Source organism: Myiozetetes cayanensis, unplaced genomic scaffold, assembly GCF_022539395.1.
Source record: "Myiozetetes cayanensis isolate MyiCay16 unplaced genomic scaffold, myiCay2020 scf18, whole genome shotgun sequence".
Taxonomy (NCBI): Eukaryota; Metazoa; Chordata; class Aves; order Passeriformes; family Tyrannidae; genus Myiozetetes; species Myiozetetes cayanensis.
This window is the reverse complement of record NW_026087389.1, coordinates 10717815-10861993: the sequence shown is the minus strand read 5'-3', so window position 1 is coordinate 10861993 and position 144179 is coordinate 10717815.

The window sequence follows — 144179 nt, the reverse complement described above, 5'->3', positions numbered from 1 at the left end:
TCTCATTTGAGCTTCTCTGTTGATCCATATTCTCACAAAGCTTGTGTTTTTACTGCCCCAGGGGTATGGGTTCTGTTTCATATTGCAAAGCTATTGGGCAGACAGAGCATAATTTAAAAGCACCAGGAGCTGAATGACCAGCCTTTGTATGGCACAGCCTGCTGGAGTTGTACGGATGGCTGGGGCCAGATGTTAATTTGAGTCAGGACTGAGATCAAATGGCAGACCTCTGTAAGGATGTGGGGCTGGAGATTTGGGGATTGAAATAGCAATGAGTCCAGTGGCCAGGGTGGGTGAAAGTTGTGGGGACTGATAAGTGAACTGCCTTCTACAAGGACACAGCTTTCTTCTGTCTCACCCCTCAGCCTCCAAGTGCTTGACAGAGCTAAAAAGGACAGATTGCCTGATAGCCATTTTCACATATCACATTTATTAATGGTTATTAATGGTTACTGCAGGTTAAATATCAATAGTTTATTGCATATGTATTTGTTATAGATTAACTATGCAGTATGCACATCAGTTATGTTGTGGTTAAAAGTAAGCCCCAGTGAAAGGTTTTTAATAATGAATTTGTGTTCAAGTAGTGTATAATAAGGATCTTTAGCAATCTTACTCTCAATTTCACATGACAGTTTTATGTTCAATAAATACCCAGAGATTATTAAAAACATATTTATCAAAGATTAACAGTGATGAAATAGATACAAATCTAAGCTCTTAAGCTCAATACACATACTTATAATAATCAATTCCCATATTAAAACACAATAACGGCCTTGTTTAATCTAAATGAAATGGGATATTTTTGGTTCTTTGTGAGTCTGTCGTTGGCTGTGTGCTCCTGCTTGCAGATCTCAGATTAGATCCTGGGACATTTGTACTTAAAATAAGTCAAGTACTCAGGTAAAAACAAAGCAGTCCTAGAATAACGCAGGCTGTCTCAGGAGCAGGGAACCAGAGCTCAAAGGATGTAGGTCAAAATCACTCCACAGGCACCAGAGCAGTATGGTCTGCCTCAGCTCTGTATCCCTGAGAAATCCCTATATCCAATCTAACCTATAACTTATACCACCATTTCCAGCCACACTTCCAGGATTGGGAACCTGGAGCAGCAGTTCTCCACTTTACAATCACAGATGCACCCATACTTTTGTGGGTACACAAAGCTACCACCTGCCTTGTATCCAGTTATTATCTAGCACTTGGAGGCAGAGTGCTAAAATGAGCTAACTGTTTAGGAGATAAACAAAATGTTATTGTTTTACTCTTGTAATGCTGCTGTTGTAATTACTGGCTGGTGGGTAACAAGAGCTGCTACCTCTGCCTCTGCCTGCACCTGTGTGCAGGTGCTGTGAGCTCTGCCCCAGACACTCATGTTTTGTGAAAAATGGACTGTCTGGATATATTATGGAGCATCAGTGGCCTTCAGACCACCTGAGGATTCAGAATCCCGAGCTCTCCTGACAGCAGGCTGGAAGCCCCACAAGGCATTCCCCAGCTGGACTGTATCTAGTGCCCTGTGCCAGCATTTGGTGATGGTTTAATCTGTGTTTGGGTTTGCACTTGTACATCAGTGGAACTAAGCACCAAATCTAGGTGAGGACGCAAATCATAGGCACCTGAATTTGAGGGAGACACTGTGTGTCTAAAACATACGAGCTGTGTCATGACACAAGGGGGCTGTGGGGGTTGTTGACCCTGTAATGTATTGAAGGGTATCTGCCTCTTGCAATGGCAGGATCTCAGAAAACAGTCTGAGAGGGACAGGCAACTCCCCCTCTGCTACTCAGAAGTATCTCAAGTATGTAGTGATTTTCCATCTTCCAATGGTCTGTTTATTTCCTTTCTTTAGGAGTTTGAAAACCAGGCTCAGGCACTGCTTTAGGGGATGCTACTTCTTCATGTCAAGTGCTATGGAGCAGTTCTGTAGGATCAGGTGTATGCAAGGAAACCCTTCAAAGGTAGGGAAGAGTCAGCACGTCATGAAAGCAGCTGGGCAGCCCCTTGGAGCTGGACAACCTGTTGGAGAGATGATGGTTGAGAAGAAGTCGGGAGCTTTGGGCCTGTATCAACCACCTGGTCTATGGAGATACACATACATGTGTTTATGGGCATATCTATCTATATCTCCTGGTATGTGAGTCTCATCTGTGCCTCTGGCACCAGTATATGGTGCAAGTGTCTGGCTTTGAGGGATGTGTTTGACTCAAAAGCTGTCCTGTAACAACCAAGGAAGATCCTCCTGTGCTTAGCTGGGTGAGGACAGAGCATTTCATCACAGAATATCACAGAATATCACAAAATATTCTGAGCTGGAAGGGACCCACAGGGATCATCAAGTCCAGCTCTTAAGTCAGTGGTCCATACAGAGATTAGACCCACAAGCTTGGTGTTATTAGCACCATGCTCTCCATCACCATATTTTGGCAAGGTTTGGTATGCATGATGTGTCCAGTGACCATCTGTGTCAAGAGTCCCTGCCTTCACTTTTTGTCTGATCTGGGGATATGTGGTCTGAGCAGCTTAGAGGCTTTGTGTGTTCTCAATGCAATCTCACACTCCCTGTGGACATCAGAGCAGTTATATCTCTTTACTCCTTGAGAGAGTTTGTCTCCTGCATGTGTTCCTCATCCAAACCTGCTTGGTGGAGGATGCTTAGCTGGTAGGGGGGAGTTTCACATCTTAGCAGTGGGCTGCAATTACAGAGGTGACCAGAGAAAAAAGACAAGCAGGCACGCACCACTGCCTTTAATAGAAGGCAATGATTCTTCTGGGCTCCAGAGTAATAGGAGAGATATGGTTTTAATAAATTAGCAGCCTACAAGTAACAATCTCAAGCAATTAAACACTGGAATGAAGGTGAGCACCATGAAATGTATTCTGGAGCCGACAAGGGGGTGGAAAAGACAATTTCTGAGTGGTGGAGAAGGCAAAAATATAATAAAAATTCCCCAGAGAGCGTAGGAGAGCTCTGCTCCCTCTGTCATTTCTATTGTGCATGCATGTGGATGTCTTGTCCTGCTACCCATCACCCCTCCTTCATCACTGACTCCCAGGGACCTAATTTGAAGCCTCCTTGAACCCATCCAAGTCTCCACCATCATCATCACCCTTGTGCCTGCTCTCACCCATGTAAGTAAGGAAATCCCTGTGGTGAAGAGAGGATGATTGGTGGGAGACATGGGAAATAACTGGGAGGGTGAGGATAGCTAGGAGCTGAGGAGGGGAACAAATAAATATGAAATAAAACTGTTAAGCTTCCTGTCTTACATTAATAGCCTGTATGGAATCCTCTTTGCCATAGAATTCAATTTATTTCCATTTAAAGGCTGTTCTTCTCAATCAATGCAGCTAATAAATAGCTGCTGATGGCCATGACCCCCTGGGCTGAGGGAAGAATTTATCTTCTGAGCCAATTAAAGGAATTGAACAATTCCTTTTAATAACACTATGGGATTTTAATACAAGAAAAAACCCCAAAATCCCACAAACCCAATAGGAGGGGAAAAGAAATCCTCCCCCCGAGCCTTGCAGAGAAGGGTCAGGCAGGTTCTGCCAGGAGTCAGGATTAGATGCTTTAACTTGTCTTGTGAAACTGGAAGGGGAAATACAGCTTTGCCTGTGAAAGCACAGGAATGCTTTTCTTTTCTGGTGTCTTAAAAAACACAAACCCAACCCAACCAGAAATCAAAGAACATAATGGCAAATTATGTTCCCTTGTTTACAGAGCTGTAGGGTTTTGGAGGGATTAGTGAGCCCCTCCAGCATGGTGGCAGAGCTCAGCTGGTCAGGCCAGCAGTGATACCTCTTGTATTGCTGTATGGGCAGGATGCCCCTCCACGAGTGGGGATTTATCCAGATACCTGTGGGTATAAAGACAGTGGCACCCACGGCAGCTGGGCCTTTCATCTCAGGCATTTCCACTCTTTCAGGGGTAAGACAGGGCTGGCCTCTCCATGGCTTTTTTTCTGAGCCTCCCTTTACATTTTTTTTAATTGGCAAAAATCCTCACTGATACACTTCAGTCCTTTGGGGTCACCCTATGAGACTTGTGGGTTCCCGCAGCTGGTACTGGAGCCAGTGCTTGGTCAAGAGAGCATTTGTGCCTTGTAAGACAGACAGGTGTGAAGGAGGTGGCAAGGGAAGCAGAACAGATACCTATTGAATTTTCACACAGCTACATAACCCCAAATGGCAGTGGGTCTTCTCCACTCCATCACTCTCCTGTCAATGAAATCCCTTGACTCCTGTTGGCATCGGATGAGAGCATCTGTCAAACACACAAGTCTCCTTCGAACACTCCTTTGCAGTAGGGAAGTCTCTTATCTCCATTTTCCAGATGGCAAGCAGAGGCACAGAGAGGTTAATTGACTTGCCCAAAGTCAGTGCAGGAGGTCTATATGTGATGCCAGATCCCTTGAATCCCTGTCTTCTGGCTTAATCATAAGACCATCCATCTTCATCCTCTTTCCTCTCAGGATTCCCCAGCATCTATGATGGCTTAGGCACTCATGTTGGTAAACTGCAGGTGGAGACAGAGCTGGGAAATGGGCATTTCTGGCAATAGTTTCTCAACCCCATTTCCCAATAGGAAATCAATTTTGATCTTGAAATTTTAGGGGTTTTTTAAGCTCCAGTCTGCTTTATGAGCTGCAAGATAAATGTATTTGTGTGTTTGCCGTTTGGGGAAGCGTTTCAGAGATACCAAGGTAAAAAGACATTTCATCACTGCTTTGACAGAGAAAGGACCTCTTTCCTGGGTTTGAATGTGCTGCCCACATCAAAACGACAAGCCGATTGAACCCACAGGTAGAAAAGAAACAGTGACCTTTATTTTCAAGGGATCACCTGGTAATAGATCCTGCCGGACTCTAGAGATTTGTTCTTGACAGCCATTCCCCCTCAGCAGGTCTGTGCATGGGGGGCCACTGAGAAGTGTGGCAGGGTGTGAACATTTACATCACAATGTCTTTTGTTTCAGAAGTGTGAATGGAAGAAGTGGAGAGTCCTGAGATAGCCGTTGAGGAAGGTGGAGCATGTGTTAAGTTCCCTCTGAGACTGGGAAGGATATCACAACTGTAAGTCCGCCTCTTTCAATTTGCAGGCTTTCTGCAACATCCCTGCTCTTTCTTCTTGCTCTCCCGTTTTAATTTTTTATTAATTACCCGGTGACAATTTTCCCAGAGGACTCTATTTTTCCATTAATTATTAGAACTACAGGGGAAACTTTGAGCTGTTGGAACGCTCACTTTGAGAATGTCAGGCTGGGTGCATTTCCTAATGCCTACATGTGTATCTTTTTGTCATTCTCCTTGCATAGGAGGCTAAATGACCTGCCTGGGATGCAGAGGAACTTCTTTTTATTGCAGTATAGAACACTGAGAAAGGAAACTTTAAGTGCTGGTTTGTTGGCCCTGGAGACCAACATACTGCTTGGGCAGAATCGATCAGCGTGTTCTGTGTATGATTTATTATCATGTCGTGTGTAGCAGAATTCACAGACAGAAACCAGTGTCAGTGCTGCACTTGCATCACTCTTTTCTACAGCTGAATGTGTAGACATGGCAAGAGAAGGATTAATGCTGGGCTGATATCTCAGGTCCAAATGTTGTCTGTCCCCAGTGCAAACAAGTAATGGAGCAGGAGGAAGAACTGCTTTTTCTCTACTCCTAAAGCCATGGCCTATAGAGCTGTCCCTTCTACAGTCCCCACAGCATACTGAGATTTATGGGAATGTCTTGAAAGAAAGCCAGGAAGCTCAGTGTTAAAACTGAAAACTCCTTGGTGTAGCATATCTGAGCACCACAGTTATTCAACCTCTGTTTGACAAGCATACAAGCATTTTTATGATGTTGATCTGTGAACCTGCTTTTGCAGCTTGCCTTGGGAGCTGCCCCTTGTGCTGGGAAGTGCTGGGGGTCAGAGGTGGGCAAATGGGGGAGACCTCCTCAAGCTTTGGGTAGTTGTTGTGCCACTCCCAACCACCCAAATTCTCACTTTCATGTCAACAATCAGCTGGGATCTGGCATTTGTTGGAGGTCATTGCAAGCATGGGGTGGGGAAGAGTGACTACAGCAATAGGAGATTTTTTGCTAAGAAATGCCCTATGATGACTAACATGACCCTATTTGGCCCCAAAGGCCTTCTGGAATGAAGTTACAAACAGTGGATAATTGTATTTGGCCTGCGACAGTCTTTTCTTCCCAGACTGCTGGGTTGAATGCATTTCTATTTCATTATCTGAGGTAGTATGTTTTAAAGGTGTCTGAGGAGGATGTTCTAATGAACTTTTATGGAAGGACCAAGGGTTTGGTCTGGATAACATGACCGCTGTGGGGAACGAGATTTGGTGAGAATAATTATTTGACAGAACTCTTTATAGTGCTTAGTTATCTGTCTAGTTGGACCAGATCATGCCCATAAATCCCTTACTGTAATGTGATATTTGCTTGCTGGTAAACCTGCCAAATACATGTATGTGCAAGAACGCTCTCCAAAAGAGTTAAGACAACTCACAAAAAGAAGAGATTTGGAATGTCTCAAAGTGAAGAGGATTAAAACCTTATTTCTGTAGGGAGAAGATTTGTTTTCATTACAAAAATAATTTTAAAAAATCAAGTCCCCTCTACCAAAAACTATTCATCCTAAACCAAAAGGTGTTTTCAGGGGACACCCTTCCCCTCCAACTATATCAGAAATTAACAGTTTTGACAGCTTATTTTCCACCAGTTCCAGGTAATGCACAGGGGTCCTTGAAGTGCCTGTGGATGAAAAATTGGAGATCAGTCTGAAATAGTATATTACTGCAAATACAATTGTCTGCTTCCATGGAGGCAAATTGTGCTATGGGAAGGAAATAGCTCTTCCCTGTGTGGTTCTGATTTGCCCTCAAACCCAATCACATTCTTGGTCTTGGCCACCACAAGGTGACCAGATAATGGGACCTAGAAGGAATCTAAAAGAAGAGCAACCAGACCACCCTTCTGCCTTCTGATCACTAAATGATCAGATGTTTGGAAAAAATGATTTATATAGGAAGTCTCAAGCCACTAAACAAGGCTACGAGATGACAATGTGTACTTCTGCATGTGGGAAAAAAGCGCCAAAAAATATCTGAATGGGGTAAACGTGACAGAGAGAGCTGAAGTATCAAAGGGACAGCACAAAGAACAGGGCTAAGAGCTGGCAGATTTCCTTGCTTTCTTTACTGTTTGGAGCAGTGGATGGGAGATACCTGAGAGGCAGAGCATCATCATCATGGCAATATTTCACTTAAGCCAGTGCCTCTGTGACTTGATTTGTCACATCCTACTCCAGCCTGTGACTGGCATAAGGTTTTTCTCCCACTGAAGTACTGCCTGGAAACAAAACAAAGCAACAAAATATTTTCTCCTCCTCTTAAATGTGGTGACCCCCAACACCACAGGGCAAACCCCAGCCTGCTGAAATCAAAAGAGCTTTTCCCATGGGGCTGTAAAAACTTCTCTTACCTGCTAAATATTACATGTCCTTGCAGGCTCTCCCTTCCTTCTGAAGTAATAAGGCAACATATGGATTATCATTACCAGCCCCCAAGACTGTAAAGGAATTGTTATATATTTCCTATAGCTCTCTCTGGAGGCACGGTTGGATTCTCAGCTGATGGGAGGCCATGCTGATTCATGGCAGCCAAAGACACAGCCTCTTGTGTTTTGTCTTGTCTTCTCATCTCACTGAACTTTCCAAGGATCTAAATTAATGCAAGGGAAATATGACCTTGCCTCAGTGAATTGTTTTGAGGGCTAATGTGCTGAGTGATTTATGGGTAAAGGGTTTTTTTTTCCCCTCTTTCTTTAATAAAAAGGGTTTTCATTCAGCAGCTCTGATGGAAAGCCTGTGAGGACCCATGATAAGTATGTAACCGGAACAGACTCATATTAGCTATCACTGTTACAAATCTATTAGTCCCACACATTAGAGCATGTGCTGGACCTGATGAGCTACACTAGTGGGAACATGAGTCATTTTGTGAAATAGATGTAGCTTGCAAATCTTCTAGACTGTTATCCAATTCCTTTTCTTTCAGTTTAATTAGGATATAAAACATGGCCTTACGAGCTCGCACGAAGTGGAGGGAACTCCATGTGAAGGATAGGGAGCCAGCTGCGAGGGTTTCCCAGCTGCTCTTCTGCTGAGCCTGTTGGCTTTTGCCTGCAAGGTGGTTTTACTGTTCCTCCAGGGACTGATGAAGGGAATGTTTCTTGAAGCATTGCAGGAGGACAGAGCTGCTCTTACTCACTTGAGGGTGATTTGCACGAGGCGGGTTGGCCTCGGATTTTCTCACATCCCTTCCCTGCACTGCCAAGACCCGGCATGCTGGGAGATGCTGGGCTGTCTCCCAGCTGTCAGAACCGCTCGTGCTGGCGGGACACCCAGCACCCGCTGGGTCTGAGCCAGGGCCCAGCAGAGATCCTGAAGCGTGGAGGGGTCTGCCAACAGCTCCCTCACAGGGTAACACAGCGACAGCAGAGAGCAGCAACGAGGCAAATCAGATGGTGGTTCTTTTCCAACCACATATGCAAAGCACCTATAATGAGCAGAGACGAGCCCCTGAGACCTGTGATACTGATGATGAATTAATATAAAATCAAACCATACACTTTAAAGACAAGAGCATCCAGCCCTTCTCATAACTGATGCAGGACATGTTTCATCCAGAGCATATCTGCTATCATTGGTGCACTTTCTGTTCTTGAATTCATCTGTTCTGCACATTTGGGGACTGGCATGATTAGCATTTGGCTTTGTAGAATTCAGAACCTAATTCCTATGAGTTTTCATGTCTTCCTTTTTCTTGTTTTGATTCTTGTTTGTCCGTTTGTTAGTTTGTTTATCAACATATTTCCTGTTTGAAACAAAAATAGCAGAGATGGGCACTTACTTTCTTCCTGGACAGATTCCTTTGGATACTGATTTATTTCTTTTTTTAAAGATGGACACCTGGTTTCCTTTATAAATGAGTGCTGGCAGGCTGTAAAGCTTGGGGGGAGGAGGGGGACAAGGAGAAATGCATCTGTTTAGAACAAATGCAATACTGTAGGAAAGCTTTACGGTATCATCCAAGATTGGCCTGATTGTCTGATGCTTTAAACATATGGTATGCTCCTATATATATTATGCATGAAAACTAGCTGCATGCACATAGCAGTCATTCTGCAATGCTTTACACAGACTCTGCCAAATCCTGAACTTCTTATTCAAACCCAGCTCTCGGTGAAGACAATGAGCTTTTATCTAAACCTCACTGCGTTTGGCATGCTTCATCCCTTCTCCCTTAATTTAATCTCAACTGGATGAGGATTTCAACATTTCATCCTTTGGCACTGAATGCCAACCTTCCTGCTCCCCAGGGCACACAAAGTTGGAGCTGGAAGTGTGTGGTGGTGTAGCAATGAAAAAAGTGCCATTGGGAAGGGAAAAAAGCCTCATCTGAGTGTGGTTAAGAGTCTCTGAGGCAATGCTGACATACCTGTGTCAGCTCTGGCTCATTCCCACATGGCATTGTCTTTGTCTAGGATTTCTAAGGCGGTTTTCCAGATCCACCAGGGCAGGGCAGGCAGTGGGATGGACCAGGATAAGGGCTGAGAAAATGCTGTAGCAAGCCCTGTGGTTTCTGTCCTGCTCTGACATAGACTTTTCCTTCCTGCTTAGCCTTAGTCTGAGAGAGTTTTCTTTTGTGTGGAGGAAAACTGCTGTTCTGGGAGGACATTCACACCATCTTTGCACTGCTGGGCTGGCAAGAAGTTGAACCAGAGAGAGATAGTGCAGCTATTACCTGTATTTCTTGGCTACCATCAGTGCTGTGCTTGGCCCTGTATAGGGATACCTTTTTTTGCCGAGGGGGGTGGGGGAAAACATCTTTGCATTTTTTTTTTTTTAAAAGTTATTTAGAACTTATTTGATAAGGGGGAGAACAAGGTGTTTGTCCTACCAGGCATCCCTGTATCATCATATATTTCCTTGCTGTGTTGAAGTGTTTGCCCTTTACTGGAAGTGGCAGGCCAGAGGAGCTAACTGGCAAGCAGTTATTTTATAACTTGGTATTTCTTCTATCTCTGTAAGTGCTGACACTCCCAAAATGCAAAGGGTGGAATTTTCCAGATGAAGAAAAGCAAAGGTGCTTCCAACTGTTTGGTTGGACACCACCTGTCGTTGAAACAGAGCCTCCTATTGCACAGCAAGATGTCATCGTCCTGTCAGATAGTTTCTGAAGGCCTGAGGCATCCAGAAAATAATGTGGAAGGTTTTGCGAGAGCCCCTCTGCCATTAGCTCTGCAACAGAAATTTTCCAGGAGTAGGTAGTCTTTGACAGGTGTAATTATGCCTAATGCAGTGTCGAAACTTTGCAGTTTTGAGGAACTCACTCTCAGTCTGATCCCTGTCCACCCACGGCTTTATCAGAGAGGGTGTGATAATGGTCAATGCTTCTTTTAAGCTGGTAATAGTTGGAAGGCTGCAGGAATTCTAGGAATTTAATTAGAGAGATTATCCTTCCCCTTTTCTTTCATTTTTAGCACTGTACAAGGCAATTTGTTTTTTTATGTCTTTGAATTTCATTTTCTTCCCCGCCCAAAATGTTATTGAAATCTCCTGGACTCTGTCATTTGAGGAATTCCTGTCCTCTTCTTCCTGCCAATATGATCTGTGGCCCTGCTACACTGCCACCGAAATCCTATGCAATTAGACCCCAAAGGATGATTCAGATTCAGATTTAATCTTGGGCAAAGAGAAGCCTTTAGATCAAACAACCCCACTACTGTGCAGAGCAAAGACTCTGAATGCACCACCATGCAACGATCATTAGAGGAGCAGGAGATCAGAAGTTTAACACTCACGTAGATGAGTGATGGATAAACATCACTTTCCTAAAAAAAGCACTTTTTCATGCTCTTTAATCCATCCAGAATTTAACAACTGGGTGCTGACTGAGACACAGCTTGATTGGGGAGAGATGAAGGGACAGAGAGGAAGCCTAACACAAAGCCAGCTCAAAGAAAATGCCTTTAATGCTGCCTATCTCAGATGCTTTGAAGAAGAAGCCCTTGTGTCCTTGGTGGTTCTCTGTGGCAACTTTTTGGCATTAAACTTCGTGTAAGAGAATTATGAATTTCCCATTATCACGTATGGAGATGGGATCCATTGTGCTAATTCCCACACTGTGGAGATTTAACATTCGCCACGCTTCTTCCTGCAGATATACCGTGATGTGTCCTTTACAAGCTGCAGCTGAACTACATTGAAATCTTGACTGACACTTCTTATCTGATAGGAGGTGCTTTTCCACTGGCTGCTCTTTAGAGTGATAAATGTCAGGAGTTTGGGAGTTTGCTTGTATCTAGGCTCTCCATCTGAGACTTTGGGCAGGTAATTATCCTGAGACCATGGGACTTTGTCATGAAATCCACTGCCATGCTCATATAGGGAATGAGTCCGCCAAGGGTCATGGATTTGGTGTATATGGGAATTGGGAAGCATCCACAAAGATATGGAGAGAAGCATAAAATCTGAACAAAGATTTTCCCCAACCAAAAATGAAAGTAGACCTTTTCTGACATTGTGAAGTTGTCTCTCTTGATCATCTGGGAAGGCCACGAGTTGGGATTGACCCAGTAGTCTCCAGATTTGAGGCTTCAGTCAACCAAGCAAAGCAACTAACCCTTGCAGGCCAGTGTCACAGCTGGAGCAGAGTGATAAACCTCCTACGTGAGGGAACTGGTAAAGAAAATGGAGTTCTATGGCAGTTAGTCAGCTCTAAACAGAAAACTTTCTTTCCCTATAAATCCTTAACACATTTTTGTCCTGGTGGAAGGTGCAAGGAGGAAACACTTAGAGAAGTGAAAGTTTCTTTTGTCCCTTCCTTCTCCTTTTTCTCTTACAGGTCCACTCTGTTTTTCACTTCCAATATTTATCACCTGAAAGCTGAAAACAGGATTCACTGCAATCCAGGAACTTTTTAGGATAACATTTCTCAGTGCTCATGAGGTCTGAGAAATTAATGTTGGCACATAGCGGAGGAAGGAAGAGGCAGGTGTCACCTTGCTCATTCTCCTCTTTGCTCAGTGCTAGGATGTTCACACCAATGTGGCTGGAATAACTACAGTCTCCACATAGAATTAATGTCAATCTTTTTTTCTTTTTTTTTTTTTTTCTCTGAAAAAGCAGCAGAATGAATATCAGTGAATTCTTTGCATTCTTAGATACCACAGAAGGAGGTAAGGAGAATGTTCCCATTCCAGCCAGGTGTGATAACTGTGAGAGGCTGCCTGGCTCTGGATGATACTCACAGCAAAGCCTGGGGCAGGTGAGCTGGGATGGCTGTGGGGTGGCACTTAGGGGATAGAGAGGCTCCCACACTGCTCCCCACCACCCTGGAGACAAGTGCAGTTTTCTTCTCTTTGGCCACCACAGCGCTGCTGGGTGTTGTGGTTGTGATTAACACACCCACTGCTGCCACCCTCCCTTCCGTGCTCAGATGTGCTGTAGCTGGTGGTTTAGGCGCAGCAGGATGCCCTGCCTGCCCGTTCCTTAGGTGTCACACTGCTGTGCTAAGGGAAACTTCCCCTTCCCTGCCTGATAGCTGGGACAGTATTTTTGTGAGCGCTCGCTGCCCCGTACCCAGCTCCAGGCTCCGTTAGGAGGGATAGGCTGAGGAAGGCTGGCCCCATATTCAAATGCCTGAGTCAGTTCATTTAGGTACTTGAGGGTAACAGTTGCTTCATCTGGTTGACTTTTCTTCTGTTGTTTGTGCCTCTGTTTGCTTCCCCCTCCTTTCCCCTTAACATACCCTTTGAGCTGTTCTTTAATTGAAGTAAACGAAGCAGCTGCTATGGTGTGTGTTGTTTTTCCCATTTTCCCCCGTGAGTCACACATTTCCTTCCTTAATGTCTCTATCTTCAGTCGGTCTGTACTAATGAAGCCCCACATCTCAGCTGCTGAACGCTCAAGCTCATCTGCCTGGAATTTTTGAACTAATTTCAATTCATTTCCCTCTTTCCCCTCTCTTTCCCACTGCCTTCCTTCCATTCCCATCCCACTTCTCTTTATCTCCTCTCCCTGCCTTTAACTCTTCTTCCACACCTTCCTCTCTGTGTACCACCAGCCTGCCCTCAGCCCCCTCGCTGTCTGCTGCCCTTCCAGTGGGAGATGAAACCTGTACATCATTGCATATGCAAGATGCTTGTGCTGGGAAGGGACAGCAAGGACTAGAAGCACCTACACAGATGCCAGGGCAAGGAATGGCTCCTAGAGTTCCCTGCTGCAAGGGGGCTGGAGAAGCCCCTTCTGGGATTATGGAAGCTAGGAAACACCAGGAATGGGCATTGCCCTTTTTGCCCCTCTTTGCTTGACAGGGGAAGGAAATAAGGCTGCACACTCCCATGCCTGAGGTCTCCTAGAGCAAGCTGCCCCTTGGCTGTATGTTGTGCAGGAGTGTCAAACCAAAGCACACAGTGAGGAGAAAGCAAGGGCAATGGCAAACAGCAACATCTCTGCTCTGCTTTGCTTTGCCTATGAAGGTCATTCTTGCCACAGCTTTAGCTGTTCTCAGAAAAGAACAGCACTGTGGGGTGCAGGAAATGATTAGTTGGTGTGCCCTGCATACCATGGAGGTCTGAGGCACAAGGAGGAGATGTGCACTGAGAGGCTCTGCCCTTGACAAAGTCAGGAATGTCCCACGGCACCACGGCTCGGTGCTCGCTCAGGCTGAAATGAAAGCATGTGCTGATGTTTGCTGAGCAGGATCAGTGTAGTCCTGGTTTTTTCCTTATTATCACTGTCTTTTGTGGGTTTTAGTGGACAATTCTTACTTAAACACTAAGCCCTTCTGTGCTCTGTTGAATTTATATCCTTACTATTGCAGAAGACAGGGACTGCTGTTTCTTCTCTTAAGAAGGTGTGGAACTGAGGCACAAAGAAGCCAGGACACAATTTAAAAGTTAGGCTCAGAGCTTGTCACCTGTGAAATGTCAGCAGCCCTTGTCTAGAGGAGCCTGGGACAAATCAGCACTGCAATCTCAGCAATGTCAAGGAAGCCAAAGAAACCCACAGGAATCTCTGGTTTTGATGGCAGTCCTCACTGCAAACCCCATTATCACAAGTGGGTCAGATCCCTTCTTGGCTTTCACTCCTTTATCTCTTCCACCCAAAGCAGCTGCCTTTTCATTTCAGCAATACGCAGAACTGAGTCCTTGAGATTCAGCTGCAGGAATCTGACTGTGACTTTTGCAGGTTAATTCCATACTTACCACCAAACATCTGACTCCTCCAAAAGAAAAAACAGGGTCATTTTAAAGCCATAAGAGAACAAACAAGTGCAAATCTTTGCCATGGAGGAAAAACCACCTTCACAGCGATCAGAAAATGGCTTGTGTGCTCCTGGGAGAACTGGCGGAAGAAGCCAGAGTTACAAGCACTGGATGGCTGGAGGAATTTTGCTCTTGCTTCAAATTTTGTTATGCTGTTTTTGCTTTAAAAAGTGTGTTCAAAGGAAAAAAAAACACATGACAAAACAAAGCATGCCAGTGCTTTCCTCTTTGGCTTCAGGGCCTCCTGTTGAGGTTCCCTCATCACCATAGAGATAATATTGCTTGTTAGGCCTAAGACTAGCAGTTGGAATTCAAGTGGAAAAAAGACCTAAACAAACCTATTATAAATCCCCAATTACTTTCAAACTGTCAGGCTTATTAAAAAATGTAAATATCCTTCTTGTTCTTGCAGAGAGTGTATAAAAATGCATGAAGCTAAAAGTCAGCTGAGCTGAAAGGAGTTGATTTCTGAAATAACTTTGCTGGGAAAATGGCAGAAGTTGCTCCTGGATGTCAGAGGTAGGAAAAAGTACACCTGCCTGAGCCACTGCTTCAAATCATCCTTGCTGTTGTTGTGTTGCTGATGCTATCCTGCCTTACTAGACCACTGGTTTAATATAACTTTTGGGCTATTTTTCAGCTAATTTCAAGAGCCAGTCATAGAGATCCAACAGAGGGAATTTCTACCAGCATGGTAGAACCCAGCTGGACCCCAGCTGCACTTGGCTTAAAATGAAAGTTTTCAGTACTTACCTCTCACCTCAGTGGAACTGTTTGTTGGTCGGTGTTTTTCTCCTGCTTTGTCCTCTCTTCCCTCTTCTGCAAATGGGGAGGGCTTTTCTCTTGTTCTTGGATTTGATCTTGCTCTGATTCCTCAGGAGTTTGTCTTTAGTGCAAAGCAATAACATCTCCCTTCTTACCATGACCTACTCCTGGATTCAACAAGGACTTACTCCGGAGGGTGGGATTTCCCAGCTGTGCAGCAGAGTTGGTGATAGCCCTGCAAAATGGTGAGGTTATTTCTGGAGGGAACCAGAGTTCCTTTCGTTTTCTTCAACATGAATTATATTGAGGACTTCCTTCCCCACTGCTACCCTATCCACACTTAACGAGGAGGGAATTTTATCAGATAAAGGAAGCTTAATGTGTTAGTGTTAGGCAGAGTCAAGTGTCATCATTCTGGTGGCATGAAGTGTTGCTCAGTGTTGTCTGCAAACTGGGGAAAAACAGCAGTATTTCTTCCTCTGGCCTCAAAGTCAAACATCTGGGTCATTGGCAGAGGGGTAAAATGCTCCCTGGGGAGCCCTGAAAAGCAAGCTGGTGTTGTGCCATGGATGCTGGGAGGTCTGTTAGATTCTATAGGAAAAAAAAAATCCAATTTGATTATCTCTCAGGATGAAGATACAAAGAGTTCTTGCCTGGAAGGGACTCTCCTTGTCTGGCCTCTTGTGTGTCTTGTGATATACATTCCAAATACAAGAACATATTTCATACAGTTGCCCTGCTTTGGAGCTCAAAAGCTTTCTTTTTTTTTTTTGCTGCTATGTTTGTAGACTTCACAGCATACACCCGTGATGGCAGGGTGCTCAAGCCAAAGGCACAAGATTGCTTTTAACCCAAAGAACTTGCCACCTAATAAAAAGCCAGGAAGAAGAGCTGGATGTTAGACAATGAGACAAATTAGTGTAAGATGCAGCAGCCCACCACATCAGCGACTTCCTTGAGGTTCCAGATTTGATAGGAGTCACAGTGAAGGAGGAAACAGGAAAGGATTTGAAGGCAGAATACTAGCACAGGCTGACAGAGAACTTCTGAGCAGAGGGTGGGAAGGAGAAAGCATTAACATGCCTGTGTGGAAGTAGGATGTGTGGGCAGGGGAGTGAGATCTTGGGATGTGCTGTGGCACTGGTAGTACTCAGGAAAGGGACAAGAAGGGCAGCCCTTCTTGGGGAGATAAGGAATTTAAATATCCCATTATGGCATTGCTATGTGCATACCAATACATGGTACAGGAGTGCCATATTTTATCCAATAACCAGTATATACCTCAGAGGTGTATATATTAAAAGAGTAAATGGTTAGCTGTTTAATTAAGGAAGCAAAATTGAAGTGATAACATAAAAAAGGAGCATAATTGCTATTCTGATCAATCATCAGCCAGGACTAGCTTAAAATGGAGCTACTTTAAAATCTCACTAGAGACTTTATAGGGACTGCTGAACTTGGCAGTTCTGCCAGTTCTCTCTGGAAAAGCCAGATAGTGGAATCCCCCTTTTCCAGCCATTTGCAGGTGCTTTGGCACTAGTTATATTTTTTGTCTGGATGCTTATGAGAATCCGTGATTTTAATTTCTGAGCATTTGAAACCATCCCCAGAGCCTTGGCAGCAGCATTTTCACTGTGGGGGGTGAGGGGGTGGGGGAACTCCTATCTGAAGCAGGAGCACTGTGGAAGATGCAAAAGCAAAGCTTGGCCTTCCTGTGCAGTTTTGCTCCACATTGCCTTGACTGCCTGCAGTCAGTTCCTGATGAGGAGCTGTTTATAATAACCCAGGGACTGCCCTCTCAGCCTGGCAATCCTGCAGGGACCTGCCATCACCCCTGGCCTGACCAAGCATCTGAGATGTTTTCTGCCATGAGACATTGGACGATGTGTTTCCAGAGCGAAAGGACAAGAGTTGACTCCATATTAATGCCAAATTTTAAATGTTTTGACTGTAAAACTGAAACACCATTACCTATTCCCAGCAGAGCTCACTCTCTCTCTCTCCCCTTCCCTTCTCCTCTCCACACTGTAGCCTTTTGTATGTCTCAGGCATTAATCCCTTGCTGCCGGGGTGTGTAAATTAAAGAATAATAGAGCTGCAGAGGCATAAGCTCGCAATGATGGGGAATGTGTTTGTATGCTAAGAAGCAATTTCAGTGAAAATTAACTCAATTTCATCTGAAATAGTGAAGACCGGCATAAGCTGGCAGATCCCTGAGGATGGTAAAATTACTTTGTCAAAGCTCTGCTTGCTTAAATTAACCAAGCAAGCACTCCAGGTTATTGGCAAGATGCAGCTAGTAACTAGGTTTTAATAAACAAAAATAGCTTTTTGGATAAATAAGAAAAGTGCAAAGCATCTTATGTATTCTGCTGATGTGTTCATCTGTGTGTCCTCAACAGCAAGACCTTCACGTTCCTTCAGGAGCTTTCTTCAAGTCTCCATGGCTGGCTGGTGTCTCTTCAGAGCCTTTGCAAACACGTATTAATGAGAAAATGCTTTTGGAGATGATCTTGGATAAGTCTTTTCCCAGCAACTAAGAGACTGGATGGCTGAATTTGCAATATCAAGGTGCAGTAACAGCAACAGTTTTCAGAGACTTTTTTTTTTCTTTTTCAAATTAGAAGATGACTGTTACTGGATTTATGACCATTGTGGCTCCCTCCCACATTAATTTCATTTCTAAGGATCCTGTTTTGCAAAAAAGCTTTGTTGTTGGAGGTTGCAATCATTACGAAGCACCTTCTAAAAATGCATGTCGGGGTTATTCTTTTGCCTCTTAGTGCACCACCATCAGGAAGGAAGATTGTTTCTTTTGGATCCCATTCCTCCAGTTATTGTGATTTTGGTTTTGGGACTAGTATTCATTAGGAATGTCATTAATTAGACAGAAGGATAAAGAGCTTAGAAACCCATCCTTTGGAAAGGAATATGGAAAAGATTCTGAGAATTGCAAAACCACATAATCTCTCTCTCTCCTTTGCTTCTCTCTCTCCAAAGGAGGCCATCAGTATTCAAAGAGCACTCAGTATTTAAAGGCTTTGGGTATATGTCATCAGTACCCCATTGGAAGGATGGATAGTTCCTTCTTGCTTAGCCAAGACATGATTTCTGGCACTGGGAGCTCCTTCCGTTCCTGGTTCCAAGACCCCAGTGAATGGGATTGTTAATGGTTTATCCAAGGAGAGTTGCAGAAGGATCACATCAGCCAAACAGGAGCATGAGGTGGAATTCAAGCATACAGGGACTGCACTTCCCTGGTTGTTTGTTACTCCCCTCCCTTCCTACCATAAATCTCAGTATCTGCAGCAGGGAAAGCAGCTGCATAAAAGATTTGCTGAGCCATCCACTCATTAAAGTGTTTCACTGGTAAAGAAATACTTTTTCTCACTGTTGCATATTTACAGTTTGGAGATTGCTTGTTAGGACAATCTGAGGTTGTATTTTTTAGCTGTGCTGCTTTCAGATGTCAGGAGAAGACACTTGGTTAATAACCCACTGTTACTTTCCATGAACTCTAGTGCCCTGACTTGGGAGGCAGCTGGCAGCCCCTCTCCTCATAAACAAAAACACAGGGTAGGAAATACGGGACCAACTCCGTGTAAAATCACCTCCCTTTGATAGGATTAATTGCAGAAATGCCACCAACTTGTCGTTAAATCCAACAAATGCATTTGGAGTGAGGAATAAATCACACAGGGAGGCAGTGGCTCATTTGGACAAACGCTCCCCGCTGAGACCTTTCATCACAGCACTGCTCTGTTGGGTTGTCCGTCACTTTTGCTCCTTTTCCCCATTAATGCCTTGGCTGTGGTCAGAAAGGCGTCAGCTTTAAAACAAAAGCCTCAAAAATGGCCAGGGGAAAAAACCCCAAACCTCCCCCTGCCCTGTGCTATCGCCAGCCCATCCCTCCACTCTCACAGAGCTGCTATCTGCTCCCTGCCTGCTGCTCCCGTGCTGTATCTGCTCCCTCCACTGATAAGACCCAGTTCATCCATTGTCAGCCCTGCTGAGCCAATCTAGCTGCATTCGAGCGAGCTGGATTTTGTTCTGCATCACGTACCAATGACAACTCCCAGCTACGGCCTTGCTTTTAAAACCTTGCTGGCGAGGGTGCATGGAGCTCGAGGAGCAAGGCAGATCTCTGAGCACAAAGGGAATTCAAGGCGGCTCAAAAACAGACTTTGAAAATAGAGCAAATATGCCGTGGAGGCCATCAGGAGAGACTAGATAAACACGGGACACCACAGGTAGCCGCAGGCTAGACTGCTGTACTGTGCCACACCTGGAACAGGGGTGTCAGTGGGTACAAAACACAGCACTGTGTCTGCTATAAAAGCAGAAAAGCGATGATTTGTGATTAAGGCCCAGCAGTGACACTGAGTGGTTGGAATCTGTTGCAAGGAATCTGGGCTCCCTCTCCTGCAGTGTTAGCCAGTCGTCCTGACTGAAGGGGGGATTCTGCAAAGGCATGTTGAAGGCAGTCAGGAATGCAGGTGAATCAACAGGGTCCCACACCTAGACCTCTGCAGCCCCCTACAAACCTCCCCCTGTGATGTGGCAGTCACTGGGGTGGGAGCAGAAGGAACTTGCCTCTCGAGTCCTAACTGGGGCTGTGTTGGAGCCAAAGCCTCAAAGAGCTACTGTAATTTGAATAATAAATAAAATGTAGCCTTCAACTTTGGTTTTATTAACAGGATGACATATTTTAATATCAAATTACTTTAATACTCTTGACTCAGAACACTAGGAAGAGTCAAGATGCAGGGGAAAAGCCAATTGCATAGGTGCTTTTCTGAGCATGAAACTGCTCAAGCTGTAGTTTGTGTGTATTTCACCTTTAATGAACCTGACATTTTATGAATCAGCACTGATGGGAAATGTGACGGTCGCCTTTCAGGGACACCTCACGCTTCCTCTCTGCCTGCCAAGATGTCACCTCCTTGCTCTTCTCCCTCTTAGGCTGCCATGCTTTTCTCCAGCCCTTTTACACTTTCTCTGCTCGAAAGATTAACCCTACAGTCTCATACTGGAGAACTTACTTCAGCTGAAGAGAAACAGCAGTACAAGACAGATAAGAAAGTAATTGTACCCTGAGGAAGCACAAGGAGTGTCTGCATCATATACACTTGCTTTACAAAACAGCAGCTACTTATGCAAAGCAAGTGGCCTTTTAAGTCTAAGACAGGGTACAAGGAAAAACCATCGCAGTAGCTACCTCATTAGACCTCTATCATGGCTACTTGGAGCAGTTTCTGTACAATCCTTATGTTGGTTTTCCACTACTGGAGACAGTGTGTTTTACTGATTGCATGCATTGTGTTGTGGCCATATCCCTGGATCAGGGCAGACAGATTGTGAAAATCCAGTGTGAGAATCCTGAGGGGAAGGGAAGGGAAGGGAATGGAGGGTTAGGATGAAACATCTTGGAGGGAGGAGCTGGTGGCAGACCCAAAGCAGAGTTTGGATCAAGGCTTGTATCCCCCAAGACATCTCCTGAGGCTGCCCAGAGGAATCACATGCTTTGTTTCCAGAGGCCTTAATATGAAAGTCTTCAAGATAAACATCACACAAAATGGCTCACTGGGCACTCCTAGAGATCAGAGGCACCCAGGCAGCAGCTTGTGTTGCTGTCCTTCAGCCTTCCTCTGGAAGGCCCATGATAGTGCAGGGAAAGGTTATGGACATGCAGAAAAAAAAGATTAGACAATAGCACAGAGGAAAACCAAGAGGGTTTATTAACCATAGAGAGCCATTATTTTGGGTTGGTAATACCGGGCCTGAGGTCTGGGGGGAGCAGGTAGAGTGCACAGCAAAGCAGACTCAGTAGCCTCATCCTTTCTGTGCTCTTTTCTTGCTGCTGTCAGCAATGGGGCATCAGGCTGGATGGGTGCTTGGCTTTGTTCACTGCAAAGCTCTCCTCTTTGAACCTCAAAGGTAAAATAGCCAGAGATCTCTGAGTCAGTTCACACAAGTGTCTTTCAGATGGGAAAAGCTTTCAATTGCTTCCAGCCTGGGGCCAGAGCAGTACCAGTGACCATGAAGTAGAAAGCTCCACATCCCATATTAACCAGTCACTGCAGTCTTGTTCTCTCTTCTTTTCCTTGCCTTGACTTTGGTTTTTTTTCAGCCTCTAATGAAGCACAAGTATCCGGAAGGAAGGCATGCCAGGGGTGACAGGGAAATGTCCTTCTGATCTCTCCTCTTGAAGGAAGATTTGGAACATTTTAATAAAGTGGATTAAGAACTTGGACACAAAAAGTAACCTGTTTCTCGGTGACGGGTGCTTTAATCTTCTCCCTGAGCTGCTGATAAAGGCTTTCCTTAAAGAAACCTCCTGAACACAAAAGGGAAAATAAAAGAATGGGAGAACAGACTGAGAGGTGCAAGATGTTTAAAGGCACCCCAAAAAATGAAACTGCTCGAGTGTTAATTGTGTTCTCTTTTCCCAGAGCCTGTTTCTCTCTTTCGTTTCTGATTTTGGATCAATGCTAGAGGCTGCAAAGCTAAACCAAGGAAGGAAAAAGCCTTTGATTAGACAATCTGAGTGGCAAAAAAGGTATTGAACAGAAAGTGCAGTCAATGAGCTACTCAATACAACAATTAGAAGGTGAAACTTTTTCTTTCCCTTTCGTAGCAAGACACACCTCTGCTCTGCTGGAAGGAGGTGGGTGGGAGGAATTTTCCCCATTGTGGTTCCCAATTGTCTCCTGGACTTATTCCATTTCAAAGAAAAATATGACCTATAAAACTGGCCCACTTTCATATCACCCAGTATAACCTATAAGACTACCTAGCATTTAAAGGGACATTCCTGGTGTTTACAGTGACAAGTTTACTGTTAAAATAAATTAATAAAGGGACGTAGGAAAAATGTTGTCTCTACAAGCATTCCTGGAATATTTCTAATTACAGAATCTTTCCAACACTGCTGGCAACGTAAATGGTTATGTAGCTGAAAATCTGTCCAGATGGGGAACCTCACTCTTCCACGAGAATGAATATGACAACAAAATCTGAGCAAGTTGAATGGATTGGTCTGACATGGTAAGTTCATGTATTTTTTTTCCTGTCTTGATGATTGGAATTACTGTTGTAAAACTGGATATCTTAAAGAATAGTGTTCCTTCCCCAAGCACTTTGAAGCATGGGAGCATCTCAGGGTGCTGCAGTTAGTTCAACATGTGCCCATCCTGAATTCCTTCAAGCAGGTCCATGGAAGCCAGTGGAATTTGACAAGAAGGTCAAGTAAAGCACCTTTTGGGTCTTTGCAGACTCAGCTTTGGTGTGAGCAGTGTTGGTCTATTGGGCTACATTTTGAGCTGAATTTGGTTCAAGAACATGGTGTCTCCTTCAGTCTGGACATCGCCTACCCCAATCCAAGGCAGACCCCAAGCTGCCTTTGCTGTGGCTATGCTGGGAACAAAGGGTGTCATCACAGGCTCTCTCAGAACATAGGCGAGCAGAAGGCATCTGTGAGTCAACTCTTTCACCCACTAGGCAGCCTCAGATATCAAAGCCACATGAGTCCCAGGGGGGCCTTATTTATTCTTGATGCTTCAGTTTAAACTTGTCTTTGCTGCCCAGATCTCACAGCAGGAGGGGAACTGAAGAGCTTCTGCCTTTCTCTTCCTCACAGTTTCAGATGCATTACAGCCATTTATAGCCACAGACCATAGCAGCCAAATAAAACTCGGGTTCACATGTCAGCTGCATCCAATTCTGTAAGATCAAGTCTCTCATTTTTGCCCCTCACCTCTGAGGGGCTTCAGCCATTCCCTCCAATCCCTGAGAGGGTTTTGCTGTCTGGTTTTCCCTCCAAGCACAAACAGCTGGGGCGGGAAGGGTTAACCTCCAATTCCCTCACTCCTGACAACACAAAAAGTCACAAATGCTCCTCTACACTGCTGCTGCTCTTGTTCTGCAGTGTAGAGGGAGAAAGAAAACCCCAAACAAGTCAGAGATTAAAAACCAGGTAGGTTTTATAGATCAGCTGCAAAAGGAAAAGCGGGAAGATGGAGCAGAGGGCTGGGAGGGGGCAGCTCTCAGCTGGCTCTGGACAGGCTTTGCTGTTCACCTCTTTTACTATATCCTTTACTGTCCTATAAACATGGCTAAGCCCTGGCATGACCTAGCAGCATCCTTACACCTCACAGAGCACTGTGTCTCCTTCCTGGGAAGTGCCTGATCTTCATCTGCCATCCGTATACTATCTCCCAATGAGAGATTTATAGGGCAACCAGCAGCCCCCTGCCAACCTCACACAGCACCTTGCTTTGGTGCTCTGCTTACAACTACAGATTCAGAAAATACTCATTTTCTTATGCCTTTTCCCCCTTTCTACTGATCCTTGCTAATATCCTGTCCCTCCCCATGTTGCTTTCTGTGCAACATCATTCCCCAAATAGTCTTTTTTTGGGTCCTGTTTTTTCTGATTTGCAAAAAAAAGAATGAGTCCAGGAGCTTTGCGATTTTTGTTTTCAAGCACACATTTTGTTTTGATAAACTGCATTGTTTTGTCTATAGAAAAGTATTAACTGCTTACATCTATTTTCTCAAAGACCTCACATGAATATTAAAAGGGATTTATTCCTACAATGGCTTCGGGCAGTTGAGTAATCCATTATAGGCTGTCATATCACACTGTGGTAATGTGAAAAGCTGGGAGTCCCTCCAATAATATTTATTAGCAATACAGGCACATTTTCACTTTATGGGTTTTTTTCCCCCTTCCTGTGATAAGTTCACGTATAAAAATATTCATTAGTTTCTTTAAGCTGTTGCTTGATTTTAATTATGATGGTGATAATGATGATTTAAAACAATAAGTGAATTTCACGCAAGGGATACTGACCTGGTTTATTGCGTTTATTTTAGTATGTACCAGAATGCTCAATTTAAGTCCCACAGACCACCTGGATGGTTCATTTGGCTGGCTTTTCCCTCCCTCCCCAGAGTCTCACATGGCCCACAGGAGTGGGCTATAGGGCTCCTCTACTGCTGCAGACCCTGCACAGGCTTTGGGCATGGGACAAAGGGGGATAGGAGGGTGGGAAAAGGCTTTTCTCCTTCCCCCTTCAGTACTAAAGTGTGCAAAAGCACTGGAGCAGAGTAGGGTCCTCATACGAATCTCTAACCTCACTTTCTGCCTCCTGTCCTCACATATGAGTTGCTCTGCAGTCATTCTAGTTGCCTTTTTCTTGACTTCTTCCACAGGAGATTTCAACCTTTCTCCTACCTCCCCCATTTCAGTTTGAGCTTTTCCCTGCTGTAATTCTTTGGTGGCAGCATCTGGTCTTCACCCATCAGCCAGAGCTGGAGCTCAGCAGTTGCGTTTGCACCTGCCAACACTGAGACACAGCAGAGACTCCCCCACGTTCCTCCAGGGAAGGTGCTGGGATCCCCTGGGAAGGTGCTAAGCCGTGAGGATGGGCTCTCTGAACTGCTTTGTTATCTCCCTGTGGGGCCAGCCAAGAGTCCAGCAAGGGCAGCAACTGCAGTGACACAGACTCTCATTCCACGGGGACCCAAGCCAGGGCTGGCTCCTTATTTCACTGAGGCTGAGTCGCTGCCAGAGGCTAATGAATGGTGGTCAACAGTGAACTGACCTTCCTCTGAACTCATGATCCCAAGGAGAACAGCTCCATTTATCCAGAGCCCACTAGTGCCAATCAGCTTTTCTACATTTACCTTCAATCGGATCTGGCGAGGAGGGCACTCTGAGAGCGGTTTTGCCGACCTTGGATGGGTGCAGACACACAGAGAAAACACTTGCCTTCATCTCTTGCTTGCTCCTTCTGATTATACACAAGACCAAGCAGACCATGACCTGCTGACAAACACATCCCGGAGATGGAGTGTGTGAGAAGTTCACATCATCTTATATGACAGTCTGCTGTTACACTGTACGAGGTGTCATGACCTTGGAAGCAGCCTGTGGGAAAAAAAGGTTTTCTCCAGAAAATTTGATCTTGGTTGAGCTGTGCTACAAGGTTGAGACAGCGGGATAATCCACAACAGCTCTGATGAGTGAGTAACAGTAATGGGGTTGTGTGAAGCGTTCTTTAGTCCCCATGGGTCACACAGAACTTTTGCTACCCCTTCAGAGTCATTTTTACTGGGCATGTGTGTGTGGAGAGGCTCAGGAATGAGTGGAGTGGGAGTGGAAGAGGTTTAGGAGCATCACTGTTGGCCTCTGCCTTGCCCTAATGGACTCCAGCCTTCTCCTGTAGTTCACAACTGTGTCTCCTCTTCCCTCAGTTGTCACTGCCTGTTATGTGGATAAAAACTGCTCTGAGATTTTGCCAGAGCAAGTCAGCTTGTGTTTATACATGGCCACATGTGGGACCAACATCTGCAAGTAGAGTTGGGCTTGTGTATGGATGCAGATGGTCCCTGCTGTGAGCAGGAGGATGGGAGTGTGCACTAAAACATCAGGGCTCACCTCTATGGCCCATTTGTAATTCATTCTCCAGCCAGAACTCCCTGGCCTATACTTGTGACATAATGATTGTCTCCACAGCAACCAATTATGATGATATAAATAAACCCTTACGACATTATTGCACTGCATAGAGGAGAGACAGAAAGTGATGAACAACAGGCTAGGGCTGGGGGTGGAAGAAATAGTTGTACAGATAGTCAAAGATAACTCTAGATGGTCATGAAGGCATTAATGACCCTAAATTTGATGCAAGCAAATAGTATCTTTAAGATCCTTATTTCCTAATGGTAATAATTAAGAAGAGTTCCCATTCAATCTCCAAATAGTTCTCCCAAGAAAGCACCTTATATGGACCAGATGGAAGTGTTCAAACCTGTAAATCAAACCCACGTTGTACTTCTCTTGCTGGGCTGACAGTAAAATCTGCCCAAAGCTAGTGGGCAAGACTTCTGTTCTCCTGCCCTTTGTAAAGACTTATTTATAAGAATGCCCTGGTCTTGGATGAATATCTTTGGCTCAATACTGAAGTGTGAGCAGCTTACACAGACTGGGTGGTTTGGAAAGGAGTTGTCTTGGTTCCTCAGGTCATCTTTGAGCATTCACACGTTGCCCTGTGGTTGGAAGGGGGTGCTGCAATGGGGCCTTTCTGTGGGCATTCTGAGGATGAAGGTCATGGACCCCCTGAAAGTCTCCTCAGGGGAGGCAGTAGAGAATCAGACAGCTTCCTTGTGTCCTCATTCTTCCAAGAGACGTGTAATTCTGTATCCCCAAAGGTGTTTCTCACCTGCCCCTCTGATCCCAGTATCCTCCGTTCGCTCTTTGCCCATGGCATTGGTCTCCAGTCCCTTCCAAGTGAAGCCTCTTCACCTTGGTTTACTGGTGGTGGCCATCAACCTTGACTGTCCCTGTGTCCCTGCCTGCCACTGAGTGTCCACTGGAGTATCAGTGGAATCCACACACAACACCACATGTGTTCTCCTCGGTTGACTGCAGAACACTTCAGTCTCCTGCCCTACGTGTAAAACCTGGCATAGATTCTCTTTTTTTTGCTGTCCTCTCTCTTCCAGTGTGGTGCTCACTAAACTTCCCACAAAGTCACAGACCAGGATGTAAGTTGTGTTTTTCCTCCCCGTGATAATGATGCAATCCCACCATGAACTTGCCACAGGAGTTCAGTTGCTTGCTCAGTGCTAGCTGGCTTAAGCTCAACAGGGACTTTTCTTTTCCCCAAGACCTCAAGAGCAGTTTGAAATCCAAGATCAGGGACCTGCATGTGGGTGTGGATGAAAGCCTGGCTGCATTATGTTGCGAGGGAAGTAGCCAAGTGAGCGAGCTGTTCCCTCAGCCAGCTGCAGAGGACTCATTAGCCAGCAGCTATTTAGGTAGTGGCACTGCTGCAACTCTCAGTCGGAAAAGGCTGATTTGTGGCGGCTCCCTCTCCACACTGAGACTGCACTGATCAGGAATATAAATACTGCTAATCCCCTGCGTTAATACCAGCAGCTTTGATCATCTTTCCCCATTATCACTCCCTTGCTGTTAATAAAAGTGTTAACCATGGGGGAGAAGAGAAGGGGGACTGGACTAATCAGTTTGTGGTTGGCGATGCTGTAAGTAAACTGACAGGTCTGGAGACCAGGGAGCTGGGGAAACCCTGGAGAGATTGTGTTAAATAAACACTTTTGTTCACGCAGGATGGAAAAATGAGACACCCAAGGCAACTTGCCCTTAGTGACAAGTGCTACTGGACTACAAGGGGGAGCCCAAGATCAAATTTCTGTCAGGCACTTGATACCAGAGTGTATTTCTCTTCCACCTGAAGCATGTGGTTGGGTGGCTTCCAAATTTGAGTTGGTGGGGAAGAGGCAAGGAGGGCCCTGTGTATCCAAGGAGTAACAGATATTTATGGCTTCCTGCTCCTTCCATCTCCTTTAGGTTCACATATGCCCCGAGTCTCCAGTTCTATTGCATCTAGCCTGGAATCTTAACTACGAAAATTATTCCCAATCTTTGGAGAGACTTTTCTCGGGTGGAGAGTGGAAACAATGTATTTTCTTATGTGGATCCTTACTGATAGCTCAGGCAGACTGGGTAAAACAGATGGTGATTGATAGTATTTGCTTATGATGGTTCCTGATGGCATTTTGAAGAAGAATGTGGAGGATAACTAATTTGCTCGCCAGAATCTTAGCTTACTTTTGAAAAAGATAATTGAGTCTCTTGCCTTCATATTGAAAAGATAAATGTGCCTTGAGAATGGCCAATTGTGTCTGATTGTGTCTGCAGAGAGCTGAGAATAACGAAAAGCAGGTGCATCACTAACACATTAGTTACAAACTCTCCTGATAGGCACTTAAGTGGTCCCATTATTAACCAGCCATTGCAGGATTGAAAGGGCAGGGACATCCCTGCCACAGAATGCAAAGGATCTATTGGAAATGGCACTGCATTCAGGTCTTGAGTGTCTCACTTAGAGCTGGATATTGAGCAGAACCTGGGAGAGTACCAGCAGCTTTTGGTTTTGTGGTATGGTGGTCAACGGCAAGGCTGGGGGAGGAATCCAAGGGTGCCTGAAGCCAGATGTGGGGGAACCACGTCACTGGGACAAGGTGAGTAAAGAGTGAAGCAGGACATCCTCCATGACCTCAACACCTCTTCTACATTCCTCACACATTGGCCTCTTGTTTTCTTGGGGGGAAAGGTGGCTTCATTTGAGGTCACCTTTTCTCCACCTTATTTTCCTGGTGCACCTTCTGACCTTTACTCCTGCAGAAATACTGTGCAAACAACTGTCTTTGCAGTGACTGTTCTTTTCTTGTTTTGCCTTCATCTTGCTTTCTCTGCACCATTCTATCCCCTCCCCACTGGATTGCCAAAGGGTAGGATGGGGCAGGTGTAGCCCTTGCTTTTTGCTTTGAGACTGCTCAGGCTGAGGTGCACCAGAACAAACAGCTTGTCTGGACTGAATGCAAGCCAGACAGTGGCTCAACTCTGCTCCTGCAGAATGAGGCTGTGAAAGAACAACATCCTGCAGTTTGAAGAAGCTGTGCCCATATCCATCTATCAGTGCAAGCCCCAACGGCTGGATCAAGGCACCAGCTGGAGTCTGCCCAGTGCTCCCATTCCTGACTGCTGCTTGCTTGGCCCTGTTCACCTGGAGCCCTTCCCCACTGTATTATTTTCACTCTCTCCTTTTTCTGGTGGCATCAAGCCCAGAGCTTTCACAGGAAAGGGCAAATGGGCTGGGACTCATTTTAGCAGCAAAAGGGAACTTGCAAGAGCTTCACAAACTTCTGGATGGGGCCAGAAGGTCTCTTTTTCTGCAGCAGCTGGTTGGAGATAGCAAGAGCAAGATTCGCCTGAACCTTTGATAATTAAACTCTCAGCTGCCGAAGAGCTGGCTGCCTGGCTGCCAGATAAATGCTGTTTCCCTTGAATTAGTGTGGAGCCAAAGTGACATCCAATGGCTGGTTAGGCTCATCAAACTGGCTGTTCTCTACAGCTATCCCAGGGGATGGAGCCCAGGCGGCCATTTGCCAATGGAAAAAGGCAAGTACAAATTCCAGGCACGTATCATCATGCTGAATTTATCACATCTGCAGTTCAGGTACTTTTAGACTTCCTGATGTCATAATACTCCTTTATACAAGAGCTTTCAGGGAAAGCTCCCAAATATGCATTAGACGGAGATGTAATAAGACAGGTCCTGTATATTAAAGAGCTACTGCCAACTCAAATTCAGTCCCAAATTTAGGGTTGAAATGAATGAACTATTATAAAGCCTGACACCATCAGAAACATTCTTGTACTATTTATTTTTCGGACAAGAGTTGGAAGAAAAATGGTGGGGGTGCTATTTCTTTAGGGGAAAGCAAGTGCCACCTGCAGGGCCCGCAGACAGGGCTGTAAAGTGACAATCGGAGAGCCAAGCACTGATAAACAGGAGTCGAACACCAAGCCTCATCCCCCACGCTGAGAGAAATGGAAAATGCAAACAAAGAGGCAGAAAGAGCGGAGAGCAAATTGGTTTTCAAAAGCTCTTCCTGTTTCAGTCATCTCAGGTACTGCTGGATGCAGAGTCCCCGAAGTGTGGCGGTGACTTTTAAGCGGACAAGGTCCCCTGTGCTCCAGCTGCATGTGTCAGGACAGCGAATTATTATTGCAAGGTCACTGATGCAGTTTGTTAGATGCAGGGCAGGGTCCTTGCTTGCTAAGAGAGGGCAGTTTTAAGTCAGATGCACAAGGCTAAAGAGCTGCATAGCAAAAGATGACACTGAGAAACAGATACGGACACCTCTGTGGAGAGGTTGTTCGCCCCACAGGGTGATGGGAGGGGAACAGAGCTTTGTCAGTCCCATTTAGGAGATACCTCAGATGAATCTCCTTGCTGGGTCCTGATACTGTGAACCTTAAGAGGCCTCTGACATGGGCAAAGCAGGGTGGGTGGGTGGGAAGGGCAGCAAGGGCTGGAGGAGCTGATCCTGCATGTGGCACAGTCCCCCATGGAGCCCAGGGAGCAAGGACAGGTCTCTGCATTCTGCATTAAGTGATGAAGGAGGCTGGGTGGGCTGACAAGGAGATGGCTCCTCTCAGCTGTTATTGAACATCTACTCACCAGGGCTAAATGATCAGCTGGTATTTAAATATTAAATATCAATAAATCAGCTGGAAGTGTGCCTGTCCAGTGCCTGATGAATGTGTGCTGGTGAGAGCTATGCTCAGGGCCACCTGCACTGGCAGCTCCCACTGCTCAGCTCCCCTTGCCACACACACACACATTTGAAGTGCAAAGGCTGCACATGAACAGATTATGAAGGCCTCTTGCACTGACATTTTCTTCAGGAAAGGGTAGAGAAAAGCCCTCAGTCCCAGCAATTCAGCACTAAAACATTTGCTTCGGCAAAAGCCACATGCACCTCAGTGCTGGGAACACATATTTGTCTGCAAATCAAAACCTGTTCTTTCAAAACCATATGTCATTGATTGATCAGCCTGATTAGCTTGGTTTTCTTTTGTGCAGGCTGAGCTGGAGGTAAGAGTTTTGATTTCCTTTTTGAGCTGGGGAAGAGTTTCATTCCCAGCAGTAGTCTGCTTGGCCACCGGTACAAAGCTTTGCAGCTCAGGCCTATGCCATGAGAGCTGATTACACCCTGGCTGACCTGCCTTGACATTTAGTTGTTTAGTAGAGCCAGTTCTCTCCTTGCAGTAGGAAGAGCTTTTTTGCCTATCCCTATCAGGGACTGGAAGGGCAACTAATATTGACTAATGTCAAGTGGCTCTGCTGTACAAAAATGGGGTCTCCTGAGACCCTCCATTAGCAGCACTCACAACTGGGGCCAGCAAAACTATAGGTTCTCATTAGCAAAAGTGTTTTTCCTGGTGAAAGACTTTGACAGAGATCCAAACTGAAGTGCAGAAGGCAAGGATGCTTGGCAGGGCTCATAGAGGAGAAAAACTGGCAGCAGCTGGTATTCAACACACACCAGGAGCTTAAAATGGCCATACCTTGGTTCCTGTATCTCTCTTAACTCAGGCAGGCTAGTGGGGGTAACAGCAGCATGGCAAATCAAAGACATGGCCAGCAGCTGTAGCACAATAGCTGCCATGTGCAGTATGAAAAATGAACCTGGTCACTGGATAACCAACCTCCTAAAAGGGCAGAGGTCCAGTCCTCTGTGGCCAGGAGGAACCATGCTGAGCAATTGGCATGTGAAGGCTAGCCTCAGGCTCTGCTTTTGTTTAGCTAACTAATTTTAATTTCACAACTGTGACTTCTCATTACAGCAGAAGTCATTCCACATCCCTGTCACTTCATGGCTGGATGATGATCTGGTGTGGGAGGCCTCATGTTTAGACCTCAGCTTCGTCGTCTTTCCTGGAGAGCTGAATTTTCTCTTGGTGACAGCGACATAGCTCCGTGGAAATGCAAGTGCACCAAGGGCCTTGCTGATTTACTTCAGGCAAGTTGCTGGTTCAGTTTTTTATTTTATGCTCTGGAGATATTTTTACTCTGTATCTTTACTGTGGCCTCCAAGCAACTCCAATTTTAAACTCATCACCGCAGGGCTCTCGTAGTTATGTCCCTGGATTGGAATCACAACTGCTGATAGTGCTGCAGGGTTTTCCCATGACAGGTGATTTTGAGGGTAACTCCCCCAGAATGTAGTGTGCAGTCGTGGGAAATCTGAGCTATCCCTTTTAGCTCTTACCAGTCCTTTTGTAAGCAGATGGTGGCTTTATTTCTCCAGGATGGAAAGACACCCATCTGATTTGTGTAGAAAAACTTTCAGCCAAGATAAAGCACAAAATCCCAGAAAAGTTCAACCTTCTCCTGGCCTGTTCCCTTGGTAACCATCACCTTGACATTATGGTATTCAAAGACAACTTCTTAACTTTTTAGAGAATAAAACAAGGAGCTGCTCAGGCAGGGTCAGCAGGAACTGGGAAATGTGTCTCCTTTGCTCCCCAGGAAGAGGCAAGGTGTCAGGCAGGGATGTGGCTGGCAAGGGGCAGGCTGCTATTCCCTCCTCTACAGATGGTGAGCTCATTTTGGGGAGGTATAAGAATGGCTAAGGTGCTCTCTCTCTTCCCTCCCAATTCCCCTCTTGCAGAGCTGGCTTAGAGGATGAAGTCAGATTTGGTCAGCTCCCTGGCATGTCTCAGTGGAGCACTCAGGGGAAAGGGACCTTTGAGGTCCTCAGTGAAATGATGTCCTGTATCCTTGCATTGACTTCTTGTTGGGGATCATTTCTGTATGGTGGTCTCCTGCTGCTCTGCTCTCTACCCCGGGCAGCCCACAGAGATTTCTGCCTGGGGTGTGGGTCTGTGTGGGCTCTCAGGCCCAGGGTTGTAGAAGAAGTGGTGCCATTCACTGGGAGGTTTGGATAACTAAAATGGGCTCTGAAGTCTTGTGTTGCTCCTTGAACCATTTTGGATCTGTTTCTTCCCAATCACTGCTGTGCCAAACCATTCCAGTGGCAATCCTGCACTCAGTACCTCCAGGAAGACCTCCCAGGAGGGCAATACTTTTCATATGCAATTACTTCTTTGTGTCAGTTTAGGAATACACATATAGCTCCATCTTGCTTCATTTTCTTGCTCAGGAGAGACTGAAAGACAGACCGGCATTGCCGAGCTTGCAAGGTCACAGAGAGATTTCCTGTTGCATCCAAACAGCATCCTACCCAGTCAGCGTGCAGAGTGGGTATCTCCCAGCTGCTTCAAAAGAGGGATGCAATGGAAACATCTTGTCTAGATGACAGTCTGGGATCCTCCCTTTGTCACTGGAATATACAGGCAGCAACCCATGGTTGCCAGTTCCTCCTTCCTTGTGTCCTCCATGCATATTAAAAGCACTTGCCTGCACAAACCTCTACGCTGTCACTGCAGATATACAATACATATAAAAGGTAATCCTGTATTTATTCATAGGTACATGCTCATTTATCAAAGAGGCAATCTCTGTTGGCATCAATATAATAAAGGGTCTCTCAAAGCAGTACTGCCAGGGGCCCTTTTTCCCCAGGGAATGTAATGCTGCCATGAATATGACAACAAGTCAACATGGGATAATGCTGCATCAGAGGGCAATAATTCTAGGGACACAAAAGGCAGTATAAATGCAGGTTAAGGGACATGGAAAATAGTACAAGTGCAGTGACTTCCACTTCTCTCTTCGGGGGAGTTACAAATTAGTCATCCTCTTTGTTTTGTACGTGATCAAACGCAGGTGGGCACGGAGGGGATAAGTGACATTTCCCCTGCCTAGCAACAGGTATTGATAAGCAAGGAAAATCAAACCTGTGTTTGAACTACTCCCCTGTGCTAGGCTCCATTCATCACACCAGCTTAGCATCTTCAGGAGATGGTCTTTTGGGAGGAACCAGCAGGACGTGATCAAGCTTCTAACCAAAAGCTGTATGATCAGGTTTGCTTGTAGATGCAGGTTTGGGCAAGTGTGTTTATGTGGATCAGCGAAGCACTAACTACTTGATGCCAAATTCTGGATTTTAAAGGAGGCCTCAGATTCCTGCTCAGCTTCACAGAGACCCTTTATCTGTACTCCAGCCATTTTAATGCTGTGGATGATTTATAGTTTTATGCAGAAAACACACAGAACTCCTGCATTCCCATGTCTGTGAGGGGTTCTGCCTCCTATTTGTCACTGGAGTTCACCACTTGGGAGTTGGCTTGGATGATTATCTCCATCTGACAATGAGGTATTGGCTGTGGTCTGGGATTGCTTCCCTGTATTTTTGGTGTGGTCATAGCCATGAGGTTTTTCACAATTTCTTTTTGATTCCTGGGTATTTGGCCAAGCATTAGGTCTCCATGAAAATTCTTGCAGATCTTGAAATTTCATAAACATGAATGGGAATGACAATCTGAATTACTGGGGTTGGTAGGATGTGCGATGTCTCCCTTGTCCTTCCCCAAAGTTACTCTTTTGCACATGAAAACCTTTTTTTCCTGGCTCTTCTTATACTGCCTTGTTGGAGCAAAACTGTTTCTCTTGAGTGTTCAGTGGCCTTTGATGATGGAGGATGTGAACATTAGTCATTGGAGGACCTCAGTCACTGGGGTGTTCATCCTGGCAGTGCCCCTGTGAGGGGGCTGTTAAACAGTGCTGTTGTTCCCCCTCCCTTCATTTACTTCTCAGAGGGAGAACTGAGACCCAGTGAAACAACTCACCCATGGTTTCATGAGGCAGCTGGGACAGTGCAGATTTAACCTGATTATCTGTAGGGTATTGTTTCTTCCTGCCTGGATGCCTAAGAGACATCTTGCTTTTTCTGCTTTTGTGACACAAGAAGTATTTTGGTTAATGCTTCCTATGGTCCCCTCCCATGAGACTGGCATGAATTACGAACTTCATCTTGAAGCTGCTGTCACCTGGCAAGTGCTACAGGAGCCTTTGTATGAACTAGCCCACTGTAGGCAAGCCCTGGAGATGGGAAGAATTTTGCCCCTTCCCCATCATTTTGACAAGCACATCACATCCTGGCAGGACAGCAGCGTCCCAGTGCCAGCCAACCTCCACAGAGCAAATGGCGTGTGGTGTCAGGGAATGCTTTCAAACAGCTGGCTGGCAGAAGAGAATTCATCCAGATGAGTCTGAACATTTATATGCACAGCTGATATTGCTGGAAAGCAGAACTGGCATGGGAATAGCTCACAAAGTGGGAATGCAGGGGAATCTTCAACAAAGGCTTTTATCTACCAAACAATTCAATCAGCTTGGGTGCAGCATGAAAGAGTGGCATGCACTGAAGCAGTGAAAGGGGAAAGGGGACTTCTTTTGCCTCTATTTATATACCCAAGAAGCTGCCCTAGCAATGAATAATTGCAAATAATAATCATAATATCAAAACCCGAAAGGGCAAAGAAAGAGCAGCTCCCTCCCTCCCGCTCTCTGGTGCTGGTGTTTGAGATGTCATTCGGATATGAAGTTGAGCCTGCTTCCAAAGGCAGGAGGCTGGCAGTCAGTGTATCTTTATCACAATCTCTTTCATGCTCTGGTGAGCTCTCTACCCCGTGCAGGAGCAGCAGCAGCAGCAGCAGAGACAGAGATGCCAACCTGTCTCTGAGCAAACAAAAAGATTTGGGCTGAAGCCTCAGCCAATTCAAAGAAGACCCCTTGGGTGTTGGTTGCTGGTTATTTTTTATTCCCCTCCTGCTTTGTGCTAAGGCATGCAATGGCCTGTGCCTTTCCCCAGCTAAAAGGTCATTGATTTTTCATGTGGAAGAATTATCAGGTTCATCGTCTTCTGCAGATTATAATGAACAGTATCTTTTTTATCTGCTTCCTGCAACCTCAGCACCAGTGTCTGAACTTGGAAGGGAAGCTTGAAAGCACAGTTTGTTTTTAACACTGGAGAAACAGTGTCATACTCTGGTGGAGCGTAGCAGGGAGGTCTCTGGTTCAGTCAAGATGTCAGAAGTCTGATGTGCCAACCTTCTGTAGCCTGCTCCTCTGGGCCAAAGGGGATGGCTACTTATCCCCCAGAACTCTTTAACCATTTCCCTTTCCATTTTGGCCAGGTGAAAGGAATGGCTCTGGGGAGAAACCCTGGACCTTGTTGAACCACTCTAAAGGGGAGCTTTGAACCTGGAAATCACCAGCTTAATACAACCTCATTGCACCACTGGAAGATGCCTCTCCTTGGCAGAGCAGACCTGTAGGAGAGTACAAGCTGTGGTTTCTGATCAGTGCTCTGGGACTCTGCAATGGGCAGTGGTGGGGAAAAGCTCCCCTCCAACAACAGCGGCTTTAAAGAAGGGGATGATGGAGACAGTTCAGTGGCAAAGGGAACCCAGCCATGAGGAGAAATCACATCTCACAAGAATGAGCCAGGACCTGTCCCCCTTTCCTCAACAGAAGTTTTTCCTCAAGCTTTTCAGAATTTCACCCCATTTCATCAGTTTTAAATTCCTGCTCAGATTTTGGAATCAAAGGCCATGACCTCAGATAATACATCATACACCAGGTCCTGAGTGAAACTCACTGTGAACCCAGTGCTGGGTTGAGAGCTGGGATGGAGGTGTGTAACTCTGAGTCCTTTTGTTTAATGTGAAGACCACTCTTTTTGCTTTTCCACATCAGTGATTAGTCAACAAGATGAGGAGAGATTAATTAGAAACTTCTGAAATGACTTCTTTAGCTTTCATCCTCTCAGATTTCTGTCCCTGAATCTCTCCTGAAGTCCCCACATCCCGGGCATTGAGAACGATGTGAACACTGCACAGAGGAGCTCCTCTGAGCAGATTTCATTACAGCTGAAACAGGATATGGGAAGGAAGGGAGGCAGGGCAATGGGGGAGCAGCACCGAAGGAGAATTAGTTGACAAGGAGAAGCATGTGGAAGAAAAAGAGGAGCACTTGGGACTTTGGATGAAAAGTAGTTCATCCCTTCTCAGCCCATTAATAAGTTAATAACTTATCAGAGATTAACTTAACACCTTGAGGCACAGAAGACATTGCCTTGTTCTCACATTAGCTTGGCTCTATTGTAATTCCTTTATCTTACCTTTTTTTCCCCCTCAGCTATTGCATACTCACCTGGGGCCACACTAATATAACAGCATAAGATTCAATTACAAAAGACTACAATAAGAGTGCAAAATTCTCTCCCTGACATGCTGAATCAGTGCTCATAAGCATTAATTATTGAGTGGCTAGCAGAATTATTTTTTTTTAAGTTGCAATGGAAAAAAGAAAAAACCTTAAGGCATCTCCTGTGCGCAGAGCAGCAATACTCCCACGTAGGATGTCCCTGGCTTTGCTGGCTCTTGGGGCAAGGCACAGGCAGGAGAAATAGGGATGGGAGAGGAGGAGCCAGGAAAAGACAGGGTGTTGAGAAGGAAAGGAGTAGATGAGGGGAAAGAATGCCAAGTTGGCACAGTCCCCTCCCGAGGAAGGAGAGCCCCAGGGATGTTTGGCACTTTTTATTTCCCTTGGTCTAAGCACAAGGCTTTTTATCAAAAAGGAGAGGAGAGAGCCCATGTGGGGGAAAAGATAAAGGTCTGACCACAGGGTCTCTGCTCTGCCTGGATGGGGAATATCCTTATCAGCCCATTTGATGTCTTCCTGAGAGCCTCAGCATTGTGTCCAGCACTCAAACATCCCTGTCCCTATCACCAGAGCCGCCAGTACCTCCAGCTTATCTCCTTGTTACAGGAGCCTCCATCTCCAGAGAACCTAAGCACATTTTACATGGTATCAACAGAGAGAACAAAGTAGTTCATCCTTTCACTGGCAGCTTCAGAGAAGCTTGATTTTGAGGGTATCATGGAAATTCAGCTCTTCTTCCTTATCTGGGGAGGTGCTTGCAGATCTGGACTTTGAGGCAGAGCAATGGGAGATGCTTATGCTGCTGCTCTTCGTTTTGTGAACCAAAAGATGATGCCAGGATCCAGATAGGTTAACACATTTTTTTTTGTCCACAAAAAGTCATGGAGTTTAACATCTATCGATGTCTTCTCATTCTCAGCCACAGATGGGTTAGATACACTAGAGCAAATGGAATATTTTCACTGCACAGATCTAATATTTGCTTCCAGCTTTCTTGGAGCAAATACAAAGAAACAGTAGAGCTCAGGGCATGGGTTTGCTTGGGATATCCCAGCAGACAGGAAGGGTTGGCCAGTTATTTCAGCTGGAGCTGCTCTAGTCTCACAGATGCCACTACAGAGTTATGTTATGATGACAAAGACCAGACACAATTCCCTCATCTCTCTGTCATGCCTCCCTTTTTCTATATTTAAACATACACATTCTGTAGGGATGAAGACTTGGCTTCAGAAAATGTGCAAAATTCTGCTGCCCCACAGGGTTTTAGTCTTGTTTTCAGATGCACCGTGACAAAATAAACAGTGTGTGTGTGAGAGGGAGTGAAGAGGATGACATCAGGATTACAAGCAGTGTCAAAGGAGACAGACTTGCCTTTCACAGGCGATATTTGCATGTGTAACACAGGCTCCAAAGACTTCTATCGCCTCCCTCCTTTGCCAGTGTTGTGTGTTATGCATTAAACATATGGCTCCACTTAAACCAGGGGCCAGGCTCCCCATGCGGGGTGAGGGTTTCCTGCGGTTGCCCCTCATCCTCCGAGGATGGGAAAGTTTGGCAGAGACAGTGAGTAGGAAGGGCAGATGGAATCCGATTAGTCAGCGATGGCACCGCAGCGCGTAATCCGATCCTCCCCGCAAATGTCACACCCTGCACTCACTGGAAAGAGAAGGCGAGGCAGGAGGAGCAGCCGAGCTAACAGACCTAGGGCTGACACAGTAACCCATCCTGGGTTTTATCCAAAGATGACAAAACAGACATGTTTGACTGTGTGACGGATGAGATCTCAGAGGCACAAGATCAGGCTAACCCTGCTTTTTCATGGGCAGAATAAATGACACTCTCTTATACCTTTAATTGGGCTAAAACATGAAATTGCATGTTTTATGCTTGTGCTCGGATCCAGATGGATTTGATTTAGAATCATATAATCAAGTGAACTGTGTGTTGGTGAAAGATGGCATGACATGCCTGCTCTCCCTTCACACAGCAGCAGAGCCAGTACAAAGGGAACTTCACCCCCTCCCTGGTATATATCAACCCAAAGTGATGAGTTTGCTGAAAATTTGTGACCTCATCTTTCCTGCATATCTCTGCTGAGACCGATGCAGTTCAATGTCTTCTGGTTTTATTTTATTTTATTTTATTTTATTTTATTTTATTTTATTTTATTTTATTTTACCTTTTTTATGTGCTATCTATAAGCTTATGTTACACAGGACCTAGCAGGTACCCAGGTGATGGCTATTTCCTTTTGCACCTTGGGAGATGAACTAGATTTTTGTCTGATAACTAAAAATGAAAGGCTCTACATCTCATTTCTTATTCCCTGAGGCATCGATTTTGGTATTCTATAAAGTTATGGATTTGAGTGGAGATTGCTCTGATGTCCTTATCCATTCCCCCAGTAGCAGACTCAGAGAAAACTGCAAGGTGTGACCATTAGTACAACAAATCAAAAATGCCTCTGCAAGCAAGTCACTGAAAGTACAAAAGGCCTTTACCTCTCCCTTCCTCCTCCTTTTCTTCCTCTTTTCCCAGTCCTTGTCTCTCTCCCCTGAAAGAAGTTGCAAGGCTTTGTGTTTAATTAAGACATATTGTCCAACCAATTGGGAAGCAGGAAATAGCAGGAGATGTTTTACAAATAGGAACAATTCTTGTTCATTATCCCTTAATTGAAGCAACAAAAAGGTGCTGGAAAACATCCATCAGATGCACATTCATGTACATCATCAGAGAGGATTGGATTTAGGAACTCACAAAAGCGACGTCAAATGTTCCAATCAAGAGTTATACAGGCACCAGGGAAACAAAGAATTGGAGACACAAATACATCAGAATTAGCCCAATTACAGATTATATGCTTCTGGAAAACACGTTCCCTGGCTCTATTCCAGGATTTTCTTATTTCACACTCCTGTCATCCCTAGCTGTGGTATGAAAGTCAGTGTTACTTGTCCCTCCTCTGCTGGCCCTGCAGCTTCTCTCAGGGAGATGGTATTGTTCTGGAGGGTTTCAGGGAAGTCTGTTGTGAAGTCACAAGTTCTGACTTGCAGACTCTCACCCCAGCTTGAACTCGGGGTACACTCACCAGGTGTCTGAGAATGACACTCGGTGGAACTTTTTCATCCTTGTTTCTTCCTATTTTGAAGTTTGGCTCTCTGCTAAGCCACTGTTCTGGAGCAGAAGAGATAAATAACATAAGAGAGTCTGCTGAGGGAAAGATTTTGAGCCTGGAAGGCCAGGAAATCCTGTTACCAATTTAAGTATGCATTTTAAATCTTGCTTGGCCTGCTTCTGAGCTCATTTACACTCTAACACCATGGCCCTGCAGAGCCAGTCTTTATTCCCACAGGTCTGTTAGTCTCAAATTCTCTGCCTTGTCATTTTTTAAAAGGTGCTTTGAGTTTTAAATGAGGGGCAGAATATGCCAAGGACCCTCAAGGTACCTACTGATATGTAAGAGCATCTCAATGCTTCCTGGAAAGAAAGCCATCACCAGGAAAAATGGCATCACACCTCATTGGACTGTAGTAATAGACCCAAACATGACAGGATATTGTTAAAAATGCTCCTGATCAGTACCCACAGCTGTCGAGCTAATTATTCTCACTGTCTTGTCATAGATACTTATATGGTCTCTAGGGTACCTGAGCATTTCACAATCTCTAATATAGTTCTCTTCACACACTCCTGAGAGACACATCTCCACCATCACCCCCTCCTCTCCTTCATCCCTGTGGGATGACTGAGGGACGTGGTGGCTTGGCAGCCTATCCCAATGCTGGGCACTGTGGTTTTTCCCCTTGAATAGCACACATCCCACCAACTTTATCTATCCCAGCATAAGACATGGAATTTAAGCTCCCACCATGACGGAAGGAGGTAGGAAGCACCAGATGTGAATTCTGCTCATCTGAAGGTGGGGACCCTCACGTGGGCCCTGATCTTTTTGAGAGGTGAGTCCAGGGATAAGCACCCCAAGCTGGACCACACTATGGGACTGCTGTGAAGCAGTGGAAGCATGGCCTTATACTTCATGAAACCACACGTGGCGGCAGAACATTCCTCCAGCAGCCTGGGGATGGCATGAAAGAACCTGAACCCAAACCTGAAGACATCCTTGGGAGACACTGCTTGAGCTCAAAGTTTTCTTGGGCTGATGGGGGAAGCCTGTTGGTCCACTGTCCAACTCTCAAGGAGAGCATACAATACCCAGGTGAGGTTTTCCTCCCGAGAGGATGAAACAGGAGTCTCTGTGCCCTGTTTCAGCTGGGAGATCTGCAGAGTGGCTCTGTCTTTGCCTTCAGTGAGAAATTCTCCCATGATTTTCCCTCATACTTCCTCCAGCAGCTGCAATTTCTGTGTTGTTTTCCTCTGTCATCCCCACAAGCCCTCCCTGCCTTGTTTTGAAATCCCCGGCACCGACCACGGAAAGTGTTTGCATTGTAGCTGACATTTGTTGATTTTCTTTAGGTGGCTCAGGGCTGCAGGCATTCCTCATTACTTTTTTATTAGCCAATCTGAATACTCATTTAGCCTCACTAAGCATGTGATGGTTTTTAATTCTTCCTTCAGAGGCTTTTGTGTAGAGCCTGTCCTTGGGCCCCAGTAATAACACAGGATCCTACACAATGCTACTGAGGTGGGAGACCATAGCTCAAGAAACAAGACCCATCAGTCTGGGCTCATTTCATGTAGATGACAAGGCTGAGGCTTCCTTTTGTTTTGCCCATTGCTTTCCTGTACAGCAGGACTGCCAGAAATCACAGCAGTACAAGACACGCCAGGGTGACATGGTATGTCCCACTGGACAAACAAGTCTCCAAAATACTTTGCAAAATTAAATAATTAAAGTGGCAAGACCATAAACAATATAAATTATGGAAGTGGTAGAGTGAGCAAAGTCAATGAGGAAAAAATTAAGTCATCCAGGCTAATAAAAGCAAAAAAAAATTACTATAATCATTATGTATTAAAAAAGCCCAACAGGTGACCAGCAGAAAAATACTGTTTTGACATCTAGCTCCTGTGCACTGCTTTGGGCCTGCTTCTCAGGTGTGCTGAGTACCCAAAGCTGGTCAAGACCGTAATTTTTTTCCAATTCTGACCAAAGGAGGGAAGTAGGGAGGGAATAGATGATGGGAGGAGAACTGGTCCTGTCATTTCTCAGTTTGCAAGGCCAAATAAAAAACCATGTCTCAGAAATGGATAGTTACTATGCAATATAGTCACTATAATCACTATCTCTTTGGGGCAAAAGGGTGGCTGGGATCCTTCACCACCCTGGAAGGCTCTGGAAGAACTGCTGGGGTGGCAAGGGAGGGAGCAAAAGCACCACGGCTGCCTGAGCTGTGTTGCTGTGGATAGATATGAACCTTTGGTCTCTCTGCCTCTTAGTCCGGCAGCTTGCTCAAGCACTAAATCCAGCTGCACATAAAAAAGGTATGTTCTGCTGCTTTTTCAAGTGCCTTGGATTCTATTGTGTACAAATTTACAAATGAACTGCTTGAGTGTTGACTAATGCTGCAGCCTGCAGTCAAGGTAAGAGCCCATTTATTTATAGGCTCTTCAAGGACAAGAAGATGCCGTATTTGTACAATCCTCCAGCACACAGCTAACAAACAGTTACCTGCCTCAGCCACATTTCAGAAGAGGACGATATATGAGACCCTCAAGGAAAATACACAGCTCAGCCATCGTCTGCTGGCAGGAAGGTCATGCAACGCCACTGGCTTCTGATGATGGCAGAGCTGCAAATGTATAAAGAAGGATTTTTTTTCCTGCGCCATCAGTTTGATTGGAAGTGTGTCCAGGAGGTTACTCAGGACATCTAGCTGAGCTGTGCTGGGAGCAGACAGTCCCAGCTGCTGTGTGTGCACAGCACCCACTCGTTTAAATGAGGCTATGTGTTTGCAATCGATGGGACTGTCTGATTCCTGGATGCTGGGGAGCTCTCTTTTTCTATTTCCTGCTGGTATTTTCAAAGGTGCATGACCACACAGATCACCTTAATAACAAGAGCCCAAAAGAAGAATTAATAAAACTCTGAGTGTGTCTTACCCTGAGATCTCACAGTGCTTAACAAAGGAAAGGCACCATCAGTTCTTTTTATATGGGGGCAGAAAGAGGTGAGGTGATTTATTTATCCACACTCATGCAGTGAATTGATGGTAAAGCAGAAAGCTGGACCTCTCCAACTGTGCTTTGAGGCTTCCTATAATGTCCATGGGAACAGCTCTAAAACATTTATCCTTCAAGAGTGCATCCTGCCCCTGCTGCTTTGCACAGAAATTAGTCCTATGAAGAAAAGTTCAGCTTTGCACTGGCCTGGGCTAGAGCAGGCAAACGGCAGAGTTCTGGTATATTAGAGCACATCAACATAAACCTGTGGTTGTAGACGTAGAAAGCACACAGAGAAAGGACGTGAATGAGGGGAGTATGAGATGTCTGGTGAATCTGTGCTGGAAAGCCAGTTATTTAAATTCACTCCCCCTGTGTTTAGAGGAGGTTGCATTGGCTTGCCCAGTGGATGTGCCCCTTGTGGCTGTCAGAGGCAAGGGCTTCTGCTCAGCTGGAGAGGCAGCTGGGTGCTCCCCCTGCCCCAAGGTCCTCGGAGATTTCAAGCGGATCCAAGTGAAGAGCTTTTCTGCCTTGTCTATGGATTTTTGTGCATTCACAACACACAGCGTCGCTGTCATTAAGGCTACAGGAAAACAGCACATCAGGGCACATCTAGAGGACAGAGATTGTTGACCACTTGTGCTGAACAGAGCAAAGGTCTGTAATGAAGCCCGGTGGGATGTGGTCCGTCTGGCCTCTCAGCATGTTCATCAAACCCTCGCTCTTCAGGGCAGCACTGAAGGCTGGATTGGGCTTTTCACAAGCAGCCAGCCTGTGGGAGAGACTGATCATGAGGGACGTCTGCCTGCACTGCCCTTTGGCTGCAGTGAGTGGTGCAGGTTTGGAGGGGTGGGAGCTTCAAGAGGGCCACAGGGAGATGGGGAAAGGAAAGGCTGGAAGTTCCTTGAGCTTTACGTTGTCTGGTGGGGATGCACATGGATAGCTAGGGCAACTTTGCAGGTGCCCAGCAGACACTGAGAACCTGAGGTATTTACCCTGCATATTTATCCACTGCCAAATATTTAATTATGCAGGGGAAGATACCACTTAGGCTGAGATATCTTGGCTTCATTAAAGAAGCTGCAGAAATCATTGCTCTCTCCCCCAGGGCTCTGTGAAGGAAAATCCTGCTGATGGAGTCAATTGGATCTGGAGGGGCCACAAAGCTGTTGAGCCCCAGGTTAGCAGAGGATTTAGAAGCAGACATGCCTGTGCCTGGGCATTAGAGCATCAGTGTAACCAAGCTCCCAGGCAGTTCTAACAGGTGCCGTGAGCTGATTACAGAATGTGCAGCCCAGGGCCCTTGCTCCACATCCCCACAAATTTCATTCCTGCGGATAAGACGGCAATGAATTTGCCAGTCATTAACAACAAATAATATCTCTCAATCCTTCTTGGGTAAGTATCAGTGTGGAATTGCTCTTTCACTTTCATTTTACAGGGTTCCATGTGATAAATTTACCTTGTAAAGGGTGATTAAGATACCTCATTATGTTTTAATGTGTCTTTAGGCCTATGTCTAGCAGTAATGCTCATTCTGGATCTCCCTGAAATTAGCTGGCTGTTACAGCCCAGAAGAGCCTGCATGTGGGATATGACTGGCTGGGCACCTCACCAGTGGGCTCTGCCTCAGGGTGGGGAACCTCAGGAAGCCCAAAATCATGTCTCTGGTGCTGGAGACAGTCCAGGTCAGCACATCAGCCAGGTGTGGGTCTCACAGGAGAATCAGGTTGGTCATTTCTTCCCCTCACCATAGGCGTGCAGGTTAACAGGGAGGTCCCAAACAACTCTGGCTGCCAAAGCTTGAATTCACCACCAGGTTTGGATTTTCTCTCTAACAAGCAGTTCCTCAGAGCCTTGCATGATGAAGCTGGTTCAACAAAGTGCAAAGGGGTATTTGCACCCTAAATTTCAACCCAGAAGCCCTCCATCCCACACTGATAAACCTCGAAGGTGGCTAATTCCTATTTTGTGCTTTACTCAGCTGAAAACTTTATCTAGTGACATGTAGGCACAGAAGTGCCCTGGTTTGGGAAGGCAGGCAATTATTTCCTGCCTGAAGGGAGAAAGTTCATACTGTGCTGTGCTTTGTGTTTTCTACAGAGCAGAGCTGCTCTGATCGCTCCCAGGCTTCCTGAGCTGTTTGTCAGTCACCAGCTCTCTTCATGGACTATGTGAGGAGCCCAAGTACCTCATTAAGATGTTTTCAATTGCTCTTTTCAGCCACGTGCATAGCAATGCACAGTGTAAAACCTAAATTAGGCACTCTGAAAAACTCACAGGAAGATGTCCATGCTTTAAGCATTCTGTCTGTGTGGGAGGAAACACGTCTGATCCCAGAAAAAACTTCTGCCCCATCACCTCCTCTCTCTTTCTCTTTCACTGCCACCCAGTGCCTGCTTTTTGTGACTGGGCATTGCAATGTCACAAGGTAATGGGGAGATACTAAGTTATGTTTTATTCTTCTTGTTCTCTCACTTAAGATTTCTATTACATACTTTAACTATTCTAGTTTAAGGCACTTTTCTTCTCTTTTAGAATTCTGAAGACCTACTGATGAAGCTTCTTAATGTTTTGAGAAATTTCCTATGTTCAGTCTTCTTTCCCTATCTGTTATTTTTTGTGGGTGCCATATAAAGACTGAACGTTACTACAGATAACAGCATTGGGAATTAAGTGCTTAGCTGGGAAAACTCTCCCATCCCTTCCCATATAGGGATCTTGCTTGCTGGTTTTTAGGTGAGAATTAGAGCATTGGGTCCTAAGTCAGCCACAGGAGTCAGACTGTCAAGGGCTGGGAGGTTGTTCCCTGTGGAAAGTCTAGTGTTGGGCTAATTTCTCCTGGCAGTTTGAGGTAGCTGTGTCAGCCTTCCTCCCTCCCTGTGCTGAACTGCTGCATGGTGTTGCCACATACTGTTAAAGAGGGGCATCCTCCACGCAGCAGTGGGCGCATTTCAGAGGCAGGTGATATGTAAAGCTCCCCGGCTTCCTTCAGGCTGATGAGCTGCTCAGTGGCCCGTGTGTTAGTCCCTGGGACGTGTAGTTTTATGCTCTCTGAGAAGAGCAGGGCAGTTGGCGCGGTCCCAGAGATTGCCCTTCTGGTCTAGTTAGAGCCTGTAAGCATCAAACGCTCTCATTCATTTACTGGAGGGTGATAAACAGCCTGGGAAATGCCTGGCTCAGTCAGGTCACATTCTTGCTCTTTTATGAATGTGACATCTTTAAAAGCATAACTGCTAATGTCACGAGAGACCCAGAGGAAATCCCAGCTTGGTCAGCTTAACACTAGGTTTCTTGAAAAGCAGCTGGGTGCAGAAGATGCTCAGGTTGCTTTTTACAGGGCTATTTCTACCAAAAGTAAGTGATCTAAACGCTCTTCTCCCCTAAAAGACATAATTTGCACAATCTGGGGCAAAGCTCTGCTCCTTAGACATGATGTAACACATTCATGATTACAGCAACTGAATTTTTTGCTGTGTTTTTGTCACTGGCACAGCTGAGACTACAGATCAGGCAAAGAATCACATTGTCAGTTACCTCTGGGGTGGGAAGGATGCAGCAACAAAATGGGCAGAAATGTGTCTGATTCAGGAGAGGTGAGGTGCTTTCTGCCCCAAGAGCCCCCTGTCCATGTGGCTTTCCACCAGTGGTATGCAGGCTCTCTGCTCTCCCAGGAAGCCAAATTCCCTGTAAAAGACTCTCTGATAAAAGGGAAACCTCAGCCCCAGTGCTGGCCTAGACCTTTGTCGTGGTTTTGCCCTGGCTCAATTTACTTTTATACTTCCCCATACAATTACTATTAGTTGAGAGAAGGTTTATGCAGACAAAAAGAGACTGAATTAAAAAAAAGGAAGAGTATTTATTATTAACAAACTAAAACTAAAGAATTATATTTACAACAATTCTACTTGAGTAAAAGGTACTATGTATTTACAAAAGATACTTTTTCCCCCACCTCCCTTTATATCAGTCCAAGGAGGAGAAGCAGTCTTTTTCTGTTCTCGGAATTCCAGCTCTCTCTCTCTCCAGTAACTCTGCAGCACTTTCATCGCAGTTGGAACTTTTTCATCTCTCTCTTATTCTGTGTTGGCCTCCAGGGCTGGGCCTACCCCCCTCCTGGGTTAAAACCGAAGGCTGAGGGTTACCCAGGTCCTGAAGGGCCTCCTTCCATAGGTTTGCAAGGGGACACTTGCTTACTATGGATCTTCTTCCACAGAGTTACAGGGGATAATGGTTTAAGAGTTCACCCCTGTTTCCCTATGGAGGTCCCTCCCCATGGGAGAACAGTCCTTGATTGACTTCTCGGCATGGGTCTAGTCTGGATCCCTTACTTGGATCCCAATATCCCACCTGAGCCATTTTCTGCTCCAGCGTAGGTTCTCTCTAGTACCAGCAGCACGGATCCCACACATGGATCCCAACATCCCTACCTGAACCGTTTTCTGTTCCAGCGTAGGTTCTAATACCCGTCAGGGTCATAAATCTTCAACAGCAGCAGCATGGATCTCTCACTGAGATCCCAAGCTTATCTGAGCCGTCTCGCTCCAGCATAAGCATCGATCCCTTCGAGGGTCACAAAGTCTTTAACAGGACTCTGCCTCATCTGAGCCGCTTTTACTCCAGCATAAGGCTTTCTCTCTGTTAAAGTCACAAATCTCTGGTGCATTCACAAGTTTCTCTGTGAGCCGCATGGGGGGTCTCTTCACCCCAACAAACTTCTACAGGTGGCAGGGTTTTATTTTTTCAGTCTTTACCCTGCTGAAGGGAGGGAGAGCGAAAGGGAGAAAAAAGCAGTTCTCCCCCCTTCGAACTTTTCTTCTCTCTTCTGCGACTGCAGCTTTGACCTTGGAAATCCTGTTATCTCATGGCTGGAATTCTTCTGCAGCAGTTTCTCGTCTAAGCAGTTCATCTTTTAAACTTTTTTTTTTCTTCACTCTCTCACAAGAGAGAAGGGAGGCTTCAGTACTACACCTGCCCCCCCCGGCCCAAGCTGGGGAGGAGGGGGCCTTGGCCCTCCTCGGGCCCACCGCGTCTCTCCTACATGGCTGCTGCTCCTAATTTCAACTGCGCAACCACCTTCTCTTCCGTTTTCTTAAAGATGTAATTAGCAAAGGCGTCATTGAACTTTTTGATTGGTTTTTTGTCCGGAAATCACCTGGACAAAACCATCCTCAGCCCCAGGGATGGGCAAAACCACGACAACCTTGCATTTAAGGCACGTTCTTCCCCATGAAGAAAATCCCAGAGCTCAGAGGCACTTGCAGCCCCCAAAAGCCGAGCTGGCTGGAAGCTCTGGGAACCACACAGGTGCCAGAGTGAAAGACACTGCTTTTGGGTGCTGCAATCCTGCAGGAATTTGCAGCTGGTCTCCCGAAGAGGAAGCAGAAGCCCCCGACATTCCCAGCTCCAGTGCTGAGCAAGGCGCCTGCCTTTGTGACACCATCAGTGCTGTGCAGCTGCTCCAGCATTAGTTTGCAGCAGAGGCACTCAGTGGGTACGTGTGTGAGCAAACATCAAAGGGTGACAGGCTTTGTGTGTCCCACCTGGGCGGGCACACCCTTCCATGTGCACAGTGACCTTGAGGAGGGCTCGCTCCGAGATTCCCATGCAGCTGGTGTTTTGCATCGTGAGCCATATGGCCAGCACCATAAACACTGGCTCTAATTGTAGCTCTCAACCTGCCAAAAGTCCAAAACAGGGAGAGTAATGGGGACAGAAGCTGGGGGTGACAAAAAAATAGAATGCAACGGTTGCCTAAAATAGGCTCAGTAACAAGGAAAAGGCAAGGAAAAAAAAAAAGTCCTGAAAGGCTTCAGAAGTCTTCAGTACTCCAGTAAAAATTGACTTCTCTGACCTCAGGCACCTGACTCAGCATTTACCAAGTCGATATTTTACAGTAATAAGAGGGAGAGAACACCAGGTGTGAGAGAAATGATAGCAAATTTGTGTCTAAAAAGGCAGGGACATTCCTTCTAGTGAAGGACTGTAGAGAATATGTTCCTAATCAAAGTGCTAATAATAACCTTGTTTCTATAATTTGCCTTTTTTTTTTTTTTTTTTTTTTTTTTTTCCAGTAAAGTGGGGTTATGCGTGACAGGGATTTCGGGTGTTCAGAGGGGGACTAGGCAATGGTTTCAGTTTGCTGGTTTTATTATTAACTAAATTGAAGGAAAAGCTGGTCTTGATCCTCCTTGCCTGGGTGTTGTGCCAGTCTATTCCCGGGCGAAGCTGGTACAAAGTAACTACCAGGACAAAATGGAGATACTTTTCACCTATTGCGTACAGACTTTAACGTGCAGGATTCGATGCAAAGCATTGCTATGCTGTGGGTTATTTAGTATCTTTCCCAAAGGGGAGAGGCACGACTGCAGCCTCTCTGATCAAATGCAGGCATAAGGACACCTCTCCTCCCTGTGATGGTTTGGTGCCGCATCCAGAGCTGCCTCTTTAGAGATGCACCAGGTAACCCCAAGTGTCTGCCTGTCTCCCAAGAACTTCCACTGGGATATCTGAGTACACAGGAGGAGCTGGGACCCAGTACAAATATCAGAACTATCCTGGATGAAATCACATCCCCGAGGTGGGAACAAGACTCTGCATTTTGGCTTTCATTCAGCAGGGTCAGAAAGGATCTCTGCAGCTGCTGCTGACTTCTTGCTTTGACCAGAGACAGGAGGGCAACATCTCCCTCCACAGCTTTTAAGGGAAAACTCAGAGTAAAGCCAAAGTAACCCCAAAATAGAGTGAGCTGCTAAGGCTGGCTACCAACCTCCCCTCTAGGACACACCTAGGGACAGGGTGTGTCCTGGTGATCCACTTTGCCCCGGGCCCCCCCCCCCCAAACTTTGTAGCATGTAGAGAACCAGATCTCAGTCCCTTTAAAAGCAAATTTAATTAAAAATCAAGGAGAAAAACCTCCCACGGGGAACCAGCAAAACAGCGAAATAGGTAGACACCTCTGCCTCTAATTTATGCGAGTTTAAAACTAATACCAAGATTGGTTTAATTACCTGGGAACAATGTATTTCTCCCGGATTGCAGAACAGCTCGTTAGTGTATACTTTTTTTTTTTACCCACTTCCAGTTGAAATTGATAATACATCCCTCACTCAAAACATTGTCTCCCAATCACCATGGTTACTGCCAGGTTTTCCACAAGGACCCAGCATATTCATCTGTCAAGTATGCTAATGGCGAACGGACCCTGTCACACAAAGGAGCAGGCTATTCAAACATACACTTGCCAAATAATTGTACATGTCAAAAGAATGATGCTTGTTATTTGCCTAATATTATCCCCCAGAAGTGGGAAATAGTTCAGCTCTCAATGCAAAATGGCTTGCCCTTATCAAATAGGCAATTTGCTGATAATTTAGACTATTAGAGATCTTGGGGTGGGGAGACAAAGAGGGGGGTAGCAAATGTAAGTGGCCTTTTATAATTGCACTGAAAGCAAAATGGGGCATTAAGTGCCCCGGAGGTGCAGTAACGAGGAGCATCACAGGAAGCGCTGACGGCCGATCCGAGGGGCTCCTCACAGCCTCCCCTCTCACCTCTGTCAGGTAGCTGCTGGTGGGTGGTTAATTATAATTTAGCAGGAACACTTTTCTCAACTGCATTTTTTTATTGCTATTTATCTTCATGATGGGCCAATTTCACATTTGTCTATTTCGGTAATTAAGCCAAAGAAAAATGTTACTGTAGGATTCCTCTAAATTTCTGAGCTTCTAGCAGCTGGAGTTCTTGAGTCTGTGCTGATATATCTGTAGCCTGGGCCATGAGGTGGCCTTTTCCCTCACTTTGGGGCACTTAAAGGCTCTTCCCATTCAGAGCAGGTGTGTGGAAGGGCTGAGCCAAACCAGGAACTGAGTGACCTGCCAGAGGCAGGGGCTATGGCTGACATCTGACAACACCCCTGCCCCACCATGGACAAATACCTAGCAGAGGGATGAGACCACAAAACCCACATCACCTGTGCCACACATGTGGAGGAGGAGAATCCTGGAGCACTCTCCTCTCAAGGAGAAAAACTAATTAACATCTCTAAACTGTCTGATATGTCTAAGCTGTAAAAGTGGCAAATATTCAGACATTTCTGTTTCTTTGAATGGAATGGGCAAAACTTCTCTCAGTGTCACCTCAGGGCTTTCAACATTATTGTTCCTACTTCACATAGTTTTGTAAGGAAACAGGAGAGGTCACAGAATTTATTTCTTCTTCCCCCAACTCTGCCCTTTTCCTCTCTTCCTCCAGGAAGATTGGATCTGGGCAGTTACCAGGTTCTGGCTGGAGAGCCCAGGAGCATCGTTCAGTGTAAGAAGGAGTGCACAGGCACCAGCCTCCTGCCTGCAGTCTCCTGTGGTGTGTCCAATCTATCTGTATGATTCTTGGCTTCACTTGGTGTCCTCCATGCCCTGTCCTGTGAAAACACAGTTTCTTAACAATCCCAAATGTGCACCAAGCACAGTGACTTTCACCTGGGTGAGATACCTGAGTGGGGATTAGATACCATGTCCTAGAACCAGAAAGCCCTTTAGCATCTTCCCTAAACTGCTTGGTCTTCATTCAGCCTGCCTGATCTGGTCTGTAAAGAGCAGTGCAATCCTGTCCTCAGTATGTGACCTTATTTGATGGATGTGGCTGAATTATGATTCCTCATCCCTGGAAGTGTTCAAGGCCAGGCTGGATGGGGCCCTGAGCAACCTGGTCTTGTGGAAGGTGACCCTGCCCGTGGAGATGGGTTTGAAATTAGATGATGTTTAAGGTACCTTTCAGCTCTAGCCATTCTGTTGTTCTATGATGATTTTCCTCAACTGAGGATTCTGATTGCTGACCCCCTTTGGGCTTTCTGTAAAACACAGTATTTTGCCTTGGGGAGGATGGAGAAGACTTCCCTTCAGACTGTAAAACTGACTTTTGTTTGCTCTGAAGAGGTAAGTCCCTAAAATGCACATGGGCAATGCAAGAAAATGTGTGATCAGGAAGCTGAGTTTAGGGGGTGACCAGTAAATTTTGGGTAGGATGAGAACAAGTCTGGGATATGGGTTTGCTACCCTGTGGTGTTTCTTGTGAAAAATACTAATTTTCTAATGAACAGAAAGAGGAGAAAGAAAAAAAGCATCAACTAGCAAACAACCTAATCGGCTATTAAAATATTTCCAAGCAGTGAAATTAATACAATTCCCAGCTCATAACTTATTTGCCTCTGTACAAAATTAACATAGATAAATAAATTAAAAAAAAATAACCTCACCCAAACTGCTTCATAATAAAATGTGATCATAGCAATAATAAGATGCTTCAGTGCATGAATTTGGTTGTATTAATTCACCCCTGGTGTAATTGACAGCTCTCAGCCTTCAGCTTTCCGCTGAACAGCGCACTACAGCTGAATTATTATACCTGGCACTTCAGACTCTTCCAAATCTCATTGCCTAATTGCGTTCTCTTCTAGTAGGTGAGTGTTAAACTCAGACATTAAAGGATCTCTGCCAATTACCTGAAGCTCAACATTTGATCTGTCTGAAAATCTCACCGATCCGTGGGGGACTGCTCCTCTGTCTGCATCCTGAGTGCTGCCTTCTCTCCTTGCCTAGTGCAGTGTAAAGTGAAAGTAATTCTACCTCTGGTTTTAAGGGCATAAAAAGAGTGAATAATAGAGGGAATTCAGGCAAGAAATCCAGATCCCCCTCCACCCATTCAGAATTAGTGCTAGCATTAATCCAGCAGCAGCTGTTAATTATGTAGGATTTGCAGGAAAATGTATTGCTCTCTTTGTCTTCCCGTTTCTGGTTTTACAGATGCTGTCTGACTGGTGCCTCTGTGAGACACCTTGTAAAAGAAGCAGCTTTTCTGGGATTACCTCCCCATTGCATTGCTTCTCCTGCTTGTAGTTCACTGATGTGTTTCAGTCTGTGGTCACTGTAAAGCCTGTGTGGCTCAGCGGTGCTTTGGAGACCCTTGTTTGCAAACCAGTCAGTTAAATTAAGAAGCTTGATTCTCATTGCTGTGTGATGACATCTTCAATTTAGCTGGTGCCCCAGTGAGGAAGTAAACAAACAATAAAAGTGTCACAATTCCTTCTAGTTCCATTAGACAAACAAGAAGTTTATTCAGTGTTTTGGCAAATGAAAATTTAAACAAACTGTCAAGGGAGACGTTTTCCCCATCAGATGCTCTCTGAAAGGGGATTATAACAAGAAAGAGCTATCACCCACCATGTCATTAAAAACAAAGGCCCCTGTGAACCCCTTTTATTAAAGATTAGCAGCACTGATTACAGACTCGCAGGCTGAGCCAAAGACAAATTGGAATATCTTTTGCCATGGGATAACTTACACTCCCCTCCTAGGCAATGAGACTATTGCAAACAGTGGACTCCTGAGAGCAGACAATTTTCACCTCTGGCCATTTATTCTCTGCCATTTAGAAACAGACTGGTGATCTGTCTAGACTTATTTGCTACCAGAGACCAACACTTCATTACACCTCCTGCTGTATGAGTCCAGGTGAGACCAGTTGTTCATACAAGCAGAAATACCAGATTTTGGGCTTTTGTCATGGACAACCCTTAAGGCTACTTCAGAAAATGTTGCCAAGCCAAGTGCCAAGGAGCTCTATTCCAGCAGGGACAGACCAGGATGGTAATGCAATGCTTAGCAAGTCATGCAAATTCAGTCTTCCTGTGGTAGCCACAGGCTTGGTGCAGATTTAAAGACACATCAGACTCGTTGCAAGGTGCTGACCTTACTGCCTCTGACTAGTAAACATCCTGTATATACCCTTCTAACCAGCAGAGATGTTCTGGACAGCCCCAGACACCAAGCAGAAACAGTTGCAGGAGGGATGTTAGTGCTGTCTAGGATGGCTGTTCAGACTTCTCAGTGTGATGGAGACAGCCTTTCCAGTCTCCCAGATAGGGTTATTGTTTTGACACCCAACACGGGAAAAATTTGTATCTGTGGATAAAGGAGAGAATGGCTCTGTAAATATTACCCTGTGAGATCCCATGATACCCAAGGATACCCATGGACCATGGATACCATGGTTTGGATCTCTGGATCCATATTGATAACATTGTGGGTGATGTAGGGATTAATTTATTCCTTAGACAGTAAGGCTTGTCCTAAAAGTGATACTTCACCTACTGCTGTGGACTGACCTCTCCTGGATGTGAAAAGCTGCAGACCCACTGTCCATCTCACACAAAGAAATAATTGAATAAAACTAATTCTCCCTTCTCTCCTCTTCCCTCCCCAGGTTCAGAGGGGAAGGCACTGAGGAACCAGTGCAGGAACTGTGGTAACATTTCAAGAGTTCTGTGCACACAGGAATGTCAAAATGAGTGGAGAAACAAAATCCTGCAAAACAAATCATGATATCACGCACAGGATTCCTCTCTCCTTTTGAGTGGTCTATAAATTTGGTCTGAGCTCTCAACTGTTTGTACCAATGTATTTTCAGATGACACTTTCAGAGGATTGTGTGGGATGAACTTGTCCTACCTGTCTTCGGGTAGAATGAATCTAGATCCCTGCAAGAAATGAATAAATAAGTCTGTGGCTAACCTGTAATTTCCTTGGCCTCCTCAAAATCCTGTTTTTGTTATTGTCCTCCAACACTTACCCATCACACCTGTTAAGTCCTCTTCCCTCTGGTTCCATCAGACCTCCAGCTTCAGAGCTACACATATTCCTGCACCTCAGCAGAGACACTGCTGGGTTTGCCTCTAGTCTCATGGGCGCATCCTAATCACAGGTTGCTCCCTGTTTCCAGCCTCAGACTTTGCTCTAATAACTCTGCAGAGTCAGTGCTTCTGTCCCAGTGCCTGTAGGTGCCTGTTTTCACAAAAGCAAAACTGGCCGGATTTCAAAACACCAGCCAGGAGCTGCAATTACCAAAGATATGCCTGTAAGCCTTCCTGGGGCTGGAGAAGGAATTGCATTTGAGATGAGGAGATACTGCAGTAATACTGCTCCAGTTGGACTCATTTGTTGGCAGGAGAGAGCCCAGCCATTGCAGGGTGACAGACCCCTGGTTCCTTAGGTCCAGGAAGATCACCTGGTTTTGTAGGAAGCTGCTCTCTGAGACATTCTTCTGTCATGGGCAGGCAGGGGACAGTGTAGAGAGAGAGACTTTTTTTAGAAGCAAGAGTCTCACTGTGGAATGAGCCCTGCAACTTGCACAGTCACAGCATCAGTCTTTGTTTATGTACTGAACTGATGAGCAATTAACTTGGAGATGATACATTATATGCAGAGCACAGGCCTCGTAATGTGCTTTCTCTTAGGGCTGCCTAACATTTCCTATTATTAGACTCCACTTTCTGTTACTTACACCTTTTACAAATCCTAACCACTCAGGCTGAAATCTTCCCTCATGGGTGTTGCCTCGGGCTGGACTGATCATATTTTGTGAGGAAAGTTTATATATGCCCTGGGGGAACCCCTAGTAGGGTTGTGCAATCTATGCTAATAGCTCAGGCTGACAAACGGGGAGAAGGGGACGTGGGAGAGCCAGGAGACAATAGAAATGCAAACCAGGGCGTGCAATTAGGCTGGGATGGAGCTAAACTGAAGGCAGAGGGGTCTTGTAGAGAGGCCTCTATGACTTCCTGCTGCATGCTCTTTGTTCATAATAACTGCAAGAGTGATCCCTCATTGTCTGGTCATGTCTGGTTACATTTTCCTGCATGTAAATTACAGTACAGCTTGTCTGACCTCAGTGTCATCATCCCCAGCAAATTGCAACTGGTTCTCATACCGTTATTATGGAACACATTGCTTTATAGGGGAGACATTCTCCCTCCACCTTCCATCACCTATGCTTTCCCATGCTCCTGAAAGGGCCAAAAGCTCTCATTACTGTATGACTGGAAAAGTGCCATGGGTTAAATCAGCACATGGTGTGTGCCTCACAGGAAAAGGGCAACAGGTATGGCTCCAAGTACCAGTCCTAGGGGCACGGATAGAACTGGTCAGTAGAAAAAAAATGGAGGGGATTTGCTTCACTTTTCCCACTGTTCATCCTTAGTGAGAAAAGCACTGAGGCAAGATATTATAATGAGCTCCCAGCAACCGTAGCTTGAATATTTGGCACAAAGTCTGGAGCAGAATGATCCCCTATGGCCCCATCAAGCGGCTTCATCTCCGTGTCCTAGCCAAGCATTAGCCAGTAGAGGGGATGCACAGATTTAAGGTCAGGCTACACAGGGCTCACAAGTATAGAAGGTGTCGTGTTGCAAGAGATGCCCACTAGTCTCCAATCAGGGCTGTGGGGCTGCTGTGTTGGAGGGTATTGCTCTAGGCCATGGATTTGGGCTGTGCTAAGGGGACAGAGGATATAAAATATTGGGGAGGCTGACTGGGCAAAGAAACTGTCGCCTGGTGAGTGAGATACTCATGGGCAGACCTTACTTCTGCAAGTCCCTGAGGTATCCAGAGGAAGGGGCCTCCTGATAGCAGTCTCTGTATTGTCTCTGCTGGGCTACTGCTATCAAGTTTCCATTGCCCGCTCAACATGGATACTCCCAGAGCCTGTGATACCATTCTCAGAGGTCACCTCACTCTCTTAATCAATCTGAACTTCCAGTCCTGCAACAGATGTGCTTATGAAGAAGCTAATCTCAGGACCTGCTTTTCATCCTCTTTATGGGAATAGCTCTGAGCAGAGTGGGTGAGGACAGAGAAACTCCCATTGCTTTAAGCAAATATGAAGTCAGATGTACTGGGAAAAAAAAAAACCACCTAAATTATTCCTGCAGCATCTCTGCTCCCTATGTGTGGCACAGCCTGTTAATGCTTTCCATATCTACCACCTCCCTCCCCAAACTAAATGAGAAACAAATCCATTATTTGAAGGACATTTGTCTAAAACTCCCCTTTTGTGCCTTGGCTATCTGGGACCTGCAGCTGTCACTTCCTATTCTTCTTGTAATTGCTCCTACTACAGCTAATAATGCATTTATCAAGTAGAATTTACTTATTTAGTTATTTGTCTCCCTTTATTATTTTTATTATTTAGGTATAAAATAGGTCTTTTTCTTCACACTGCTCCATTAGAAATCCATGGGCTTCCAAAGAAGCAGTGGCTGTGCTGTGCTCCTACCTCAGCTGCAAGGAATTAGTTTTTTAATGTATTGCACCCCTGCAGCAGCCTCTGGGATGTGGGGTTTTCACTTGATCATGTTGCCCCTTCTCATGATAGCTCCTAAAGTGAAGCTCTCACAACGGGACAAAAAGCAGTCCAAAAAGCAATTTCCTTGGCTGACAATTTCCTCTGTTCCCAGAGATGTGGTCGAAGATATTTGTGCATTTGAAGGAGGGAGGAGTCAGCCCTTCCCAGGCATAGTGGAGCCGTGATCAAGGTCCTGCAAGGCCCCAGTTCAGGGTTCTGGTGATGTCTGCATCCAGAGGTTCATGGTACAGCCTCCCAGGGCAAGCAGGACTTGGACATCTTGGAGGGGGCAGCACACGAGATATGGCTGTGCAGGCTCAATTTGAATAACTCAATTCCTTGTTCTTGCCTTCCACCTTTCTACCACACCTTTCTGATGGTGAGCTTTGGAAATGCTTCTTTTTGGTGGGAGCACCAAGCTTATGTCCACCTTTTATAACAACTGCAGAGGGTGTGAGGAATGAGCTTATCAAACACACATGTATCCTGCTTTATCTAATTGCCTTCTTCCTTAGGCAAATCGTGGCAGTCTTTCACCGCTTGTTCAGGGGCTGATAGGAAAGAAGCTGAAACTCTAAACCTTCAGGTTTCCTACTGCTCTATTAATCTCCCTCAATTCAGGAATTACCCACAGAGCCTGTCCCCCAAAAGCAAAATCTTCAACTCTCTCCTGCTTCTGTCCATGGGATACCTACTTTGAGAGTTGTTATACATCTGATGAGAGATGGGCCAGAGGTGAAAGGCAAAAGGTTGTGTTCATGCAACTTGCTCTTGCAAATTAGGCAACAGAATTGGAAAGGGGAGACAAGAAAGAAATCATTCAGTTGCAAACTAAAACATCTGGGACACCAACTGCCCTTTTATTCTAAGGAATAATGAAACAACTGTTTGAGATCTCATGGATATACGAAGGAGAGAGGTGTTCTGACATCTGTATGGACATTGTTGAATCTTCAGGTCTCTGGGGCTGAGAGGAAATTCACATCTTTTCTCCCTTGAAAGAGCAATGGATAAGCTTGAAAAACACAGACTTTTCCAGATATTCCTCTGCTTTTGCCAGCTACTCCTGAATTAACAGATGAATTGATTTTCCTGGTCTTTTCAGACTGTATATGTAGAAGGGCAAAGAAGAGCAGAATTCAGCCCATCAGGTTTATAGGCATAAGGTCTTGGCCAGTTGCTCACTGGGATGCTTCTAGCCTCCCAGGCTGGCTGCTTAATCCAGGAACTAGTTGGAAAAAACAAGTGATCCAGTCCTTGAATGCTTCATTAACCAAAATTTATGTTCAGTTCCCTGGATGAGAACTGGGTGGGTCCATGAAAAACAGATGCATATTTGGACTGCTAATGGATCCAAGACTTATGAAAAATTCCCTCTGAGATGAAGGAGAACCAGTTCTCCTGGACAGTGAAAGACTTCTTTTCTGTAGTACCTCATGTGCAGTTGTACCAGCAGCACTCTGCAATCCAGGTTCCCTCAGCTCAGTGACCTGGTAGTTATGGAATCATTTGCAGTGGGAAAGAGGTAGAAAGACTAATTCATTCTGCTGTATGTGACAGGTATTGCCTTGCTCACCAAGCTGAGGATTTCACCCTGATTCTTGCTCCTGACAAACCATGGGGACATTTACTCCCTTACCAGTTCAAGTGTTTGTGCCTCGCGCTGCAGACGTGGTCTCTGGGACCAAACTCCCTCTGCTCCTTCCCTTCTGCTACCAATGTGCCAATAAGCTCTCTAAAAAACAGAGTTCTGAGAGATATTCAGACATGTTATCTTCCACCCTGTGGTAACACTATTTTGTATGCAGTTTAGATACCACGAGTAAAAAATTGCCTCTCCTCTCTACTGGAGCCCAATGGCCACTACAGAGGAAGGAGGAGTTCCCCTCCCCATCCTTCATCACTCCGTCACTTCAGGACTTCTCCTTCCAGCCGTGCGTGTGCCCCGCCAGCACCATCCACGTTGCTCAGCAGAGATGCTGCTTGCTTGTACTACACTTGTGTAATGCAGCGTTTCGCCCGTCCTAAGGGAAAGCAAAAAAGCAGAGCTTCAAGCTGAAGTTGTGTGTGTCCTGTGTTGCTAAACGGCTGTGCATCTGTACAAGCTGTAATGGCTGGAAAGCATGTCCTGGCTGATAGCACAGCGACTACTTGGATTGCTAAAGGGAGAGGAGATGGTGTCCCTGTGCACTGTCTTGTTCAATTTTATCTTTCCCCAAGCACAGGGAAAGCATTGGGGAAATGTTGCTGTGTTTGTTGGTTTTGGTTTCAGTAAGTTTAATTTGCTTGTTCCCCCTGCAGCCACCACGGTCCTTATAAAGCTAATTCTTGGATAATTTTTAAAGGAAATTAGAAAAAAAAAGGTATCTTCTAAGCTTGTAAAATCCCACTGGAAAAAGAAACTTAAATGAGAAGCTTACTTTCCTTTGATACTAAAGCTGGATGGACTTACTCATAAGGATTTTATTGAATTGTAGACATGGGTTAGCCAAACAATTTTGCAGCTTTGTCTGTTTTGATGAATGGATTCTGTTTTAAAATAGAGGAAAAGTTTTCCTCAAAGTAGATAAAAGTGACCCAAGTGTTTTTTATATGAATGCTTCATAAAGCTACAATAAGTTTCCCAAAACCTAAAATTAAATGCTTTATTTCTGGTTGAGTAAAATGTTGCATTTGACCCAAAAGGAGTTGTGACTAAAATTCCAGCAAATTTGGACCAGACACTGAAGAGCCTCCAGCACTGAGCCTGCAATCAGTCCTCTCTCCTTTTCATCTTTATTCAGTAATTTTATTTTCATGAACATCGGTTTCACCCAGAGGTGTAACAAAGCAAAGAAGCACTTAATCATGGGTCTTTTGTCACGGGCCATTTAGATCCTAAAAGACAGATTACAAGGAGAGTAATCTTTAAAACTAATACAGAGCAGAGATCTCTATAGTTGCTTAGGATCCATTCATGCAGTTTGTGATGTGCTAAGGAACCACCTTACTCAATCAGAGTAGGTTTATTCCCCTCCAGCTCCCTTTCCTGCCTCGTTTTCAACAGCTGTAGAGCAGATAATCTTTCACTTGCCTTTGCATCCACCCTAACTCGACCTGTGCCTCTTTTACACACTGGGTAAAGTGTGATCACAGCTTAGTGATGGCCATTAGACCCTATAAAATTAGGATTAGTCAGGATGACTTCCTACATTAGATCAATTTAAGTCATCGGCTGGTGGAAAAAAAAGTGTGATTCTCTCCTCTGTTAGCTGGGACAAGGCTTTTTTTGTGACAGCATGGGGTGTGATTGTAGTTTTTCTCTTAAAGTCATTGATCCTGCCTTCTACCTGCATCCTGCTGCCTTCCAGCCTAAGCTTCTCAGTTTGCCCTGGGTAGAGATCATTTGAGGCTAATGCCAAGTGGCAGGTAGGAGGTTTTGGGGGAGGCAATTCTATGGCAGAAACTTCTGTAAGTAACAGGAGCAGACTAAAACAGAGTTCTTGGGGGCCTGTTCTGGCAGCAGTCCGAAGACTTTCTGTGTTCATGATGAGAGAGAGGAGAGCACTAACCCGGCGAGCCCCAGGGGTGGGTGGCTGAGCACAAGGAAAGGAATCATGTCTGTCTCAAATGCCTCCTCGGTCCTGAAGGAACCTCTTTCCCCCAAACCAAGGCTGTTTTTATTTTCCTGGAATGGACAGGATCCACAAACCTGAGCACCACCCCATAGGTGATCCTATTGTGGTCCAAAGAGAATCAGGTCCTTACTGAAGGTAGTGCAGACATCATATTTCAGGTCAGAGATCTCTACTGAGCAGCTCATGAAACAGCAGTACCCTGCACCCCAAAACTGATCCTATCCAGGTCTACAGTTCCTGATGTCATTCTCAATTTAATACATTTCATAGGCCATGGACAGGACAGCAGCACTGAATGTAACTTCAAATGACACCAGTGGAAGTCATTTGGAGGGGTGAAAATAGTAGCCAGTTCCTGAGAACCAGCTGGGATTTCCTACCCATGGCTGTTGCTTAATACAAATTTAATGAAATAGTAACTGTTTACTGAGAAACAGGGTGAAGCCACACCTGGGGACATGGGAACAGCATTTAGAGACAGACATAGGTAGTGAAGGACACCCCTGAGGTGAACCCCAAAACTGGGGTCAGACCCCCCAACCCTTCAGGAGCTCAGCAAGAGGTCAGCTGTCCAAGCAGCCAGGGGCTGAGGGGATAGGCTGGGGAGGACACGGCCTGCACAGCATACCCTGGGCACTGTCGGGCCCAGCTTTATTCAACACAGATTTACACCAATTTTGTTAAATTCTATTCCCTGTGTCCTCAAGGAAAGTGACCCCTGTGCCTGGCTCAGCACCAGCACGAGCACCCGCAGCACAGCACTCGGCAGCTTGCTCTGAGTCTTCGCTGCAGCCGCAGAGCTCTCAGCATCCTGTTGAGCCGAGCTGACAGGGTCCGGGGCTCGCGGGTTAAGTCCAAGGACTTAACGGTTATGACTGAAAGGGAGAGCTGAGATGAAGCCCCCTGTCTGCAGAGATCCCCCTGCATCCCCCCTTGGCCCAGCCCGTTCTCCCCACTCACTGCTGAGGTTGTCGTCCTCGCTCAGGTCCCTCAGGTACCACCTGGCCATCACTGGGAACAGAGATCTGTCAGCCCCTGCTCCCCCTGGCCCTGCCCTGCCCCCGTCACCAGGGATCCTCCAGGGACCACCAGTTGCCCAGGGGTTGGTACTGAGCAAGGTGCCCACCAAGCCCACCTGTGTGGGTAAGGGGGGCAGAGGAAGGCCAGGGCTCTGCCCAGGGGCCCCAGGGCTGGGGAGGTCAGGGGCCAGGCTGCCCAAAGAGGGACTCAGGGGGCTGGGGCTCACGAGTGAACCGGAGGGCTGTCTCTCTCACGGTGGCCTGAGGGCACTGCAGGTACGGCCAGCTCTGTTCCAGGTACTCTTCTACCCTGTTCATGTCTTTCTCCAGCTGGAGAGAGAACGAAAGCACAGGGCTAGCATGTGCCCTCCTCAGGTGGCCAGACCAGTCCCCCTTTCCCAGCCATCCCATTCCCACCCAGAACATTCCCATCTTCGAGCCAGAGCTCAAGCAGAGGGGGCTTGGCGGGTCCTGTAACCCCTCTGTGCATCTGCCAGGACACAGAAAATGTGGGGGTCACCCTTGGGAGAGGGGAGGGCCCCAGAGAGAGCCCTTGGGGCCAGCTCCAGGCTGGGATTCGGTTTGGGGTTGTCCTCACCAAGCACTCTGCGATATCCAACGGGTGCTTTGTTTCTATCGGCTGCTTGAGCTCTTCCCACCCCAGGATCTCAGCCACAGAAAGGAGGGCTTCCCTGGAGACCTGATGAGCAGCAAAGAATGGGAGATGGCCCTATGGCTGGGGAAGGAGACCTGTCATCCCCCTCCTCTTGGCCAGGCTGCAGTCCCAGAGACCCCAGGGCACCCCTATGGGCATCTCATAGCTGGGACTGCCTCAGGGCCAAGTGAGCAGAGCTCCAAGCTTGGGACTCATCCTGCCCTTTGGAACTGGAACATATCCTGGCCATGGGCTGCTTCTGCTGAAACCTGCTGGGCCAGGTAGGGCAGGTGTGGGTCAGCAGCCTTAGCCCATAATGCTCAGACCACCCCTGTGGGGTCACCTGGGCCACGCTCTCGGACATCTCAGTCATGTGGAGGAGCAGAGGCATCACTCCCTTCCGTGCTTTTCGTTTCATCCTCCACATGTCCCAGCACACTGCAGCTTCCACCAGTTGTTTGAAGAGGAAGATGGAGTACTCTCGCACCTCGGTGCACTCCTGGGAGGGAGGACATGATACTCTGAGCAAAGACCCCAGCACAGGAGTCTCAGGTTTCCCAGAGGCAGAAGACATCCCTCAAGGGATGGAGGAGGGGAGAAGGTGATGGCTGAGCATTCATCCACAGGGCTCCTGCTCCTTACATCATCGAAGAGTGGCAGGAGCTGCTCCAAGAGCCGCACAGCAATGTTGCTGGCATTCTTCCTCCCTACACGATGCACCATGATTTGCAGCACCCGCAGGGCCTTCAGTCTGATGGTTTTGTTGGCGTGCTGCAGGTGCTCCACAATGTCTGGCAGCAGGAACCGAAGTCTTCTTGCCTGGATGAAGCACAGAGTTTTTTCTTCTGAAGCTGTCAAAGCCCACCTGGCAGCAGCCAAGTATGAGAGAGCAGAGGAGGGGAGGAAAATGGGGGAAGGAGAGCAAAAACTTCCTGTCCCTGGCTCAGTTATCCTACTTTTCTGACCAGGACAATGGGTTGGCAATCCTACAGTCCTGGAAAGCTCCCCTGAGCACCTGGGGAGGTGCCAGCCCTGTCCACAGTGGGGAGGGTCTGGGAAGTTGTCACCCAGCTCCTGATTACTAGCTGAGGCCAGGCCACTGCTGTGGCCTGTGTGGCTCAACTCAACACCTTACTCACTGTCTCAGGATTCTCCAAGGTGATGCAGAGACCTGTAAGCGCCAGTGAGAGAAATTCCGGCTTTGGACATTTCTGACTGTCCTTGAGGAGTTCAACGATTTCAGTGTTGGTGGGGTTCAGTATCTGAAACAAAGGTGGTGGTGGGAGATGGGCAGAGATATGGGGCTCCTGTTCCCTGTGGGCAGCTTGGGGTGAGGGCACCGGGGCCAATTGCCCATCCTGGGAGTAGCCTTGTACCCTCAGTGTCCCTGTACCCTCAGAGGGTTTTTGTGAGCTCCTCATGGCCTCTGACTACTGGCAGCTTCTGAGGAGCGACTGGAGAGCAAGAGCTGTCATGGAGGAGGCAGGACATGTGGGTGACAAGTGTCCCCTGTCCCCAGGGTGAGCCAGGGCAGGTCACTTACCACCTTATAAACTCTGATGGTATACAACACAGTGGGGCTGAACAGCTCGCGGTCCTCCTCTTCCTCTGAGTGAACCCTTCCCTGCAGCTCTATCCAGAACTTGGACCTGATGTTGTTCTGAGAATACATCTGGTCCCACACGGCCAGGGCGGTGCTGCCAAGCACAGAGCGCTGTGTCAGCAGGGCTGCCTCCGCCATGGCACTGTGCCCAGGTGAGCGTGGCCAGGCTGGAGCCTTGGGGTACCTCTCTCTCCATCCCTTGGGCTGTTGGGGCTGGTACCTGTCATATGGTGCCGTGGAAGTCAACATGCTGCGCACCAGTTCCCTGGGGAATTTGTGAGCCAGCACTGTAAGCAAGATGTCCAGGCTCTCCACATCAGATGCCAGGCTGATGTGCTCCAGGCATTCTTGGATGCCCCTCACAATGCTCGGCACCTGGAGGGGACGTAAGTAAGGGTGGTGCTGCAGCCATGTCCTCAGCTGCTCTTTCTAGCTCTCTCTTCCGCCTTCAGGTGGCTTCACGGGCACAAGACACCTGAGTATGGGATGGAGGGAGGCAGGAGGGACAAGGTCTGACAGGGCTGAAGGGCAGTGCAATCCAGCCACAGGCCACTTACATCTGTCAGCCACAACTCAGGGGATCTCATGGCCAGTTGCAGGAAGTATCTTGCTGAGTGATGGCCAGGGGTGCTGGAGTCCTGCATGGCCTCGATGGCAGCAAGCATGACGTATGTCCTCTCACAAGGCGTGAGGTAACATTCCAAGGCCTGTGGCAAGAAGGAAGGGAGTGAAGGCTGGCCACACCAAGGGCCCTGATGGTGCTGCTTGGCTGGGCAGTGTGAGCAGCCCTGGCCAGAGGTGCCCAGCAGTGCTGGTGACAGTGCCTGCAGGAAAGCTGGCAGCAGTGTCCACAGTCACTGCCTGGAGGAGGATGAGGAGTGTTCACAGGCATGGCGTGCTGGCCTTCCAGAAAACCTGGTGGCCAGGAGGACTGGAGCTGTTCTAGGACACCAGAGTGTCCCTTGCTCAGGGACAGCAGGAATCCTCTTGCCAAGGACAGCCCCACTGATTCGGGGTCCCTTTGCTCACACAAGGCCCCTGCTGATGCCCCAGAGAAGAGTCCCAGCCAGAGGGGAGCCCATTACCTTGATCTGGGCCCTGATGTTGTTGCACCACTGCAAGAAGGTGACAGGTAGCCTCAGATGTTTTTTATAGTGTTCTTCAGGGTATGACATCCTCCCTAAAGGGTGGTGGAAACACAGGAGAGTCGATCAGCCAGAGTAGCTTTTGATTCCGAAATCATCCCAAGATCTACTGCAAGGGTGCAGGACAGAAGCGAGCAAGGAAGTTTGGGGGGGCATCAGCAGTCACGGTGATCAAGGGCAGCTTTGGCTTGGAGGGTCCCCAACTCAGCAGGATTCAGAGTTGGGAAATGAGTGGAGAGGGAGGGAAGCAGAGAGCAGATCCTGGACATGAGGAGAGCGCTTGGCTGCTGCAGCAGTTGAGAGCTGGGATGCTCTGGGGAAGCAACTGGAGGGGCAAAGGCAGTCAGGAAGAGAATCAGAGCTACTAGGAATGTGTGTGTGAGTGTAGGGATGAAGGCCACCACAATGGCTCTTACTGTTTTCAGCAAAGATGAATTGACAGAGGTAATAAAAAGCTCTTGAAGCTAAAGATTTTGTCTTTCCCTCGGAAAACTGGAAGCAGAGGAGACGACCCAGCAGCTGTCCCAGGATGGAGATCTGGTTCACTCTGAAGTCATCAGGCCAGTGCTGGGTGAGGGAGGCAGAACAACAGAAGGGCTGAGGGCAGGCGTCTGCTGCCAGAGCCCTGAACGCAAGGTGTGCCCAGGGCTGGATCTAGATGAGTCCAGGCTGTACAGGACCCTGCAGGTCTCCTGGAGCAGCCAGCTGGGCAGCATCCCTGCAGGGAGAGCAGCAGGGAGAGGGGTATGGCCTGGCTGGAGGACTCCTGGGCCTTACCTTCTGCATGGACAGTGCATAGCTCAGATTCCCAATCCTCTCCACAGCCCTCACCTGCACATCTATGCTCTCAGAGTTGGTCAGGTCCAGCAGCATCTGGGAAAAGAGAAGCTGCTGGTGAGCCCTGGGAGCAGACACCAACCCTGGCAGCAGCAGCGCAGCTCCACTCCTGGGCCAGACTTGCTCTGTCCCTCAAGGCTTCCTCTGACCTCAAGTAAAGTCTTGGGGGGCTCCTGCCCCTGGAGTTCCCCTCAGGCTAGGGATAAAGGTCCCAGGACAACCTCGTGGACAGGCAGTTGCCACCCTCTGCAGCCACTGTGCTCCAGAAGAGCCTGGTGCCAGCCCCTTCTTCCCTGTGGGGAGGTGTGCACATTTTACCTGCACACCTGGAGACCACCCATTCAGGAGTGGGCAAACCCTCCTCCCTGTGGTGAGGAACAGCCCTGTGACCCCCTCTCTTTGCATAGGCCAGACCTCCAAGACGTGCTGCAGCTCCTCAACAACTCTGGGTGGAGGAGAGTTGAACACCATCGCCTCCAGCATGACATCCATGGCATCCAAGGTCTGTAAGGAAGACAGAGAGTAGTAGGGGTTATTCTGCTGTCCCTTTCATCCCAGGAGACAGATCAGAACTCTGAGCCAGGGGAGGATGCCCAAGTTGCCTGGGAGAGACCCAGGGGCAGGCAGTCTGCTGCAGGCACAGCAGTCTGTGGCACTGGATGTGGCCGGGCCCCAGGAAGGGGAGAGAGGGATCAGGGTGGGAAAGCAAAGATGAGGTCCTGCCCTGCCTTGGTCATGGGGCAGCACAGGGTGACCAGGGAGCAGCCCAGAGGGACTAGGGGCTCCTGTGGATTACCTAGCACTTACTGATGAGTAGTATTTGTTTCTTTGCCTCATGCCCTTGTCTGAAGGAAGCCAGAAGATGCAGGAGATACAGGCTTCGAGGAGGCCTCTCCTTTTGCCCTCTAGCACTGTGCCCACGGCACTGCAGAGAGAGAGAGGGGCCAGTTGGATCCTGGTGCTGGGAGAAGTGCCGTGAGTCCACAGAGCGCTGGGTCCCTGGGAGGGGTGGGCAGGTGGACATGGTGGTCTGGGGCAGGAGTGTCCAGAAGGGATGGGCAGGTACCTCAACACAGTGATGGCCCGCATGGCGAGCTCCCTCACAGGTGAGTGCAGGTACTTCTTGGGCTCCTCTTCCAACAGCATCTACAGAGCATAACCCAGTGCCACCAGCCCCTTGCTCTGCCCAAATGCTGCCCTCACAGGGTGCTGGTGCTGGGGGGACTTTCCCCCTTCCCCGGAGTGTCAGGTGTCCCCTCACCTTGATCGTCTCTACCAGATTGATATTTTGAAAGAAGATTTCCAGGCCCTCTAACAAGCCAGTGTCCAGGGCGCTGCTGCACACATAGATGATGTTCTCCAGGAACATCCTTTTGTCATTCTCACCCTGACAGCCCGGGAACAGAGAGCCAACTGAGGAGTGTGATGGGGGACCTGCAGCCAGAGATCTCCACAGGGAGCCCTGGGGTGCAGTGCCTTGTGGAAACAGCAGGTCTGCCCATCCAGGTGTGCACAGCAGCTGTTGAAATGGCCGCAGTTACCTGGTAGGGGCTCCTGTCAAAGTCCTGGAGAAAATCTAGGGCTTTCTGCTTCACTCTGTACAATGGCAGCCAGCTGGCATCTAAAGGAGGGGAGAGCAGGGAGAGCTGCAGAGGGTCTGGTGACAGGAGAGAGCAGAGGGAAGGACATCTGTCTGCCCTCCAGTCCTGTGCTTCCTCCCCTGGCCCAGCTGGAGGGTGCCCCTCAAGTCCCCCACTGCCAGCATGCTGGGGAAACGGGATCCTGGCATCATGCAGGGTCCCCAACCCTGCCCAGCCCAGCAGGGCCCCTCACGCACCCAGCTGCAGTGGCTGCTCTGCAGTCACATTATGGGGCTCTGCTGGAGAGCTGCTCTCCTGGGGAGCCCGATTCTCCTCCTGGGCCACCCTGGATGGGCTGAGGGGTCCCTCTGCCATCCTGTGGGTGGGGAATGGGGAAGCTTCTAGAAATGCCTGATTGTTGTGGGGCAAGATACGGGGTGGGCTGTGCACAGGGGCTCTCGCCAGCTCAGTTTTCCCATCTTGTCCTGTCACTGTTCTACCGGATCCTGTGGGCCACCACCTCACTGGCCACACATGCTGCAGTGGGGGTGTCACAAAGGGCCCCCTGCCACCTGCCCCTAACAACAGGGCTTACTCAGGGACTGTTGACACAGAACCTGCCCCTAGCTATGGGGGCCAGTGACCCAGCACTGTCCAGGCAGGCAGGGGCAGGCTGTTCCAAGGGGCATGAGACTGGTTCAGCCCTGGGCACCTGGCTGCTTTTGGGCTGTCTCCAGGCACCCTTTGCCTCCTGTTCCTTCAAGATATTCCTGGTACCCTCCAGATCCCTGTCTTCAGATACCCTGGTGCACCCTCAGGACATCCCTTTCTCTGCACTTCAGAGCCCAGCCTCTGCCCCTCAGTGACATTATACATGTCAGCTTCACTCAATCCTAACAGAAATCGTAGGTTTTGCCACCTCAGCTCTTCCTCCCGCCAACCAGAAGGGCTCCTGCAGAAAATGGGACAAAGAGAAGGAAAATTCTGCTGAGTTTGCCCTTTCTGAATTTGGAAGCTCTCAGCAATGAAAGTTCCCCTCTCCCTGGTTTTTGGCTTGTTCTGGTCTGGGACCATGATGGAGAACACCTTCTTACAACCACAACCCGTTCCCCACTCTGCACATCACCTCCAGCACTGCTCTACTCGGGACCCCTCCCCACAACCCAGGGTCCTATGTGGGACCTCAGGCTGCTCCAGGGGTGGCTGTGTTGGCTCCACCAGGGCAGAGGAGCCCTGGGCTGGTGTGGCAGGGATGAGTTCCAGCCTCTGGGTGGGGCTTGGGGTGAAAGGGCAGAGGTTGGCACTCAGTTTTTGGCAGGTAAATTGCTCTTGTGAAACAATGCATTCCTAGAAGAAGGGGCAAAATCATCCTCCAATGCCACTTCCACCCAGTGGGGTGAAACATGTTGTGAAGAGACCGCTCTAATAAGTAAAACTCATACAAATCCTTTAGAGCTTGAGACATTTATGTCCTTATCAGAGTCCAGACTCAGCAGCTTGGGTCTATTTTAACACAAAACAGAGAATTTTGCCTAAAAGCTACTGCTGTTTCTTGGAGAGGAAAGAAATTTTACATCTTGACAGTCCTGGGGCTTGGCTAACATAGTTATATCAGAGAATTCTCCTCCCTAAGTCCTTTTAAACTCAAGAGTCTCTGTTTATACAGTGCTTAGCCCAAAGGGGGCTTATTCTGTGTTGGCCCTTTGGCACTGCAGCAATAAACAGGATTAATAACTGAAGTCAGCAGGGCTTGGTACCTGTTAGAATTTCCCATGGACTATGCAGAAGGTGCTGTTCCTACAAGCATCCTGGCAGTGAATTATTTATGGGCAGCATAAGGCTCTCAGTGCTTGCCAGTTTATTAGATTTATAACTAGCTGTGCTGGGTCCATTGAGTGTGTCTGTGCATGTACGAGCATGTACTTGTTCAGCTGTTTCTCTCCAAGCCCCTACTAGTTAAGGAAGATCTGCTCACACACATTTCCAGTATAAACACATCACTTTGTGACTTAGACGTGAGAAAATCCTGGAGAGGCAAAGGATTGTTACTAAGGGAAAAAAAGAGCTTGTTAGGATACCTCAACTAGAGATGCAAACTTTCATTCAAGCACAGGCTGAAAAACAAAACCCCAAGATTATTTGGAGGGCGAGAAAGTTTAGTTTACTCTCCAGTTTCACAGCTTCTAAGAGGCCTGTGTGGGTTTTATTTGGAAACAGGTGGACATCTAACTTCTTTTATGGCATATGCATATTCTTGATACCCAAGGACAGGAAGTTTGCTCTATGGGTGTTGCAAAGGATTTTAAACACAATTCTCTCTTCAAGCCCATGGATGTGAGCACCTGTCTTCCAGCTAATGTCTGCTATTCCACTTCCAACAGATCTCAGAATAGGTGTTGTTAAAGGCTCATTTTTTCCTGTGCTCTCTATTGTGTCTGTGCTGTGATGTTACCAGTAGAGTCATGGCTGCATATGAAGGCTGTGGCCTGGGGCCATGGAGCTCTACAACACCTCTCTCTGAAGCAGCACAGGTGACTGTGTTGCTAACACCAGAGGTTCTGCTCTGAGGCAGGAAAGAGGTGACAGGAGCAAAGACCTTTATTCATGCAAATGATCCAGGAAATGGAGCGAAACTTCCCATGGCTGGAGCAGAACTGGCTGAAAGCAGAATGTTTTGCAAAGTTTTCTGTGAGCCCTTGTCAACTCTGACTGCTGTAGAGAGAACCTGTTTGAGCTGTTCAATAAATTGGAAGGTTTAAATAATGTATGGACTGTCATTCTGGATACATGAAAACAGCTGTGTGAAGCACTGACTTGTTCAGCCTGCAACAGGTTTCTTTCCTTTTCTTAAAAAAGTTCTCTTCACTGGGTATCAAAATTTCTTGAGTAACTTGGATTCTGCTTTGGAGGGTTTTCGGTTAGACCTGAGCAGACTGGTGTACATTTCACAACTCTGTTTTCATGGTGTCTTGCAGTGCTCTCCCAGGCTGCCCCAGGGTCCCTCAGTGAGACCTGTGCCTTTTTCCCTGTCTCCATATTTGGCCCTACTTTCCTGGAGTGAGTAAGTACAACAGCAAAACCCTCAGCATCAGAGACGCTGGGGAGGAAGAGCAGCTCACACAAGCATTTGAGGGCATGGAGTGGTGCTGCTCAATGGATAGATAGAAGCCACTCAGTGGTTTCAGTATCTGCAAGTGAATTGGTCACACTAGGATCCTTCTCTAGTCAATGGGGAGAAAAAAAAGCTCTTAAGGGTGTGATTCATGTGACCTACTTTAGGCATCTACTTTGGAATGAGATGAATTACACCTCTGGCTCCATTGACTGTATATTGATGAGATGTCTGCCTACTGTAAGAAAGGAGCTTTGGGTGACTAGCTTAAACTTAGAAGCCTGAATTTAATCAGATTAATTCACCCTGTATGTCTACCCATGCTCCAGTTCTCTCTCTTGTTGCTGTGTAGACATGACAGGAAGTGCCTTTTTTCTTTGTGAGATTGCAAATAAATCAGATTCAGAAAGCACTCAAAAGAGAGCAGCAATGAGAGATAGGGATAGCATGTGCAGGAAACTGGGCAGGAAAAAGATATCACCTTCTCCTCCCTGTCTTTGGAACAAATTCACAGGAATCAAGGGAAATATACGTGATTTTGTGCCTAAAAATAAATATATATTGGTGAAGTGAGGTTTCCTGGAGTCTTCTGGCAATTTGCCACAGAAAAGAAAAAGGTCCTCTGCTCCCTACTGAGACATTCTTTCTTGAAAGGTTTGGACAATTACTGCATTTTACCTTTCTCACCACAGCGTGGATGCTTTCTTCTTTTTAACACTTTGTCTATGAGCATTTTAGCTTCAGCTTAATAAGAGAGGATTGATGTTCACACTGTGGAAAGGCTGTACAGGGCAGTGTTTCTGCTTGTTGTAGTCAGAAGATTATCGAAAAAGATGCCTCAGACAGGTATGGGGGGGGGCATGATAATAATAAAAAGTAGCTTATCTTCTTCCTCCAATACAAGAAAAAAAACCCAACAAAAACCATTCCCCCCACAACAAACAAAAACTAAAGCAAACCCCCCAACCAGTTGCAAAGAGAGGCTAAAAAAATCTTGGTGGTGTAAAATGATTGTCATCATGAAAATCGAAGTCCTACCAAAACAGAATGATAACACTTTATGTTCAACCCTCCCACTGGGAATAAAAAGGAAATCTCACCTATTTGCCCCATGGCTCTGACAAAAGTGACTCGAGTGCTTCAATTGAGATCTATGAAAGAGTGCCTTGTTCCATTTATTTATTTCAAGTGCCCACCTCCCTTAGCAGATCTGAGCTCCTGGAAGATGTTCACATACCACCTTGAGAAGGGCTGTACAATAACTGAAATATAATAAAGTAAATTTCAAAGGACACTGTCACAAAACTACTTCTTTTGTTATCACAGTGCTGCTTTGCAACTGCACAGCAAAGACCACTGTGGGAGCCTGACATCAAGACAGCATTGCCCTGCAGGGCCATGTTCAATACCTGGGGGAAGATGGGCTGACAGGGACAGTGTCTGATCGGCTTCCCATATACTGCAGGTTTTCTTCCCAGCAAAGTGAATGCTGTCACTTCTTCAAATACAATACTGCCACTTCCCACCTCTCAGATTCAACCAGGAACAACCAAGAGTCAGTTTTCTCTCCTTGCCCTGTAGAAATCCACAATGGGACAAATGAGCTTTTCTCCACCAAACTGATGGACTTGATTTTGGTCCTGTTCCCTCAGACTTCAGTAAAAATTTTAAGGCTACTGGTGAGCAGAGGAATAGCCTGGGGCCATGTCAGCCCTCTCTTAAACCCTGAATACCATCCCAAGCCTCCTCAAGTTGACACAGAGAAGCCTCAAAGTTTAAGATCGGTGGTTGTGCCCCTGGAAACTGTGATTCAAGGCTTGGGTTTCATTAAATATTATGGGGATATAAAAGGTAGCCAGGCTCCAAGTCAGGCTAACATGAGTGTCTTTCCTAATCACACTTCACCTCACTCTTGGTTGAAATCCACATGCCATTCCATTTGTCCCTGTCACTGGATTAAACTGGACCCTCTCCGATTTGTCTTGGTGAGCAGGGTCACGAAAGGCTGGGAGTGAAAATGCAGGGGTTTTTTTTAGCAGCATGATTTTATACCAGAAGAATCCATGTTCTACTGCAAAAGCAGGGGGTCTGCTTTTGAGTGGCTTGTTTCTTTGTATCTATTTTTATATATTTGATCTGTTTCACTTTGAAAAATATCATCAGCAAAATACATCAGAGCTGGCTGCATAGTGAAATGGGTGGGGGGCTGCAGAGATGGATTGCTAGTGCCAGAGATCTGCATGATAAGATGGGTAACTGCCAGATAAGACAGAAGGTTTGAACACAGATACAGAAATTTAGCTCTTTCACTTCTAGTCATGCCTGTGTAGGTGAACATGGTCAGAAAAAGGTTGTGTTTCCCAAGACCTTTGTGAGTGTGACTTCTCCCTGTCTACATGAATTACTTTGCATCAGTCAGCTTTGATCTTCTGAACGACTCCTCAAGGCCATGGACAGCTCCCTTTAAGGCTTTCTGCAGATTATTAAATGTAATGCACCTATAATTTTAATATCACATCCTGTTCAGAACTCATTAGAGCTCAAAAAGGGCATAAGTAGCAGTGAAACCCTTGTTCTCATCTTAAACCAGCCAGTAGAATTAAATGATTTAGATGTAAGATTACCTTCTAGCAAACCAAAGCAAAAGCTGCTGAGAACTGCTGTCCCCATCACCTGAAGAGGAAAGGGGACTACAGAGACCCTTGAAAGACACTGCCACGTTTGCTGAAGGACGAGCCAATGCCCAGGAGCAGCCTTCCAGGCTCGCTATTCCATTGTCAATCCTCGATGGTTCCATCATTAAGATGATGTTTTTCCTGATTGATACCCCTTGTCATGGACATGAGAATCTGCTCCCTCAACACTTTATGAAAAGCCAGGTAAAATAATTCCACCATGCCTTCCTTTTTATGAAAATGGAGCAAAGCGCGGCACACAGACATTCAATCTCCCATCGGAGATAAAGCGCCTTCATTTACTAGCTCAGAAAATCAATACCTGTGATTTGATATGAGCATTTATTTTCACTTAACTCCTTTCTATCACTGAGTCATTGGGGGAAGGCAGGAGAGCTTCATTTAGTGCAGCAGGATTTGCAGCGAGTGCTGCCGAGTGAATTGCATTTCACTGTGTGTACACATTCATCTGTCTATCTGATATTCGTCTTAGGTCTCTGCCATTCTCAGTAGGATCAGAGAAAGGTTATGTCCAGAGATGGGGCAAACCATGGTCTAATATCTTGGACTGTGGCACTAGTGCCTGGCAGCTCTTTCAGTGTGAGCCTGTGTGACCATCCCTTCGAGCTGGCAGAGGACAGGATGGCTCCTGGGAGCTTTTGGGTCATTCCTGGAGTCATGGAGTCTGATCTCCAGAAGAGACACTCTTATATTTTATTTAAGGGGGACAGCATAAGAAATTCTATGTGGGATCAGCATGGGAGAAAGCGGAAAAGAATGAGAAGAGGATCTTAATCAAGTCCCTTCCTTGCAGGGACATCAGAAGCCAGGGATGTCTATCACTGGTGTGTATTGTCTGCTGCAGCATCTGGCTATGGAGGGCTGCAGCAGCTGCCTCCTCAGCAGGAACAGTCCCTTCCAGTCTCTTCATGGGAACCCAGAATGGTTTCCAAAGCCACCTGGGGCCATTTCCAAACACCAGAGGAGTTCTCCCAGGTGTATAATCATGTCCCTGCACCGGGGTGATAACTAGCACTGGCTGCTGCTCCTGGTGTCAGTGTGGAGGCATGTAGGTGGGTGAGGAAATAAATAATAAACAAAAAAGTCAGCTTGTCAGTGTTCAAGGATGGAAATGAAGAGCACTGACCAGCGATGACCTTTTGTTTACATTTCCCTCCGAAAGGGAGAAATAATTGCAGTTTCTGTGTGATGCTGCCTTCAAATTACACCCTCTCTCCCTTCTCTATTCAAGACCAGCCAGTGATGACATTAGAGTCTTGAATCAAACTAAGTGGTTACTATGGTGTCAGGCTGAAATTATGAATCTCAGAGCCCGCCAGCTTGGAGAAGGAGCAGTGGCGGACACATAATTAAAACTGGGAGAGAGAATAGAAGCCACATTGTATGTGAATAGCAGCGAGATTGCACTTCCGAGGAGCGGGTACCAAAACAAAAAAAAAAAAAAAAAAAAAAAAAAAAAAAAAAAAAAAAAAAAAAAAAGATGTGCTTAGCAATGCAGTTAAATGTATAATCAAGGTCCAGGAACAATGCTCTCTGCTGGTATTTTATTGCTGGCTATTTCTCTGCTGCTCTCCCTCCAGTGCCTCCAGTGCCTTCCTAGAGCCCTCCCCAGCATCCAGGCATCCCTTCCCAGTGAAAAAAAGCATAATCCCTCACACTTGGCATCCAGAAGAACAGCTTTGCATGGCAAAGCAACTTGGATGTGGACCCTGACACCATCCTTTCCCCTTGGGCAGGGCCACAAACAGAGAGGTGACTGACGAGGGGTGTGCAGGGAAGGGCAGGGTTGGGAAGCAGGACTGATTTGGTAATTTCAGCGGTCATTAGTGGAGCTCATTGTGAGTTTGATAGATCTGCGCTGCTTTTTACAGTTAAGTGGACTGACTGTGGAACACAGAAACGTTTCTAGTGACATGACAGCTAATTTAGAAAGGGGGGAGTGGTGGGAAAAGAACAAGCATTATTCCATGATTATATCTCGCTCTGTTCCAGCACCATGACTGACTCCCCTGAGAATATAACTCTGGTTTCTCTGACACCTTGAACAAGAACGAGATATCAGGCTTCTTCCTTTGGGCTGCTGCAGAGTCGGCCCCAACCTGCTTGTGGCCTTTTATGCATTATCCCACTGCCGCACTTGTTAAACACCAGCATTATCCCACTGCTGTACTTGTCAAAAGGCACTGACAGCATGATTTGGATAACCCTCGCACTTCCCAGGCACCAGGTTTCCATGACTCCATAACACAATGCACAGGATTTTGTCTTCCCCGTTTGATGTTGGAGGCTGCCTGTTCACCAGCCCTTCTGGTGTCCAGTGTGGGTTAGAGGAAGATCTGAGTAAGGAGAGCAGTTCACCCCAGAGCTGGCAATGAGCCATTTTATTTAGACACGGAGCATTCCAGCTGGAGCTCTGGGAAGAAACAGGACACTGCACCTTCTGCTACAGGCACCCCCCTCTGTGTGTTTCTAAGGGGCAGGTGCACAATTAGCAGTGACAAAAAGTTGGAGTAGGGTGTGTCATTAAACACAGCCAGAGCTGAACCAGCAGAAGCTGGTGCTGAGGTTTAGCCCTGTCAGGAACATAATTTACCCCATACAGATGCCCTAAGGAAGATTTGTGAATTTACCTTTTATATAAACTGTGACCATTGGGCCAAACTGAGCCCTTTATTCAACAAAATGCTTATAGGATGTACTTGGCCATTTAGGTCCTATGGAATTTGAGAGATCAGAACCTTAATGGTCTTGTAGCAGAAAGCAGTAGGAAAACCAGACAAATATTCAGAAAGCTTTTTATCACTAGGCTCAAAATACCTGAGCTAAAAACTCTCAGGGACAGATCAGCTGAAAGAATAGACGCTGTTTCCACCCTCTCCCAGTCCTGGCTCAACCCATACAGATAATTAAAGGTTTCCAGAGCTGGATACCAACACTGCAAAAGAAAAATATCTCATTTTTTTAATTGACTGCCTGTGTAGGTAATATAAAGAAATCCAGTCTGTGGTCAGTAGGCAGCTCAAGAGTTGCCTTGCATCCTTCTTCTTTCAGATCTTTGAATCTGCATTTAAGGAGAGAGAAGGAAAAATAATTGAAATGTAAAGCAGAGGGGTGGGGAGTTGGCAGGAAAGCTGGGGGAGGGCGGTCCTGAGAGCTCTGCATTGGGAGAAGCCCTCAGATGCAGCTGCTGCTTCATGGGAGCAGTGGACTATTTTTAATGTGCTGCGGCTGTATTTGCACTTTCAATTGCTGTCATTAAGAAGGCAATACAGGCTCTTGTAATTATTACGTCAGTGGGGTTCATTGTAGTTAGCCACCTCCTCCTTTTGAACACCTGCTGGATATCTTGCTAGATATCTAGAGGCCAGGTGAGTCTGCTCCAGTTATACCAGTCTGACAGCATTACCGGGGCTTGCACATCCCTCATACAACTACAGATGTGCTTTAGATGGAGATTTTTATAGCCCAAAGATGACAGCAGCTGGGCAAGACAGACTGAAGCCTCTTCAGGCAAGAGCTAAAGAAAGTTTCTTGGCCAGTTGGAGCATCTCTTTGCAAATTTGACTTTTGTGTGAGCATGTCCCTGGCACAAATATTCCCTCCTCAGAAGAGTGCAGAAATAAAGAAGGAGTCCTACAGGAGTGTCCTTGATTAGGAAACTAAAAGAGTTCTGTCTCTGGAATCATTCAGAGATCCATAGTAAGAGTTGCCAGTTTTTGGGACCCTTGGCTAAGGCAACTCACAGGATGTTATTTACCCTAATGTGATGGATGCGGATTTTAAGAAAGGAAACAGCGACCGACGATCAGGGGTTGCCTCCTGATGGCAGCCAGTGTGAAGGTTCCTGGGCAGATTTAGAAGGTGCAACTTCATGCAGATGTGATTTTCATGACAATCTTAGATTTTTAAGAAAGAGCAAAAATATGGAAAGATGTAAGTTAATCATATCTTGAGGCAGAGGGGAATTTTTCCTTGTTCTATCTCAATTTTTCTCCAGGTTAGGACAATTTTAATGAATTCACTTCTCCTCAGTGTTAGCTTATCTATTCTTCTTTCAAGTTCTTGTGGTCAGACAAAGTGTTCCAAGCCTTAGTTGCTATCAGAATCCCTGTTTTAGCAGAATATGAATTATATGATTAAGAAAAATATTCAGAAAATAGAAATATTTGGCCAACTCTGTTGAGCTTTAATTAAAATTAATATTATACTTTATTCAAGCCGAAATTCTGAAGCATTACATGTAACTGAATATATTTAACCAATTAACTAAGTCAAACAAGGCTGTCTAAACTTAATCACAGACCTCTCCATTCCCCTATTATGTCAAGTGCTACTAATGCTGTTATACTTTTGACAAGTGGCCCCTGGCAAATGAGCAAATCAATAATGTATTTGAGCTAGGAAACCAGCGCATTTCTGCAGTGCCTTTTTTTGAGGATCTCAAAGCACTGTGGGGACTTTCAATTTGTTGAACTTCCAGGAGTGTGGGGAGGCAGAACCAGGTGGTTAAAGGAGTTGCCTTTATAGATGGCCCACACAAGGTGGAGGGACAAAAGTCTAAATCCTTTAAATGGCTTTAAATGCCATGCTGGACCCTTGGCTCATGGCAGACCTTACCCTGCCCATGCTCCCCACAAGACAGGGATCTCTTAGTTCCCACTTTACTGGGGACTCCCCTGGGACACTGATCTCTGCTTCCATTCAGTTTGTCATTTCCCATCTGAGGAACTGAAATCTGTCTCCAGGATTGCATGGACTGAACTTTGGATGCTTTAAGACTCAACTCCATGATCATCCTGCTGCTGCCTGCACCTCTTTGGGATTCATGGTCCTTTTGTACTTGTGATTATCTCCTGAGCTCTCTCCATCATCTGTGCTGCACAGTATGTTTTATGGCCCATTCAGGCTGACATGAAGATGCAATACAGATTGATTGGCCATCCCTATTCTGTTGGAAGAGAACAATGCCTTCCAAAATTTTGGAACTAGTGAAGTTTTAAACGCTTTGAAAGAAACCAACATTCACTTTTCATTTGGGACTTTTCTGCAATAACAGTGAATCTCATTGCTGAAGATCTGCTCTTGATATTCATCCTGAATTTTCCTATTATTACAACAGAAGTCTAGGGACATATTTGTAATGTCCCTGTACAATAAGTAAAAGAAGTATTTATATAGTCACAACACTTGACTGTTTAGCCTGAAATTTGAAAGACCTTTCCAAATACTAAAGCAATAACCCAGGTGAGGAGAGCAAACATTTTTAGACACACTGTACACGAAGAAATCGAGACCATGAGAAATCCATGCAAGATTTGCCTGCTATGATGTATTGGGTCTGTGGCTGAGCTGGGCAGAAAGTTTGTGGGATTCATTCCCCAGGCCCTAGATACTTTTCTTTTAATTTTTTTTTTTTTTTTTTAAATAAAAGCTATACATGTGTGGTTTTTCTTTCTCCTAGGAAAGATATATCTACAAAACAGGTTTTCAATAATGGGTCATTTATGTTGTATCACAGTGTGATTAATGGATCTTTACATCCCCAGAGGGGAACAGGCTAGTGACACTGATGCCACACCACCTCTTATGAAATCAGAAGCTCAGTTCCAGTTTTGTAAGGTGATGAACCAAAACCATTTCCTTGACTCCAGTGGAGTCTCTTGGGACCACTCCCAGCCTGGAGTCTGTGGTGGTTGATGCCCGGGAGGGCTTGAGCCCAATCGTGCAACAACAGGAGGGTAAAGAGCAGCGATTGTGCTCAAAGTGAACAGGCACTTAGAGGAATGAAAGGCAAAGATGACTCGTCCCCTGGAAAGAAGCAACGTCAAAGGAAGAAAGTTTCAATAATAGCAGATAAAACTGTTACACATGAAAGGAAACTTTTGACTACACTGATGCTGTGAAGTTGTGTTTAGGGGCTTGCAGGTGTGAGAAGAGCACAGAAATTAATACTAAGAAAAGGTGGATGAGGGAATTTCTTTTATTAAAGGAGGAAAGAGGCCCTGAATGGAGGCAGAAAGGCTGGTGAAGGCAAACACTCCACAAGTTCCTGAATTTTCAGGGTGGGGAGTTGGAGAAACTTTGTTACAGTGCTGAAAATCCCAGGGTCCCTTGGGCAACACCTTTTGTGCTCTGCCTTTGCAGAGGATGGCTTTATGAGATAATGATGTTATTTCAGCACAAAACTCTTTCATTCCTGCAGCAAATTAAAAGCGGGAAAAGAAGGGGGGATGGGTGGGGGAGAAGAAACCAATGTTATTTACTCCTCTGCAGCTGACATTAAAGGCTTCTTTAAGGGCCAGTGGGTTATTAACTTCCTGTCGCCTGCCACAATGATATGCTGTGACATATTGTCACCGCATTCCAGCGAAGCCTTAAACATTAATTGGGAAGTAAGATGAGTGAAGCGGCTTTAATGAGATACCTTGTTGTAACTTCCAACTTTACACATTATTTACAGTGATTCCACTAATGGTTCCATCCATCAGAGACAGGGAGAGAGACTGGGGATGAGAGCAGGGAAAGGAGGTGAAAAGAAAGTGATAGATATCAGGAGCTGAGTAAGAAAAGTAGGGTGGGAATAAGCTACAAGGTGTGGGACAGGAAGTTCCATCCCTCTGGTAGTTTTCACCCTGAATTTAATTTCTTTCAGTCATTTTCCAACTACATCAATTTTGCAGCGAAAAGGTGGGAAGAGAGGTTATTCCCTGACATAGTCCCACGGATTACCCTGGCTTTGCCATGCCTGTGTTACTCCTCCTCTCCCTCCTAAATCCTTCTCTCTGTCTTTTTTCTTCCCTTGGATGCTAACTGAAATTGCACAAAATTCACCTTAGGTTTCCAGGACGGAGAGAAAACCCACCGTGGATGGATGGGCAGATGGAAGCACATTCATGAGGTAGTTAAATGCTAATGGGATAGATGGATCTCAGGAAGCTGAGCCAGCAAAACAAGCCCTGTGAAGGCAGGGCAAAGATCAGTGAGTTTGTTTAAAACTTTGCTTGAGAACTAACTTAAGAGCTGGATTGTCAGCATGTTATTGAAGCCACACCAGATGGGATGGTGTAGCTGTTAAATTTGGCTGTTGTTATTATTAATGCTGTCCAACTCAAACCTGCAGACAGCAGGTAAAACTGCTGAGAGACCAAAGGCTGTGGCAGGTGCAGATTTAGAAGGCAAGATATGGGGAGGGTGCACTCTCCAAGCTGGTGCTGCCTGGTGTAATATCCCAACTTGCAGCTGTATTATAGCACAGAGACTCCATGGCAGCACAACTCTTCCCATCAGCAATACAGCTCTGCCCACCTCTGCAGAGCCCTAAGGCTCAGAGCAGACCATGGCCTGCCACCTCATGTGACCTTCAGTTACAGCCCTAAGCCAATGACAGGAAAAATGCTGGACTGGCTGCCTCAGAGCATGAAATCTTTGGTAGATAGGTGCGAGGCCAGGCTACATCCTTTTAACAGGAGTTTATCCTCCATTCACCACTAGGGTCAAAGCTGAGGAGGTAGCAGGTGAACCCAGTTTCCATGCTCCCTTTATTCCCTAAAAGTCAGCCTTAGCTTGTAGTTCAGATGGGTCAATACTGTAAGGAAGAAGATTTGACCCTGTTTTAATCAGAAGGAGCAGAATGAGTTTGGGGAAGACCATGTTTATAATAATATGACCTGGCAGGAAAGTGTCCAGAGCACCAGGCATTTCATTCCTAGCTAGAAGACACTTGAATTACAGACTACACAGTTTCAGGATGCTCTGTGCACCAGCAGGTTTATGCTCCCTGTTCTGTTTTCCATTATATCATTTCTATCCTTGTTAACAGCAAAGTCCCACAGAAGCACATGCAATCACAGCTAATGGATTCCAGTTTTATTCCTAGCTTTAAAGTACACTTCTTCTTGCAATACTGGGCTGGATGGCTGCTGAAATGGAGCAGACAAAGAGACAATTAATTGCAAGTATGGGTGTATAAAAAGCACCTGGGGATAGATCAGATGGGGGAAACACATGGAGTTTAAGAGCACATGCGCATGCCAATGGCCCCTTTTCCCATGAAAAGTTAAAATTCTGAACTCCACTCACAGCTACCTGTCAAGGTTGGCGTGCCTTTAATTATAACGTCTGCGTTCTTCTTTAGGCACCATTTAATTCTCTCTGACAGCCACCGATTTAAAAATAAAGGCAAACACTCAGAACTTAGTGGCAGATCGGAGCCAGGCAAGGGATGTGCTAATTGCCAGATGTTGTTCATTTGACTCTGATCCATTACCAAAATTAAAGAAGAAAGAAATGGAAGTAGGAAAAAGAAAAGAACCTGCCCCGCCTCCCCTCCACTGAGCTGTCTGTAGGTTTGACTTGCTGCTCTTAGCGAACTTCACTGAGCAGAGCACATTGGGGTGTTTCTGCATTAACAGCATCACAGGCCAAGTCACTTTATGCAATGGACTGTGGAGCATCTCTCCTGGGGTCCACTGTTCAGCAGCTTCCAGGGCTAGCAAAGAAATATTTCCCCACAGTGCAGCCATCTGTAGCCTCTCTCTGACATTTCCAGCAGCTAATCTGCTTTATCAGAGATGAAAAATTTCCATAGCTGGTGGCTCAGGAGAACAGGAGGAGAAGTCAAAAACTCAGCCTGGATTTAAAGTAACTCTTCACTTGGATGGCTGTTAACACCCAGTCCCGGCATCTCTTGTGCTATTTAGTCTGGAAAAGAGGATTTTTAAGTGCCAAGGGAAAAGAAACAAGGTCAAGGATGAAGACAGACAGCTTAGACTTGCTCCTAAGGCAAATCTGAGTTGCATTTGGACTTAGTCCAGTAGGTTTCCCAAAGCATTTTGCCTCAGTGAATCCTAAGGGGAGATTCATTTATTGATTGTTGATTCTTGGGGTGAGACTTGGGTGCCAAAGCCAGGTATTTAAAACCAGTTAAGACAAAGGGATCTATCAGAGGGATCCAAAGAGTGTTTTTAAGATGGGGAGCTAATGGAAACCAAACCCTTCCAGAGCAGTTTGTACCCTTCCAGGAGGTCACTGCATGAGGTGTGGTTCCTGGAGAGCGGGAATTTGGCACTCATCAAGCAGTGAAGCCATCATTCCTTCCTGGAGCTGCCGGGCAAGCAAGCTGTGGTGGGATGTAGGTCTCACAAGGTTACAGGGTGATGAGCCATACGGCATCTCTTTGTAACAGAAAATGCTGTAGAAGTCTGGGCTGCAAAATACTGGGTACTCATGGAGACTTTCATATGGGACTTCAGCATTTGCTGTGGCTGTCAGGCCACATCACTCTCTTTGGAGCGTCTTTTGCACAGCCCGGCCAGAGGGGAAGCTCCAGGAGCAGGGCTGGGCACAAGCACCTGGCATCATCTTGTAGCTGCTTCTAGAGACAGAGCCCACAGAAGGCTTCAGCTTTGTTTTAAGATAAAAGGGCTTCTCTTTCAACTGCCAGAAGGATCAGTTCATTAAATAAAACCTAAAAAATTGCCTCTGACTCTTGCTCCTTACAAACTGCTTGGGGTTAGCCATCAGGACGGGTATTTATTGTGAGCAGAGGTTGGCTGTGAAATGCTCCATGTGCAGTGCTTCACTATCCACTTTCAAAATAAAATCAAAGAAAGAAATGACTGAAAAATGGGATTTCAGCTTGTTACCCTCTAAAAGGTGGCTGACACCCCGTGCAGTCCAAATGACATCCCCTTGGATGATCTGTACCTTTCTTTTTTTCCCCTGTATCAGATAATCCACTGAGTCTTCTTTTTCCACCAGTTCATAAAGCTCCTGTCAACAGGCCAGGCTTAACACAGGAGTGAAGCAGAAAGGAACTGGATCTCTGGACAAAAAGATCTCTTCAGGATAGATGTGGTCTGGTACAGGAAAGGGCACATAACTTCATTTTGAGCCATCTTTCTTGCCTCTAAGTCAAGGTTTTCCTGAACTCTTCAAAGAATTACATATGTGCCTAAAATATGTAATTAAGCTTCTGGCTCACATACAGTCAGAGCCTAAAAGAACCAGAGCATCCATAAATATTGGAGGTTTGTTTTGTTTTGTTTTTGTTTGTTTGTTTGTTTGTTTTGGTGTTTTTGTTGTTTTTGTTTTTGTTGTTTTTGTTTTGTTTTGTTTTGTGTGTGTGTGGTGTTTTTTTTGTTGGTTTTTTTTTGGTGTTTTTTTTGTTTGGGTTTTTTGTGGTTTTTTTTTTTTTTTTTTTTTTTTTTTTTTTTATTACTCATTCCTTTAAAAGTAAAAAGTAGGACAGATGAGCTGTGAAGGAGGGAAACAAGGCAAAATTAGTCTTGGCTGCTCTAATCCACATGAAAAAGGTTCTAAACAGCAGTGGTTTTGGGTCTTCCTCCCTCGGTGGGGTAAATGCAGGGAATTCATTAAACAGACAACCTGGCTGTGCCTAAATCCTTCATCTATTACAGGGATTTGTTTTAGAAAGCTCTGCTCTTGCATGAGATATATTTGGATTTGGAGTACAAAGAGTATCTTCATTTAATAGCTCTCCATTCTCATCAGGTTGGCCTTCCTTGGGGCTGTCCTTTTAGTTCCCTGGGAGTTTATTCTCATAACAGGCTCATCTATTCCTTTGTCAGATATTCTTTCAAAATGGCCCCATGCAATAAATTGACTCAGTTTGGTAAAATTCCTTCCTTTAACTAGTCCATATGGACAAGCAACATCCACTATTAACAGTACAGCAATAGTGTTTTACAAGGATATTTCTGGCTTTCCTCCTGCTACAAATTCAGTTTAATTTTGACAATATTTTAAACCAGGATGTGGGGTGTCTTGCCCATACTTTGCTTAACAGTTCAATTATTTTGTATATGCCCCCATTTGCCATCTTTCCATGTTTTTGATCCCAAATATCATGCATGGAGTGGGCAACCTCCTATTGCCAGACTGCAGCTGGTGAAAAGTAACTTTTCCTTAGGGTTTTCTTGAAGTGCTGCAGCACTTGGGGACCCACCAATTAAAGCATGTGCAGCTGGGGGAGTTTGATTGTTTGGACCCAAAGGGAAAGGGCAGCTCTGTGTTTCAAACACCTGAAATAGTGACTGTTGCAGAGGCAGTGCTCAAACATGAGACAGGTGACAGACAGCTGCTTGTGTAGTGCAGAAATGACCCCGACAGGCTTGTTTCTTCCTACCTGTGCATCAGTAGCAGATCTCACCACCATCTTCTTCCATACATATGATACTACTTGCTGCACTTTGCACCAAAGTCAAGAGTTATCCTAAGGGCTTTGAGTGTCATTTTGCAAGCAGGCTGCAGCAGTCTGTTGAAATGCTCCTTACGTGAGCTCTGGATAAAATGCAGGATGAGTGGAGGGGAGAGAGGGAACTATATTATCTTTTTTCTCTAATAAGAAGTGATACAGAAAGAGAATACAGTATACAGTTCACTTAACTAATTTTCTAACCAGCAGTCACTGCAATGTTCTCTCTAGGATTAGAAGGGACAAGGGAAGAGGCAGAATAATAAATCCAGACTGCCTTTTTGCAAGCTACAACCATATCATTATAGGAAGGAGTTTAAGGACATCCACTCTGGGGAGCAAAAAATTAAAAACAGAGGCTGTTTCAGCTCACCCTTGGCAGCACAATTAATTAAAATTAAATTCAATAAAAAATAAGTTTCAGATGCCATCTGAATAAAATCTGCCATCTAAATAGTGCTATCTGCAGAGGTAGGACTATCTGTGCTGGTGAGCTGATTTGAATGGGAAGATGCATCACCTTGGGATGCAATATATCCATTTCCCACCTGCCACTGCTGCCTGGCATGTCAGCCCACATTTGCAGTCCACATACTTCTCCTATCCCAAGAGACATGGGCTCTGAGGAAACATGCTGTGCCGTGGAAGGCGGAAAGCAGGGTGAAGGCTGGCATACCTGTATCCAGTCTGGCTCTTGGGACACCCAGCTTTGGCCAATTCTTCTCCTTGCTAAGATGTCAGGCCTGGCTTAGCTTAAAGCAGTGAATGCCACAGAGCTGTCACGTTCCTGTGTGACACTGCACCAGGAACAGCAAGTGCACACAGTGGGTTGGGAAGATTCTTTTAATGAGCTGTATTGGCCATTGCATGGCTCCAGCAGGGACAGGGCATCTGCCTGCTGTAAATCTGCTCTCAGCCTGCCCTGCTGATCCCCACTGATGTCACCCCTGTACCAGATCCTGCCTTACCCCTTCCCCAGAGCAGAGCCAGCCGTAGTGTAAAGGCAGCGGTTTAATCCTTTCACATTGCTGGTGGGTCATCTCCCTCCAAAGTGGCGTGAGAGCCCTGATGGAAAGTCAGATGCCATTCAAAGCAGGAAAATTGGCTGAGTGGTTTTTTCCTTGTGTTCTTTTTTTTTTTTTTTCTTTCCTTTAGAGGACTTTTAATTTCCATACTGTTCATTTAGACATGCCTCCCAAAGGATAAGAGGAGAGCCCAGGTAATCCAGGCTGTACCACATCCTTATTAGATTAGACAGAATCAACTTCCCCCAGGCCACAAGCCCAAGGACAGGGAATTACATGGGTTTTCCATTTTTCCCTTCCTGTTATAATCAATAGTAAAACAGCAAATTGCTGATAGGGGAAGGGAGTTATGTCCCTAGAGCACATCCCCACTCCAGAGCACTTGGTCCCCTCTGGTTGCTTATAGCAACTCAGGTTTTTATCTCTCCTGGTCCCAGTCCTGCAGATGTGTGGTGACATCTCTCAGAAAAAAATCCCAGGGAACTAAATCACTATCTCAGAGGTTTGTTTCCCATAAATCAGTATTACTCTTCTGTCCATACTGAGCCTGTTCTCCCTCTGCTTCTGTTTTCAGTCAATCAGTGAGAGCTGAGGCAGGATTACTGTTTTTAGATACCAGAACAAAGATTTGCCTCTTGCATATCTCCCACCACCAGTTTACTGTGTAACTGCATAATTATTTAGTGATGTCAAAAGTGCATCAAGATTAGAGGAGACGAAGCTGTGAGTGTCTTTGAAGAGACATTTAGGAAAGGCTTACTATGATACAGAAACACCTGCAGGCATGGAAAAGAGGAGATGGGGAAGCTTTTCTTTCAGACAGGGTCTCCAGAGGCTCTTTAGCCAAGAAAATGCAGTGGCATTATTAAAAATGATAATTGTGTCATGAAAAATTAAATGGCAGGTGGTAGGTAGAGTTTAGGGTGGAACAGGGGAGATGTGGATTTTTTTACCACAGCTTATGGATTTTAAAATAAGGCATTTAGAGACTGATCCAAGAACAGTTCTTCTCACTGACTTCGGGGAAAGCTGGATCGAGTCTTAAAAATCAGGAGGATGTTGACTTCAACCCACTGGAGCTAATCCTGATTTACACTAAGGTGCAGGAGATCAGCCCAAGATCTGTTACCTGAAGATTCCTAGACATACCTATCTGTGTGGTCCTGCAGGAAAGAGAAAACTCAGCCCTTGCATTAATATTCCTCTGCCTGTATTTGAAGGGACCAGACATATCTCTGGATCTTCAGCTTTGCATGATGTCTCATAAACTCTCAAAAGATCTGCCACCTTTGAACAGCTGACACTTCCTTGCACCATCTCCCTGCTCTGCCACGGTGCTCCCACCCCAGTGGACTCAGCTGCTCCACCCCAGTGCCCTCCTGCTTCCCTGCAAGCACCCAGGGCTTCGTTTTATTCCTTGTGTGAGACAGGCTGGGAGGCAGGGCTGTTGCAGCGAGAGCTGTAGAGGCTAAACTGCTTTTAAAAGCCACTTAATAAAGCTCAGCAGAAAATCTAAAATGACTTAAAGGAAACTAATGTGAATCTCAATTTTTAAAATTCATAACATTTATCAGTGTCCATGCGAGGCAGCGTAACAAGTAAACATCGACTCCCATTGACTCTGCTGACTCTCCGCCTGCGCTGCTGACAGCAGAATCAGTCCCTCTCTCTGTCGCTGGTGCTTCTGTCTCAGGGCATGTTAGATGGATGTCTGAGCTACCTCAGCCAGGATCTTTTCTCTTGTAAGAGGCAAAGAAGCTCTGCAGTCTAAAGGAAGAGGACAGAGGCACGTCCCAGTGCTCTGGGAAAGAGCATTTACTGGAGCTCTTTTACATGCTGTTCATCTCTGACATTCCCTGCAAGTCGCACGACTCCTGAAGCTGCCAGGAGGGGAGGGATAATCACCTCTGTGCTCCAGTCCTTCCTCCAAAGCAAAACGTTTCTAAAATTGGCAGCGTAGAGGTGCCAATTGCATTTGAGATGTGTTTTGAAATGCTGGTGAGGGTCAGAGAAATGACTCTGGAAATGGCAACTTGTTATTGCACATCCTTGGTTTGCAGGCAAATTCCTCCCTGAGACAAACCTGCTGGGCTGGCTGACAGAAATAAACCAGCCCTGAGCGGTCAGCGTGCCGGTGCCTGATGAGAGCCCCTACTTCCAGAGATGCCCTGTCCCTCTGACCCTGACACCCAGCAGTGACCTCAGAGCTTCTGCACCCCAGCAAAGGCATAGACCTTTCACATCCATGCTGCTCAGCCAGGAGAGCAACAAGGCTGCTCCTGAGGGCTCTGCAGCTGCATGCATGGTGCCCAGAGCAGGGGAACCCCACTCTCTAGGGACTGGTGTTTGGTGGCACCATGTACCACCAAGCACAAGGCATGCTTACTCCTGAGGGTATAAAAAATTATGACCCCCTCAGCCTTGGGGAATGACCCTGGTGACTCGCCTCTGATCATCCGCCTAAAAACACTCTGCTGAATTTTTGTTTTCTGAGCTTTTTTCCTCTGTAACATCCATCAGACACTGTCTTTTTATTCCTTCCTTCTCCTACAAAGTCTTCGCTCCAATTCGCTCCTCCAGATGAGACCCAAAGCTGCTAGCATTTATCACTGTCACCAAAGTATCCCTTTCTTCTGTTTGCTGACACTTCACCCACCGATCCCAATTACTGGCTGTCTTTTCTTCCATTCATACAAATTCCCCATGCAACTTTGGATCATCAATTTTCAGCAAATGGGCTGTTGGCGAGTGCCAGGCCCTGCCTCATCCCCCTGGCTGACTGGTTGCTTCCGACACACGGTGTCCCTACTGCTCCCAGGCTGGATGAATGAAACTTTGTCATGAGAACAGTGAATGAAGAAGAAAGAGCTTGTGCCCCTGCCTAGATTCTTCCTGTATTCACAGCAATTCAGCTCTTAGTGAAAAGATGGGGTACCACAGAAATCCCAGATCCATCACCAGGTTAAGGACTGGCACTTATGTGTAGACCACATTTAGTGAAGCCCGAATCGCCAAAAGAAATGAGAATGGTCCTGTGAACCCTGAGGAGGGATGCAGGATGCACATTTGTGTGACAGGGATGTCATAGATCCCAGTCACTTAGATCTCATCAGCAGGTCAAAGAGGCACTTCAGTGCAATCCTTCCTGTGCTTAAAATCAAGCATTTATTTAAACCCTTGGAGACCAGGGTAGTTCTTCTTCTCACAGCCTGCTGTTGGATTGCTTTGGGGGTGTCTGGGAGCACCATGGAGATGGTCCCAGGTAAACACTGCTCTGCCTGCACATGTGTGCAGTGTGTTCCTGCCGCCTACCTCAGCATGGGCTGCACTGTGGCATTTCCAGTTAACTGCTGAAATCCAATGAATGGTTTTTCCACAGCCCTTTGCATCTTCCGGTTCATCTGTGTGTCAGTTCTCCATGTCCCTGGCTCATGGAATTGATCAAAGGTGAGGAGGGAGAAATTTGGATGGGATTCCCTCAATAAAACCCTGAAAACAGGCACATTGGGATGCTACTAATAATCCTTCAGTTTCTTAGCATATGATAACTGCCTCCTAAAATATTAATCTAATCATATCATGTGATCCTAAAAATAGGCTTTCCAATTCCACACTGTTCTCTCCTTAAGGTTTCTTGTCTGTTGTGGTTTAACCTTTTCTGGCATTTCACTGATTGTAGCAACTGCTTTTCCAGAGAATTGCAAAACCTGATGCCCTTTCCCAGTGTGTACACACCTATGTATATACCTCACATGTCACTCAGCTTTCCCATCGTTTTGATACAAGTATCTCCTCACCAGTATGTACACAAATTAATCCACCCAAGGAGATCAGAGAAATTGATTCTAAAACACAGGGCTGCACAATTCCAACCTCTTTTTAGCTCTTCCACTACCTCACCTATCCTGGCCCCCTCCAGGGCAAGACAAAAGATCCACACGTGCCTGAAGATTTTGGGAAAACTGATCAGCATGTATACCCCTTGCAGGTCTTGGAGTACCCAGACTTCATTGCTTTCTTTCTGCTGCTGCAATGCTAATGGATGAAGTTCTATAAATATTTGATTGACCTGTCACTGCCATGCTGCTCTCATTTATCACTTGCTCAAGCTGGATCCGAATTACTTTGGAATATTTTGTGCTGTCTTTACAGAGTGTTCAATTCTCCTCCTGACAACCCCACTGCCCCCTTCACTCCACCTTCAATGCAGCACAGCCCATAATGGAGCAGCTCCTGAAAATAGCCCTTCCTAGGCCAGGTAAGAAAACAGAGCCAAGTGTTTGGGGCAGTGGGACATGGAAGGTGAATCTAAAAAGGAAAAACAAAATATCAAAAATAACCCAGAAAGTGGAAGGCTGATGTATGAAGGGTGAATCCACCCAAGCCTCACTATGAGGGAGGACATACCACAGTGTATGAGATCAACAGCCCCTCTCTGCCATTTCCATAGTGCTGTGTCCCAAAAGAGAGTTACAGATTTACAAGAAATTCAGGTAATTTGCTCGCCATGTTACCAATAGGAAGTGAGTAATTCTCTTCGCTCACCACTCTAATCAGAGTCTGAGTATTTTACTAGCAAGGGCTCTGGAATAAATTAGGATATATAGTCCATACAATCAAATTCTATTCTGTTCATTTTCACTCCTGTCTTCTTTAGATTTTTACATTTGGGATGAAATCAGCAGATTTTAGGGCTTGCCGAGATTGAAATGACTGTGTTCAGTGATGCAGCCCCTGAACATGCAGAGACCAGTGCTGCTTTGCTCATGGTAATGAGTCCCCCTCAGTTCGTAGACTTGCCTGCCCCAGGCTGCCACAAAGGCCTTTCTCCCTGTGCTGCTGAGTGTTTTCGCCCCACTTTGATCCCCCTGCAAACCCCCACCACATCTGCTCCAGCGCTTCCAGGGGCAGTCCAGCCCCACAGTCCTCCCCACTGATGCCGCTTAGCCTTTTACTACAGATCTAACTGCAAAATACCGGGGCTGAACCAGCTCTGGAAGAACATGTGGTGTAGGTGGCGTATAAATCCCATGGGCTGAGTTACCTCTGCACAAATAAATCCTCTCAGCCTTCAAAAAACAAAAGCCTGACACATTGAACTACTTCTATCATTAGAATTACCCCTCTCATTAGCTCCCCCCCTCTGCCTCCTCCCTTCTGTGTGTCAGCAATATGCCGATCCATCCTGCTTACACCAGCTCTTACCTACACTCCAATTACTTTCTCATCTCCCCCACTGGCTGTTTTCAATACTATTATCTGCTGCATTTGCTGGATCCGGCTTTCAAGCATTTGACTGATGCCTGATTCCTGTAACCAGAACATGTCTGTTGATTGGACTGTCAATGGATTTCTTGGCAGAAAGGGCACTGGGCCTTGCAAATGTGAAACTGTATTTCAATCTCATTTAGGGGGAAAGAGAAAGGAGAAAGAAAAATAACCTAAAGCCACATTTCCCCTTGCTCTCTTTGAACAAGTGCTTTAACTAAACAAGCGTTTTCCCTTTTTTTAATAAGGTCATTTGTGACATCACTTTCTTATCAGAAAAGGGAATGTTTTGTGTTGTGTATTTTCAGCACTGGAAGGCCCATCTTTATTTTTCAGCAAACAGCTTCTTACAGATTCTTTTCTGGGGAGAAAAAGAGTGGGAAATGGGGAGGGAGATGTACATCCATCCCTGTCTCCTGGCTGCCTGCAGTGACACCTTGCTGTAACAGGAGCACACAAAGCCGTCTCCGGTCAGCCCTTCGCAAGCCTGCTCGCAGCCAGAGCCTCTATGGAAGAATGCACCTTTGACTTTCCTAAATAACAATGCAATTACCTTCAAAAGCTGGCAGCCAAAGTACGTGCTGAGAGATGGCTACCATTAAGAAGAAATTATCTGCTCTCAGGGAACCGCCAATTTGTTAACTTGTGAAGTAGGAGAAAGATCCCTGCTCCAGACCACATGGGTGTGAGTATGGTGGTGAGAGAAAGGCTGCTTTTGCTGGGGAGATCTCCTGGGGACTGAAGAATGAGACCTGGGTGAATTGGATCCAGTGCACTTTGCTACCTGTGCTGTACAGATGCAAATAAACAGGTACACACCAGTTCTCCTCTGTGCACGTGGCAGGAGTCCCACAGAGTCATTCCATACATGGAAACCACTCATGAGCAAAGTGGTCCTGCTGCTGGAGACCTGAGCTCAAACACACCTGACTGTCACCTGCCTGTGGCTGAAGGAAGGTGCCAGAATTGCTGGTGTCACTTAAGGTTCCAAAAGCCCCAAGGCAAGGAGCTGTGTTTGCAAAACCAAGTCAAAAGCAGGGGGAAGACAATTTTTGAGATAAGAAGGACCGAGGCATGAATAAATTACTTGAGGTTGGCTTCCTGAGCATTTAGGGCTGGACAGGTGAGCTCTCACACACTAAATATTTTTCCCCCACTGGCTTATCAAGGGCTCTACAATGCATAAAGCCAGGATAACTGTGATCTGTGCAGAAAGATCCAGATTCTGTTCAACACTGGAGGTAAACTTTGATACTGCACAGAGAATACCATGTGGCATTTTCATATCTAAATGCAACCCCAAGAATCCAACCAGTGAGTTAGCCAGTAAAACAGCTGAAATTACCAGTGCTGACGGGACTATCTGAAAATATCTGCATGTTCTAACTCAGAGGCCTGCTTGAGACCTTCCTGGAAGACAAAAACAACACTTGATGGCTCAGAAATGGATCTGGTGGGCTCACAATGATAAATAAAGAACAGCAGAATCATGGAGTTTTGGAGATGACAGGATTTTCTAGGTCACATTGCCTTTTTTCCCCCTTGGCCAATACAGACTGTTTTGTAGAGTGTAGCCTTGAGACCTTCTTCCAAGCCAACCCTAAATGTTACAAGCAATGCAGTTTGACAACTGCTTAGTAGACGCACACAGGCATAAGCTTTGTAGGTGCTGAAGCTGTTAGAGTATAGCCAGTAATCTAAGCAAGTACGTTTTGAATATTTATTACCTTTTTAAGAGGAATGAGCTTGGGAATAAAAGCAGTCTGGAAGCAGATTGTGCAGAAAACTACTCCCTGAAAAGGGATGGATAATCAGTTTCCTCTCTCCTTACAGCCTTGACAATTTCTCCCATCTTTCCCCCTTCCCATGGGCTGCCAGTTGGGATGAGACAGCCCAGATGTGGAGGAGGGGATGGACATGAACCTAGTACTTCCAAAAATTCTGGAAAAACAGGAAAAAATGGGCTTTGCTGCCTAAAAGCCAGAGAAGAGGCATAGCCAGGCCTGCCATGGGTGATGGAGAAAGGAGAGTGCTGTCAATGGAGGACAGAGTGGTGGTGTGATTTCTGGAGAGTCAGGTCCATTTCTTGCTTTGGTAAAAAGAATGAAGCTTATTTCTTACCTCTCTTCTGACTTTTCCAGCAAAGAGGTTGCACAATCACAGGCATCTGTAGTAAGGAAAATGTAAATACATTAGGAAACACAGGCTTAGTGTAGCATCTGTCCTTCCCTCTGAGCCCAGCTCTGGGAGCCAGGAGAACATCAGTTCCTGCTCCAGTGGTGCCCACAGGTACCCCCTTTTTGTACTGCCAACTTGCCCACTGCATGGTGCTGGAGGAGGCACAGTTAGGGGAAGGCTGACAGAAGGGAGGGAGAATGAAGACCACAGTAGCCTGAAAAGTAGCAGCAGCAGGCCAAGAAAAGGTTATTCCCCTGATACATCTCCTCTTCCCCCTCCCCATCATGCCAGCAGCCTCTTTAACTTCACACGGAGGTTGTGAGGATTCATTAGTTAATGTTTGTGAAGCACTGTATAGATGGAGAGAGCTATGTAAGTGCTAAGTATTATTATTATTACAGAGAGTCGCTGTTAAGGCAATGGATATGCTCTTAAGTGTCATTTCGTATTTAATTAAAGTACAATAATTGTCTTCCTAAACCTGCAGGTAAATCTTTATTCCTGACACTTCCTTTAAAGAGACATTGCAGCAGAGCTGCTGCTAATGGGTCTCCTCCCTCCTGGTCTTGCTCAAGGAGGAGTGGGAATAGCTGGGAGCAGGGGAAGCAGAGCCACTGGGGAAAGGAGGGCAGCAAGGGCTTTTTGTCCTCTCCACCACGCCTCTGTGTACACACACCACAACCCCATGGTGACCCTGGGTTTCCACCACTGATCTGACCTGAAAGGTTTGCTTTGCCAGCCCCAGAGGAGGTGGATGCTGGTCCCTCAGGTGGAGGGCAGAGCTCCAGAGAGCTGCTCTAAAGGACACGTGTCTGCAGCTTTTCCCCAGGGTTTTCCCTGGGGTCAGGCCATTGGCAGCATCAGCCAAGCAATGCACATATCTTCTGAGTAACTAAACACAACTGCAGCTGTGCACCTTGTCATTATCAGCAGAATTAAAGAAACTAAAACAAGAGGATAGAGAAGCATGGAAGTATAGTACAGGGAATTTCCCCGCTATTTCTCAGGGACATCTTTGCCAAGAAATGGTATTCTCAGAGCTAGGCTATGTATCTTTTACAGACAGAGGGAAGCAAGGAGAAATCATCTGTGGGGCCATCTGCTTCTCTAGCAAACGGGAAGGGGAAGCCACCTTTCCCACCTCCCAGCTATGTTTGTGTTTTCGAGAGAGACGGGGAAAGTAAAAAAAGAAGCAGTCCATCACTAACTCAGAAGTAACATGCCTACAGGAGACACAGGAGGATGCCTGGGCCCTTCCTGTCTTTCTTATCCAAACACCTCTTTCTCTAAGATTTGTTGATAAATCAGTGCCCTCTATGGGCATCTTCCAAAAAGCCTAAAGGACAGGTTTCCTTTAGTTTCTCCCAGGGTGCTCAGGGGAAGTCACGGATGCTGAGGTGCCAGTACCAAGCCCTGCACCTTCGTCTTTGCAATCCCCTTCCTGCTGACAGGCTGCTGCCCTCCCACCACACATAGCTCTCCCCTTACTCCCACACACACACATGCCCTTCCAGTCCCCACAACAACCTTAATGTGATCATCTGAATGTTCCTCATCAGGACTAAGTGCTCTGAAGGTCACTGGCGATAAAGCTCCCGCCACAGCCAAGGACCAGGCTTTGCTCCAGCTCTGGCCCTGTTGTCACCCTCCCCTTCTCTCCCTATGGCCCCTGAGGCAGCCCAAGTGACAGAGCCCTGGGAGCTCCCTCCTTGCCTTCCCCTCCAACCTCCCCCTTTCTTCCTCTGCTCTCATTTATTTCAATTTGCTGTGCTTTCCTCCGTCGCTTGCAGCATAGCTGGGGAGGGTGAGAAGAGAGCAAGAAGGGGAGGGGATGGGAGGGGAGAGAAGGGAAGAGGGATGCTATTGTGGTGGAGAGCCTGGGAAACCCCTGGGTTGCACAGCTAGGTGGTGGGCAAGGCTCTGTGGGCAAGTGGTGCTGCAAAATGGAGGGGAGACCACGGCCACCAAACAGCTGTGCCGGAGCTGCAGGGAGAGGGAGGATGTCAGCTGGCAGCTCATGGTGAGATTTAAAAATGTAAACTCAGATGTAAGGTCAGACTGGGGGTCACAGGAAAATCGGCTGATTTTTTAGGCTGATTTCGGGCGTAACCTCTGGTGGTTCAGAACATGACAGAGGTCAGTGAATTGGCCAAGTGCTGTCAAGACCTCAGGATACTCTCGTGGCATCTCGGACTACCACAACTGACTACTTAATTGCCAGTTTAGGGGAAGGAGGGCAATGTGTGCTCGAGGAGAGATAAAGGTTTGGGGCAAGGGCCAGACTGCTGCCTGAAAGGGATATTGGTGAAATTCATCCTCAGTGCAGGCACCACATTCCTGTGATTTGTGGATAAAGGGGAACCGCCTCTGTAACAGCACTGCTCACTTTCTCTGCAACTCATGGACTTGACTGCTCTTCCTGGATTCCCAAATGGTTTCACTTGCCAGGAGTACCTTTCACCAACTATCCATCCTAGCAGACACAGGATCAGCATCCATCACCTCCTGCTGCCCTTCCTTTGCCTGTGTCATCACCCATTGCTATGCAGAAGCTTTTCTAGCATCCACTGAGGCAGTCCAAACTGCCATAAATCTGGTGCTTTCCAGAGTACACCAACTCTCTGGTCCTTCACAAACGCAATTTAAGGTAGAAGCCCTCCACTTTCAGACCCTGTAATTCCCAGATATGGCTCATGATGTCCATGACACTCCTTTCCTTAAGGAATCAGACTGATGTGTGATGTTTCTACTATTCAAAAGCCAATTTCCATGGCTCCTTGTTCTGGATGTGTCCCCAGCTGGTCCTTGGGGAGGTGGTTTACAGAGTCTGTCCACTTTTACTTCCCTCACAACAGCCGTAAGAAACTCCATTGTTAAGCAACCTCTTCTGGATTGGTTTTATTCTTTGTACTCATTCATCTGCAGTCTAGAAAGGAGAAGCAGTGGAGGTGTACTTGAGGAAGGGCAGACTTAAAGGGGACATTTTAAGTTAGTATATAAAATCAAAACCTGAAACCATTAAAAGCCTCAACAAATGGGTGACAAATACATGTATATTCTTACTGCTGACATGATCTCCTATCTGACATACTGAATAATAGCATGAATTTTTAATCCATCTTTGGGGCATAGATTGAACCAACCTCTCTAGAAATATATTCCACACATTTTGAGTATTGCTGTTAGCTGGTTTTATCAATGCTCTCTTTCCCCCAAGAGCTTTCTTCAATAGTCATCACTCTGCATTGCAGGTCATCCAATAGAAAATTGGAACAATTATAAAGAATCAAGAAGAAAGAAAGCAAAAGAGAAAACTTCATTCTCACATCACAGCAGATCTTAAGAGCAGATGGAAGATAATGTCACCACCAGTTCTAAAAGAGGATACACAAAACAACATTAAGGACCCCTTATTTTAACATGTCCAGAAAGTGTACTAGTGTCCAAAAATACAATAATACTCTGAACAATCTAGCATTTTCAGGATTCAAGTGTGTTTCTACCTGTTAAAGGGAAAGGCAAGAGAGAGAATCCAGTTGCTATGGAAATCAGGCCATCTCCATGGGAATTCAGAAAGTAGAGTATTCTCTTGGCCAGTAATTCAGACACTGAGCAGTCATTACTTGACCATGACATTGAACAAATCTGAGCTGCTCACAGGACACATAATTTCCCTACCACTACTGCCCCATCTCAATGTCAGCTAATTTTGTGAAGAATTGGGTTGTTACTGGAGTCAAGAACTTGTTTTGTGGGTTGCTTCTGTGAAGGTGTCTCTTCAACTCCTGATATTGGGATATAGATTTATGTGGGTGGGAAAAAATAAATTCTTGGGCTTGTAGCTCAATAACTGGTTTTGCTTTCATGTTTGTTACTGTGCAGAAAGAAAGGTTCAGGTGGGTAATCAGGGAATAAAAGAAATAAAGGCCATATTAAAGAACACCAGTAAGAAGAGCTGACAATGTTGTACAAAGGCCATATTAAAGAACACCAGTAAGAAGAGCTGACAATGTTGTACAAATCCATGTCTTGTTCAGGGCTCCTCCCTTTGACTAAGTAATATTGATGGTTTAGCTGGGGGATCCCATCACTTTGCCACAGGCAGGTGCCACTGGCTCTGTTCCTCCTGGGAACAGGTGATCACACAGAAGCTGTGACCCCACAGAGGACCCCATGCACAGGTCTCCTTGAAGACCACTGCTCCCCATCTCTGGTGTCACCGTATGGAGGAGGTTGAGAAGCTCAAAGACAAGGAGTGCCACAGGATGCCATGCTGCAGGGTTCATCTCTTTTGTCATTATACTTAATCAGTGGTGGGCATTTGGTCTCTACAGCCCAGGAGACTGGATATTGCCCTGCTGCAGTCAAAGGAAGCTCTGGCATGGCTGATTTCAAATCCTTGCTTTGACTGCTATGCAAACACCATATATGATATTTCTAAGTCCCGTATAAGCCAAGAAGATTAAAAAACACCTCGTAGAAAAGATCCTCGGTTGGATATGCCTTTGTTCAAGGGAAGGGCTGCATTGTGGTACAGATACATGCATGTCATTCAGCAGTGGGGAAGTTAATGGGGCTTTATTTGAATACATCTCAGTGGGTAAGTAAGGCTCACAGACAGAAATGTCTATCTGGTATATGTGTGTCAGAGAACACTGTCTGACACTGGTGTACAGCTCTTTGATGTAGTTTCATCTTTTGATATGTTTAGATTTTTAAAGCTCAGGCTAAGTTGCCCAACTTAATTTGCAAGCATTTAAAGTAAGGGTTAAGTGAAGGTCACAGGCTACTCTCATTTAGAGGGAAACCACTGCAGTACTCGCATGCTTTGACCTTTTCAGTGTTTTCTGATTCCACTGACCAGCTGCGCTCTTTTATAGCACTGTTAACCTGTGAGCAGTGTGTGGAGTGGTCATCTCCCACAGTAATGCAGAAAATTCTAAAAGGTTAAAATAGTTGAGAATATTCCTGGCAAGAGCAGGTACTGAATCCCTAGGAACAGATTCTGTGTGTGTGTGTGGCAGGAACATCCTGCTCTGCAAGGTTTGCATTAGAGGTAAATTGAAGAGAATGCAGAACAGGGCTGCACACAGATGGAACCGGGTCACATAAGTTCAGACAGCTCTGGCTGCAGGTTATCTCAGCAATCAGCTCAGTGGAGAGAGAGGTTTAATACAAATAGGGATCCATGCTGTCTCATAGCTCTAAAACATAGTACTAAAATAAATTCCAGCAGTAATGCAAAGCTAGGGACTCATGTCTTTTCCAAACTTCATATGCATAACCCTGGGAAATGTGAGGTTTCAGCATAAGCAGAGTTAACAGAAATGAGCACTGGTTGTGTAGTGGATGGGATGTGTTTTCTCACTTCAGCAGTGCTCAGAAAGTAAACTCCTTGTGATCCATGCCCTATCTTTTTTATGCTGTACTTTTCCCCCCACTAGGTTTATGATCCGGTTCCTAGTTTTGCAGCTCTCCCTCCGCCTTTCATTAGGAGAACTGGAAAAATTGTTAACTCAGACTGCCAGAGTGAATCAAGTCTCTTGTCTTCCCAGTATTGTGTCTTCCATGGCTGGTCCCAGATGCCTCCTAATCACAGGCTAGCTCTCAGAGACACACCTTTTCAGTTTTTCCTAATGTCACAAATATCTGGAGAAGGGAAAAAAGCAGATAGCTTATTCTGAGCAATGAGAGGGGCTTCATTTCATTATTATACACTCTAAATATACAAAAAGGGTCAAATGTCTCAGCTTTTGCCCTAGGAGTTCTGACTGCCACAGGCTAAGCCTCTAACTCTGAGATCTGTGAAAAAGAGCAGTGGGAAATCACTCATCATTAAAAATTCAAGTTGTCCAATACGTTGAGGTCTGACAGAGAGTTTCCAGTCTGCAGCTCTCAGAAAAAAAAAAAAAAGCACAGAGTGGGAGATACAGCCCCCTTCTCCTCCTCCTCCTGAGCATCCCTGTGAAGGGACACAGGCTTCTCCAGATTCCTCCCACCCCACACAGCCAGGAAGAGTGCAAAACTCCCATTTGCCTTTCCAGACCACCTTCCAGTGTGGCAGGGAAAGGGCTGGTGTCACACACACTGATAGTGACAGTACGTGATACCCAGTCAGCAGTTTGTTGCAATCAGAGCTTCTGCTGAGCACGTATAAAGCCTACCCCTCTCCTGTTAATTGAATGTAAGCCCTTTGGTACTCTTCTCTTTGATCTCACTTCGAACGAGACGTAGGGCTATTAAGGCAGAGGAACTGGGTGAGCACAACGCTCACAGTAATCTGTGTCACGGTGAAGGTGTGTTATGCAAGAGACTAGGAATGAGATGGGGCATGAATCCACCCCCCCCTTCCTGATCTAATCCCAATGGGTGCTTTTTAGTACTCGCCAGACAGCAGCTACAAAGTGGTACAAGTGATGGACACAAGGGGAAAAAAATCATGCAACAGACACACATAAAAAATCCTGTTTGCACCAAAACACCTCTGCATCTCTACAGCAAAGACTACCTGCTTACCAGGGGATAGAAATGACTCTTTGAAGTAAAGGCAGATTACTGCATTCATTGTGCAGCGTTACTGCAGGATTTGAACTCTACAAAACACAGTGCTACAGAGAATTGCTGATCATACTGAGACCAAAACAATAAAAATGTGCAAAATAAAAATATTTGAAGTTAATTACTTCAAATAATTTTGTGCCTGAAGCAATTACTGTTTGGACTGGGGATGACTTGTAGGTCAAATAGTTAGATCTGTCATAGAAAAAGCAGAAACAATTTCAATAGTTAAAATGTCAGTGTTAAGCTTAATTAACAGAAAAACCCTCCTGCCTATCCTGGTTCTGTATTTTCTTCCAGGATTACCAAAGTGAGCACTTATATAACATGCTGTGCATTTCAAACGAAATTATAAAATTAGCTAGTAAATACCTCTTTGAAGGGCTGGAGGTGAATGTATTGCACCTAACCTTAAGAGTGTTAGGCTTATTGTAGCATCACACTTTTCAGATTTAGGGGTCTAAAACTATGAAACCAAAGAATCTGGTTTTGGGACCTCCGAAAATGCTTAGTTTAAAACTGAAAGGACATCAACGCTCGTAATTATTTAATGATTAAAGTTAATTGCGATTTTTTTTGAAATGTGTTACTAAAAACATAGAAATAAAAAAATGAAGAAAGGAGAAGAAAGCATGGACCACTTTGGTCTGCTTTTGTCAGGTTAAAAATTAAACAAAAAAAAAATTATGTAGAACAGTTAAAAAGAAAAAAAAAAAAGGCAAATCTTAAAGTAACAGGAGGGCATTTTTAGCCACCTCAGACCAGAGTAGAGAATATACAAACAAAAGTGGCAATTCCTATGTGCTACAAACCGTCATACTCAATAAAAATCTGCCTATGTATTTTAACATCTGCAATCACTGGTCCAATGGCCCCTTCTTACCCTTGCCTGCCCATTCCCTCTGGTTTGGTCAGGCTGGATGGTGTCTCATCACGCTACAGCTTTTTCCATATTCAGCAACCTCCGCAGTGCCCCAGGTCTCTGGTGGCACTTTTTAAGCAGAGACATTTTCCTGAAGGTCCTTTGGCAGGAATGAGCTCTGCCAAAGGCAGCAAACCCTTGTTCATCTCTAACCCATCTCCTTTTGCAGATCTTTGGTGCAATGTCTCTCCCTGGCTGTCTGTGGAGAGTCTGGATCCCTGGTCACTACACCCAAGAGCTCTGTTCTGTTACTGCTGACAAACAACAGCAAAGCCACCTCACCTGGGCCAGGACCATCCACCAAGGTCACACCATCAATATGTTTGGTTTCATGGAGCTCCCTTGACGGCCCAGTCATCCCCTCCTTGCTGATACATGGCAAAACCCACCTACACACGGCAAGTCCTGAGCCTCCCTTTAGGGCACAGAGGTTCCTGATGGGTGGTTTGATTGCCTATTTTCAAAATAAAGTCACGTGTATATGATAAGTAGGATCACACTGACTTGTTTCCTACGAAAACAAATTCCAACGCTCAGAAACTAAACATAATTTTAAATGTTATCATCTGACTAATCATGTTTTACCTCTGTTGGTATTCCATTTTTCTGGTATGAACCTGGGTCAGTTTTGCATATGTCCAATCTATTTTATATATACATGTTCACTCTATTTGCACACTCAGATGGGAGACATATGCCTCTTCTCATTTGGGCAGGCCATAGTGTTATTAAAATGGAAATGTGCAGGCTTTGGGATCCAAATGCAACATATGTTTAAAAATGAAAGATAATTCTTTACTTATAACTACCAGAAGAACTCAGAGCTTTTGACTCCATGTATAATTACCATGAGACCTTAACAGCTTAATTCACTAGGTAATTACATGGTTATTTTTTGTTCTATAAAAGGTAAAGAGGTAACATTTAATTTACAGGGTGCTGCATAATCCTGTAATTACTTAGTAATTTCTGTGTCGTCACACATTAAAAGCAGGGGCCTTTCCATGGCCCACATATGACATGATGAAAAGTCAAGCTGTACTCAGCATTGTCACGAAAATCAGGGGATTTCTTGGCCTCCTTCAGAAATGAAGTTGAGAGAATGAGAAGCTGAGAAAATGAAAGACACAGGCCTTAAGTGCAATGATGGTAGTTTGCAAATAAGAAATTTCCCTCCTGGGTCACTGTCATCTCTTGCCTTTTAGTTTTTTGGAGAACAAGTGTTGCCGTGGGTTCAGGCCCTCCATGCCCCTCTTCTCTTGCTTCATGCCATTGCAGCCCATATATTACAGCTAATGCCTACAAGGAGGGACTGTGACACGGGTTTTGTTTCTATAACTGGATGATTATTGTTTGTATTGCCCAATAGCTAGTTTGGCTGTGAAGATAAGCTCTCCAGTTCTCCACATAATGGAGCAGTAGTGATTACAAGAAATGTGGCAATTTCTGCCAGAAATGAACTCAGAGTTCTTGTTAAGAGCCCTTCTCTCACTGCTTTGAGTTGCTTGACTTGGAAGCTACTGCATTGCTAAAATGACAGGTAGGACATTTTGAATGCTGCAGTGTGTGTTCTCAATGCTACAGTGTGTTCTCCTTGCTTCTGCCACACTCAGAATCCCCTGCTCTCAGGATCCCCCTTCTGCTTCTGCTCCACCAGCACAGTAGTCAAGGCTTCATTCAGGGTGCCTGAACATGTTATACTGCCCTTTTCACTTTGTCTGCAGTTTTAACCATGATGTCTTGTCAAATGGGGCTTTGGCAAACATATGTATCCTATTTACCCATGAAAGATCAGCCAATGTCTTGTTACATCTGCATCACTTTCCCCTGCAAATGTGATGTGTTCAAAAAGCCCTTGAAAATTATAGTATCTAACCCTTAATCAACACTGGGCACCTGCAGTTTCCAGCACCTTCAAAGGCTTTGGGGACACCCCCCACACTCATGTTCCAGCCTGCGGTGTGACATTTGCTCCCAGGCACAGAGGCAGCGTGAGAAAGTTTCTCTCTCCAAAGTCCCATGGGAGGATTTGTCCTGGGCTGAGCCCTCACTGAGGAGAGTAGCACACATTTATATAAATAAAAGCAGCACCTGCAGTTGCTAACAATGAAATAAAGAGCCAATTAATCTTCATGTTTCACGGTATCAGTGGCTAGTGCCAGGAAATCATCTGCCCACAGCCTGGGATAGAAATGTGCAATTGCCTGGCTACAGGTACGAGATCTCTTCCTTTCCCTGGACTGTCCCTTTTCCTCTCTGATGGTGTCATTCTTCCATGCTATCCTTTGAGCTGCAGTGAAAACTGAAAGCAGATATGAGAGGGCAGTAAGCACAATTTCTAAGCTGCAGCTCTCAGAGTGTATACCACAGCCCAGAGTAAAAAATAGCCTTGTTCTCTCCATATACTGTAGGCATCCACTCCCCTCTGCTCTTGACACAATAACCTATAAAAACTGTGGTCTAATGCATTAATAATCCACGAGTAGAGGTCCCAGAGTGGCCATTGACATTATAGCCATTAAGGTGCAGTGTGTCAATAACAATGCACAGCAGGAGAGCAGACGCTCTGCCCGTGTGTGCGAGCACGCATACCCTCTGCTGTTTAATCCTACGCAGTGATTTCCAAGTCGCATCAGCTCCTCTCAGATCTTGGGGGACTAACATGACAAAAATCCCTTACGACTGCTACCGTGTGCCTTTAACAAGAGCTGTTCCAGCCCGGGAAGGATGCAGTGATTCTGAGCCTGCCGCCTCTCACACACAATAATTTATTGGGCTGACACAGCCTGACCACAACAGTGTTCTTGCACTGTTAATTTCGATGGCATTTTGTGTTAACATGAACAGAGCAGTGCCCTCCTCTGGGATGCCAACACTCCATAGATCTAGGCATCTTCCTCAGAGATGGAGATATTCCACGTAGACCTATAAAAAGGAAAATTAATTGTGTCTACACACCCACACGCTTTCTTAAAATACCGCTAATATTTTACATTTCTCCAGTGGCTTTTATCCTAGAAGTTTAGGAAGCACTTTGAAACCTTAAGTCTACAGATATCACCCCCCTCCCCCACCAAGAAAACAGCCCTCTCTGCTGTGCATGGCAGCAGCTGCTTGGCAGCATCTCAGAGCCACCAGCAAATCAGGATGGGATGGGAAGATGGGTCTGTTCATCTCTTAAAGAACAGCTGATGAGCATAAGGCAATTTAAAAGAAGTGATATAAATGATCAATTCCTACCATATTACAAGGTCATTTAAAAAGAAGTAATTTTGGGAAGCAGCAGCTCTTTGCAGCATTTCTAGACTCTGCCCCAGTGTGCAGAAACACCACAGGGTGGCTGGGTTAGCTGTGCCATGCACCAGGAGCTCAGCAGAGCCCACCAGACCCCTGGATCAATAGGGCAACAGGATGCAAAACCTCATAATTTGGAGTTCTGTTACTACTCTTCTTGTTTTTCTTCCCTTCAACATACTCTTTGTGTAAAGCCCGGTGCTCACCAATCCTCCAAGAGTGATGCTTATAGATATTGGCCCAAATATAGCTGTAGGTTACAGGATTTCTTCTCCTCCTCCTCCTTGGAGGTGGATAAGTAGCTCCTGTTAGCACTCCTACGAGCTTCTTGGCTAGAACATGTAGTGTTCAGTGTTGCAATGCTGGATGTTGCTCACCCACACCAGAAACCCACTCCTTAGGACATTCCTGAACTTCCCTTCATCTGGCTCATTTTGCATCTCCTGAAGGTGTAAAGAAGGGCCCATGACTGAAGTGGAGACAGGATATTCAGTGTGGCTGCTCCCCCATTAGCACTGCAGAAGTGGAGAGTGATGTGAGCAGTAACCAAAGGTTGTCAGTGACATGCAGGCAGCAGCTAATTTACCAGAGTGCCGTGCTCACACCCATCAAGGCTCCCTTTCTGTACACAGGTTTTAAGAAAAATGTAGATGCTGGTGGTGAAAGGCAACAGGCAATGCTGCCCTCCTGAATGCGACGTGAGCTGACTTGAGGAATAAATAACAACTTCAAAAGTCATTCCTAAAACTTGTAGAAGGCCTTGCAGGCTGCCCATCTAGCCAGGAATGAGCACTGCTGGTTACTGAGAATGGGAGAAGACATGGATGGGAAGGAATGAGAAGGGGCAGATTAGGGCAGAAAAAATCAGAACAGTCTGGTAAAAGGGAAAATCAGGAAGCTGGTAAATGGACTTTGGAGGCAGATGGAGATACCTCTGTCAAATATAGTCTAAAATTATGTTTTACAGGGTAATCAATCTTCTCAGAGGGACTCTCCCTCAAAGAAAGAGATAAGCATCCCAGACAAGGGACTAAAGTTGTCAATGGCACTTGTATATGGCCCATCTCAAGCCTCAGTGACTCCCTCTGGGACACAGGGGTGCAGTAAAGGTGTCATTTGCTGCTTACTGGGCCAGAAACTGCCAAGACAGCTCTGGCTGCAGAGAGGCAGCTGCTGCTCCAATACTATACTGATCACCACCGAAATGGGGATGGTGCAGAAAGAAACTCTCTTTTGCCCCTCTGAAAGGCACACGCAATCTGGGTTGACAAGCCACAGCAGTGCTTTGGGTTTTGCTGGTTGACTTCCCCTAAAACAGCGCTGGAGCAGAGGGAAAGCTGAGCTGAGCTGACTTTCTGAAAGGGCCAGAGCAAATTACAGCTTTCTCCCCTGCCCTGAAGTCGCAAGGAAGGAGAAGCACATCATGTTGCTGACCCACAGCAGAAGAGAGCGACGGTGAAAGAGAGATCTGTTTGGCTGCCCTGTGACACTGAATTTAAAAAAGAAAGATTGCTCGGTCCAACCAAGCGAGAAATCTTCTGCATTTTCCCAGAATATATTTTCATGACTTGGTTAACCCTATGATTAACCCTAGGCCAGCCATCAGAAGCTCTTCTCACCAGAGAAGGAGGAATATGGAATATTGCTTATTTCATTCTCAGAAGGAGAAAAGGCCAAGCTACAGACATGCTGACATGATCAGCCCACTTTTAGATTTTAAGGGAATAATGGTGCACTGTAGTAAGCCTGAACCAGACTTCCAGAAGTTGCAGAAAGGTTAGAGGAGAGCAAGTAAAATGATTAGCATAAAACTTCCCAGTTTCATCCACGTAGGCTGCAATAAGAGAGGAGGAGAAAGAGAGAGGGCAGGGGTTTGAATCGAAGGTTGTTCACTGTGCTGGAAGCAGAAACTATCAGGTGCCACGTGCAGCATCTGGCCCACATCCTGCACTCTCAATGCAGCCAGTGGTATTTTAAGCAGATTGATATAGATGTAATCAAGCCCAGGAATGTGCATATTTGCTATATGGAGGGCAGTCTTGTTCTGCACATCAGGGGAATTACTGACACCCACAAGTGGAACATCCTCCAAGAAGTATTGCTGCTTTGAACTTTATGGGTCACTGCCCATCACTTCTGAACTTACAGGGTTTTAGGAAAAAAAACCCTAGGATATTGAAAGCATTCTGATCCTGAAAAAAATGTAACAGTAAAAAGCTGAAGGCTTGTGATTCACTCTGAAGAACTGAAAACAGAGATTTTAGCTGGGTCAGCCTCTGGCGTGAGCCAAGACAAGGAATGGGAAACTGGTCCATGCTGCGTTGAAGCAAGTAGAAGTACTGGAAGTGATAGGCAGTGTATTTATTTTTGAAGAGTATTTCCAGGCAAATAACCTAGGGCACAAGGAGTAATTCAATCCAAAACAAAGCTAAACAGGTGTTTTATGGCCATGGTGTCCTCTTTGATATCAAGCAAGTTCACTGTGATGCTTGCTGAGCTGACTGAAGTGACTTGGTTTGTCTTTGCAAGGTTCTTGTTTTAATTCTTACACAGATGCCAGTGTCAGCATGATGCTTGCTTTGAGATCACACCAGAGGGTAAAACCACTTGAACCTCCTTGTGTTACACACAGGGGACTTCCAAGAGGATGTTGGTAAAAATTCTACATAGCTGCAGGTTTTTTTCAAATTGTGGTAACAACCACATTTGACTCACACCTCCCACCCCAATTCTATGAACAAACCTCATCTGAACTTTGAGTTAATTGCCCAGACACAGCTGGTCTGGCTTGCAGTGCCACTGCGGATACTTCAAATGGCAGTAATTTCTATAGGAAAAAAGGGATGCTGAATTTTGCTGAACACAACATTTTTTGCCAGCTCGCCCAATCCCTGCATCGCCATTTATGAGAAGCTCTTGCTAAAAGAGTTTGGCACATTGATGCTCATCTGGTCACAATGCCAAAGGACCTTGGACAACCTGTGACTGTTGAAATACTGCCCAAGGACACACTCTCCCCACTACCAAGTCTACAGCTGTTTTGAAACCATTCACCCATAGAGAGGATGCAACTAGCTCCAGCTACACTCTGTGTATATATGGGGCACAGCTGTGGTTTGCTCCATATACTTCAAGACCTGGTACATATTTCTCCTTCACCTGTTTTCATAGATCCTGGGAAGACCAGAGAGATCTAAGCGTTGGTGCATGCCTGCTCTCTTAGGAAGCACAGCAGATGTGCTTTGGTCTGAGCTCTGAATGCCTGTTCACATGGAGTCTGAGCCACAAGTCCATGCTGCAGATGGCAAAGGTTACATGTGCAATCCCAGCATCAGAAATGCACAGGGAAGCATTAGAGGCAGGGAAGGACTTTTACATGCTTTAATCACCTTCATAATCCATCTCCTGATACGTGTACTGGGCATAATGAGATTCTTTGATATGAGACCTCAGCTCTTTGCACACAATCATTCAGTTTGGGAAGACATTTGTGGGCCAAAATCCCCAAGTACTAGTCCAGCAGATATCCTTACTGAGACAAAGGTAAGAAAAGATAGGAGAAAGAATGTGGGATATTGCAACCTTTGGCTCCAGACTATCTTGCTCAGAGCTATCTTGTTACAGAGGGACAAAGGATAAGGGAGGCAGCAGCACCGTCAGCCCTGATTAACTTGGCTTTCCCCATCTCTTTTAGAACCTTTCCCATTATTTATTTTCGTGCCAATTTTGTTGATTAATTATAAATGATGCAATCAAGACTCCTTCCATTTACGTCTGTTCCAATAACAGAGGTCACTGGCCACCACCCAGGGGACCCTGACTTCTGCCCACCCATCCGTATCTCTGACAGCTTTCTCCCTTCACCCAAACTGATGTGTTGCAACCATGTGGCTCTGCAGACCAGGACAAGGGAAAAGTCTCTCCCAGTTCTCACCAGTGTAACACTTCAGAGGAGGGGAAAAGCACAGCAAGAGGCTGCTAAGAAATGAGCGTGCCAAATGGGATTTCCCAAACTGAAGTTCCACTGGCAGAGAGCCTTTAATGTGAAAAGTGTCCCCCATCGCTAGGGATTGTATTCACAAGGATGGAGAGGCCAGCTTAAATGGCTGACTTCTGTATGGAGAGCTGGCAGACTGCTTAGTACAACTGTTTGCTATTCTTTCTGCATGGCACACGACTGGTCACATGGAAATCTTTTTCCTCTGTGGCTGCCTGACAGACCTTTAAAAATAACAGCGTAAACCAAACAATCACACAACCAACAAAGCAGGAAAGAAAATACTTTCCAGAATGAATAGAAGAAACTGTGTTTGGTTGTTTTGTGTTTTTTTCCCTTTGTGAATACCAAAGGACCCCTTGAAGTTCAGCGAATCAGACTGGAGCAGTTTAATGGCATTTGTGCTACTGTGGTGACCCAGGGCTCCAGGAAGGAGAAAGGCTAAGTGGTGTGTAATGGACATACTCCCTCCCTGCTCAGCTCCAAGCTCGACATGCAGCATGGGGCCATGGCATGTGCAGTGGGACACTCCCTCTACCTGCACTCTGTCCTGAATTCTCTCCTACTCATGCCAGATGTACAACTTTCCTCCCAGAGGCTTAGATAACTGAGGGATGCATTCAGAAACCTCTGTGTATTGGGTTTGTGTGGCCAGGTGTTGGTAGTGGGGCAGGGAGGAGGAATACAAGGGTGGCTTCTGTGAGAAGCTGCTGGAAGTTTCCCCCATGTCCAGTGTAGCCAATGCCAGACAGCTCCAAGATGGAGTGAAATTAAGCTCAGGAAGAAGGGAGGGGTGGATAAAAGGTGTTTTAAGATTTGGTTTTATTTCTCATTATACTTCTCTGATTTGATTGGTAATAAATTAAATTAATTTCCCCAAGCTGGGATTGTTTTACCCATGACAGTAGCTGGAGAGTGATCTCTCCCTGTCCTTACCCTGACCCATGAGCCTTTCATTACATTTTCTCTCCTGCTGTTGAGCTGAAAAACAGAGTGACAGAGCAACTTTGGTGGGCACCTGGCATTCAGCCAGGGTGAGTCCACCACACTGTCCAATTAGCATCAATCAATCAATCAATCAATCAATCAATCAATCATTTTCATGAGTTGTTAGTGCATTGTATCAGTAGATGTGCTCCTGCAGACGCTGACAGGTCTGGCTTTAGGTCGGGCTGTGCAAGCCAGGCATGTCTTATCATTAAAAAATTTTGATTTAGATGGGTGGATTGAAGTCACTGGACCCCATGGGTTTATGATAAGACAGGCCAGGGGCTGCTTGCAAACAAGGTGACTTTGGGAAAAGACACCAAAGTGTTTAGAAGCACATGGAAAAAGCAAAGGAAGCTGCTATGCTGGAGTGGAGAGGGTCGATGACACAAAACCCCAAATTGCAGCTGGTAATTGGGGCTGTGGTAACACGCTGGCCTGTGGTGCTGTGGAGATTAGAGATTCAGGCAAATCAGATCAAAGGGAATTTTATAGGCAACAATCTGATTGGACCTGAGCAGGGATTTATTCATGAAGTTCTGGAAATCAAAACAAAACTGAACAGCTTTTTCATTACCCATCTAGCTCCCAGTAGTGATTCATGGCTCTGCAGAAAGCAAGTTTTGAGCACTTTTGCCAGCCTCTGTGAATTAATGTGGCCCAACAAAGGTCAGTGGCACAAAAACCAGATGGCTTCACACAGTCAGGGAAAGGAGGTGACCTTAAACCGGAGCAGGACTTAATCCTCTGTCTGACAGTGGAAGCAATGCATTCATTAAAACACTGCTTGGTATCTGTGCAGCTTAAAAGTGCTCTCTGATGTGAAGGATGATCAGATTCAGAGGCCAGGTTTGGTCATCTTTGGGAAACTGGGATTTGGCCCTGTGCTTCCCCGAGATATTTCTGGGTTTACAGACCAGGCTTTGTGGTGCTCGTAGCTTGCCAAGGGGATGATAAACAGATAAAACTACATGGCAACCTGAGCTCTTAACATACACACATCAAATTTGTTAGCACTTACTCAAAAATTGCCAGCCCCCGAGCAAATAACTTGATACTCTGCTGAATGTGCACAGTCTCCAGTACAGCAAAGTCAGAGCTCTGGTCTAAGGCCAGATCATAACAACGAGCGTTGAGCTCGACAGGCAGAGAGGGGCTTCATTTTGACAGGCAGCCTCTGGCAGAACTCTCCATAACAGGCTACCAACCCAGCTGTCTCCCTGCCCCTCTGCCTGGGATAAGCACTCGCTGCCTCTGTGTTAACTTCTGCTGTCAGAGCAGGAGTCTGTTGATAAATCACTGTCTGGGGAATGGAGAGAATCACAGTGCAGACAGAAATACCTTTCCCAAATCTCAGCCTCAGGGGTCGAATCTTCTGGCAGTGGAACAGTGGGCATCTTTGATTGCTGCAGCAGGTTTCAGCAGTAAACATAAGGGTCAGAGCTCAGATCACACTCCTATATTTTCCAGCACAAACCTCTACGTCTTTGTGCAATATATACCATTAAAATGAACCACATGATCTTGGAAGAAGAGAAAAAATAAGATTGCTGTGATTTTCTTTGAGGGGAGAGGAAAGGGCTGACTACACATCTCCACTTCTGAACAAAATTGCAAAGCAAAAGCACTCACTTTCCCCTTGCTAAGAGACCACACAGCCTGCACCTGCATATGTATTTTGCAACCTGGGACCTTCAGCCCCACTGCTGTGTCAGGTCCCTTTGCATGCAGGATGGGATCTCACAGCTCACCTATCTCCTCCAGCCATCTCTCAGCAGAGGAATGCAAGTCCACAGGTCTAGACAATTAAATGGAAGTACAAACTGAGGAGGTGAATGTGCTCCCACATCCCTATTAAAATGTATTAACATCACCCGAGGGGGCTAGAAGACAACAGGCTTTGAGGAGGAATCCTGATGGAGAAGGAAGATTGTGTCTTATTTGAGAAGGATGGAACTGAGCAGATGTGGTCAGTCAGTGCAAAGGGCTTAATTTCAAACAATCATCATCATCATCACTACTAACTCCAAACTCAGGGTTTTCTTAGATGAAAAATGGTACAGCTTGTTTGGTGCCAATAAATCTGACTCCTGAGTAAAAAAAACCCTTAAATATTTCAGCACTTTGGGACTGACTCATGCTGATCTTGAAATTCAGAGGTTTGCAGCAAGAACTCCAGCTATACTTGAGCTTAATAAGAAAGAACACAGATAGAATCCTTAGGACCTAAACTGGCTTCTGCAGCCAGTGGGTTGGAATTACAGCATTGTCCCAAACTTTCTTTTCTCTGCTACAAATCAGAAAGTACTCCCCATCATTTCTCACAAAGACAGGAACTTCAGATTCACTGAGGCTTCAAGGCTTCAGCATTTTCATTCAGAGGCTCACTGATCTGGGCACGAGAGCAGGAGCCTGTACATACATAAACATCACCAAAACATCACCTGCCACTGATGTTACCTGTGCCTTGAGGGATTGCATTGCATCTGCTAGACTTCTGCACTGGAGTGTGCTGAGAAGTGTGGAAGGTGATCAGAGACTGTGAAAATGAGGGATAAGACCATGAAGAGAAATGATGAGAAAAGAGAATCTCCAGTGGTCCATAGGAGGGAAGGACAGAGGGGAAGCCCACCATGAAACCCATTATAATGGGTGACAAATGCTAGAATGGTCTTTGGCTGGGGTGCTGTGGCCAGATCTAAGGACAGGGTACAAAGGAGGGATCTCAGGTTTGAAAGTGGGACTTTGCTTAGCAGTGACAGGACACCATGTGAACCAGATCCTATCTGGGAGGTTAGCAACAACAAGGCAAACACGCAGCTCCCTCAGAAGAAAGAAACACATCAAAGGGGATGGAACACCTTGCTCCAACAGGAATTTCTCATCTGTGGGAGATGTCTTAACTTCCCATGAAATGTGGAAGCTTTCTCCACCATAAAACTGACATGCTGAAGTGGATTTTCAGCCCTGCCTTAATGGCATCCAGTGGTTCTGCTGGTTAGATGGGGTGGAGAATGACAGGATGAGATAAGATGCTTTGGTTTCTATTTGCCTGTGATTTTGCAAGATGATTTCTCAGATGCAACTGGGGAAAGCAATAAAGGTCCAGCCAGTGAATTCAAAGTAGACATAGATCAACTCAAACATATTGAGGTTCCAAGGAGTATTTGGAACTGTTGTCACTGACCAGGCTTGTGATAATGAATTTCATACTCTAGGGATCAGATGTTCCTCTCAGTTATATTACATTTATTTCTCCTCTTGATAAAGCTAAACTTTCCTTTCCTGAGTCAGAACTTTGAGTGAGGGAGAGACAGAGGCAGAGAGAGGGTCTGTTACTTAGGGCCAGACTGGAAATGAGGCAGTAGGAATCTGGATGGGGCTGATACCTCAGATCATACTGAGATTTTATGAGATAAAGAAACAGTGCCATGGACAACAACAGGATTTGTAAAACTGTGCATTTTCCCTGCATTTCTTCTTATTTATCCACTTCCTCCTTGAAAGCTGGGGAAATATAGAAGAGGGAAAAAGAAAAAAAGGTAGGCCCTTGCAGCAAGAATACAAAAAAAAAAAAAAAGAGAAGGAAAGAGAGAAAGGGAGGGCCTGTTGGAGAGCATCTCTTTCCTTTGGGCACCGAAGTGTTCTGACATCAAACCTTCTGTCCTCATTAAGAAGCCCTGTGTCTACCATTGTGACATCTTTATTCACACACCCCAAGACTTCAAAGACTCCAGGAGATTTCCTTAGTGGGTTTAACATAAAAATATCAGGAGATGAAACAGAGCAAAAGGCAGCCTTGTGCATTCTTGTTTTAATTAGAGCTTGGGTGGAGGAAGGGGGGTGAGGAAGGAACAGAATCACTGAGATGCACATTAAGGTGTTAATGCAAACACACACACACATGCAGTCCTGATCACTGGGACTCAACTTCTCTTCTTTCACAAGCTTTTGGAATAGCAAACAGACCCCAAGTCTCAGAGTAATGATTTTTTTTTCCAGCCTCTAAGCCAGATCCAAATTCATCTCAGGAGTAAGAAAGTGCTGCAGGTGAAATACATGTTTCTGTTGCCTAAACAAAAAGCTTGAAGTGTAACTAATAAAGGGCAAAATTAAGAAAGGGAACAGAAAAAAGGCATGGAGGGTAGAGGAGAGATGAGCTAAGCATTCATTAACAATGAAACGTGGGTCTAGGGAGAGCTGTTCTTGTTTTGTAATTTGCCTGTCTATTTTCTTTTGTTAAATAAATTATTTTCCAGTGAATTTCCAAGCCACTTGTTTGGTGCTACTTGAAATTTGCAGTGTGCACCCATTTGGCTTGAGTATGTAGGTGTTACCACACGTTTCTTGGTTCCAGCAGGATGACACTAACTCTCCATGGTCTACTCTGACCACTACTGAAATTTCAAAGTGAAAAAACTGGGGGAGGGGGGGGTAGCAAATATTCTCTACACTTGTCTAAAATGTTATCTTTTTTGGTTGTCACCTCATCTATCAAATTATTCCCTTGAATGTTCATGGAAAGCAAAAACCGCAATGAATTCCACTGAAATTAATTTGGAGCAGTATTAAATGAAAATTTACGAGTCTTCCTTCTCATCCAGTTCTAGGACCAAGACAGCTTCTTCTTTGCAAAGAGCAAGTATCAAATAATATTTAAAAATGTAACTAAAGACATAAAAGTTTGCCTCTCTTCAGTTGAAGTGGTCTTGGGCCATCTCTGCTAAGCGACAGGGAAACTCCTAGCTTCTGGTGCCTGCTTTTCAAGCACTAGAGACCAAATTTCACAGACTGCCTTTTAGTGACCCTAGTACACAATGTGCTGCTGGGGCCAGGTAGATAGAAAGGGGGGTATTGCTCTCTTTCTGGATATATTATGCATTTTCTGTAGGTACTCTGCTTATGGAAGCACCCACAGAGACTGCAACCCTCCCCCCACCTCCAGCGCTGGGGGCTGTCCCCACAGAGGGCACACATGATTCTGGCACATGAACAAGATAACTGCCATCTGCAAAATCTAAGCAGCATTTTATAAACAGCGAAAAACAAAAGGAGAAGCAAAATCTTTTCCCAGCCCTGCTCCTGTATCAGGGCCCAGTAATCTACTCTCAATTACAGTATTATTAACTAAGCCCTACACCTGGCCCTACTCGTTTACAGCTATTCCTGTTGACAATGGCACTGATTAGCTGGTACAGCCGTGAACTGGGTCGATCCCTCCAGTATCTACCACCCTCCTACAATTCACATTTCACAAGCAGCTCTGGTTTGGAGGGAAGGAACGAGGTTTGCGCAGAAGCAAGATGAGATTGAGGAGACACAAGCAGAAGGAGTGAGCTGCCCCCCTTGCACAGACAACATCCACCCAGGGACAGGGTAATAACTCCCCCAGCAGGTCTGAATTCCAGTTAATTACAGAACCATCTGATAGCTGATAGAATCGAGGCAGATTCACATGCCTGCTTTCACTTAGTAGCCTGTGGCTGCCAGCCAGTGGGAAAAGTGTGGGTATTGATTTGATTATCTTGTTTGTCCACCTAGACTTGCTGGTTGCATCTGCTGTTCCCAGTTCAAATGAAGTGTTTTCCACCGATTAATTAATTTTAATTTGTTTTTGCTTCAAGTGTAAGATTTGGTTTTTATTGACAAGTGAGTACCCATATTCCTTCCCAAGCCACCACAGTTAACAGGTGCCCCTGTGCAGCTCAGAGCTGAAGTTCTCCCATTTTTGCTGAAAAGTTCTTTGTGTATTGACTAAAACCTCTCCCTTTTGCCTGTATGGTTTCTTGAACAAACAGAAATGCATCATTCAACAACTCATCTCCTCATGGGCTGAGGCAGCCTGTAGTGCTGTGGGAGGCCCTGCACTCCAGGCCCTGGGGTTCCCTCACCACTTTTGCCTGGGTTCTCTCTGGTGGCCCTGCCACACTACTTTACAGACACGGAGGGAGATATCCCCCAGCTGAGCCACCAGCACTGTGAGCCCTTGGCTCCTGCAAGCACAAGCTGCCATTCTCAGTGGTGGTGAAAGGGGCAGGCAGGGGTAAAAGGCAGAGGAGAAGCTGTTTGGAGAGTACTTGAGGTTTCAATCCTTTTTGTTTCAATTAGTGCCACCAGTGCATTCTCTTCAGCCTGGTTCATCAGCATGTCACACTGCATTCTGTCACTAGGGCCAGAGAAATATGAGTATTAAAATGCCTGGCTATCAGCATTTTGCCTAATGCTCCTAAAACACATGAACAAGCTTTAAATGCCAACAGGGCAAGGAAACTTATAGTGAGAGGGAATTTATGGGCTAGCAACACCCATGGCTTGGCTTGCTCCTGCCCAGGGGATCAGGCTTTGTCAGTGCCAGAAGGCAGCTGTAAAAACCTGAGCTCTCGCTCCACATTAGCACTGTTTTACAGGGGATTTGCAAAGGAAGGAAATAGTATTTATCTTTTTAGCAACAGAGGGAAAATGGGGAAAGATGAGATTTTGGGAATGTCCCAGCACAGATCAGGACTAGAGGCAGGACAGGAACACAGTCCAGCAACCCACAGCTCTTTCGGGACCCATGGCATAATAAGTGCCATCAGTGAATAATGGATATGCTCTTTCTATTTTCCCATTTACCCCGAAATGTGTAAAGATGAAAACCAGTCTGTTTTGACCTACCACCTTTTTTCCAGTGCCTTTCCTGGGGAAAGGGAGCTGTGATTTGTATCCTGCTCCTCAAACAGGAAAGGCAGATGCTGATGTGGTGTTGCCTTAAAACACTGTGCTGTCCAAAACTTTTCATCCCACTGAAAAATTAGCTGCTCAGTTGAAAGGAATAAAGCCAGAAAGAGCTCTCATCCAGCCATGGATATTATCAGCTCGAGATATCATCTGAGTCAAGCAGGGATTGATGGCCAAGTATATATCTCTTTACCAGGGATTTTTAAATTGCCCCCAGACATCCATGAAAATAAGTGTAGAGAGGCAACCTGGGCTAGATGTCTCTTTAGAGGGATGGTGGCTGCTGATGGGCCATGATGCTGCCGGAGTCTTGGGTGATGCTGTGTTGGGATATCCCCCTGGCCTTGGTCTGATCTATCCAAGGCTCCCAGCAGCAGCAAGGCTTGTGGCTGCTTCTGTGGGTGCAAGAGACAGGGCAAGGGAATTAGAAAGTTGGAAGATGAGGTGAACAGCAGGGCACAGAAAAAGACAGAAAGATTAATGACAGGGACACAATCAAAAACAAAAGTTAAAATGGAAATGTTAATCATTTAATAGAGGGTCTCAGTGGAATTACTTGCTTTATGGCTCAGAATAAAAAATAGAAAGGGGGAAAGAAGGAGGAAAAGTCCCACTAAGAATAATTTAGTGCTTTGTGTAATGAGCTGCCTTTCTTTTTGGTAGTTCCCTCTGGTGTCTTATCACTTACCCTGTGATTGACTGAGTCTTCCCTTTGCCTGCTCCTGCTAAATGGTGATTTGCCATCTGGTAGTCATAATTTTCTTTCTTTCATTTTTTTTTTTAATCCTATATTCTTTTGTAATTAGAAAATAAATTACTTTTTTTTTTTTAACTGAAAAAGAAACATGTCTAGCATATTACTTACAGATGACAGTTGGTGTGAGCTCAGCAGCGAGGCAGAGGGAAGGGACTTGACTCCTGTCTCATTTGGACACATCCCAGCTGACATGCCAATGGATGCGTCAGCTTTTCTATTGAGAGCACTGGGTGCTGAGTGAAAGGCTGGATGAAGCAAGCAATGGCCAACAACTTTAGTGAGATGAGAAAGCTCACATCTGAGGAAGAATGGGAAAGATGAAGGCTCTGAAGGACTGGTGCAGTGTTACATCCTGAACCTCTAAGAGGATTGTGTTGCTATGCTGTTCCTTGGACCTATATCAGACTTCAGCTTTGCACTGCCATCTCTGTCACCCCCAGCTATGGAGGGAACCTTGAGCACGCCAGACGCTGAGCAGCCTGCCTGAAATCAGGGTGTAGGATCTTCTCCACGGAGCCATCAGACTGACATTGCAAATGCCTAATTGCAGCCCCATTTCTCCTCTGCTTGTTGCTGGTCTCTTCCCTGCAGCCTGTGTGCTCACCCCGACTGCCATACTCTCATTATATCTTTGTACAGCAGTAGCTCTCTCTGCTCTCATTTCACTTGCCTCCTCAAGGTGCTCCAGTAATTCAAGTGATAAATAATAACAATAATAATGCAGAAGTCAGCTGAATTGAACTTGATTACTCCGTGACTGAGTTTGGGCTTGATTGACTGAAAGCAGCACACATCGCCCCAGTTGTTACCCTGAGAGCCTCATTTTCTCAGTGCGATGTTGCTTCTTGTGGCCTCAAACTGATCGGGCCTTGAGGCCTCTGTCAGGATGCAACCCTGTCATTCCCAGACAGACCCCACTCCAAAGCACGATTTGAATTTATATTTTTGGCACATCATATGATGAAGCAAGAAAATGGCAGGGAAAATATCCATTTCTGTACAGTGCCAACAGAGATGTGTTTTCCCTCAGTAAGTTTACTGTTTTGTGATAGGGAAGGCGTTGGTTTGATGGGGCTTTGAAAGACTGTTGTTTGCTGGTTAAACTGGATGCATCAAGACATTCCCGAATATCTGAACCAGGCCCTGCCTGATTTTACACCACTTGCTTGGTGGGTTATATATTTGTGTGCATTAAATTGGAAGGAAAGAAATACAGCTTCTAAAGCAGGAAAAGATGTAGTGGACACCAATTAAACCGTTGGATTTCAATCTTTCCCCCACACCACTCCTTCATGACCATGGGTGGTATTTCCCACAACTGTGCTTCTCTTGGTCCTAACATCGCTCAGGAGAGTCAGTGGTGGAGCTGCCTGGCTACCCTCCATCCAAAACTGGGGGCAAAGGGCAGTTCTCCAGGGACAACCTTGGTTTTCCTTCCCATCTTATGCTAGCTACACTCTTCTCTGATACTTGCATCTGTCCCTTGTGTTGGTCTGTGCTGTGTTTTCAAGGCAGATGCTGGTATGAGTGGGCATTTGGTAACATCTTTTGTTGAGCCTAAGGAAGACAAGGAGGAAATAATCTGTGTGAGACAGAGCCTACGTTTTTCTTGGCTTAATATGGATGAATGAAGAAAAAGGAGGGAAAGAAAACAACTCATTTTCACTTATTCTCTAAGCCACTGTAGTGCTATAGCCAGGAGCATCTGAGAGACAGAAGGAATTTGAGTAACAAGAAAATGCCGTTGTACAGACCTAATTATAGTGATTGCACCTGTTAGAGAAAACAATAAGCAGTAAAATGAATAAACCTTCCTGGGACTCATTTTATCAACAGAGCATGACCATGTGAAAACTCCACAGAGAAAATCTACAATGAAGGCTTCAGTGTACTCAGACCACCTCCTTTCCAACCTCCCATCCTGTACTCAGATGAGTAAGGTAACCAGAACAAACTACTGCTCATCTGCTGGCCGTACGTAGCTGTATGCAGATGCAGGTGTCCTGTTCATAGGATACCTCCCTGTTTTGGTCACATCTTCCCACCTGGGGCATTTAGAGTCATATGTATGTGGCTGCAAACTTCTGGTGCTTAGGACAGAACTGTACACAGGTCTTCAAAACCTTGTAAAAATTTGACAGTTATCTTAGGGGTGGTGGAGGAGCCTGTTGATTCTCCTCAGAGTCAGTAGATAAGTCAGGGATACTGCTAAAACCCAGTTCCATCTGTGGTGATAACAAGCTCTTGGGCGCAATCCCAGAGTGGCTGCTGTGGAAAGGACTGTGCTTTAAATCTGATAACAAATCATTATTATGCAACAAGGTGAAAAAGTGCTCCTGCTCCACTGCCTTCTCACCACTCGAGGTCCCATAGACCTCATCACATTCCTTCCTCAGGATCCACAGGACCCTACTTGGTGTCTCCTACTGAAGTTGTTCCTTGCTTCTGGCTGTCTTTACCCCTTCTGCCCTGTACCTTTCCAAGCTCCCAATTATAGCTCCTCTGCGCTGCAGAAGCACATCTAACACTGAGCTTTGCATGCTTCTGTGGTTAAGCAGACAAAGAGGATTAGCCTTTATAAAGAGTTAATGCTGGGTTTTTGCATCCAAAGATCTTAGAGCAGGGGAAGTATCATTAGCAGTGTCTTGTGGATGGCAAAATTGAAGCATGAGGAGATGAAATGAATTTGCTTATTGGATGATTATTCCCTTACTCCATTTGCCTCACATCTCACAGCCCACGTCCTGGGCCAAAGCCCTATTATACGACACACAGCCCAGACAGAGGCAAAGCCAAAGAAACAAGGAATCCTATGATACTAAATCTCATTTCTTCTTTTCTTTTCCCAAGACCACTGGCACGTATAAAAGGACAAAGAAACATCCCAATCTTTGTAACACGTCTGAGTGACAGCCTTGGTGTCTGCAGTCCTTCGGGCACTCTCTGAATGTGCTGAACAATGACGCCTCCAAAATATTGACCCAACAGTGTGCCTCGGCCCTGACTCGGGGGGGAAAAGATGAATATGCTCTTTGATGACTGTCACCACTAAAAATCAGGCTGTGTTATTGTCAGCTGGAACGAGAGAGCTTGTAAGAGTCACTTGGTGACGAAAGCTTTGAGTTACCAGCACCTGGGGGCTGCCTTCTAATCACCACAGGAGATAATGGTTTTACTCCACTTCCCAGCCAAGTCTGACTTAGTAGGTAAAGGTAACCGTAACTAATTAGTAATAACTTAAACCAGATCTAAAGGAAACTGGAAGAATAATTCATGATGAATAATTTATTGGATGAATTTTGCCTCTTTTTCTGTTTGTGAATTTTCTATGCTTGCAGTGTTGATTTCTCCAGCTAATTGGTTGTTTGAAATTGTTTGCTGATGCAAATACTTCTTTGTGTGCTCTTTTCTTTGGGAGAAGTTCATTAAGAGTATCCCCAAACCAAAAGGAATTGACTAATTTTAATTGGTCACAGAGGCCACATGACATAAATGCGTTTTGTGGATGAATATATGTTTCTTCAACTCGCTGATTGAAAGTATTCCTTCAAACGGTTCATTCCATTCATAGGATCTTTCTGTGAACATCCCTTCTAGTCAATATGCCCGTTGGCTATTCCTTCTAAAGAAACCCAGATTCCAGAAGACGGTCCAAAGTTACTCAAAACGAAAGAACCAGGAAAAGATGTTCAAATGGAACTGGATGTGAAATAACTTATCTGTGTGTAGGAATGTTTGTATTTGTGTACCTGCATAAGCACAGATATTGGTCTTTTATTCAAATTGGGTTAAAAGAAACTTGCATTTGCTTACAGTAAAAAAAAAAAAGACACCGAAAATTAAAAACATTTAACTAAACTCTGCCTCTCTTCTAGGTGATACTGTACTAGTATCCATAGTTTTGCCCCAGATAACATCAATATATGCTCCAGGACATGTACCAGCCACCACAATGTCACCCTGTGGTTCTAAAAGCTTCAGAAGGGCTGCCTTCAAGAAAAGATGAACTTATGGCGTCTTCCCCTAGCATGAAACTAGAAGCTCACATCCTGTATTGCAACATATATAACATACAGCAAGCAGCAAAGAGGTTCAGACATGGAGAAGGGAGGGTGAAAACAAGCCACCCAACCCGATAATGAAAAGCAAGCACTTGGCCTTGGTGTGGAGCATCTCAGATAAGTAGTTTAATTGGCAAGCTCTGGTGCTGGAGGGAGGGAAATCTAAGCTAAATTAAAAGATTAAAAAGATATTTTTTCATCAAGTGGTAAAATGGAAGAAGTGGACAAGTCTGCTCAGGAGAAAATGAGCAGGAAGGAACTGTGAATGTTGTGAAAATATATCCATTAGACCTGCCTTATCGAAACGTGCTTTTGCCAAGCATCCAGTCCTGCATCTCCATGGCAACATGGCCTCGTCAACAGAGAAGAAAGTGTTTTTGTCAGGATAGGCCCAAACACGTAAAAGCCATTTCGATTTGGGGGCAACACGATCTTCTTCAATCAATACTGCACACATAGTAATGACTCCTGCCACTTTTTTCATAAATCTCCACTTTCTGCTTTCATTTCCTGTGGTTTGACATCACTGTGAACTGGAACCAGGTTTAAATTTCCTACAATTTTCATCCCCCTCTGCCCTCATCTGCAACACACTGTGCCTCACGCAGCATCTTTCTCCTTTGTAGCACACTCAATGCACAGTGTATTTACAGGTAGGATTAGCCTGGTCTGAAATGTGAAACAGACTTTGAGAAATGCCCCAGTGCTGCCATCCACAGATGTTACAGCTGAAATTCTAGGCATGAGTCTGAGATGAGGGGCCAGGCAGAAGATGGGGAATCTTTCACTCTAGGAGTTACCTCTAATAAGATGCAAAAATGAACACCTTCAGAATCTTGACTATCCAAGGAATTGTGGTGTCCTTTCTAGGGCATGGCTGATAGGTCTTCTGCCCACACCCTGTGAATAAAAATTAATTTTTCTTCTCCATTTTTTCCTTAATTTCCAATTTGACAAAGTTCTTCTTGACTGCCAGTTGAGAACGATGATTTGGTCTTTTCAAATAATCAGCTCAGCAGTTCCACCACAGAAACCACCGTGTGGCCAAAGGGATTTCTGTGTGCATGCAGAAGTCTGCCAGTGTGTGTGCTGGGGAGGGAGAGATGGAATATGTAGGAAATGTAAATGCCTATCTCTATTTTTCATTTAAATTAGTAGAGTTTAGGCATATAATCCAACATATTGCTTTTAAAATCTCAGCAGTAGGCTGCTAAATGCTTTACTGTGGAATTTACTAAAGAAATGTAAAATATCTTTTTTCATAATAACTACAATCTAGCTAGACATAAAGCAGTGCCCTTTTTGTTGTTTTACATTCTATTTTACCATTTGTAGAGGGATTTTTGAATGTACCTCCAATTGAGAGATCATATTTAAACCCCATTGAGAAGTGTGGTTTTGTGAAAACAGAGGCAAAAACAAGTCCATGTTTGGGTTTTTTAGCCAATGCAAACAGAGGGAAGCTCTTTCTCCAGACAGGGTGCTGTTGCTTTTGAATGTTACATGAGGGTCAGTGATTTGGATCCTGCCTGTTCCCTGGGGGCCTTTGGGTTTTGAAGAGGGGACACGTGGTCACTGACGTGTTTGATTCTCAGATGAGTTTTCCAGCCTTGTAAACACACTCTGCATGTTAGTGTGGCAACCTTCAGTGCTGTGGCCAGAGCTTAGAGGAAAGGAGCATAGGGAGGGGTGTTTAAGTTATGTTAATGCCAATAAATAAATGGCTTAAATGTAGAAAGAGGCTGCCATTGCTAAACCACTCACTGTTTACAAATGGATTTGCAAACTCTCAGCTTGAGCCATCCCAGTGAGGCAGGATATTTCCCTACGAGGAGTTGCCATCAATGTATCTGTACACAACTTGTATCTGTGTATACCACAGCCAGACCTCAAATGAACTGCACTTGCTTCATCTACCTAGCACGGGAGCAGAAACCCCTTAGAAATGAGTGGTGATACCACACTGCAGATAATGATACACTGGATGGGGTGCAAATAAGGATCTGTGTATTCTCTGTCTGTGTGTCTAACCATCTAACCATCTACTGAACTGTCTGTCTAGCCACTCATCACTGCTTTGATGTAGGTTGAGTGGTGGCATCCCCTGGAAGCTTTCAGAGCTGGGAGAGCGCCTGTCAGGTTGTGTACTGAGCGAGGAGACACATAGAAAATGCAAACCAGAATTGCTAATTTGGTTCCTTCATTCCTGACCAGAAATTTTCATGGTCATTTGGTAATCTAGATGGCTTGCCTTGTTGGTGACTGCAGGAATTGGTAAGAGACTTATGAAGGAGCTGGGCAAAGACACAGTTTTTATGTGCATCCATTGTTGACACAGGCTCATCCTTTCCAACTACTGACAGAAGAATCCAGAAAATGGTTCATGGATTGGAAATCATGAGCTGATGCTATTTTGTTGATGATTTTTCAGGATTTCTCAAGATTGATTTTTTAAATTTTTTTTTTTTTTTGAAAATGAATCTCTTCCCATGCTTCTACAATGAAATTAATCTATTGGAAGTGAGTCTGCAATATCATCTGATGGTAACACTAGGAAAAAAAAAGAGACCCTTTTCCTCTTGACTCCCCTTTGGGTAGGAAAGATGAGGATGGTGGCAGCCTTTAGCAAGAGAGCATTTAATTTCCCACACTTTATTTTCTGCTCTTTCCTCTTCTAGAGCAACACCTTTGATGCACTTGCTGTGCCTGGGGGTTGAAGAGGGACCTCCTCTTACAATAGCCAGATTAAGAGTAGCAAAATGAAGAAAAAAACCCATTTAGCTGTTTTCCCCAGTTTACTGGCTTCTCTCATTCAGCCCTGCCTCTGAATTCTTCTGAAATTGGAGAGTTCAAGTGAGACCAGGAGCTGTCACTTTACGACAGTTCAATTTCAGTCCATCAACTAAATAAATCTCCTAAATCCTGATTTATGCTGTGTCTCCTCCCCAACTTTTTCACCTGTTCTGGGCAGGGGTAGCCCTTTTTCATTGAGGATAGGCCTTTGACTATCAAATCTGAAGATGTTGAATCCTGCAACTATTAATGTCATTGCAGCACGGTATGGGGAGGAGGAATTGGAGTTAATGTTTGGATAAAAGTTGGCTCAACAGTAGCACATCACAGGGTTTACTCTTTTCAGGGGAAATTCAGGACTTGAGGAGGATGCAGGAGATTGAGTTCAGTCTTTTTGGCTTTGAACTGGTCCCTGCCAGTCCCTCTCAACACAGATGGGCTTGGTGGAAAATACATCCTAAAATCACTGGAATCTGGAGGAAGTATTTTTTTTTTCCCTGCCTGCAATCGAGTCCAGAGATATTAATTAGATGCTGTGCATATGCTTGGCTCATTAAGACAAAAGTTAAGGCAGCCTTTCCTCAGCAGTGAAAGCCATCCCACTGGAATACTGATTAAAAAGAAGCAAGGTTGATAGGAATAGATGAAAAGGAGGTGAGTCTATGAGGCAGACCACTGAGCTAGGAATCAAGATGGCAGGGTTTATTTCTGCTACTAATTCTTTTTGCAGCCTGGTGAAAGTTTGCAAACCTGTCAGTGCCTCCATCTTCAAAACAAGAACTACTTTCAAAGTTATGGTGGTGTTGTCTTTTTATTTCTTTTTTCCTTTAGCAAGGATTTATTAATGTCTAAAAAGCACTTCGGTATCCCAGAATGAAAGGAGCGAAACAAATGCAAAGTATTCTATTGTTTTAATATCTCCCCTATAGGCTGGGCTGGAGGCACCTTGCCACTCCCTGCAGCTGCAGCCTCTTAAGCAGTTAATGTATGCTGCATCTCAACATCTAGGTATGGAGACAGACCCAGACCCTCCCACCCATCATTTACTCCCCCTCTCCTTGTCCTTCCCCTCCCTTGCTCTCCGTTGCATTAATAGCAGAGATGGCATTAAAGTAACTTTATCTCTTTGGTGCACACATATACAAACTCAATGGTGGGAAGTGTTATGAGGCTTATTGCTGAGTGCGTAATGACTGCTTCTTTTTTGGATGAATGAATTCAGTGGGTGACAGGTATGTAATTCATGGCTTTGTAAAAAGCTTTGAGAGGAAGTGTATGAAATGTACTATATAAATGTCAATACACTGCACACTTTAAAGCCTGTGGGTTGAGTCATAGGGAGGGTAGATTTAAGGGGGAGATCATAAATAGCAGGAGAACAGCTGGTTTCTCTGGGTAATGATGACTGAAGATCTGAGTGGTGACTGCTTAAACACACCCGCTTGGTAGAGGTGCTTACACAGACCTCTTTTCCACAGTATCCAAGCACCCCACACTCTGTAATGCATTTATTCTCCAAACAGGAGAGGATATTATCTCAGCTGTGCAGGGAAGGTGCAAAGGCATGGGGAGCTTGGGTGTCTCTGTGGGAAGGAAGGTGGGGCTGGCAAGCTCAGGCAGAGAGGGACCCCAGCGCACCCTAAACCCCCCAACCCCAAAGCACTGCCCTCCAGACATGGTTCCTGTTGTGGTGCCATCTGAGCTGAGCACAAATGGGAGCATTGGTGTGATCCTGTGCCCCACACCAAGTCCCCTCTGCACTCCCAGCACTGGTGGTGTCCCCTGCCTCCCCTTACACAGACAGGAAGAGCCTGGCCCTCAAGGGATGGGAACACTGGCCTTTCTGCTGCAGAGACAGTAAATATAGACTGGCCTCTGTGCAAGGGAGCTCATTTTTCCCAATCTGTAACATCTACCTTGGAAAATAAGGGCTGACAAGGCAGCCTTCAGTGAACTCGAAATAATGCCTGTGGGTGCCAAGGTCTGATAAGAGGTTCATATTTTTGTGACCGTGAACTTCCTGCAGCAGCCATCTCTGCCATTAATTGTTTCCCTGTAGGATTTTTGTTATATATATGGAGTAATGCCTGAGGGAGCTATGTAAAAGAGCCTTTGGGGCTCTTGATTCCCTTGTCTGACTTGGAAAACCCCAGCCCCCCTATTTATCACCAATTAACATCTTTGCATGGCTGACACTTCTAAAGTGTTTTCTTGGCTGAACAAGCACTGTTTTGTCCAGAAATAGGATGGAGATATATAAGAAAATTACCAGCAAAGGCAACGAGTTACCATACATCAGCAGATGATGCAAAAATATAAAGCATTTCAAGGTAGCTCACTGCTTTTCTTACCTCTCTCCCTGCAGATTACACTGCCTAATTACACTGTCACGGAGGGAGAGCAAATGAGAGAGAGATTGCACGTCCCTTTCTTCAAACATTGTGTGAGAAAAGGCACTGAAAACCTCCAGTTTTACTCATTAAAGTGTGTATATCCACTTGGGTCTAATCTGAAGAGAGGATTCCTCATCACGCTGGTTTAACTTATCTCTGCCCTTTGGTTGTATCTTTGTACAGTGCACAGCACAGCAAGTGCCAGCACAGACCAGGATGCCTGTGGGCTCCTGCAAGGCATCCAGCTGTAGTATTAACCCTGCCCGTGGCTTCCTGTGCTGCAATCATGGTCTGCTGTAACCTGAGTGAGTGCCTGCAATTAAACCTGGAGAAATAGTGCCCTGGCTTTTATGAGCAGCTCCACAAGCAACAAAGGGGACCGATGGAAAGGATTTATTTAGTTTCTCGAGGAGCTGGGTATGTTAAATGTTGTGACTTTTTAAGGCTCACTGTAACAGAGGCCATAAACAATGTGTAGTCGTAGAAACCAGCTAAACAAAAGTCCCTAAATCCCAACCATATGAGTGAGAGCTCAGGATGGTTTCTTGGAAAGTGCATCTGTTCTTTATGGTGCAAAAGGTGCGAAACACAACTTGTTCTGACAAAACCTCTGCTCCTCCTATAGACAACAGTTGCCTCAGGTACCTAATGTGTGGTACCTCCACTGCTAGAGGTGAGCATCCTGAGACCCTGCATGGCACGGTTGTCTGCAAAACAGAGGACTGAGGCACAGAAACACTATAACTGACATTTATGAGAGTATTTAGACCTCTGAGTCTTGCATCAGGATGAGCTTGGGCACTGGCTTGGAAGACCAAACCAAAACAACATAAAATTTTTATTATCACGCCTTCAGGTTTGCCACTGCACACCTGAGAAAGGACAGTGCATGGACTCACCAGTCAGTGTGAAGACATCTCAACCCAAAGGCACCTGACTCAAGGAGAAGGACTGAGCCATGAAGGCTGGCCAGAGCCCTGGAAGAGTCTGGGCAAGACAGACTCCATCGTATCATGATGTGGTGACTGAGCACAAGGAGTGTGTGCTGGGACAGCTGCCAGCAGTTAGGGGTTAAAGGCAGTGTGTTTGTGCCATCTCCCCACAGCCCTTACTCAGGCAGACTGCTGCAGGTATTGCTGTTATCAATCTCTGTCATTAGTTCAAGTGGCAGAGGTCACTGTGTTGAATTGAAAATGAACCAAGAAAGAGGTATAAAATGGTACTAAATGATGGGACTTTTTTTTCTTTCTTTTCTTTTTTTGATGAATGAAATTGCATGATCAAAGTGATTCAAAAAGCACCCTTAACATGGGAGTAGTGATACTCTTACACCCAGAGATGTCGTGCCCCTAGTCTCTGCACTTTACCCATCTCTAATACAGTGCCCACTTGCACCTTCACCTTGCCTGACACCTCCTGTACACAGGTGAGCTACCATTCCCTTGGGGATGATCCAGCCCTATGTTTTTTTTTCTTCCTGTGTTCACTTTTTGGCCTAGTGACTTATTTATTGCTTTCTCCATCCTGCACTTAATACCAGTTATAAATTTCCTCATGGGCTTTTTTGCTACAGTCAATCTCACCTTAGTGCCCCTCAAAGATTAGATTATCTTCCTACATTTGTGTATGCCTGTGCTGGAGCTTCAGGAAGAGCTCCCAGCATGGGATCCATGCAGGGACAGGTTGAACACCATTTTCCTCTCCCTTATTCAGAGATGCTGAGTAATGCAGGGAATCAGATTTTAAGAGGCATTGCATTTTCTGCTTTCTCTGCACTCAGCATCCTTCTTGGCTATGAATGAATATATAATTTTGGGGGTAAAAGAGTGCAATCTTGTTTCATTAATCTTTATTCTTTCCTATTCTTCATAAATCTTTACTCTGCCCTACTTTCACTTCCCTTTTATTTTTCTTTTTTTTCCAACAGTGCTTTCTTTCTTTTCTTCCTGTCTTCTTTTTTTTCCCCCCACTATTTTTTTTGTCTTTATCTTTCTATTTCTTCTGCTGCCCTCCCAGCTTTTCATTACTGTCATCTTTTTTCCCAGCCACTGAACCCTTGATGTTGTTCTAATTGACAGACGGGGTTTAAAAGCACATTCGAAAGCGCCTGTCTTTTTAAATAGACTCCTGTCTCATCAAAAGATGTACAGCAACATTCCATTAGAGCACATCATTTGAAAATAGATTGGGCTTTTAGCAACTGCACTCATATTTTTATACTTAGGCTGTTCTGCTGGGATCGTCCCTCCCCCTTGCCAGCCCCCATCATCTCCTCTTATGTGGAGGAAAGGGGGAAAAGATACATTAAATAGAGATTAATGAATATGTTGTTTTGTTTGGGTTTTCACCTCTCTGAAGCTCTTGGGTGCTTGTTCTGCCTGTTTATTTCTCATGGCCGCAGCACAGAAAGTTTTGGAATGAAAATGGAGATGCAAAACGCATATGTGCTGACGTACATGAAGAAGTGGCTGAAGAGCAGCAAAAAAATGGCTCTTGTTGCACTGTGTTGTCTGGTGTTTCACGAATAGGGATTTAGTTGTGGGTTTCTCAACCATTTTGTGCACAGGGAATTAGGATCCTGTTCTGCAGTAAGGCAGACCAGTGAGTGGTCACTGAGGGATGGTTCTGCCCCACAGCTCTGTCCACATGAGCTTTTAAATAAGATCTCTTGGATACCAACAATATGGTAGTTGCAAGCTCTAGGAAGGCAGCTCAGAAACAGCTGGAGAGGCTGTGTTGGGACAGCAGAGTTCTGGAAATAGGGACTGGAGTGGTGAAAAAGCCCTGAACCTGCTTTGACCTTTGTCAATTAAAAGCCAGGTTGGCTTCAGCTGTGATTGTTGAGTTGTGTAGGGATGGAAAGGCAAGATCCAGAACCACCAGTGAACCCAGTCTTTGGGCCTTGCCATACGTGCAATGTTGTTCAGTGTCCCTTTACCTGTGCAACCTCTTCAGCACCTCTGATCTTAGGCTGGGAATGGCAGCAAGCAGGCAGAACTTTGGTGTCCTAACAAGAGAGAGTGAAATGTCTGGAGGAATTAGGAGACAGGGAGGGTGCAGGAATCATGGGTATGTCCTGGTGGGATAGAGAATTGAGCCAAGTCTGCACTTTCCTCCCATCGTCTTCTGGGCTGCTGTGAACATCTGCTACAATGGGCATTTTTCCTTATTGCTTGGAGCGATGGTTCTGCTCAGTTTCAAAGAAGATGAAAACGGAAAAGGTCTTGCAAAGGTCTATTAGATTATGTAGTTCCTTCCGTTACCTCCGCAACCCCTCCAAATATTGTGCAATGATAATTATTATGTTCCTGAAATTGCTAAAGTTTAATTACCGTCTACTTGGTAATCGTATTGAGATGCACCACTATGCTTTATGAGGCCATCATTTATGAACTACAGTTACTTGCTGTTAAACGTCAGGGCTACTTCAGTCACAACCAACACAACACAGCAATTGCTCTCGCCTGAGCCCAGGGGCCACTATTGTTTTATGTTCAGAAGAAAACTGGCCTGGACTCCTAAAAATTGGATCCAATTTTAACTTTAAGTCTGCTAGAAGTGCTTAGACCCTGGCATGTAGTGTGGACCAAGCAACAAAGACAGGATCCCCTTTCTGGAGTCAGAGATGGCTTTCCTCCACAGGCAGGAACATTCAGAGAGCATGGCACCCATCTCTGCACCACGTGCATCTTGAACCTCCATTCTCTTAAAACCCTGCTGAGGGAAAGAGGAATGGCCAGTTCTCACTTGTGAATGAGATGGATGTTCAGGGTAATTATTTACTGTTTTTTCAATATCCCAAGGATCTGCTTTTATACAGATTATACCTTCAGTCACAAGCTATGGTGTTCACAGCTCCTCAGTGTTTCACCCAGATATGTCAGTGGAAAACATCATTTACCTCAGGGACTAAGCTCTTCTTCCCAAGCACAGGTAGGAAAAAGCTATTCCTGTTCTAAGGCCAGCATTGATGAGTAGCTGCAACTTAATCATCCCCTCTCTCCACACCCCTGTCCAAGTTATTCACTCTTGCTATGCCACTATTAAGTCCAAGACAGAAGCAATAGGTACAGTTTTCAGTCCCCACAAAGTAGGAGCTCAATGCTTCCTTTTTGCTTTCCATGTCCCTGTTTCACGTGTCGTAATGATAATCTCTGTTGCTTTGTTGGATCCTCACAATAAATGGCTTCTCAGATTGATTAAAACCTCTCCACTTGGCTCTGGCTGTGCATCGATTTTAGCTGCCGCTTGTTGCTTTGTGTACAACACATCATAGAAATCAGAGGTGGGAAAGACCTATTAGCTATCAACTTGAATGTCTGAGCCTCCCCACCCCCATCAGTCATCCACAAGCTAGCAGGAGATTATTCACTGCAGTGTATTTGTGGCAATTCTTCCCAATCTTTTATCAAATGGCCCAGGAGCCTTCTTTCCCCCACAAGGCTCAGCCACACCTAACTACAGTGCGAGCATGAGCAGGGAAGCTGGTTCCCAGCCTATTGCTCCTCTCTGCTCAGTACAGAATGTCTCACTGGAGCCCTCTCAATAAAGATGCTTCCTTGGGGCTCTCTCCTCTCAGAGGAAGACACAAACAAGCCAGGCTGTGGAGCTAACGGGTGGTTCTGTAACTCTCAAGCAGGATGCCTACGTTCATAAAAAGATTATCACCTCCCTTCCCTTTCTTTTTACACCAGCCTTTTGAGAATTACTTTTCCTGCAGAGGTGAATAAGTGGGTTCAGAGGATTTATCCTTGTTGAAGATGGGACCGTTGCCACCAGTCCACCCTCCAAGTTTTGCTTTCTCCAGAGCAATTCCTCTCTGATTGCAGGTATTTCCATTATCAGAATACATGGTCAAAGGTTGGACTCGATGATCCTGGAGGTCTTTTCCAACCTTAATGATTCTATATGTGGGAGCTGGAACCCTTTTAAGCCACTGGCTTAAACGTTGTTTCATTTTCTCCTTTCCAACATGACCCTTGGCTACTTCAACAGAATGGACCTCTCAGAGGAGCTGTGGGGACTCTTAAGAGGGAAGCAGGATGGTCTGTACCCTGTGCCGACAATATCTTATCACACACACAGATCAGAGACCTCCCTGCAGCCTATTGATTTATGGGGGCATACTTTCAAGCATAATGCAATAGAAGCAACCCTAGAGAAGAGGTAAATATCTCTCTGCTTGTTTAGTTCCCCGAGGCAGCTCATGGGAGGGTGAGTGTTGTGCAGAGGCAAGGACAGCATATCTGAGAGCAGGAGGTGCAGGTGAGGCATCCAGTTGTTGCTTGCACAATAAACCCCAATCTGTGACTAAAAGGCAGGAAGAAGGGATAAGGCAGCTGGCAGACAACTTTTACATCTCCTTATTCCCAAAAGTGTTCAGCAGCTCTTGGCTTGGCCCCGAATATTTTCCATTTCTATTGCCAGTAACTTGCAGAACAATGGAGAATCATCCCTTGTTTTCTGCATCTCTTTTGAAAAAATAATGAGCTTCTGTGGACACATTAAATGGGCTGGATTCAGCCAGCACATATTCCACCCTTGCTCCCACTATCTCATGTTTACCACTGTCTGGCTCTAAGCCTGCAGAGGCATCCAGCCAAGAGAAAATAAACACTGGCTGTGTCCACATCAGGAAGGACAAGTATCTCCTGCAGTGAGACCTACAACACTGACTGTCCATCCTGGAGACCTACCAGAAAAAACCATAGCTCCTACACAACTTATGACCCAGGTTTCATTCCTAAGAACAGTGTGGTGCAGGGATGAGAGGAGCATCAGGCTGGCTCTGGATATGAATTCAGGAGGTGCCTGGGGTTTGCCCTGGAGATCAGGCTCATGGAGAGCGCTGCAGAGCCACAGAGACTGGGATGGACATGGGACAGAGAGGGAAAAGAAATTCAGTGATGCAACCCATCTATAAGAGGATCACTAATTCCCTAGAGAGGCAAGGGGATGCAGCTGGAGAGATAGTAGGCAAGAATTCTCCCAAGGCTATTTGTTCATCTTATTTCCAGACTAATACCAGACCTTCATGCTTGCTGTGATCACTGCTTTTCTGAAGTCAGCTCTATTAACATTGGTGTTTGTGTGTATTGGAATAGAAAAGGGGGAGAGTAGGTGGAGGAGAACAGTCAATTTTTTTTTGTGGACATGCTGTGTTTCACCATTGCCCACTGTCCTTACTGTTGCAACCCTTCCATCTCAAATGCTGCCACACTAAGCTGCTCAAAGCCCTAGGAACCATCACCAATTCCTTCACAAGAAAACCATACTGGCTCCCACAAAGGTGGGAGACCTGAACAAAGGGGTGAATGAACAGGCACAATTCTCCCTTTACTGGAGTCAAACCTGCTCCAGCCCCTTTAAAAGGCTCTTTGCAGACTCTGAAAAGGGAGTTTTCAGAGCATTGGAGGAGGGGCTAGTAATGCTCCCCTCCTTTATTTCCCTTGTGCTGATAAGCTACACACGAAAGCAACATGAACCCAGGAAAAGTGTGGGTTGAGCATAGACTTCAGCAGAATTCCTGTCCATTTTCTCTCCTATGTGAACACGAGAGCAAAACTTTTCTTTTATCTCACTGTGGTTTGTTTGCTGTAAAACCAATGTGTTATCGCCTAAAAAAGCTTGAGGAAGCTTGGTAAAATTTCCTCAAGCCTTTCTTTAAGGCCATGTTGACATGGCTTAGCTAGAAATTAGGCTGTTGGCTGGTAACTTGTTTACTGATAATAGTTTCCACAAATAACTACATATTTCACAAGTTTTCTTATCATTTCAGAAACACCCACCCTGTTCCCCAATAAATATTTCCGCCTCTGGCTACAGAAAGGGTTGATATGATCCTCAACACAATGTAGGGCAGTGAAATCACTGGTGAGGAGAGGAGGTTGAGCAAAGCAGGGTATGCAAGGTGGACATGCAAGAGACTTTGGGGAAGAGCAGTCAGTTACAAAACTGGATGGACATTTCTGGTAGATGGTGGGAGCTGGGAATCATTTTTGTTCACTGTCCTTTCTTCTCATTAGCAGGAGTCTACACCCACATGAGGAAAATCAATAAATTAGACTGCTTCTGGGAGGTAGCAGGCTTGGTATCTTTGCCAGTCACTGCCTGGCTGTGTGACCCCAGGCACTTAGCCATAACAAATTTCACTTCTGCTTTCCTATAAGAAAGGAGGCAGAGGGAGCCTATAAAGCATTTTGGGAACTGCAGATGAAAAACACTAGCAGATCAGAGCTGGACTCGGTCTCTCTGATAATTCATCAAGAATGATTATAGTTATTTGAAACATTTTCTACTGGTTCACAGACAATCTTAATTTTTGTTTTGCCTCTCTTTCTGGCATTTTTCCAAAATAACTTTCTTTTAGATAGTGACGTTTTCACCCAAGCAATCTTCTAGCTTTGCATCGTGTTTCCTTAAGTAGCTTTATAACAAACATTAAAAAAAAAAAAAAAAAAAGGAAAGAAAAAAAAGTCATTGATACCTACCTGGCCAATTGGGAGAGTTGTAAATTTTAGATTCCCTGCACAGATTCCTATCCTAAAAATATACTAGTTATTGACAGCAGTAGGGTTATCATCTTTATTGGGAGCCTCTGCTGTTATTGTTCTCCTGTTTCAAAGTTTCCTTGGACAGCTTTAAGCTCCTCTTCTGCCACCCAGCTCCTCAAAGGCTCTGCTTTCCTTTTTCTGCATCCCTGTGCTCTCTTCTACAGTCTAAGGGCCAAGGCACTAAGCCATGCTTAACCCCAAATTTCAGCTACCTTAGCTGCTGAACTACAAGATATTCCCACTAATGGTTTGCACACTGAGACTTCTCTGAGATTTTTCTGATTGTGTATGAATTTGCAGCAGACCATAACCTTCCAAGAACCTCCTGTCAAAATTTGAGGTCTACCCTCCAGAATGGTGGGGGATGAGAGCCTGGGTTTGAGATTGGTTTTAGGTTTGCAGTAAAATCCTCACAGAGGCCCCAGTTTTCTCTGTGTCAGTGATGGTTATCATCCCACGGTGGACAGCACACAGACAAACCAGTGAGGTCCCTTCCCAGGACTGAAGACCATTAATAAACCTTTATGTTTGTGAGACCTTCAGGTGGGCCACAATATACATAATGTGAGAAGCCTTGTTCCAACAGATATTACAGACACTTCCTCTAGGAGAAGATGAAGGTCTGTGTTTGATCTTCAGTAATAAGTACAGAAAAGGACTTTGCTCCTTGCTGGACCTAGTGCTATTTTAATAAAATTCAGTTCATTACAGTTTAAATATGAAGACTTATTGGAAGATCAAATTTTGCATATAATGCCCTAGTCTGACAGTAATGTATTTGCTATATAGTTAAACCAAAAGGTTAGGGAAAAGCTCCAATTTCTAGGTAACTATACAAGCATAAAAATAATAATTTAGTGGATTTGGACAGGGTATTTTTTTCTTTTCATTCACTTGGCTCTAAAGCAGCCTCAGCTTAAGAAATTAAATTTGACAGGCGATTAGTCCATAATGTGGTGCAATCACTTCTGGTATTGAAGGCAAAATTGAAAACAGGCTAGATGTTTAACTTTGAAATGTCTGTCTAAGAGGTGATGGGTAAGAATTTTGGGTTTTTGGCATCAAAAGCCAGTGACTTGCAGAACAGGCTGCTCTCATACCAACAGGCAAGATAGGCTAGGTGAGGCTAGCCATGCATATACAGTGGTAACCAGCATGGGTTTGCTTTTACCTACTGGGAAGTTTATTGCTATTTCTCTGTTTGGTAAGTGAACACACATTCTTCAGAACAGATGATAAAGTCCAAGTCTCTAGCTTTTATTATTCTGCAGTAAGTTGTTTTCTGCCCCAAATGTTCCTTTTACAGCAACAGAGTCTGAAATGGGCACTTGGGGAACTAGATCCTGAATTGTGACTTATACAGGTGTTCCCAAACTGCTCCATTACCAGTCTGAACTTTGCATCTGCACTCTTGTGCCTATGAACTAAAAAGGGAAGTGATGGAGGTAGCTACAAAATTATTTCAGATTCACATTCCAGGCAGGTATCCTGCTGCTTTGGAGTATTGCTCCACTGGCTGTGAAATGCCCTCACTGCAATGCAGAATTGTCACCACAGGCTGCAGAGAGCCATCCCCAGCACAGACCAGTCTCTCTTTTTCCTCTGTGTCTTTCCCTCGTGGGCAAATGACTTGTGTACTCTCTTTTGTGATGACTGTAATTCACAGACAAATTCCTGGGCACCACAGGGAACAGGGAATGTCTGTGAACAGGGAAATGGGATGTGCTGCATGTGATGAGGAAGACAGGATGAAGGAGAAGACAGGATGTTCTCTGGTACAAGGACTGAAATATTCATCCACAGCAGAGACTGTTCACAGTGTAGTGGGGGACAAGGAGGTCTCAGAGCACTCAGCTCTCCTGCTACACTCCTGAGCTATTTTGATGGGCCTCAGCCATGAATACTGGCTCTCAGACTAGGAATTCATAGTTAGGATGTCAGATGAATCCTCCCTACCAAATCAGACAAAAGTATAGTCATGGATAGGGCCCAGTTAGCTTCATAAAGCATCAGTTGGCCTGTTGGGAAGAGCAGACAGTGCTTTCCCCTCCAAAGATTTCCATGAAGCAATATAAAGTTGCTTTTGATGTAAAGCCACCCCTCAGCAGCACCTCCAGGACAGTTTGGGATAGGGAAGCATTAAATGTCATCCAGCTCATCTGATACCTTTCATCACACAGATGAAATCCAGGAACTTGGAGAGAGCTCAAAAGTAACAACACCTCTTATCTTTTAAGTTAGTGGAGCTCTTTTCTCTTTGGATATTCAGGCCAAGCAGAAGCTGGACTGAATCTTCACTTTTCAGAGTTTTCTGAGTTTCTTCTCTTTTGGCAAGAAAACACCCAGGAAAGGAGACAAGAGCTTTTCACTGTACTGGGACCAAATCCAGCTACCAGTAAGAGGGACTGTTATATTGCTTTCAGTCAAAAATCCTCCCTGCCTGCTCTGCTGTCCATGCAACAGGCTAAAAGCAGCCTGCAGCTCCCAGTGCCCTCCTGGAACGACTGCATGGCTGTGCATAGAAATATTCTCCATCTAGAGCATGATTTCCTCACTGCATAGGAAATAAAGTATTTAATGTTGGGTATAAATTGTTAACTTTGTGACTATCTGGGTGCAGTTAACAGCCTAGGATAATTCAGGGGGTTTTTTTCTCCAGCGCCAGCTTTACCTGGTAAACACTCATAACACTAAGGGTCTTTTTCATCATTCATGTTTTGACATAATCATTTTGTGTGTTCCTCAAATGCCACTGCTGAGTTGTTAACTCATCTCAGGCAGTTGATGCAACAACAGTAGAGAAAGATAAATACACTGATACTCACTGCAGAGGAAAATCCTTTCTGTCTCCTCATGTCCAGTCCTCACTCAGGCACCAGCTCTTATCTCCAGCCAGTTTTTCAGCTGAAAGGTGCAGAAGAAACCCAACTGGAGAGTATACAGGGACACATGCAAGATGCAAACTTAGAGGTGCTCTTCTGATGAAGAGCAATCCAAGAGGGATTAAATCTCTGCCCTCAGCCATCTTAGGAGGATGAGAACCAAAACCTTACTCCTGCTTTTCTTGGTCATGGTTACAAAGACCATCTCTAAATTATTCATGTACCTCACCTGGGAGGGGTGAGGCTCCAGACAGTCAGGAGCAGATACAATTCACCTGAAGATCCCAAGGTACCCACCCAACACCTGAGTCCCAACCACCTCAGCCAAAACCTAAATTAACCTCATTTACCACCTGGACCCATCCTAAGGTGCCCTTGCAGGGGACACTCCACCTTGAGCAGATTAATGCTCCTATGAGACAGATGAAAAGTGAGAGGACAGTCTGATGAACTGACTTCTCTATACCAATCTCTTAGCTATTTTAATTCCCCTTTAAAGACAATAAAGGGAGGGATTTTAGCTCGCTGGACTCATCTAAAATCCCAGTAAAGTGACTGAAACTATTCTAATACTCTCTGTGACTGCTGGTTCTGGTGGCTGGCTTCTGACTTTCATGGCTCTTGGGTTTCTTTCTTTTTAGTAAATGCATGTGCTTGTTTCTCCTCCAGAAAAACAGACAGACAGATGGCTGTAATGATTTTGTTAGGCCAAAGCATTCTTGGCTGGATTCCCCAAATGAGTGATGTGGTGATAACTTAGTGGTGTTTCCTCACTACTCCAGTGCTTAGCAGGGAGGGAAAATGAGAGGGATTTATGAAGGGGTAGAGGAAGGGGAAAGTCAGATAATAATAACGTTGGGGAAATATTAACAGCAAGAAAGACTTTTGACAGGGTTTTTCCTTGAGTAACCTCAGCTGAGGTTACTAGCTCATTCTAGCTTCTGGGAAATTTTAAAACAATAGGGTGTGTGTGTGTTTAAACAACAGCTTCGTTTATAAACATGTCCAGATTTTTTCTTTCTTTTTGCAAATGCCATTAAAAATTGGGAGTGAAAAAGCAGCTTAGAGATGGCATTTCAAAGGGGGCTGGGGGTGGAGAGAAATTGCAAGGTAAACAGGACATTTTCTATCTTCCCCCTACCTCCAGCCTGTGTGCAAGGAAAGATAACAGCAGCAGGAGAAAGAAAAGTCTGCCATGGAATTTAGCTCTTCTTTTTTCTCTTGTAACAGGGAGAGAGGGAGAGACCACATGTGCTTCTGAGGCATCTCTGTCTGCTTTGAACCTTATCAACAGGGACTGTGCAATGCAGTTTCTCTTTCTCCCTCTCTTCTAACTTTTGAAGCAAAACACTTACGTGCAAGGAATGTCAGAGCAACTGACAGCCAGGAAGATAGAGGAGAAAGCCAAGGAGTAGGGAGGAGGGGGCTATTGGTTCCCCTCCTCCTCCTCTCTCTTTTTTTTTTTTTTCATTTTCTTTCCCTGTTTTCTTTCTTTGATTAAAGGAAGAAGGAAAGAAGAGAACAGTGCAGAGATGTCGTTCCCACCCGTCCCTTAACAAGTCTCAAGAGCATGGCCTGTGTTGAGTCAAGCAGATTGTTAAGGGAGAATGGCTGTCAATGGGATCTCAAAATGCAATTCTTTTTTTAGGAATAAAGGAAAGAGGAAAGGTCTCTTGTCATGGCTGCTTGCTGTTTGTGAAATGTTTTGCCTCTGTGAGACCTACAGGGAATCTGGGAGTGTGCTGAATCCGTTGATCTCCCACGTTTGCTTTGGAAGGGATCCCTTGCCACATACCTTTGCAAGTAGAGACAGTCCATATATGAATCACTACTCCCTGTTTTTCACATTTATATACTCTATTAATAGGCATTCAGAGAGATATCCTAATGTGGCAGGTAACTGTGAAATAGGAAAGGAGAGGCTGCTGTTTGCTGGGGAGTCATAGGATGGTGGGCATACCAGAAAGGCAGGCCAGGATTAGGAGTTTGGAGTCAGAGCTGAGCTCTGCTTGGATCCAAGAAAGGATTCTTGGTATCTTGCACCAAGCTTTCATTCTGCCCTGGCAGAGTTTGTAATGAGTTAGGCAGAGGTTCAAATCAAAATCCCAAACCTGAGCTTGGAGGAAGCTTGGAGCCAGATCTGAGCTGTTGCAGATGGTCCGTCTATATATAATGAGGTCAATCGAAACATCTGATCTCAATACCCTTGAACTTCTGAAGCAGGGCATGAATTTGAGTCCAGGAATATGGGATCATCTGGACTGTGCAGTGGTGTCTGCCAATTGCTTTTCTTTCCTGGCAGGCTTGATGGGTCCCAGCCATACTGTTGAGTTTCCTTTAGATGATTCAGGTATAAACCAAAAGAAAAGGAGCCTTTCTGGACAGCCTTTTTCCCCAGGCACTTTGTCATTCATGCCTCTTTTCAGGAGAGGAACAAAAGATGAAAGGAGTGGATGACTTGTTAATCATCTCTTATTTTAATGACAAAGAAGGGGTTAGAAGCATTAAAAGGGTTGTCCTTTCTTGAAGCCCAGTTTCCACGTTTGTGAAACTGGGCAATGGAAAGTGTATTTCTTCTGAGTTCAGCCAGGGTCAGGGTCACCAAAAATGCCAAACACCCGGTTTTATTCCTCTTTTAACATGGCAACTTACTCTGCTCAGGAATTGCTACACAGTAAGGATGAGGAAGGTGTAAAAAATCTCGGGGTTAAATGATGACTGTGGCTGTGTGGCCAGGGTGAAATCGCTGGCACCAGTGGTCCTACAGGTCAGCTGCTGCATGGTGGGACTGAACATCCAATCTAATTTATCAGCTCCATCCTGAAAAATGACACAATCTACTACTGGGCTTGCACTTCTGTTATTAGAGAGCAGCATGTGTGTAGAATAGATAAACCAAGGCAGCAGCAGTTTGGAAGACGAGAGTATTACTTCCACTAAAATAAAGCAACCCTGGAAGACTATAGCCCCCTCCAGTGACACAGCAGAGAAGGGAAGTGAATGCACATCCAAGATGCTGAAGGAGATGCTGTCCATCACCAGGTTAGCAGAGAAAATATGGACATGGCACATGTCTCAAGGGTTTGAAGGTGGGTAGAAGGGAAGCTTTGGAGCAAGGGAATGGGGAGGTTTTGCAGAGAACCCTATCAGGCAGTGCTTGCTGCAGGCATGCAAGAACAGGTGGCTTCCTTCATTCCACAGGAAGAAGTGAGAAAAGTGCTTTTGATCCTTCAGGGGGTACTAGGCTCCTGTTGGGTCATTTGAAGTCTATTTATGGTATTGCTGATACTGCATCACAGCTTTCAGTCAATCTGTGTCCCCAAATGCTGTTCACGGAAAAAAAAAAAAAAAAAAGGAATTCAAGAGCGAAGGAGTGTTTGGAATGATGGAGAGAGAGGGCATGGACTGCTTGCTCTGTTCAGTGGTGAGACAACCAGAAATGGAGGGAGGTGGAAATGGGGGTGGGGAAGGACCCAGTCAAATGAAGGGGGGCGGGGAGACCAGCTGTTAGGGGAAGATGCAGGGGGAATAATGCCAGCCCAAGTGCCATCCAGTTCATCTCAGGCCAGATTTCAAGAGGACCCCATTTCTCCTTTCTGCTTTTTCACCGGGCTCTGCTGCCCTGCACAGGTCTGTGATTGCTGCTGTTTCCTTCAGCTGTTTGGACACATGCATCTGGACTTGGCCTTTGCTGACAATGATTTGCAGTAGCACAGATGGCTCCTGCTCAAACTGGTACTAACTGAGCTGGTGCCTCGCTCAGCTGCTGTCCCAGCACTCCCATTGCTGCGTGCACTGTCTTGAGGAGCACAGCTTTTCCCTGCATCCAAAATGTCCCTCTCAGGGCAACAGCCATCAGACAACAACAGTGATCTGATGTCTGTGCTTGCTCACCAAGGCTCTCTCCTTCAGCCAGCAGAAATGCTTGCCTTCTGGGGAGCAAGGCAGCCCATGGTCCTGGAATGTGCAGGTGGCAGAGGAACAGAGGAGTCTGAGGCAGACTCTCCATGCTAATTACCAGGCTCAACCCTCCCTCTCCAGGGCCTGTCTCTCTATGGCTGTGAAAGAAAGAAAGATAAAATCTCTCTCCATTAGTCCCAGACTTCTCATTTCACTCTGTTTACTGGGCTGCACTGTTCTTACAGGAGGAGTCTAACAAAATTTAAAAAAAGAGGTCTGAGAGATGGATGCCAGAATGAGGGATCAACATGCTTGAGTAAAGGAAAATACAGGTGATAGAAATGTCTTTCAAAGAGGAAAAAAGGTATCAATCAGCCTACAGATAAATTTAGGATGGCAATTAGGATGTTCTCATTATTAGATCGACCATGTTGTGGCACCACTCCTTTCAGAAGATATAGCCATGCTGAATGACCTGGTGCTTGTGGTAACAGGGGCCTGGGGCTCAGTAGTTTAGGAATCCCCTTCCAATTAAAACCCTCAGGAATCCCCTTCCAATTTAAAACCCTCTAAAAATTAACAGTGTGCTAGAATGGTCCAAGGAATATCTTTAGATCATATGAATTCCAGGTGGGACTGGGATGCAACACACCTTACACAGCTTTCCATGGGGAGCCTCCACGGAAGCAGCAGCTGCGTAAATGCTGCAATTTAGCACCGTGTTGCTTGGAAGTCTGGCTGTGAGCCAAGCTGGCTTTTACCTGGATACAGGTTGGGTGCAAACCACACCATGTCCATTACGATACACTTGCTACGTTTGCTAGCACAGCAGCTGTGTCCTGCAGTCAGTGAACTTAAAATAGAAGACTTTTAAATCGAGACATACTGTGTATTGTAAATTCAGCAGCACTCCAGGTGCGTCTAGGCAGGGTGCATCTGCTAAGCCTAGTGGAGTGATTTTAAAAGATCACTAGATTTTGCTTCTGCTAAAACTCACGTGTTCTTTTGCATTTTCTTTTCCCTGTAAGCCAAGTGTAAACAGAAATAATACTCAGGATCTTCTAATTGTTGTAATATGTAATCTGTGTGCAAAAGTACCATTTGTGACAGGTTTTCTCAGGAAGTGAAAGGTAAAGTAGAAAGTCACCCCTGAAATGAGTTGGTTCTAGGTGAGAAATTGAAACACTAAATTAACATGACATCAGGCACTTCAGAATGGCTGTGGATCTAGTAAAGAAAATAAATAGGCTAAAATTCCTGTAGGACCAAGAGAGACCAAACATACCAGATCCAGTGTTATCCAGCACTGTGCGTAACCCAGCTAATATTTACTTAGCTAGCAGCCATGTGTGAAATCAGATATTTTCACAAGTATTTCAGAATTTGATCCCAGCTGATACCTTGACATTTGCGGTGAAAATCGTTGTTTACTAAGAAAAATGTGCCCAGGACTGCAACAGGGATACAAGTTTTCCTTCTGCAAAAAAGTGTGGAAACAAGATACAGAAACAAACACCAGGCACACTATTCACTAAAGAAACAAGCTCCCCTTCCAACACCTTTGAAAGACGTGGGAGAAGTAACGCATGGAGACATGACTCATAATAATACTGCTTACTATGGTGCTTTTCACTGGGAAAATAAAATGAACATGTTATACGGTTATTTTGCTCTTTGTATCAAATTACCTGTTGCTACCTGAATGTTCTGAGCTGCACCAAAGACAAAAGACTTCTTTATACAGTGCAAACAGTGAAGTATCTGCCATAATACAATGTTCTCTTACCTGCCCATGGAGTTTGGGGTTACAGTCAGGTGAGGGAATGAGAAGGGGCTGCCAGAGGAGGGGACCAGGGCACAGTTACAGTGCTGGAGACATGGGAAGGCTATGGAGGTTTAGCTCTGAGTGATGCTATGAACCACCCTACCTCTTTGTGCTCCTCTGCTCCCTCTGACAACCAGAAATAGAGCAGTCCTACTGAATGGGTCAAATAAGCCCTCAAATTCTTCCTTTCCCTTGAATCAAGAATTTGCCGTGTGGGTAATTAGTCTGCCAGTCTCATCCTGGTAGCACTGCCTTTGTAGTGTGACATATTCAAAGAGGTCAAGAGCTTATTGTTCCCCACCCCCCCATCCTTTTACTCTTTTCTTATGTCCCTAGTCTTCTGTTTTTTTAATGATGCCCTCCTCTGGCACAAAGTGACTTGGGCAGTAATTTGTCATGTCACCTTCAGTAAAATTTTGAACAAAATTGCAGAAGATTCATGGAGGAGCAAAAGCACTGCATCTTTTATGCATTTCAGATGGTAAAGTATAAATCAAAAAGCCCATGGACCTGTTTGCTGGGAGATAACAAGAAAAAAAAATGCAAACCACAGTGAGTAAAGTTAAGGCTGTGTCTGTGCCTGATCCTGCACTAACCAGTCTGGAATTTCATTTTTACTTGTTCAGGGGCCTATTGTCTTTATGGTGGAGTGGAAGCAAGTTGATAAAACAGATCTGAGAGAGATCCAGCCCAAATACTCCTCTTCCCTGTTTATAAGTCAAGGTGCAAGTGAAACTCTAAGGGACACAGGTAAAAGGCTTTGTGTTGAGACAGAGGGGCTCAGTGTTGGGACCTGATGTTATAACTGCTTAAATGGGTTGGTTATTCTTAACCTTGGAGAAAATGACCTCTGATTTTGGCCTTGTGGTTAAGGATCTGGAGTGAATTCAGCTTCAAGTCTCAACTCTTCTGCATGTTTCTTTAGTGGGAATGATTTCTCTGTTCTGCCTTGAAGGTCTGAAACCATTTTAAAACTGAGCTGTGAAATCCCATCAGAAATGAACGAGAACTGGCTGAGCAGTTTCTCATAACTCACCTTTCCAGTCTGAGGGTGAAGCTTCTTCCTCCAAGCCAGTGCTGATATTCACCTTCCCTCAATCATTTGTCCTGTGGGTTTTGATAGCAAAAGCTTTGGGAAGGGGATTGCCTAATCCCTTGTTCCGGAGCAGCCTCCAGTCCCTGTGGCCTCAGTTTATGGTTACAGTAAGCACAAATTAACAGGATGTGAAGAGATGGGGAGGGCTGGCTGCATTCAGCCCATGGGATGTTCAGCAGGTGGATCTGCATTTACTGCCTGCCTGGATATTCATACCTGCACTGCAACCATGGCCTGTACCACAAAGCTCAAGGAACTGATGGGCCTGCTGAGTCTGCCTCTGATCAGTCCCCTCCTCCACTCCAGCTGATTTGATGTTACAGGCACAAACCACAATATCCTCCCCCCCCCCTTTTTTTTTTTTTAATGAATGATCGATCTATTTTAAAAGTACACACAGCTATATGGTAGGAGAGATTAAACAGCAGCGTAGAAAAACACCTCCTGTGGGGAAATCTGATTATACACTTTTAGGGGGGTTTTCTTGTTGAGAGTCAGCCTGCATATTTCCACACCGTACTTGAAGGTCACTCATTGTCTTATGCTGCCTCCTACAACAAAACTGAGAGGAGTATGATGAGATCTTATAGTCACCAGAGAGCTCATTTGTTCAGCAAATCCAGCCGTGACCCTTTCTAATATTTTCTTTCCCTTCTTTCCCTCACTTCTGCTGGCTTCTTTTTAGCTGAATGCTTCCACTAAAACCTCCCTATCAATATTCAGGGATGATTTCTGAAGTTTGGATAAAGTCTATATCAAATCCAGCAGAGACTAAAGTGCCAGGCATATTTGTAGAGTCTAAACATCCATCAGAGACTATGGGATCAAAGACTTTGGGTCACTTATGCTTCCTCTTTGGTGGGAGAGGTGCCATTGCGAATTCTTTATTTTACCAAGTTGATTTGAATGTGATAGTTGCTCACGTGTGAAGCTCAGATGTGGGTCGAGCTCTGCAAATGCTAGTACTGCAGTTTGTTTCCAGGAGTTAGGAGGAGTCCACAATGAAAATAAGTGTTCTATGCTGTTGCCCAGATTTGGTCCTGGTGTTCATTCAGATGCTCATGGAGAACAGACATGTAGCCAAATAAAAGTGCTCTGGTTGCATGTTTCCTTACGAGTCTCTTCCTCATGTGAAAGGCAGAGTTAAAGCTTTGTGATGTATGGAACATGGAATGTATGGAACATGGAATGTATGGACACGGAATCTGTTTGCGTTTTCACAGCCTGTGAACACTGAAAAGTTGTTAGAAGTTGGGAGAAGAAAGACTTTAAATTCACGGATTTGTAATTTTTTTTGTGGTTGTTCTCCAAGCAGTATTTCTCTCTGTCTTCTGCTTAATGAATTAGCAAAGCTAAGAGAGTAGCATGAACTTTCAGAAGATATACTTCAGTGCCCCTTATGGCTGATCTGGAAATGATACTCATTATAGCACTGTGTGAGCAGGATAGGTATACCAAAGATGTCAGGAAGGGCTGCAGGCTAAAAAGCTAACCAAAGATTCCTTTTAGACATTTTATTCATCCCAGGCATGGCATTAATAGCATCATTAATTTTGTAGTTTTATTTCATT